Source organism: Numenius arquata, chromosome 4, assembly GCF_964106895.1.
Source record: "Numenius arquata chromosome 4, bNumArq3.hap1.1, whole genome shotgun sequence".
Classification (NCBI taxonomy): domain Eukaryota; kingdom Metazoa; phylum Chordata; class Aves; order Charadriiformes; family Scolopacidae; genus Numenius; species Numenius arquata.
Window position 1 is genome coordinate 8,094,496 of NC_133579.1, and position 144,179 is coordinate 8,238,674.

A 144,179-nucleotide genomic window follows, 5' to 3' on the forward strand; every position below is an offset into this window, starting at 1 on the left:
TTAACCATGGCCTGCATCATCTGCAATCAGCATACCCTTCTGGTTCCACCTTTCACTGACTGCAGGAGGGAAGGGGGTAAATGGCTCTGCAGAGCTTTCGTTTGCAATTGTGACCTAAATGAAACAATCGGGATTGAACCATCAATAACTGCTGAATGTGTCCGATGGGTCTCCCTAGCAACCCCCCTTCACACACGCACACACACACATCTAACAGGCTCCCGAGTTGCCTGTGGAAAAACACACATTGTTAAAATTAAATAATTGCATTTCAAATTGTGTGCGCCTGCTGCCCACACAACTGATTCCACTCAGCTGACAGTTTCATCAGGGCTTCAAAAGTTAAGAATTATTTTTGCTAGATACTGAAATAAGTGACCCCTTATAAGCAGCATGGATGAGGCAGTCACAAATTGTCATGTTGAATGGCGTTATGCTGGCACTGATTTTTTTTTTTTTTATTTTTTTTTTAATGCAAAATCCTTCTGTAAAATTTGAGCGATAGATGCTGCTATTTCTGCACTCTGAGCCAGGCTAAACTGTTAATTACAGTGCAAAGTTTAAATTTGAGATGCATTTCTTTCTTTAAAACACATGTAACCTTCGCTTCTATAAAGCAGAGCATCCCTGCTGGAGGCTTCAGGGAAAACTACTGACACACTCTGGTTCCTTTAAACAGAGAATGCAGTCCCATCATTTCCAATATTTTAATGTCATAAGTCAAGAAAAAAAAAAAAAAAATTCTTTGTATATGGACAGATTCCTGCGTCAATAGAAATTTCTCAGTTTTTGTTCAGCGTCGGCCGCGCGGACAGATGGCTGGTGACAGTTATTACTTGGTGAAGAAACATGAAGGACTTGTTCTCAAGCAAAACATGTGTGTGTGGTGTGCTCTGTGGGTTTCTGCTACGGTGGAAGTCTGTTAATGTATCTGCGTGTGTTCGGCGCCTGGGAGCTCAGTCCAGAGCCAGCAGCGGTTGGGTGTTCTCGCTTTCCCCCTGGTCTTCATGTTTCAGTGTGCCAGCTTCCACCACGGACTGGGACCTGGAAACAAGAAGACACACACGCTAGCGAAGGCTGCTTCAGGAGCACTCACCTTCCTGGGGTCCCTTTGCGTCATTTCTTGATTTTTTGCTTTTGTCCATTTTCATAGAATCACAGAATCACAGAATCGCCTCGGTTGGAAGGGACCTTTAAGATCATCTAGTCCAACCTTAAAAAAAAACAAAAACAAAAACAAAACAAAACAAAAAACAAACAAACAAAAAAAGAAACAAGAAAAGAAAAAAAACAAAACAAAACAAAGAAAAACCCCACCAACACTAAACCATATTACCGAGCACTATGTCAACTCATCTTTTGAACACCTCCAGGGATGGTGCCTCAACCACTTCCCTGGGCAGCCCATTCCAATGCTTGATAACCCTTTCAGTGAAGAAATTTTTCCTAATATCCAATCTGAACCTCCCCTGGCACAACTTGAGACTGTTTCCTCTGGTCCTGTCACCTGTGACTTGGGAGAAAAGACCAACCCCCCCGGCTACACCCTCCTTTCAGGTAGTTGTAGAGAGCGAGAAGGTCTCCCCTCAGCCTCCTCTTCTCTAGACTGAACACTCCCAGCTCCCTCAGCCTCTCCTCATAAAATGGTTTGGGTTTGGAATCATAGAATGGTTAAAGTTGGAAGGGACCTTAAAGATCATCGAGTTCCAACCCCGCTGCCATGGGCAGGGACACCTCCCACTAGAGCAGGTTGCTCAAAGCCCCATCCAGCCTGGCCTTGAACACCTCCAGGGATGGGGCATCCACAACTTCCCTGGGCAACCTGTTCCAGTGTCTCACCACCCTCACAGGAAAGAATTTCTTCCTGAGATCTAATTCAAATCTCTCCTCTTTCAACTTAAAACCATTACCTCTCGTCCTGCTAAAGAGTTCCCTCCCCATCTCTCCTGTAGCCCCTTTAGGTACTAGAAGGGGTTATAAGGTCTCCCCGGAGCCTTCTCTTCTCCAAGCTGAACAACCCAAACTCCCTCAGCCTGTCCTCATAGGAGACATTTTCACCTTTGTGGCTTTGTATCTTTTCTGTGGAATGTGTAAGGAATTTGAGAAGCGTTCATTTGAGTATGAACAGGGATGGGACTCACTGCATGGCTCAAATGCTTTCCAAATATTTGGAAAGTCAACTTTGGAGAGTCATTTATTGACTCTCCATAACGCTGAACACGCTCAGCAGCTTAAAGGCCTGATTTTTAGATACCATGAGATGTATTGATCCTTAACGCCTTCCTAGGCAAAACTGCTTGTGCCACTGCTTCCTGGAATGCTTTGCAGAAGGAAAAAGTCATTTATTTGTACAAGTGCTTGCAGGAGTGAGGCTCAGCTCATGCTTGTTACAAATCTCGAGAAAGACAAGTAGATAATCACATTTTACTGAAGTAGGAGTTTAAGGGGCAGAAGTTTCATGAGTTACCCAAGACCAATGAAGAAGCCAGAATTAATATGACAATGAGGGACCTTCTGGTGTGCCCAGTCCTGCAATTTATCTTTATCTCCTTGTCTACACTTCTGAAGGAGAACTTTATTCAGAGATAGTCCATTTTGAACTCATTTCTGTCTTCAAGGTGGGAAGCATAGTTTAGCCTTTGCTGCTAACAGACAAAAAAAGCCACTCAAGTAAAAAATGAGTAAACACTAGAGAAAGTGGAGCATCATGATTTCTTGCAGTGACAAAACTGAATGAGCTTAAACTAGTGGGAAAAGTTCAAGACTATTGCATTTTCTGAGGTCTGTGTGCTCCACTGTTTGCTCACTGAGTTATGGAAGGGGGAACTGATGAGTTTATTGTTACAGAGATTTGTTATCCTCCATTTTCTCTGGTTTGGGCCAGGAGTTCCCTCCGAGGCCAGAGTGGGCAATGAGCTTTAGAGCAATATCACCCTGTGAATTGGGAACTTTTTCAAAGGTAGGGTTAGAATCATCCAGCCCCAGCATTTGCACAGTATGGTTTTAAAGAGCCAGTTTTCTCATGGATAGCTTTTAGAATTAGGGTTAGCTCTCATTCTCTACAGGATGTGTTTGTAGTTCCCAGTTGTTCATTATGGTAACCTTAGTTTAAGCCTTAGCTATTTCATGATATTAGATATCACCTCTCTTCTGATAAGAATCATTAATAAATTGCATCCTTTTGTACTGCAGCACTTGATCAGAACTGAATATCATGACTGTGAATAACTTGTATGATTATTTTTCTTATGCCTCGAGCTTTCATTAAAGCATAATAAAAAATTTTCATTAAAAAAAAACCTCCAAAGAGAGATTAACAAAAATGGATGCTCAATGGGAAGATTTTATGCCAAGATTTTAAAAGAAAATATATTTGCTCAAATGTTTTCTCTGTGTATTTTCTACAGTAATGTGACACGCATAATGTTTATGACTGCATTTTAATATAGAAAAGCACCTGATTCAGGAGATTATGCAAAATGGTGGTTCTGGTATGTGGCAGGAAAAACTAATCATGTGCCTTTGAAACTGATACAGAATGGATTCAAATCCCAGCATCAACAGGTTTTTATTTTCTTTTCTGGACTACCAGATTACATTTTTATTAAATAGTACCTGATTAATACTTGAGATCCGTGGCAGTATTTGTCAGCACACAGCGGAAAGTTTCTGCTCTCAGTCAAATATCAAAATTCTCACAATTTTGCCTTTTGCAATCACTGCTGATTAGCTCTGCTCTCATCTCATTACACCCAAAACAATTCTTGCTTCTGTAACAGCAAGATGCCGGTTTCTCCCCTGTACTGGTACTCCAATGCGCGCCAGGTTGGGAGCATCATAATCCCAAACTCCGTGTGCGGGTCCCATGCTGTTACTCTTCCCATGGAGCCAAAAGAGCCGGAGCATCAAGTAAACACATTGCAGCCCACCAGAGCTCCACATTCAAGGTGCCAAAAGGTTCAAATGCTCTGCCCAGCCTTTCTAAATAACAGGAAGAGGGGGCCAACTGAGATTTTAGTATCTGCCAAGTTCTGCAGCAACAATCTCTTTCCCTTTTCTGCTAGAAGCTGTTTAGCCCTCTATCCTAAAACAAGCAGTTCAGGCATCTATCTGAAGGACACAGTAGTAATTTGAACGATCATCAGTATTTTCTAAAAGACACTAAAATAAAGCACTTGCTGTTGTGTTTGGATTTCCATTTTCCAAATGCATCAATGTTTTGTTTACTGAAAAAGGTTTTCAGTTTTGTTTTTAACTAAAATTTTATGTAGGAAAAAAAAAAAGAAAATTACTCAATTCTCAACAAGATTCTAAAATCCTTTTTTCATATTCTTCATTTACGGTAAATAGTAAAAATGTAGATGCTCAGAAAAGCATTCTGGCAATATATATCGATGCAGCTCACAACCTAACGTGGTGACTCACCATGAGAGTTATGTTTTGCTGGCCTAGAACATACTGGAATATGTATTCTATAACTATATTTAATGATGGAGAAAAGATGATTTGCAATAGGCTGCTATTGAAAATGCAGAAAGCATTTTCAACTGACTGGTAACTGGATTTTCCAGCTGTAGAAATGAGTATAAGACAAATACTGTTTGACAGAATGCACCCTATATGTTGGTTTCACCTTGCTTTTGTGTATCCAACAAAAATTCAGTTCCAGGAAAGCAGTCGTGTTCTAGGCATGTGCAAGTTTACACATTGTTTAGGGGGGGTTGTATGCTGACTCCAGTATCGAACCTAGGATTAAGACTAGTTTCTGTTTTAAAAGTACTGCTGCCCGTTTTAACTGCATTGACATTTTTTTCGGAGGACATTACAATGATGTTTCAAATTTTTAAGTAGAATCTGATCGTGGCTCTTGGTGTTTGGGTATCTGACTCCACCTGAAGCTGCTATTGAAAAATTAACTGTAGTCAGGCATCAAAGTACTTTTGCCTCAAATAGTCCTTGTAATTGGTATTAAGCTTTGGCCCTGTAAAAGCTGTGGATGCTGTTCTGTCGGTGCTCTATGGCAAGCAAAAGTTCACGGCACCAGAAAGAAACATTTTTATTTTGCTGCCTTTCAAGTCAATGTCCATAGACTTTCCTAGCCCAGTTTCCAAAGCTAGATGACCTTGCTTAGGAGAGCAAAATGAAAACGGAAAGGGAAATGAATTCTCAGTCTCAGACCTGAAGCCTAGATACCATTTGAGCGTGCTCCATTTAAAGCGTCAATCAAACCCCCCGTGGTTGTTTTACTGTTCAGCAAGAGTATTTGGAAGTCTGGAAAGTCAACATTATCCCGCTGTTTCTCCAGCAGGTCAGCCATATATTTCAGATGACAGCACCGCATAGGTATGTACATCAGTATCTAAGAGAGCAGATGGCTTTATGTGTGTGGTCATTTTAATGCAACCACCTCAAATTCAGTCAAAAACCATGTAAGAAGACGGCATGCAGGCCTTCTAGCTCCACTGACTTTGGAAGGCTCTTGTCAGAGACCAGCTGAATCAGCTCACAGCAATCGATGCCTGTTGGGTATCAGTTTTGTTTCCCATAAAAGATAAAATAGCAAAATCCTGCACTGAGCTAACGGTAACTGCCAGCGTATCATGTCATGCTTGCCTTAAAAGATATCTTCCCGTTCTCTGAGCCCTCATTTTATGCTTTTCATCATGGCAATGCTGGCTTGCTGCAGCCCACAGGAGCGAGGACATATTACATTTGTGCTGGGCTTCCTTTGGGGGGTGGGGGGTGTGTGTGTGTGTGTGTGTGGAGAAAGGAGGAGGGTGGCATGGGTTTTTTTCCTCAAATGCCAGAATTTTCAAGCACTCAGCAAAACACCGCAGCCAATCAATCTGACCACATCGTGTGACTCTGTTCATCTACCTCTCACCTCCCATCTGCTCATTTCCCTCTAATTCCCTTCCTGTTTCACCAGCACCTCAGGGCTGTTGTCTCCCAATTATTCCTTCCCTTTACAGAATATAATAAGCATTTTTTTTTTAAAATCACACCCATGAATTTTTGTATTGATGAGATCTGAGGGGCATGTCTTTCCCTGCCCTCCTCCCTCCCCACCAGAGGAGGGTGCAGCACCCCAGCGCGTTCTCTGCAATACACCTCAAGAGTCTGCCTTCATCAGGTGGGAAAACCAAGGGTTCCCCCCCCTTCCCACCCCCGGTATTATAGAAACAATGCAGATGTTCAGGTGTGAAGTAATTGCGGTTAAAGGTACTCTTTTATTATTGAAAGCACTTGAAAATGAAATGCATGGGCAAGGCATCTCGAAAGACGCGCCATGCTCCCGCAGGCGGTGGGGGCAGATGCAGGCAGGCTCTGCTCAGCGGTGCACGGCTCCAGAGCAGAAGCCATGAAGTGTGGCTCTCTGCCCGGGCTAATAAGCTGAAATCTCTTGCTAAGGCAACTCTGAAGCTTCTGCACTTGTGCTGGCTTCATAGCAGCGCCAGGTTGTGCCACAGAGACCCTGGAGGGGCAGCTTTGGAACACCAACCGCAGTGGTTTCGAAGAGATGAAGCAGCATCCATCCGTGTCTAGGGGCACAGCTGAGCGGGTTAAGTGATCCACTGAGGTGGTGACTCAGGGGGCAAAGCAGCATGAAAGCTCCGGCTTAACCTTACTGCCAGCCCAGTGCTCAGCCTGCCGGACAGGCTGCTGCGCTTCCCAAACGAGAGCTGGCTTTGTGGCCACCGTGGCAGCAGTGGCCATCTTTCTCCCTGATGGTTAGCACATCCTGGGCAGTGCCTTGGATGGCACTGGACTCTGGGCACTGCCTTGGCACATCAAAGCCAGGGGTGACCATGGCCCAGGTCTGTGCTTAACTGCATGTGTGAAGAAGTCTCTGTTAGAGCATCTACACTGCTAAAGAGGTGACTGCCACCGAGTGAACCTCAGCACGGGACCTCCTTGTCCTCCCTGTGCTTGGCAGCAATCACAGAATCACAGAATGATGTGGGGTTGGAGGGGACCTTTGGATATCATCTAGTACAACCCCCTGCCAGAGCAGGGTCACCCACAGCAGGCAGGACAGGAACGTGTCCAGGCGGGTTTTGAATGTCTCCAGAGAAGGAGACTCCACCACCTCTCTGGGCAGCCTCTTCCAGGGCGCTGCCACCCTCAAAGTGAAGAAGCTTTTCCGCATGTTCAGATGGAACTTCCTGTGTTCCAGCTTGTGTCCACTGTCACCAGGCACCACTGAGAAGAGCCTGACCCCATCTTATTGACACCCGCCCTTCAGATATTTATAAGCATTGATGAGATCCCCTCTCAGTCTTCTCCAGGCTAACAATCTCCATGCCCTCGCTCTCCTCACAGCTGGCCGCAGCTGCTTCTCCCCACCACAAACCCTGGGCACAGCTCATGGCAGGGTCTGAAGGGATGACACTGCACCGCATTTGTCTCTAACCATGGCCCTGACACCTGTGCACCCTGTCCTGACCTGTCCCTCAGCCCACACCACACCCCAGGGGATGCAGTGTGTCGAGATCTTGCCTTGGTCTCATCCCAAATCCAGGGCAGGGGAAAGGCATGAGTGGGAGCTCGTCCTCTCCGTTTTCTTTCTCTGCTATAGACTGACTCCTCCACACGCTTTTTTCAAATAGAAGGAATAGGAGCACCTGCTTCCAACAGGAGTTCCGGGAAGACCCTTAATCCCCTGGAGTGCAATATGTCGCCTATCAAAAGGTAAGCCTCGTCATGGGGTCAAAAAAGGACTACACTGCAGCAGCAGTCAACACCAATTTACAGCAGATGCAGTGAGAGCTGAAAAGTGTGCAGAATATGATATCATAGAATCATAGAATCACAGAATTGCCTGGGTTGGAAGGTGCCTTTCAGATCATCTAGTCCAACCATCAACCTAACACTGGCAAAAGCCATCACTAAACCATGTTGCTAAGCATCACGTTTACCCGTCTTTTAAATACCTTCAGGGCTGAAGATTCCACTGCTTCCCTGGGAAGCCTTTTCCAATGCTTAATAACCCTTTCAGTGTAAAAATTTTCCCTAATATCCAGTCTAAACCTCCCCTGGTGCAACTTGAGGCCCTTTGCTCTTATCCTGTCACCTGTTACTTACGAGAAAAGACTGACCCCCCACCTCACTACAACCTCCTTTCAGGTATTTGAAAGAAATTCAGGCCATGTAATGAAGAAAATTATTTATATTATATCCAAACAAAAGAAACTCAGGTCAGGTAATGAAGAAAATTTTCTTCTCCCACTTTATGAATATTAAACACACACACATGCACTTGTCATCCCCATTCCCATTTTTCCTGCTCATCCCCCATTTCCTTGCACACCAAACGCTCTTTGTAGTCATTGCTCAGACACTCCAGACCTTTACTCCACCCTCATCTTTCAGTCTGCCTTTTCTGCTCCCATCCCATTGACTCCAGTTCCCAATATCCCAACCATATCTGCCCTTGATTCACAGTCTCTTCGCTTCTGTCTGGCAATAACGGGGAAGATGGAGCCCTGAGAGCAAAGGGTGTAAGTCTTCCTGTTCCCCCATCCTACATCAGAAGTTTCCTGTCCTCAGCAAGAACAGCCCTGCAGAATGAAAGCAACGCTGCAGATGTTCTATTTAGGCTGGAAAATCACACACCGCCCCAGCGGGAAAAGCCAAAATGTAGGTTGCGGGAGCAGCAGCGACTCGACCGGGTGCGTGGGGGCGTTGTGACCCCCACATTGCACCCCAGCCCCAGGAGCACCCACTGTTCTTTCTCAGAGGGCTCCTTCCTCGCTCAGTGCTCAGGGTAGATAGTGCTGAGCTAATAAGTGGCTATTTATTTTGCTTTCTTCTAGTGGTTCAGCATGTGGCTCTGTGACACATTTGCTGCATATTATTCCAAGCCTGCTCTGAAGATAGCCTTTGTTAATTCCCTCCTGAGCTTCTCTGTGGAGTTCATCAATGCAGTACTTGTGTGCCTCATAAATGCTAATTCATTTACTGCCATAGCACGGCTGTGAGGGTTTTTTTTTTTTTTTAATTTCCATTTTGCGTGTGGAGTGCTGAAGTGCAGTGAGAATAGAATCCAAGCATTCCTCTAATGTGGGGTGCCCATTTCCCAGTGCCGGGGGTCTGATTTTGCAGGGGGCTCAGCGTTACGTGACAGCTTGTGTGTTCAAAGCACACGTCCCATTGGTTTCTGCTGCAGGTGAACACTGAATATTTCTGGAAATTAGACCCCAAAGTCTACTGCTTGGCAGGTTGAAAATAAGCAACGTGCAATCTTGCTATCTGTATGAAGGTTGGTTTAAGCGACTGGCCAGGTCGATGCAGGGGCTCAGGGAGAGGTGGAGAGCAGGATCTGCTTCTCCAGGGCTGCACCCACCAGGCTTAACCAAAGGATCAGTCCTGGTCTCCATCAGCCCTCCCACTAAACATCCCCATTTGCTTGCCCACCAAGTGTGCTTCCTAGCCCAGATGTTTCCAGACCTTTGTGCCTGCCTTATCTTTTAGTCCGCCCTGTGGCTCCCATCCCACTGACCCCAGTTCCCAGTAACCCAGCTGGATTCATCACTGAAACCTTATCTCTCCACCGCTCCTGCCAACAGTGGGGAGGATGCAGCTCCGAAAGCATGGGGTGTCAGTCTGCCAAATCCCAGCTCCATGTCTTGCTACAGCCTGGCCCAGTGCAGGGAAAATTGTGATTACAAGTAAAATTTGTAATTACAAAAGCCCTCTGCACCCCGTGGCCTAGACAGGAGATGCGCATTGTGGGCGTTGAACCGTCAACCCAAGCTGAACAAGTTTATTTATTCTGGGAGGCCAAGCTAAAGCATGAGGCAATCCTTGGGGTCATTAAACGCTAAGATTAAATATGGTTCTACAGAGCATGTGTGAATTGCCTTTTCAAAGGCTTGTAACTCAGCCAGATGTAGGTGGATTTTTCACAGGGCAGCAAAAAGACATAAGCGGTGGAAAACCATTTGTTTTATTAAGTGTCATGTCTCTAATCTAAACTACTAAACTTTTGGCAAATTTATAACCGGCTGAAGACATAATTTATAATGCAATATTTTAGGCAGCCTGAGCAGCACGGGTTCTGCCATTCCCACCTCCCGCCTGTGTTTGTGCACCCGTGCACTGGTAGTCGAGTGCTGCAAACGAGTGAAACCCACGCTGTCGACACCCTCAGAGAGCAACCGACGTCCTGCCCTGCCCCAAGGGGACCCCCTGCCCCAAGCTATCCGTCCCTCCTGTCCTCGGTTCAGCCGTAGTTTTGTGACTCTCATCTCCTCCTTGTCTCCTGAGGGTATTCTGCACCGTCCCCCCTGCAGCCTCCCCGGGACCCGCTAATGTGCCAGATCCACCGGCTCCTTTCCATTTCTCTCTGATGTATTAGCAGAATTCCGGTCAAAAGCTATAAAACTGTACAAGAGCTAATAATCTATGTTGCCAGATAATGCGTACATTATGTGATATGCAAGTCCATGGGACACCTGCTTTGCTATCAAGGCATGTCTCATTCGTAACCTGCGTATGGGGGGAAACATTTCTGCAGCAGCATTCAGAAATCCCCCGTTGTTTCAAATAATTCATGATAAAATAGTGAATATCAGCCTTGCACCATAGGTCTCCCATATTTTAACTGGAAGCTTACAAGGAGTATTTCCCTTTTCCCCCAGCACATGTGGAAATGCACCCCAGCTACGAGCAGAGCAACCCAGGTGCCATCCATGGGCAGTGAGAAGCTTTCACACGTTTTCATACTGGTTTTTATTTGCTGGTGTTTTACTACTTCTGCAGTAAATTGGTGCTGACTGTGAACCGGCATAAAACATGACCCATAAAAGCAGAAACATATGGCAAAGGAACATTAAGGTCACACCAAGGATAACAACTAGGAAGGTCTGTCTTGCGCAGCCCAGCTGGGCATATGGAGAAACCGGTCTGAATAAATAAAAACCTTACATAAGTCACCCCCATGAATGGCCCCTTTTGGATCTAAAACTGTTCCAGTCGGCATTAGTGCGTGCCAGTTGTCATACTCTTCCCTCTGGGAGCAGGATCCCACTTCTGAGAGCCAACAATTGGTTTCAGCAACAAGTTCATTTGAAGATCAGTCCTTTTGAAAACGCACACATCAGGGGGCATAATGGCAAGCCCTAATGTGTACTTTAAAATCCTTTCACTCTAATCTAGGACATAAAAATCCACATGTTCTGACTCAACAATGTGGGGCAACGCATTGCAACAGGTTTTTCCACTACATTTTAAAAATGCCTTGTACGGGGGTTTTTGATGAACCACAAGGCAGGTCATTGCATCTTTAGGTGCTCAAGTCATTGAGGGTGAGAGGAAATGGCCTCAAGTTGTGTCAGGGGAGGTTTAGATTGGATGTTAGAAAAAACTTCTTCACCAAAAGGGTTATCAAGCATTGGAAGAGGCTGCCCAGGGAAGTGGTTGAGTCCCCAACCCTGCGGGTTGTAAAGGACATGTAGATGTGGTGCTTGGGGACATAGTTTAATGGTGGACTTGGCAGTGCTAGGTAACAGCTGGACTTGATGATCTTAAGTCATCAACCTAAATCATTCTATGATTCCATGATCCTATAAGTTTCCACTTCACAGCAGGCAAAGGCAATGGTGTCTTGATGCATAAATTGTACATTTTCACAATTAGTGTGCTTGGCTCTACTTTAAAAGTTTTACCCTAACTCTGAAATTCCTGAGTCTCTAACGAGCTTGCCTTGGTGATAGCAATGCTCTTTCAATCCATGTTCTTCTAAGAATAATTTTTAACTCCAAGTTTGATTAAAGTTATCCTTAATTAAAATTTGGTTAAATAAAATTGGTTAAACAGCACAGGTTGTTTGGCCAGAATGTATATGTAGCTGTTAGGTAAAATTTCCTTTCTCTGCAGGGCAGTTTTAAATTGCACTAGGCTTTCAGACCTGCTTGCGCTGGCAGCAGGTTAAAAGCAAGCGCTCTTTTGATGCCTGGGAGGGCAGAGAAGGAACATTCAGCTCCCAGGCTGTGCTTGGTGACCGCACAGTGAACAAGCAAAGGCAGAGAACGGTCTTTGTCGCTTGGGCTGAAGATCAAGTTCAGACATCAAGAAGTGACCCAGATGCAGCTGCAGAAAAGCAGATCTTGTAAAGAAAAGCAAGTCACAGGGAGGCAATGTGCTACTGCAGGTTACTTGCTGCTGCTGGACCCAAGTGTAAGAGCAGGGTGACAGTGGGGAAAAAGGAAACTCTTCAAAGAACTGAGCTCCTTCACATCTTCCCCAGTCACTGAATCCATCTCTCCAACTGGGGATGCTCTCTCACTGAGGTTAGGTACCCAAATAGCTGCAGATGTGCTTCTCCCACGCTGGCTGGCCAAAAGGCTATGCCCTGTTGGTGCAGTGATATGTTGAGAGCAGCCTCTGATTCTTTAACTGCTAGGCTTAACCATCCACCATAACTATTCATTACCCTGCACACCCAGATAAAACCTCCAGCTGTTCCCAAAAACAAGGGCTCGTCAACAAAAGCCAGCACAAGTGCCTCAGGCAAACGCTTTGCTTTTCTGCCGGCTCCCCGTTGACTAAAGCAACCCAAAGCCCCTTCCTGACCATCGGGGCTGGCAGAAGGTTTGGCCACAGCTGAGAGGGAGGGGATTTTCTTCCCCGTGCTCCAAATTTTCACACTGTTTACACTGCGCTCAAATCCCACAGCTGGTAAGTGACAGGCTCCCCGCATGGATGCAGGTGGTTCGGGAGAGGTGGTCCAGGACAGGGGAAGTGTCTGTTGCTGTTGCTGCTCCCAGGATTATCAATTGGATGCGGCCAAACTCTCGGACTGAACTGACTTTGCTATCACCGTATTAATGCTGGTTTGCATGTTTATTACCTTGCCCATTTCAAACCGCACTGAGCTGAATCTTAATAAACAGATAGATTCTGAATGGATTTCTGCTATTGTCGCTTTTTTTTTTTTTTTTTTTTCCTCTCTCCCCTGGCCATTAAGGCTCATTATGTGGAGTCATCAGCTGTTTTGGTTTGCTTCCCATCTGTTCATACAGTGCTTGGGTTCTGGGATTTTTCCCAGGGTGTAAGATAATAGTGCAGATGGGAGTGCAATTTCCACTGTTTTGATTTTGCCCCAGTGGGGCTTCGTGTGGCCACTGGTGGAAAAATGACAATTGCAATGGTTTTGATTAAAGATTTTCCATATTACAAGAACTTGTCAAATCTCAAGATTTTCAAGATCATATTGCTAAATAGAGCTAGTGGCAGTTTTTTTCAAAGAGATTTTCGGTCCTTTCCCCATCTACACCACCTCCATTCTCTGAAGTAAATGAGGACTCTTTATCAAGAACAAATCTTTTGCAATTTCAAGTCACAAGAAAAAACAGCTCTGCCTGTGGCTGGGGAGAAGATCACATCCTGGTCCCATTGCTGTTAAGGGGAGCAGAAATTGGAAACTAATGAGACTTTGAAGGGCAAGCCTAGTCTCCTGTGACCACTGGTAGCCACCTCACATCAGACCTTTCACTCATGTATCAATTAGGTTGTCATATTGACCAGCTCTTTCAGTAACTCAGTAGCAAACCTACTCTAATTTGCAGCCAAGGTATACTTTGGTCAGCTTATACCCATTTGATCTCATGCCTAAGTTGTCCTCTTTCTCAAATACCCATTCTCTCCCCCCAGTTTTTATTCCCTCCTGTATTTGTAGAGAACAATCATACCTATTTCAACCTTTGCTCTGCGAGGAGGAACAAACCACTATCTTCCATAGTTTCTTGAGGAAAAAATTTGCTCTCAGCTCTCCTCACCCCGCTCACAACTCTCAGGTGAACTTATTTCAGTTTATGTGCATCTGCCCTGGTGATGGGAGCCAAAGCACTGCTGTCAGTCCTGAAGCCAATGTAGATGAACCAGCTCCAGCTCCACTCCCTCCCAGTGCTGCTTGGTGCCACATCTTCTCCTGGTCTGCATTTTTAGATCTATTTTAATTTTCAGGTGATGACTTCAGTTTGGTCTCAGGCACATCTTGAAAATGCCCTCTTTCTGCATTCATTTTGTAACATAGATTAAGTGGCTACAAAAGTATTTTGGTCCGTTATTGTCTGATTCCATTTCCTGGCATTTTTCTTTCAGACCTATTATTCCTATTTTGATTTCTCAGCATCTGAAAATTGCTAGACATTATATTTGGAGTAGGTTGTGCCCAGGGTGAGCCTCTCTCTAGGTGTGGGATGGCAGTACTACATTTCACAGGGCCATTGCTCTGTGGTGACAGTGTGAGGCTCCAAGTTATTCCAGCAGCACTGAGGTCCAAGATCGAGAAAGCTTTAACACAGCCCTGACCCAGTGGCAGCTCTAGGGAGTATGTGCTTGTTCGGCTTCACAGCAAGAAGCCACAGAGCCAGGAGGGACAACCCGCAACCCTGCACCTTGCACCCAGCAGGACATCCATCTCCCATAAGCACTGCCTTCCTCTGAAGCTAATTACTGGGCAGGTAAACCTGCAATGATATCTGGGAAGTCAGAGAGGAAAACACCCATAATTGTTCAGCAAGGTTTTTCATCCTTAAACTACAGAAATCCAAGAAGGTTCAGTCTTCATATACTTACCCCTTTCAGAGGAATGTATGTGATAAAGAAATGCTCAGCCACATTTTTTGTTAAACCCAACTTTTCAGAATAGAAACGCTTACGAAATTATTGTGTTTACTCAGGAGTTTAAAGATTTTTACACTGTGAGTAGGGGACGAGGCGAGAGATTTTTAGTGGAAGTGCAAAATTGCTTTAATAAAGGAAAAAATGCTATGGCAATTCTGAGGGAATTATGTTTAAGATGAAGACTAATGCTAGGAGATCACCTATGCCTGGTGTAAACCTCCCTGGAGTATCCAGGCATCTCAGCCATGGCCTGACACTCTCATTGTGTTAGAGATCTATGAACCTAAAGAGGTGAGGAGGGGGGATATATAAAGACAGGTAATGGCTGGTGGAATTCTGTAGACCTTTTCAGAGGCCTTAGATATAAATGTGGTCTAATAAATCTAATAAAGCACACAATTATGCTTTCTAAGCGTAGGCTTTTACCTCAAGTTAGGCCAAAACATAATTTCAGAGGAAGAATACTCCAAGCACTCATAGGGGAAAATCTGTCGAAGCAGTGAACTTTTCACCTCTAACAGCTAGTAATGACCACGGGGTACAAGATCAGATGGTTCACTTAACCGTCGAGTAACGAAATTAGGCTAAAAGTTAGATCTAGTCTGCCTAGGGGCAACATGACAAATTAGATTCATCCATTCGCCATATTTGTATTAATGCACTTTTGTATTAGTGAACAGATTATAAAAGAAGGCTTTGCCTTGAGGCAGGGTTTTCTGGCACCGAACTAATTTTCAAGCTGAGGTTCTCCCCTGAGGGCAGGGTAAGACCCTCCCTTCTTTGCAGCCGAGGACCTGATCCTCAGCAAAGATTTACCTGTGAACAGCTCTTAACACTCGGGAGCTTTAAAAGCTGCAGATTTCTTTCTATAAAGCTACATAAATTGTACGCTTTCGATATATGTTATAATTATAATGGCATATTTAGTTAGCATCTTTCTAAAATCATTCAGTGTGTTCCACCGATAAAATTTAAAACAAAAAAATAAAATTAAAAAAAAAGGCCGGTTTAAAATCAGTTATCTGGGTCAGGCTCTGTAAAACTCGTGCTGGCTCCCAGCCTGGGCTGGCAGTCAGTAGTGAGAACTGCTGACTATGCAGATGGCCACCTCTCCTCATGCCGTGGCTGCCGCAACCCTGCAAAGGCTCGTAGCCCTGCGGTCTCCCAGCCCCGTGAGACGTGGGACTCACAGCGTTCAATGTCGGTTGTACGTGTGAGTGTTTCCAGCACCAGGCTTCACTTCGCAGCTGCAGCATCACAGCATCCCTCTGACCTGGGAGGGAGCTGCGAATCAAGAATGCATTTCTTTCTTCCTCTGAAGATGAAAGACTTTTAAAATTAATTGCATGGCATTATGGCTTGTCTGTAGTGTCAGCTTTGATTCTGCTGTGACAAAATGATGGCCGCTCCCTGTCACACAGAGTGACGCCGCGTTTGTGAGCACTGCACTCATCAAGTGGCAGCAGAAAGTGGAAACATCACTGGGAGCTGCATGGAAAGCAGTTTCACGGAGCGTGGTGCGGAGGGGGAGACAAGTGCAGATGTTACACTCCCGCAAGGGAGCCAGCCCAACCACCACTCCCTGCAGCCGGTGTTGGCTCTGCTGGGCAACCCACCACCCTGTGCCAGGTATCCAACCCTCCTCGCCCATCCCAGCAATCAGTGCAAATTACAGAGGGTGATACCCTCCAGAGGTGTAATTTAAAGCATTCAGAGCTGAATGCACAACCACTAGATCTAAAATCAGAGACCTTAAAAGAGCAGCTCTGCTGCCTTAGCAGGGCTGGATGGGGAAAGATGAAGCAGAAGCAGCGGGAGGAGACTAACCCATCTTCCCTTTAGAGGGCAGTGGTGCTCATCGTACAAAAACTGCATTTCCGAGGAGGTAAAACCCTTACTGTTATCAACTGGGGTCAGCAGCACCACAGCAGCAGCAAGGAATAGGAACCAGCACTGACGTGATGCTGCCGGCCGCACTATGCCGTGCAGAACAGCATCTGATTCTGATATACTTTCTGTAATGCTCTGTGCAGGGGCTCATTAATTTCCCCTTGTTTTCCTTCACAGTAATCAGATGAGTAATTACGGTTTCATAGAGAGGCTTCTTTTCTCCCGCCACACCATGAACACAGTCCAGGGTGAAGCTCTCCTTTCCATCAACGTTTGCCAAGCTACAGCCTCTCTCCGAGCCAGACGAGCCCTTCCTGCTAGATTTATGCCAAACCATGCTGGAAAGCCAAATAAGAGATGATTTCGAAGGCTGTACTAACCTTTTCATGGGTTTGGGCGAGGCCTCCCGCTCCAGGTTGGAGGACGCGTGCTTGACGTGCATGGCGTTGTAGGAGGTGTGGGTGTACTCGTTTTCGTCGCTGTAGTCGGGACCGAGTAACGTTCGAGCCCACGTCCCCATGTCGTACGGAGGCAGGGTCCCCCCGAATTCCGAGGGCAGGCATTCAGGGTGTATTAGCTGGTGGAGGCTATTCAGGTTGTTCCCATGAAGAAAGATCTTTTAACAAAATAAAAAGAAAGTTCAAAGTCGCCATCGATTCCTTGCTTCATTAAGTACAATAATACCAGCACTAATGAGGTGTGGAGCATCGTTCGTTGACGCTGCAGTTTCAGGTGGGAATTTCTGAAGCACTCAGGGCTGGCCTGGGCGGGCAGGAGGAGGGGGGGAAATTAGCTTTGGGGTGTGCAGCTGTAGAATTAGGCTGTCACTATAAACACTTCTGAAAATCCTGATTCACTTACTTTCAGCACGTGACACTTCCGCTTTCTTAAGTACCAGATCAGGCAACGTGCAAGTCAGGAATAACAACTGATTATTGCTACTAGAAGAGGACATAGGCTTGTATGAAGAGCGGTGAGAAGGAAAGGGAGATAGTGCAGCTTACTGAAAGAAGATGTGAAGGTCCTCAACGTCTGAGAGGGTAACCCAGCCCTGCAGCTCAGGACTGATGTTTCCCAGGGGTCTGTGTCACCACTTTGCACTGCTTTGGCAACATTTGTCTTTCTAATCCCTCTCTGCTTTCAGGCTGGTAATATCTTTGTCCTGCCTGGTCAGAGACACCCCAGGGTAGGCTCTGGAGCCTTCTGAGAGATGATCCGGTGGTTGTTTGATAGACTGCAGAGGAAAAATGGCCAACATGACTGCAGGACCACAGTTCACATGGATTTCTCTTCTGCAGTGTGAGCAAACAGCCTTCAGGCATGGGCATTTTCTGTAGAAACAAGCGAGTTACCACCACGTGAAAACAGTCAACTTGCTGAAGGAACAAAATAGGAAATTTTACTCTCACAAAAAAGGGTTGAGCTGCAGTTACCCTCACTGCAGGTGACCTCAGCCTGGTCTGATAATCCCTCTACGTTGCTAATTCTCTCTATCCCTCAGCGTGTCCCATTAAAATATATCCACACTTTGTTAGTGATAACAGCTTTCTGGTCCCTGGCTGAGTTATTGATTCAATCCAGACCATTGCAAACTCTAAGTTTTAATAACAGAGCAATTCTCTGAGGCTATATGAAAAATGCAGAGAGAAAAAGAAGGAAGAAAAGAAAGCAGGCAGCTACTCAGCTGCTCCAGCTCTGCAGCTTCCTATCCCCCCACCCCAGCCCCGTCTAATTACCCTTTTCCTTGTCTTGTCTTTGAGGAACGGTTTGATTAGCGTGTACAGGGCATGGATGTACCAGGGCTGGTTGACAAAATGGACTCCTCCAAAACGGGCAGGAAAGCTGTCCTACAGAAAGAAAGGAAAGGAAGGCAGTTAATAGATGCAGTGCTTTAGTCAGGCAGTCAATAGGATGAAAGTCAGAGGACGAAGTCTGTCTCTTTCCATCTGCAAACAAGCACTGGGCTTGCTGGGAGGGGGGGCAGGAGGGAGATGGAAAAAGAAAGATGCCTGGAAACGTTTGCATCAGTTGCCTCTGTTAGCAGACGCAGTCCCTTCTCCCCTCCACGCACTAACGCATCAATTGCTGATGATTTAAAGTAGGCTCTCCAGCCACTCCGCCTGAACATTTTTTAACTCCATCAGGGCGTCCGACTTGGCTGGGATGGGAAGCGAGAGGGGGCCGATGAGCACCGCTCCCTCGAGGGGAAGCTTTCCTAATTTCTCATTGTGCGGCGCAAGGCAAGCCCTGCCGGTTCCCACGCACATCGCTGCACACAGCTCACCTTTTCACCCTCCGGCCTCCCAGCCTCACCCCCCCCCACCCCCCAACCCCCCCGACACCCCGGCTAAAATCATCATTACAATGGCTGACCTTTCGGGGTGAGCGAGCAGCAGCGTATTATGGGGAGGAGGATGGGTGGGAAAAACGCTGATAAGTGAAGGTGTAGGGAGAGCGCACCATGACGGCACCATGGAAACTGCCGGAGCCCGGCGCTGGCTGCCAGGCTGTGCACAAACACCCTGGGCATTAGCATGCAGGTAGCGTCCCGCCGGGGAGGTGTTTGCTATAGCGTCCTGCTCCGCTCAGCCGGCGTGGCTTAATGAAAGAGGAGGTTGCTGGCATGCCTTTAAAGGTTATTGTATATTGTGATGGCTGTTTTGTACCTACGCTCTCATCTAACAAAATGTCAGTCAGCCAGGGAAGAGCCTAGGATTTTTTCGCAGCGCATAAATAGTGGGAGAACGGCAGCTCCTGCGGGAAAATAGGCTTCCAGCGAGAGGAGAGGTGCCCGTCTCTCCCTCGTGAAGGGAGATCCTGGTGAAGCCGTCCTTATCCCACCTCTGTCCCTAACCCCTACAGCTCAGCGTGTAAAGACAGAGAATAATCAGGTCTCTTCCTTCAGGGCTTAGGCTTCTGGACCCAGGCAGGTTTACTCCCCCCACAATTAGCATGGGGTATCCTGGGGCTTTCTCTCACCTTCCTCCGGAGCATCAGAGATTGAGCACAGCTGGTGAGGGTATGGGGTGGGTTTGTGAGATGATACGGAAAATCCCCTTACACCTGCTTGATATAGCTTCTGTGCCGCTTCAAGGTCTAACGGTTTCCCAGATCGAGCACCAAGTAGGCATCCCACCACCTCTCACCACCCAGGTCAGATTGGCAGGACTCTCAACGCTCTTTAGCGCTGGCCATGGATTGCCCTGGCAGTCATCTTAAACCATACTTGGGTCATGATTATGAGTGTCCACAAGCATTAAGCGATACCTTTTTCTTTTGCTATACAGTAGTATAAGCAGCTTACACTTCAGTTTACCTGGGCATGTTTAGTTTGGAGAAGAGGAAGCTGAGGGGGGACCTCATTTCCCGCTACAACTACCTCAAAGGAGGTTGTAGAGAGGTGGGTGTTGGACTCTTCTCCTAAGTGAATAATGACAGGACCAGGGGAAATGGTCTGAAGTTGCGGCAGGGGAGGTTTAGATCAGATATCAGGAAGAATTACTTTACTGAGAGAGTGGTCAGGCACTGGCACAGCCTGCCCAGGGAGGTGGTGGAGTCGCCATCCCTGGAGGTATTTAAGAAACGTGTAGACATGGCACTTCAGGGCATGCTCTAGTGCCCGAGATTGTTGGTTTGTGTCTGTTTGTGGGTGGGTGTGGTGTGTGGTTGTGGGCATTTGTTTTGTGTGGGTTTTGGTTTTGGTGTTGGTTGTTGGTTTTTTGGGGGTTTTGGGGGGGGGGGTTTGGGTTTTGTTTTGTTTTGGTTTTTTTTGGTTGGTTGGTTGGTTTGGTTTTTTTTGTTGGTTGGACTTGATGATCTTAAAGGTCCCTTCCAACCAAGAAGATTCTGTGATGATTCTGTAATTCTGTGAAATCATTATAGATCTCAATATTGGACACCGTGCAAGACTAGTGAGTGGTCAGGCCAGCACACAGGGGGCCAAGCAGTGTAACAGAACAAGCGATTCCATTTTAAGTCGCAGAAAACTATGAGCTGAGGTTTTTAAGAATGGCACACGCTCTATTGAGGTGTTCACTCACTATGAAGATGACTGCATTTCCATCACTGCTGGAATATTTGTTAGAGTTTAGGGACACAGCTCTGGCATGAACCGTTGCAGTGCTGCAGGTTGCAGTGACTTCATCTGGGCTGTGCTGAGAAACAGCTGCAGAGAATCTGAGCCCACCCAGAAAAAACATTGACCAAATAGAAGTGTGAAGCCCAGAGCGATTTTCTACCCTATCTAAAATTGGGGGTTAGAGCAGACCAGAGCCAAAAATGCCCTTCTCATGCAAAATTCACATATTCAGCTGCTTTCCTCCCACATGGGAATGAAAATTTGAAGATTTGAAACTTTTCACAGACTATTCTAAAAAAAAAGAGCATTAAGAAATATTGGAATGTTCCATATTTGCCTTTTTTTTTTTTTTTTTTTTGTAATTGTATATTTGTCAAGGCAGCTGCCATCCCACAAGCTGTATCGCTAAGGCAGAAGTTCTGGACTCCTTTGCTCTTTGGGGCTAAGCTGCCACAGCCATTGCAGGTTGCACCGTAGCAGCACAGCTCAGTGTAGAAGACACAGTCTGAGTTTGAAGCAAAGGACAGCAAAGAAATGAGAGATGGGAGGCAGGGGAATAACTTCAAGACACAGAAATTTATACTGGCCTGAAAAAGAAAAATTGTTTTCTCTTCTCACTGGAATGCACGGATGATATTAATCACAATCTTCAGTGAGACGGAATTCATTTCCAAGGGGGAATGTGGTTTATTTTAGGACATGTTGACCAGCTCTAATGATACCACATTACCTGGAAAGGTCTGAATGCTGAAAATTATAGGAACTAGACAGAGGTTTAAACTGGAAAAGGTCGACTAAGGAGAAGGATGTAATTTCCTATATAGAAGATGAACTTTATGTCCACCCAACATAGACTGTTGAGTCCATAAACTAGATTCTGTCTGGTAGATCAGTAGATTGTTACAGGAAAGCCCCTCACATAACAGTTTTATTTATAGGCAATTGCTTTCTTTTCCTTCTGAAGGTACACCTGAAAATGCACAAAGACCCTTGAAAAGGCAGCATGATGGCCAGGAAAAAAACAATAACCAAAGAACATTTTTTTTTGTGCGTAACTCTCTGCTAATTTTTGTTCCTTACTCTGTGAAGCACAATAAGCTCAATTTGACCTTCATCCCTCAGTCCACCTGCATTTGTAAGGCTGTCAATTAGAACAAGGACAAAGACATAATTTTTTTTTTTTTTTTTTTTTTTTTTTAAGCCAAAGAAATTTGATATGGGAATCATCCAGACACTGTTTGGAACCGCAACATACCAATTTTGCAGAAGTCCCTAATTAGAGCAGAGCTGTCTTGGAAAGAAAAGCTCCCGTCTGGAGGTCTGCCTTGCGCAGTTCCAGGAAGATGTATGAGACCTTTCCCACACCCCACTTAGTGTCTCTGCTGCTTTCCCTGGGGCAAGGTGAAAGTAGCTGAAATTGATTTTCTGCTGGAGAGCTTTTGCTTTTAGGAATTCTCTTTTGATTTCTCATGTCTTGTGATTCCTTGGGAAGGTGTATTTGATAATGAGGTACATTTTTTGGAGCCTACTGTGAAAAGGACCCTGGGATCATGAAGCCTGTTCTTAACCTGATTCCTTGTTAAAAATACCCAATCCTGAGTTTATGCCATTTTATTCCAATGGCATAAGTAAAAGATAACACGCAGGAATGAGTCTAATTATTTGTGGGCACTCCTGTCATTTTATCTGAAAACCAGGCTGGACTTATTAATATGTTGGTCAGACGTGAATAAATACATCCAACCCAGTGCTAATCTAGCTAACTTGCTACTCAGCAGTAGCAGGGAAGAAACAGTGAAAAGACTCCAGATACGGGCTTGGCCAGTGACCTCACTCCAGACTCAGACCAGGTCTTTTTCGCTGGGACCCGAAGTGAACTAAAACAAGGAATATCTCTAACTGTGCTGCGGTGGCACCTTTCCCAAACTGTAAAGGCAAACCTAGAGAGGCAAAACTGTTCAAACGCAGGGTTTTAGTTGTTCCTGTTGATTGAATGAAACTGGTGCCAAAGATGGGACTTTTCCTTTGCCTGATTTGTCTTTTTTTAATTTTACATTTTTTTTTTCTTTTACTGTTTTCAGTTATTCCCCTCTGCATCATCCCCAAAGAAAAGAAAGAAATGAACAGCTGAGTGCCACAGTGGAGCTGCCCCAGACACCCCAAAATCCATACAGGCCTCGATACATCTTTCATTTCAGATGGGAGAAGTGTCTCCAAGCTTGCAGATGGGAGGAAAACATTACGGAGATCATTGTTTCCCTTCTCAGCTCAGACTTCCTGTGCAGGGAAATTTCTGAATCGAAACGAGTCTGGGACTGAAAACCCTCAGTACATAATGTTCCACTAAATAGCTCAGGAGAGATAGCTATGAAGTGAATGAGAGAGAATTTTTCACTATTTCTGCCTGTTCTTGCCTTCATGACATCTATTTCTTTTGGCATGAGTTTGCAACAAAAACCTTTTACTCTTTTGTTGTTCTGAACTGCTTGAAAGCTAAAAATCAAGATGATCTTCCAGCATCTCCTCACACCAAAGTGTGGCAGAAAAGCAGAACAATCTTTGGAATACCAATATCAGGAATAAATCCAACATGATGCTCAGAGCCAATCCTTTCGAACTGCATGAATTGGCTTCATAGACCAATGACCTGAGCTCAAAAACTAAATTACAGCATATTTCTAGGTTACAGAACACCAGAATTTTGTGACACAAATATTTTCAAAATCCTTTCATAACTTCTACCCCTCGCAATCAGAAAAGCAAACACACATCCTCCCATCCAAATGCACTTTAATCTCGACCATACTTGCCAGTTTACTGCAAATCAAAATATAATCCCCTTTGAAAGAAAATAATTTTCCTTAGATTCAGGAAGATTTAAATCACAAACAATACTGTTTAAACCTAAAGGTCATTTAAACTGGGGATAAAACCAGCATCTTCATGCCTGTGCACTTACATAATCAGTCCCAGCAGTGGATTAAAGCTCCCACAGACCGTATTAATAGTTCAGGAAGATTTTATTAATAGTTCGGTGATAGTTTCTCCACAGAGAGTTTCCGCGAGTGTGTGATTTTAATGGATTGGCACGGTAAGGGAAGGGGGCTTCCCGCCCTCCAGCTCTGGATCCAGATTCAGCCTCTGAAACAGCGACAGTGGTTGAAAGTTATTGTTGTCCCCCCGATTTTATGACTTTGTCAGATATTGGCTAGGTCGTGTCCATCAAAAACACGTTCCTGAGCGCATTTGAATGAATGCCACTTAACGCCCTTGGTGCTGAGAGAGCACACGGCTTATAGGACGTGCTAGGAGAGAAGGTAAAGTGTGTCCCCCCCCATCACTGCAGCTTCAGCTTCGAATTTTAACGCAGCTCCCGAGAGGTGAATGCTTAGTTCGGGAAATCCCGCGGGCAGGAGGTGGTGGGAGGCAGTGGTGGGGCTGGGGGCCGCAGGGACCCCGGGACCGGGCTGTTCCCGCGCCTCTCCAAGCTGTCCCTGGGGTTGCGGGAGCCAGCGTGGCTCCCACTTGCCTGCCGAGGTGCCTGCTGTGAGCCCGGGCACGTTTCAAATCTCCATCTGGACACGTTGCTCATCTTTCCCTTATCTCTTTTTGCTCCCTTGTGTTTTTGAAGAGACAGGAATGCAAAATTAATGTTGCCGGTGGCAATAATTGCAAACTCGTTTGCTTCTACCTTGGCATGCCCTCGGAGTATGCAGGGTTTGGAAATAGCTACAGAGTAGGGAAAAACCATTAAAAAAAAAAAGACATTAGTGGTAGCAATGTGGCAATGTTGACCTGCTCGAATATGACTGTAAAAAGAATTCTTGCAATTGGAAAGAACTCATTGATTTGGGGTAAGCTGTGACTGTAACTGCTCACACCGAAACGCTCTCTTTTCTCTGAATCATACAGCGGCAAAGGACTGGAGCAAAATCACAGGAAAATATGAGTGCTTGGTTTATTTTTACACTGCATACCCACATATGTAGATGAGAACACTCTGAAGTACTGCTGTCAGGGAAATGGAACTGAAAAATGAACATTGGGATGCATTCTCCCAGACATTTTTCATTATGTTTGTTATCTCTCCCGCTACCCTCAATAACTTTTAAAACTCAGTCAGTTGCAGAGGGTTTCTCCCAGGCATTACTGCACATTAGTGAGGTCCTACAGAGCATCTGTTCATGGGTGTTGGCAGATGGCACCAATAAATCAGGTTACAGAACACAGATTTGCTCAGTAAACTTTGATTTGTCCTGATAGAATCATGCTGTCATATCATCTGGTCTAACAAAATAACTTGTAACCTTGGGGCAAAAGGGTGATTTCTTCACTACCTTTTTGCAAGAAGCCCTTTGCTGGACCAGCTCAGAATAATTCAGGAACAGAAAATTTCCCAGAAGCAGTGACTCCACTGGATTAACACCATAGCCAGGTGCTGCTTTTTTTGCTCGGCATGTGCCCCTGTTGATTTCAAAGGGTTTCATACGCTTCAGGCGCAGACCGAGGCTCCCTCCAGAAAAAAAAAAAAAAAAAAAAATTATAAAAGAATAAATTATATTGATAGGGAAACAGCAGGTTCATTCAGGGGCTTGGTTGAGGAGCTACACAGAGAAAGAGAGGAATTCAAAAGGCAATTAAAAAATAATAATACAAAGAGCACTGACAGGCCGATTTGGAAGAAGCCCACGCGTGTGTGCCACTGGGGTGCCACAGTTTGCTCTAGATTAGATCAGATTAGGCGAGGGCAGGTAAGGGAGCTTCTGGTGGAGCAGGAAGCGTAGAAAAAGTGGAAGTCCCATGGTAAGCTAAGGAGGGGTAGATTGGGTCACCGGAACAGGCGGCGGCATGGGAAGGGACGTGAATTTGCTGGAGGCTATTTTTCAGAGTTAATTTAGGAACTTGCTATGATCTTTGCAGCCAGCCCTAGCAAACCAGGCTAAATTGTCTCTGATGTCCTGATTTTTGGTGTAAACTGTCGCTCAGAAACACTTTCGTACCCAGCTTTCCTAAGCGAGGGTGACTGCAAGCTGAGTCGCTTCTATTCCTGTGTCTCACTGAACACGAACATCTAAAATTAGTTGTGGGGGGAGGGAAAAGCATCAGGAAGATCATCAAAGCTCAAAGTAGTTTAAGGTTTAATTAGAAACTGCAAAATGCTCTGGGCACGGTGCAAGCCTGGCCTGGAGGCTTGCTGGAGAAACGCAGGTGGTGCTGGCTGAAGCGTGTGACCACCGGTCAACTGTGATGCTCTCCTGGGGGTACCAAGCCCTTGGCTGGCTGTGACCTACAAGCTTTGGTCGCTCACTCAGAATCATCATCAGAAGAAAGTGTCAAGCCTCTGTGCAAATGTCACGATTCTGAGAGAAGTGACATCCCTCTGTTCCTTTCCCTGACACCGGGAGTCAAAGCAATGCTGTTCATCTCTGGGCTGTTGGTGGGTTGTATGGGTGTGAGATGCTCTCAGTTTTGGATGTCTGATAAAAAAGTGGTTTTTTTCCTGTAGCCGGATTTTAATGCAGGACATTCTGAATTAAAATGGCCACCAGCTGAATAAGCACATCCAGCAATGACAGTAAAAAACAGCATTAAGACATCTTTAAGGAAAGACCACCCTAACTTCCTTGCACCTGGAAAAGGATCCACCCAGGGAGCACCGGGGTTAAAACATTTGGCATGGAAAACTTGACCCGAAAAATGTTCTATTTTTAATATACACTTTTTGAACAATAATAACTTAAAGACTTTTTGAAAGTAATTTTTAAAAGTTAAGCTCTAAACAAAATTAATTAGCACTATTAACCACTGTAGCCAAAATCTACAGTTTTCCTTAGCTGGCCTGATTTAAACCTCTCTCCCTAGCTATTTCTATTTCCATAGCCAGGCCTTACAACCATCCTGAAGGGCATTAGATCTGTGGGACACTGTGGTTGAAAACACAGGGACTGAAGGTGCCAGGGCAGAGAGGAAGATGACACTGAGGCAAATCCACCAGGATTTAAAAGACTGTTGAAATGAAAGAATAAAGTGCATGCAAAAAGCCAGTCCTGAAAAGGACAAAGTACAGCACCTTATTTATTGTCCAGCACTACTAGGATTTAAAAAAGACCCCATCCCTATAAAAGTCTGCCTCTTTAGATATGCATTGTTATGCTGAGAATCTCATTATGTATGTTAAACATTTATTCTGTATTTTCTTCACATCATTACTTGCAGTATCTATGTATCTGTTCCCTGCCAAAATAGCCCTGTTCTGAGCGAAGGGGCAACGAAGGCCAAACTGTGGTGGTGAGGACAAATGCCCACAGCATTAGTTAAAGTCAGCCAAAGAAAAGCAATTAAAAAAGGTCTTGTGGCACTTGCCTTTCTTCTCAGGAGACCTATTGACTTTGCAGAAAAGCTTTCCGTCTCGCCTATGAAAGCACCAAGGTGTTACACAGAAATCATACAGTCGTATTACACTCGGGTTGTGATTGAAAGCTGATGATGGAGAAAAGGAGATTTTTTGGTATTTACAGTGCTAGGCAGCCTATTTGGCGCTGAACAGAACTCTGCTCTAGCTTGGCTTGAACAAAGCCTGGAATCATCTCAAAGCTTTTTCATGTGCATTCGTACAGAGAGTGGCACGTAAAGGAGATTATAAACTATTATTGTGATGAGATTATAACCTAGAAAGAAAAATTATTTTTCCAACCTAGGTCAGAAAAAAAAAAGATCAAGCAATTTTTTTATTGGCATTTGTTGACTGACTGAAACAAACTATATGACAGAGATTATTCCTTTTCCAGTAAATTTCTCTGCATCTAGCAAGAAGTTAAGAAAATCTTTTGACTTGTCCATAGAACTCCTTGAAGGTAACTTTTCCTTCTAGTATCCATTTTCTCAAGGCTATTAAAGAGAAGCTAGATTCCAATCTTATTTCATTAAGAATTTCAATTTTTACCCTAATTTGTTTGAGATTAGAACCTAATTTTAAAATGGAAGATTTTCCTTCACACACAAACCCTTTTTTAAACCATTTCTATAGTCTCTGTCATCCTTGATGAGTGTACCCTGATGAGTGTCCCCCTAGTGAAGACACTTTTTCAATTCTTTTTTGCCTTTCAACAGGAGAGTGTGTGGGGGTGGTGAGTGTGGGTGTGTGAGGGTATGTGAGAAAACCCCGTGACCTGCTTTGCTTTAAAGGGAGTCAAAATGCTAAATTCTGGTGCGATGGTGGAAATCCAGCTTTAGGGTGATTCAATACGAGGCAACTCAAACTGAGTTAGATAAACACCTGACAGTAGTAGCAACTTTGCTTCATGTACAACCTCTTCTTCTTCACAACAATAGAAGCCCAGGGAAAAAATATATACCTTATTATTTGCATGATTCGGTCTCTGTCCTAATTCTAATATCTTAGTGAGCTTGCTTATCTTTCTTATCCCTCCATGCTGATGGGAAACTTGGTTCATGTATTTGTGTCTCACAAAGTCCCACATAGTTGCAGGGCTGAATTGACAGGAGCAGACCAATGTGTTGGCTCTACTATGAAATATAATCTCTTTGTATCTGCCCTTTTGTAATCTCTTTCTCTTTTTTTTTTTTTTTTTAATGGAGCAGTGCCTTCATAATGAGAAACCTGACCATAATTGAATGTTTTTGAAATAAGTTTTGAGAACAAAAAGAAAAAAGTGAGTAATACTAAAGACATATGTGAAAAGACGTAAATATACATGTAAAGATACTTGTGGAAAACATTTTTAGGAAAGCTGCTTTTACTGTGGCAGACAACATTTTAAGTTTCATGACACTTTCTACAACCTGCATTTAAGAAACAAGTTATGAAGGTCATTTTGCAGTGAAGAGCCTTGCACTGTGCAGTACAGAGAACACACTGATATTTTTCCCCTGTGGTCATAAAAGCAGGCATTGTTAATAGCACTACCAATAACTAAGACTGTCTGATGCTCCATTTGCATTTTGTTATAACTTTGCCAGAGTTTTATATTTTGGGCTCAAATGTTTCAACAGGGAGATAGACACATTTTTTATGGGGACAGTTTTGGGGGCTGGAGGGTGAGGAAGTGATCTGAGTGTTTCTCAGTGGGTTTGGGGGGGGGCGGAAATATTGTTTTCTGCACTTCAGAAATATTTCTGTGACTACTGGAGGATGGAGATTTAAATCTCAAAGCCTTTGGGGCATGGAACCAACCTTTCATATAAGGTATTCCTAGTGCATGTGGTTTTACTGCCACAGAGAGAATTTGCAGCTCCGTGTGTGCATACACCAGAACTCAGTCGAGGAAGTCTGGAGGTTGAGAGGTTTTATAAACTGGACTAGCCATAGTGATACCCTATTGCCTTAAAAACTATGATCAACGTCCATACAGTTCATTAGCTAGGTTCTCCCAAAAGAGCATCTGCAGCCCTGACCCACGAGTGGGAGGCAGAGCTCTCCCTGCAGTGGTTGCTCCTAGAGGTGTCATAAAACACAGGTGAACTCAGGGCTCCCTGAAGCTGTACTACGATACTGGGATTTCTCCTTTCCTAAGTGTGTGACTTTTTGCCATTTTAATGTTCTTTTTGTGCTGTGTTCACCACCTAAAGCAATGCTAGGTGACAGCCAGTGCTGCTCATCGCATAATCGCTCAGAACCCAGGGCTTTTATCAGTCTGGCAGCGTTAAAAGCTGCATAAACTTTGTGTTCTTTGTTACGCAAAATACGAGTTTATAATCTCTGCAACAGCTCTTTCATTTCCACAACACAACTTCCCTTCAGTTCACACTTCTTCCTCATCACTATCTTTCTTTACTGCAACTTAACTCTGACTTCAAAACAACTTTAAAGGAGAGCACCAGGAAAGTGATGTCTGTGCAGCTGCAAGGAAAGCAGGGCACTAATCAGTGCAGTTTCCCAGCCTTTTCATTATTGTGAGCCAAGCATGGATGTTAGACTGAGGGGACAATTACAGGACACTGTTTCCGTCCTTTGACCTCTTCATGTTATCACCTGCTCCCACTATGGTCCTTGAACAAGAGGAACCTGGGGGTTACCGGTTCAGTTTGCTGCCCAAGAAGTGCTTGCACTGCCTACTCCAAAAGCTTATTCTTAATTGTGTTTTCAGGCAGCGCAGTGTCTTTTTGCAAGCTAATGATTCTTCCATTCTCCTGTTCTACTCTTAAAAATTTGATCTGATTTTTTTTTTCCTAAGGCCAAGAGCAGAAAAAAAACCACTTCTCTGAGTTTGCTAAAACTACAGCTAGCAGGAAAGTATGACCCCATTTCTCACTCACCTCAGATTAAAAGGCCATAAAAATTTTCCTCTTCCTCTTCTCATATTGGATTTAAAGTCACACATTAAGCACTGTTACATGAAGTCTTAAATGAATTAGGCTTTTTCCACCCAGAGGCTTGAAGTATGCTGTGTCATATCCCTGAAGGTCACTAAATTTGCTGGGTAGATACAGGGCAGTCAGTTTGTACCTTCTGCTTTGAAGGCTTCCCATCGAGAACTCTTTCCACTTGAAGGCATGCAGCATCCTGTTCTCCTTGTTAAACTCCAAGCATTTTATTACTACTCCTTGCTTGAGTATCAGCATTTGCAAACCAGTGGGTGTCATTCACCTCGGGTTTAGGAAGGCGTTGGGCAGGGTGGCCCATGTTGTCCCTCTAGTAACTTGGAGAGATTTTGTTTGGGGAGGTGGAATACAGTGTGGGTGAAAAATTGATCAGAATGCTGGGATTGAAGGATTGATATCAGAGGTACAAAGTCTGCCTCATGGTCATTTACTAATGCTTTTTCTCTGGGGTTGATACTGGAGCCAGTACAGCTTAATGTCTTTATAAAGGCCCTGGGTGATGGTAGGGAGTAACTAACCCTCAAGAAACTTTGCTGATGGCACCAGGCTGTGGAGTACAGTTGATCTGCTGGAGGTTAAGGCAGAAAGTCTCTATTCAGAGGGATTCCTGACAGGCTGGGGAGATGGATTGCTGGGAACCACATCAGCAAATGCAAAGTGTTTTATCTTAGAATAACACCATGCAGCAGGACAGGTCATGCACCAAGCAACTACAAAAGCAGCTCTGCGGAAGTGGACCTGGGCATCCTGGTGGGCAAGCTGAATAGGAGTCAGCAGTGTAGTGTGTTCTTGTGGCAAAGGTGGCCAACCATGTTCTGGGCTGCACTAGCAAGTGCATAACCCTGGGGTGAGGGAGGTGATCCTTCACCTCTGTTCAGCAACTGTGAGACCAAATCTAGAGTGTTGTGTCCATTTCTGGCCTCCCCACTGCAGGAGAGGCTGACATACTGGATTGAGTCCACCAGAGGCTGCTGAGATGGCCAGAGGCTGGAGCAAGCAGCTTATGAGGGGAGGCTCAGAGAACAGGGTCTGTTTAGCCCGCAGGAGAGGAGGTTAAGGGGGAATCTCACTGCTCCCTTCAACTAATTAATGGGTGCCTATGGATACAACAGCCAGACTTTTCTCAGGGAGAGAAGGCAAAGTACTCAACGTGAGTTGCAGTTGTGGTGGAAAGCAAAACCACGTATCAGGAAGAAGTTTCATGGCAGGCATTCAAACACAGGAACACATTTCCTGGAGAGGCTGTGGAAAGCCCATCCATGGGGATGTTCATATCTCAGCAGAACAAGACCCTGAGTGACCTGATCTAAACTCAAAGCTGGATCTAACTTCAAAGTTTGCCCTCCTTTAAGCCATGAATAGCATCAGAAAACTTTCAGAGACCCCTTCCAACCTTAATTATCCCATGATCCCGTGGTATTTCATATGTGCACGTATGCATGCATCTGAAGTTCCTGCTCTGTAATTTACTTAGTCATAGTCCAAACTTAGCACTGAGTGATCTCTGGTTACTCAGGGCTTCAGGTTGCAGTTTCCATTTAAATCTGAAGCTTTTTTCATCTTTAAAATATGCCACAGAATTTATTATAGAATAATGGGCAGGAAGTTAAGGCTTATTTAAGATATGCTATGCCACAAACCCCATATTATGAGCACAAATGACAGCAATAAACAAAAGAAAATTATCTGTTCAGACCAAAGGAAAATCTATATCACTAACTCCCTGCATCGAACTGTTGTTCCAAGAATGAAGGATTTCCTTGTTATCGGGAATGTGCTGGGTGAACAGAAGTTATCAGAAAAGCTGCATTCCCTATTAACTGCTGCAGTATTTCACACATGCCCCAATGCATATTAATCTCACTTATGTCCATCAACTTAATTAAAACTTCTCCATTATTGAAATCTATAACTGGCACAGAAAAGTATCAAAGCTTAGGAAAGAAAGAGCATTCATTTATGCTGTTTGCTGGACGGCTTTCCAGTAGTGCTAGGTTGTTTCTGGTAGGAAATAAACAATTTCAGCTGGAAATCCAGCAATTTGGAAAACACTTGAGATTGCAACCACAGCCAACATTTGTCTGCAAGCATTAGTGAGAAGTTAATAGTACTGCTGAACACATTGCAGATGCTTGACCTGGGATTCTTTTTTTTTTCCTCCTTTTCTTTTGGCAATGACGTACTTTTGTCATATATATGCAGTAGTACATCTTTGCACAAAAATTCAAGGTAGGGGCCACTGACAACACACTTATAATGTTGAAGTTACACTAATATCTTGCTTCCTCACTTCTGTTAGGGAAAAGTCTGGCTGGGAAAGTAATTTCACTGCTTATTAGTATCACAATCTCCAAAATTTTTAGACCAAATCGTTAGCAAACTTCCTTCTTTTTTTTTCCCATAATTCTCTCCTCCAGGCACTATAGTGTTTCAAATTTGGGTTTAAAACAAATCTTGAGCATGCTGTGTTGTTGTACAGTCTGGGAGGGATTGATCTATTAAATAGGCTCTGCTATTTGATCTGGTCGAGTTGTGAAGGGACTCAGGTCATGAAAGCCTGCTCAGTATGAAATCCACCACTGAACATAGCAAATTCTTCACTTGAGGTCATTATTAAACAACTAATTTTACCAAGAAGAAACAGCAAGGAAACATCCTGAACAGAAAAGTAGAGAAGTTGAAAGCTTTGACAGCACCAAAATTCTTTCAGACTACAGAAGATAATTGGAGTCATTTGCCTAGTATTTCAGTCTGTATCTGTAAGCCAGAAGTGCCACTGGAAAAGTAGCTTAATTTCTTACATAGACGTTTTGAAGCACCTTGATTGTTAAAAATATTTTCCCATTAACTGAAGCAGAGGAGGCTAATTATAAAAGATTTGAGCACTACTCTCAAGGTAAAGTGAAACACGTTAGATGCATGTTTTTAAACAGACATTACAAAGAAACTAATAAAAATGAAATTATGTTTGTGATTGTTAGAAAGTTAGAAAAAGGTTCTCAATCTTGTGATAAGGCCATGGTTAGATTCTGGGAAAAATCATTCAAGGCAGCATCTACTGAAATACCCAGAATCAACTTATGGCAAAGCAGGTAACGTTTCTAAAGCAATGAAGGACTTGCCTGAAGTTTGAGGAGGTTAGATGTTGCCTTGATGCTGTAGACATGAAAAGAAACCCACAATGTTTCTGCAAATGAGGTTGAGGCAGGAAAGCACCACACAGTCGGTGTGGGAGTCCACAGAGTCCAAGACTCTGAGAAACTCCGAGTGGACAAACAACTCACGCAAGATGATATCTGCCATTTGGAAGAGGATCACAACACTACACAGGCATTTACAAACTTCAGCAGACATCTGTAGAAGAAGCAAGCAGATCTTTTCATGGGAGTCATGGAAAACGGCATAGTAGAGGATGAATGGACTGGCCACCTGAAGGCCCATGGGACATGGACTGATTTTCCGTGTTGTTTAGGTACATCAGGGACACCAATATCAGCAAAGACAAGTCACTGATGGTAGAAGTCAATGAAACTCTGGTCTTATAGAGGTAAACTTTATTCCATTGTAGAATCATGTCAGTGTTTGGAGGAAGAAAAATATTGAAAAGTTAAAATTTATAATAGTATCAGAAGGAAAAAAAAAGATGCTTATTATTGATTTAAAAAGATGCCAACTTCGGGATTTCAGTGAGTGAATTCATTCAATGGACAGACAAATGTTGACAATAACTGAAGAGGAAACTAAAGATACTGTCAGGAAATACAGGAACTGTCAACATAGTGTGAAATAGAGATGAAAGAGTCAAAATGGTCCGTGGCTCATCCACCCAGGAAAGTTTCTTTTGCCGTAATTCAGACAGCAATAAGAGAAGCCTATTGCTCTAGGGAGAAAAATATAACTAAGAAGAACAAGTGAAGGCAGTGCTCTTACAGCTCTTGTAAAAAGCAAGCAAATCTTTCATTTGCATACAGATGACCTAAAAATGGCATCTATTGCAATGTCTCTAATGAGAAACTGAAAGGACAGTAGCACTCTGGGAGGTGACCTCATGAAACTGGGGCATCCATTTGTGCATGATCATTATCTCTTTAGGAAACCATTCTCCTTGAATGCCACTGGGTTGCACTCAGCTCCGGAAGTTTTTGCTTGGAAATGCAACACATTGATAGTTTAAACAGTACTATGTCACTATGTTATGCATAATTTATGTTAGATATGGGGGGAAAGTGTAAAAAATCCTGTCTGGAGGCTTCAAGTGATTCAGAAAGCACAACAAATTCTGACATAAACTAAACAAATAAAGATGTAGAGCATACAGATGTATCCCAGAGAACCTCATGGGAATGTCTCCCCCAACAGACTCCTCAGATGAGAGAGCCATAAGGAAATTTGCACCTAATCACGCTGCCTGCATCAGCAGCTTGAGAGGTCTACTGAGAAGATACTTGCGGGAGGGGTAAGTCACAAAACCAGGTCTGTATTTAACATTGTGCAATTACTGTGGCACCAGTGATGCACTGGAGGCCACACGAACTCTGAAGACAAGATGCCTGTGCTTGTCAGCCAGCAAAGAGTCGCTTTGGCCTGACATGTGTCTGGACACAGATAGAACAAAGCAGCAAGTCCAGCATGGTTTGAGAAATGATGCTGGGAGGGGTAAAGGTGGGAAGCAGTCATGCCAATGTGCAGTGGACTCATCCCGGATGCAAGAGACACTGCTGCACCAGATGGAAGCAAGCAGAGGAGAAGTGGGTGGAGTAGGTGTTCTCAGCTGAGGCAGCTGAGCCCCAGGACATGCGACAGCAGGATCTGAAGGAGATCGGTGTCATCATTTCTGTCCGTGGCAGAAACGGCAGCACAGACATTACAGCTGAGATCCAAGGGTCCATGTGACACTATGGCACACCTCAAGAGTTAATTGAGCACTGGTAACTGATGACCTTTGACATTCTGAATTGCATTAAAAATCAGCGATGGTGTGCCTAGGAAGGGAAGTTGTGGGAAAATAAAGAACTTGCCAGAAGGACCTTAAAATAGCCACTTGGTAATAAATGATTACTGATCCCTTTCCCTCATCCATCATGATCAGTTTATTACAACCCGCCTGTTGCTCTGCTCACGACTTGAAGCAGGAATGTGAAACAGAACTTTCTTTTATGTCCTTTAAAAGTGGCAGCAACAGTCTCTTTTCCCTTGCAGGCGATACAATAAGGTCTCCCACACTGCTTACAGAGACTACATTGGTAGGAAGCAGCAGTAAGGAAGAGAAGACATGAAGGAGGAAGAAGAAAGTAGGAAATTTCTTCTCCCCAATGGCATTCTCACAACTGGATAATTTCTCTGGCTTCACATCTGCTCATGGAAAGAGCACACTTCAAGAAAGGATAGCTGCCTTAGACACCCAGTCACATCATAGCTCAGCAGGGTTTCTCTTCTTTTAGTAAACAGCATTTTTTTTACTCCTGTTTCTCCATTCTTTAAAGAACATTTTGATGTTGTTTGTATAGTTTAACCTGTCCATTCTTCCAAAAAAAAAGATGTGAGACAAATATGCATCCTACAAAAGTATAAAGTTAGTAGTACCAGCAATTGCAGTGATACTAAAGCACAACTGCAGTTAAAATATTCTGGAATCACATACTCTACAAGAGAGTGTAAAGCACTCATAGAGTCTTTAAGAGTATCAGCCGTGTTTAACAGCAGTGACAGCCAGGGATACACACAGCCCTGGTGTTTACAGCTGGGGTGCAGGACTCAGCTCCCTGTGGCAGGTCTGACCCCTCTCCAGGACACATCCCAGGTTATGGACCCCTGTGGGCTAAGTTCACAGGGCCAGCTCCACCCTGTGCGGCTGGACCTGTCCTGTGCCCATGGATGTATTATTACACGTGCACATCGCACAGTCTTACAGTTTCTCCCTGACCTTCCCTCTGGCTTCTTCTGGCCTCTTCTCTCTGAGATGCCAGTGTGATGGGGACAAGCTGGAGGCAGAGGTGCAGGTTAGCGGGACACTACCGTTTCATTGCTCTGCCTTCTGCTGCCTTTTCCTACTACATGGAGGTCCATGTCTAGCAGCTAAGGAATATTTGTTTCTGTTATGCTGCAAGGTTTGTCGCAATTCTCAGATTCAGGCGGCTATTGTTCCTGAAGTGACATTTTGTGACTTCCTCCCTCCACTCCCCGCCTCCGCCATTATTGTCTTTCCTTCACCTTTCCTGTCTAAGCTTGTTGAAGCAAAACCCTGGACAATACATTTCAGTGTACTTTTTGTCTTTCATTTTGATTGACTTCCCATGTGTTTTTAGAGCCACAGGTCAAAAACTTCATTGCTCCCTGCTGCTTTATAAAGAGTTCTTCTAAATAAATAGAACATACCAAAGAAATATCTGATCGCCCTAGCAAAACATGAAGCTAGCAGTGTCTGTTGGAAGCTGAAGAAAACAGCACCTGCCTGCGCACAGCAATTCTGTGTGATTCTAAAGAGAGAGAGACAAAATGAAAAGCCTTGCCTCTGCTGAGACACAGGAAAATTTACTGTGAACTGAAACTCAGTGCACGAATACGGGGGTGCAATTCTGAAAAAGTAGAGAGGTTGTTGTCCCATCACTGCTAATAACCTCCTTGGAGCTGCTGGTTGCCATCCCTCATGGTACCTGGCCTTGGGAAGGTCCCTACGGCATTACAAATAAAACTTTCCAGGATGGCTAAGGGGAACATGATGTATTAGCCCTGAGACATCAAGAAGTATTTCTGGTCCACGGCTGCGGAAAACTAGAACATGATGGGTGTATACTACTATGTGCCCATCTCTGGCACTCCTCTAAGTGTACACTCATGAGCTTTGAGTTTCTTAAGCTGATCTCCACAGAATTGTAGTGGGTTAACAACAGGTACACTGTCATTTTTCACTTCCCCCAAATAAAATATGGTAATACGTAAAGTCTTATTAATTTAGATCCATTCAATCATATGTTTATTCTCTAACTTGTTTAGAAAATACCTTTTCACGGGTTTAAGTTTTTTAGAAGCCAGATAACTGAAGAAAAGGTTAAAACCTAGCACTTGTGCATTTTACATCCAGAAGGTATGGACAATACTTTCTCTATTTAGAAGATGACCCGAGTATAGCACTTGTCAGTGCCTGAAGCAGTGAAATTTTCTGTGTATTGTTTTTTTCTGCCTGACGTGTGTCTTGGTTTTATGGCAGATTTCAATGTCAGTAGAAACTGTACCTCCAAAGCATATTGCAGTGGCTGTGTCTGCAAGAGCTTCACACACACATCCCTGAAGAACCTGATGTTTCTTTTCATACTTTGGGGTATCCGACTTTGAGGAAACAACTGCAATATCATGGTGTGTATTTTAAAAGTTGCTTTTGCTGTCATGGTCTTGGGATGATGGATAATCTGACATTTAAATGGATGTAATACTGAATGCTGATTACGTGTTGTCTTGAAGGACTGCATTTATTGGTAGAAGACCACAAAGGAGAGTTGGCAGTTCATCTCGATGTGAGACCACAGAGGGGGGAATATTCATCAGACAATATAAAAGGGCATCAAATATGCCTGACAGGTGAGTCTCATGGTGTCTTGACAGCTTGGACATTTGCACGAGAATCTGCTCACCCTTTGCTTGCTTTTCATTGAATAACACTGTACATTGAAAACTCTGCCTTGCCATCTTTGCAATCTCAACCCCTCCCCATTGCACTCAGTGGTCTCATGTGAGGTCATGTTTTGGAAGACTTCTCAGGGCATCTTCCTCTCTGAGGCTGCCTACCAGCTTCTTCTCCCCTCATACTCCCTCCTTTGTTCTTCAGAGAAGATATTCTTCAAACAAAATACTACTCTGGCAAAACTCTAAGGTGGGTCTCCACATCTGACCTGGTACCCTTAGGTTTGGTACATGAATGTTCCCTGGTATTTTTGTTATCAGGGAGAGTGCGAAATGCGCAAGCAGGAAATTCCCCAAGTCCTAGGACTGAATCTGAACATTGCTTCTTTTCCATCCATTGGCCTTACTTGCTTGTGCTAATGGCTGGCTGCTGATACCAGCGTGATCTCTGATTGCCTTTTCTTTGCCTCAGGGTTATTAATGACAGGACAAACATTCAGGAACAATTTGCTCAAATTCCATTTTTGAAAAAAACTTTCATAACAGCATAGGAAGGTCCTTACTGAGCCAGATCCAGGTAGCCCAGTATTCTGTCTTTGTCAGTGGTCAAAGATGGACAGCCAGGAAGGAGTACAAAACCAAGATAAAAGTCTCCGGTTAATGGCTTCCTGTATTTACTCTTTTCATGAAAGATTTTTCTGTCTCCAAAGACAGCTATTCTCTAATGACAGTTCATTCATGATTCTCCACCTAGCAATCTATAGAGAAAAAAAAATTTAAAAAAAAATTGAACTAAAGTGATGGGAATTTTGAAGACTATTGATACCTTGGGAGTCCAGCTTGCCTGCCTGGGAATAGATTGCAAGGTTTAGCTTTCTCCTATCAAAACATTCCTTTCTAAAACAGGAGGGAGCCTGCCAGCTGCAACACTGTCCCTAGAAGTCAGGGTTTGGTATGAAGAGGAAGGGGGTATCATCATGATTTCTCTTTCTCTGGTTTTGCCTCTTCAGCATATTTTAGCATTGTCACAGTCAATAACTTATTACTTGCTTCACTGAAAGACTCTTTTGGGACTCTCTGGGTCTTGTAGGAGAATTTTCCACTGGAAAAAAATAACAGAAGGCATTTTTCTGGGAGGAGTCAAGCCTATCATTGTCCTGAGAGCGTGAACCATGGTCCCAAATGTTGCAGTACAATGTCCTTCCAGCTGCTCCTCCTCCATGCCTTAGATCAGGTGCTGCCCTGTGTGCTCCAGGAACATTTCAGTGCCAGCCAGGAAAGTTTTACATGCACTTCTCAGATCCTAGTGAATCCCATGAGAGCTCTGCTCTCCCAGGCACTGCTTTAACAACAAGGTTTAAAAACTTGTTAAAAAAAAAAAAAGCAGAATCTTTATGATGACATTGGTTACATGGCTTTATATCATAGATAACTTTGCAAGTCATTGTTGGAGCTGAGAGCAGCTGAGCACATTTTGCAGTGTGACGATGACCTCAGGACCCATACGGCAGCGGATCTCCTTGGACTACCTGAGAACCTGACCTGTCTCTGCACTCTGGGGTTGAACACTTGCTAGTACAAACTTGGGACTTCTCCAAAGGCTTGCTTGTTTTTCATTAGGTTGACATTTCCTTTTTAGCTGCACTTCCAAGCCTGAGGCATGTGGGCTTCCTGAGGTGAAAAAGGGTTGAATAAAAGGTGATGACTGATTGTAAGGAAACCATTTGCAAGGGAAGGGAAAACAGCACTTCGCTTCATCCAGGAGCGCTTGCCATTCTGTGACATTCTGCAGCAGTGCTTCTGGATCTCCTGATATCGCCTAGTCTTTAGTAGGACTCAGTGGAGAGTAAAAAGGGATAAAAAGGGTATTAAAGCTATCTCAGTTCACCAAAATGTGACATATTTAAGAATCCCTTGCAATTTGTTATACTTAACTGTCTAGTTGCTCGGAGCAAAATGCTGACTCTGAAGAGGTCACAAGGACTACAGTATTTTCTAGAAGGTATAATACCTCCCTTATTCTGGTGCTTTTTGCTTTTGTAGCTGTCTTTACCCCTGGGAATGCAATAAAGTGTATTTTCTAAAAACTCCCGAGTGCCAGACTAATAAACACTGTGCTTTTATAGCTACTCAACGTATTTTCTGTGCGGTACCAAAACAGATGAAGATAGAAACAAGCGGTCATTAAAAAAAATCTATTATTGTAAAACAGAATGTCTCCTCCATAAAGCCCTTTGGTCTTAGGAAAAAAAACCCAACAACCCACAAAATCCATAAAGCGTAATTCAGCTTCTTCATGGAAACAATTCACTGCAGCTATCCAGAATGCTGGATGGCTGCAGTGCTTGTAAAAGTCCCTGGCAAAAAAAAAAAAAAAAAAAAGAAAAATTATAAAAACAGCAAAGAGGTATAGTCTCCTCTGCTTGCACAAGGTATACAGACCTCTGCACAGGCTTCCCTTGGAATCCAGATGTGAATATCCTCACCATAGGCCAAAGCCCTGCCCCGGGATTTCTCTCTCTCTGTTGCCTGTCCCACAGGGAGCGCTTAGATACTCGTCTCCTCTGGCCCTGGGAACACCATCTGTTCTGCCAAGTAAACAAGCTCCAGACTGGGAAACCACAGGAAGCCCTTTATAAACACTTAACCGTTCTTACATGATCTTTTAATTGTTTAGATAGGTAAACAAGAAATGAGATTGCTGCCAACATGACCAAACTGAGACACTACATCCCTCAGTGAAGGATGTCCACTCTTCCATTCAGCGCTATCTCGTTTTTAACACTGCAAGTTGATAGAACTTGGTATCAATTTGTTTCAGGTAGTAACAGTTAAAGTAAACAAAAAAAAGTATTTTTGTTGGAGGACAATTTCTGGCAACATCAAGCATTTGCCCTCTGAGTCAGCAGTTGTTCAGGAAAGCTGCACAGCTACACTAACATGTTAGAGTACCTGTCCAAAATACATATATATTGTATATGTATATATACATATATATATATGTGTGTGTGTATACATGTATATGTGCAAGGTCCTGCACCTGCGTCACGGCAATCCCAAGCACAAATACAGGCTGGGTAGAGAATGGCTAGAGAGCAGTCCTGAGGAGAGGGATGTAGGGGCGTTGATGGATGAGAAGCTCAACGTGAGTCGGCAATGTGTGCTGGCAGCCCAGAAACCCAACATCCTGGGCTGCATCAAAAGCAGCGTGACCAGCAGGTTGAGGGAAGTGATTCTACCCCCTCTACTCCGCTCTGATGAGACCCCACCTGGAGCACCGTGTCCAGCTCTGGGGTCCTCAGCACAGGAAGAACATGGACCTGTTGGAACAGGTCCAGCGGAGGGCCACGAAGATGCTCAGAGGGCTGGAGCACCTCTGCTATGAGGGCAGGCTGAGATAGTTGGGGCTGTTCAGCATGGAGAAGAGAGTGGCTACCCAATTTTCAGGCTAGCACTAGCAAGCAGGGGTGTCAGAGCATCTGTCTGCCTCAACTGTAGAGACAAGGCCTAAGTGGCCAAAATTTCTTAAGAAAGCAATTTATTCAATGGAGAAACAAAAACTGGCTGAAATTACTGGTATTTATCTGATGAAGCATCTTGTCGAAAAAGAATGAGGGAAAAAAAATCAAGCAAATGCATAAACCAAAGTGTTTCCTTCTTTCATTTTGAACTCTGATTTCTTTTTTATATGTAGCTTCAATGTGATATGAAAAGGCAGAAAGAAACATTCCAAAATGACACAAAGCCATTTTGCAAATCAAAGGATGAACCGGGTGCTTTCTGTTTTGGTTTGACCCACAACAATCGCTTTTCCAACTTTAATACTAGGACAACGACTTAGAAAATCAATTTGTTCGTCTCTAGTCGTTAAGTGGGTAATGAGGCATTCAGTGTGGTTCATGCCCACATTGAATAAACAACTTATTCAGTGTCATTAACATTTTCAGCCTATGAACTCATGAACCCCCGGTAACGCTCCTCGTTGCGCAGTGCAGGTGAGACGGGCGAGACGCCTTCAGTGTTTCACAAATCATTGCTAGAATTCAACATAATTTTCTAATTTTTGGAGCATTTTAAGTATTTCTTTATGGCAAGATCTTATCAAATCAGTCTGGATAAGGCAGTCTGATGATCTATACATCTTTTCAGCCAGTGAAGCATTTGCTGGATTGTGTTGAATTGTCATTAAAGTAAAGGGAAAAAAGCAGGTATGCCAGGAGTGGGTGTGCACCATCCTGTCAGTTGTGTCATTTTGCTGCGTTATGTAGATGTCTCCCATATTAAAATGTTGCAGGCATCTTATTGTCACCTTAAGGATGAATTTTAATTAGATACAGTATAGAATAATGTTAAGAATTAAACTCATGAGCATATATTTTACATGAAATAGGTGCTATGTAATGCATAAAATTATCGTTCAATTTCCAGATCATCTTTTCCACAATAGCACAGCGGGGCTTAGATTGGAGCTGTGATTCGTCTATTCTGGTATTCTATGATAAGCTCTCTCAATTACTGATTTTAGTCACGATACCGAAAATGCGGCTGTTATTCACACCTGTAGAGCTGGTACATGTTCACAGTCTGGCCAGGAAGCAGAAACCCTTAGCACAGTTCAGGCATATGACTTGAACGCACGTCAAAGCCTAAGTGCTGCTCCTGCTGTTTAACACAGAGGAGCTGCGGGCTGTGAATTCCTTCTGCTAAGCGGACATGCTCAACTGAACACCTCTGAAATTGGAAAGCAATCCCTTTCCTCCTTCTGTTTTTAGGGTTGTAAAATGTTACACGAGGCGGCCCATATAAAGTAAGAGTGAATAGAAATTGAATAGAAAAAACTTCTCTAGTTTGAAAACAGGTAAAAATGCAGCCTGGGTGTGACAGTCAGGTGTCAGTGGTTGACCGAAAACTTTTGGCTGGAGGTTGAAATAAACAATCTTTCCAAATTATTTCCCACCCCCTAAAATGACAAGGCTAAAGTCCCTCAAGCCCATTTGTAAATCACTACTGGAAACTGTATTCACTTGGCCAAGAAGTGGAGCCAGTTCCTCCTACATAAATGAAAAATATTAAGAATATTGAGAAGACTGTGAGGCTGGGGAAGACTCAACACTTGCATTTATCTTAAGAAATTAACTTCTACTGGAGAATATGTTATCATGTGGGTTCCAAATTATTGGAAGAAGAAAGTATATCATGTGTCATGTAACCTCTATAGAGATTCCAGAAGACAATAAGAACCATCCTTGTATTCATTCTACGGCTGGAAGCATGGATTTTACACGACCAAATGCCACATTCCCTTCTCATTCAGAAATGTAATAAAGGCAGTTTCATTTTGCTTACGTGACAGGGACATAGTCACACAAGGGGAGAGGGAGACATCAGGATGAGGGAATTGGGGCGTCAGAGAAGAAATTGTCAGAAGATTTTTATTCCTAAACATTTTATCTGAAAGGGCTCTAGCATGGATTAGTCTGAAATTGGGATTGTTCCTGGTTGGCTGGTCCCATTTTTGTTTTAATATGCAGTAGTCTTGTCTGTGGAAGCAGCAAATCTTTGCTGTGTTACCTGGGCAAACTAACTTTGAAATGAACTGACAGTCTTAAATTGGTCTAAATTTCTAAACCGTTATTTTAGAGTTGCTTGGTTGAATTGACTTGAGCAGTCTCCTAATCCCATTGGCAAATAACCCTGATTGGAAATAAATGCAAACCTGCTCTTAAAAGTCCATCATCCTCTGTTGATACCAGAATCACCTGCCCAGACATGTGCAGAAATGGGATAAAATTTTGCTTTTGTTAACATTATTATCATAAGACTTTGAACTAATTGAGCTGGTTATTATCACTTGAAAATTGTACCATCCCCTGTTGAGTTCAATTTCTGGTATAATGAACACGTATCTAATCATCTTCGTTTTCCTTCTTGTCATGGCTGTTTTTTAAAACAGACTGTTTTTAACAGGCTGGTTTTAAAAACTATTTTGCCTGGGAGACTTAATGCATTCATAATAATTTTACAGTCTGTATTTTACTTAAGACACAAAGACCTAAAAACCCTGAGAAATATCTGACAGAGGTACTGGTTAAATGAACTATTTGAGAATGCATATTTTATAACTCAGCATTCTAGAAGACAGCTCAACAAGAAAGATTTTCCTCAAATCTCACTAGGAAAAGGATGAGACATGCCCAAGAGAGTAATATATACTTGATATTTAGGAAAATAATTTGACTTGTGAAAGGAAAGGAAATGAGTCAACAAGACAAGTCTAAAGGTACTGAACTCCTGCCTACTCCACACCAGAGTGCATTCCTGGACTACGCATGACCTAAACTAGGAAGTCCACTTGTTGCAGTGTGGTTGCGCTACATCACAGCTGAAGCAGTATTACTTCCTTCGCATCTCTCTTATTTAGCTCCCTACTAGTTATTAAGCTGATCATCGCAGGCATTTTATGCCCCTTCTCTTGCAGTATAGAAAAGCTATACCGTGCACTTCCTCTGACTCAGTCTCCAATTTTAAATGACTTGTTTGTTCCTCTCAGCATCTGAAGTTCCCTTAGCTGTGTCCTGTGCAGGCATTGGAAGACCTCTGGGTGAGAGAAGTGCTGAGTGCTTTCATGCTGCATCATTATTTTCCGAATTAGTAGGCATAGCTCGCTCTGTGTCAGTTCAGTCACCTTCATGCTAGAATAATGGGGATTTTAATTACATGTTGTTAAACCTCTCACTCTGATGTAGCCATGTATTGGAAGGCTCATCATCAATTCAGCAGTCAATTGAGGAAACCTTGGATAATGAGAGTTTATTAACCCAGGTTAATGAGCCTCGGGCAAAAATGAGGGATTTTTTCCAACTGAAGAGGAGCACTGAACACAAACACGGCTCCGTGAGCAGAACTCAGCCCTCTCGAGATCTGCCCAGGAAATGACAGAGCATTTGGTAGAAATACCAGTGACTGGAAGCTGAAAGCAGAACATCTGTGTTCTCAGGAGTTACATTTTTTGTGTCCTTCAGATCTCTGAGGAGAGGTAGATATCCCAGGAAGCTCACTGGCAAACGGGGAAAATGGCACAGAGGGGCAGTAAGCATGATGGGTATCACTCAAGAAGTCCCCTAGATACTTCCCTCAGGGTCTCCCTGAGGCAGGGGTCCTTCTGTTGCCCACCCTGGAACTCATAACACCTCTGCTACCAGCGACACTCCCGGTCCTCCTTGGACCTCGCACCCTGTCCGAGCTGCAGAGAGCTGCCAAAAATTTGTGCTGCTGAACACAAGCAACAAACTATTTGCCTCCCCCGGAAGATAGCCCTCCGATAAAACACTGGCCTTATCACAAACATTCACACAGGCACATGTTCCCACAGGATGACTCAACAGGAACAGGGAAAAGAGAAAAATACCACTCCATCTGAAACGACTATTTACAGCAGTACAACTTTGGTCTCTCAAGCACTTCTCCACCCCGGTGCTGTGCCCTCCCTGGCAAAATACCAATGGATAAGGAAGTGAAAAGCAACGCATCATTGTAGCAGAAAGGGCATTTATTTAATTAGAGATACACATTATTAATTCATAAAAACGTTTCGCTATAGAATTGCTTTGGTTGTGTTTGGGGGTTTTCCCATACCTTTTAGATTAGCTGTAAATGCAGCTAAAATAGCAATAATATTATTTGAGAAGTATTTGCTTATTTGCAAGTTGCAAGTAACAGTCATTCACAGCTAGAAACAAAGACAGAAAGAAAGCCAACAGAGGAAAAATATATGAACTCCATGAACTTCAGTGATACGAAATACTCCTCTTTCCTGTAATAAATGTGTTACTCAATGAAATTATGAGTATCTGCAGCTCAAAAACACGGTAGCAGTAGTTTTCGGCATCCCCACTTTTGTGTCCAATCCCCTGTGATTACGAACTCTGAGAAGAGCAAATAGTTCAAAATGACTCATGAGGCAGAAATTCTTGGTTCTGAAGTCAGCAAAAGATTCGCCCTTGTTGTCAGTTCTTGGAATTCATGTAAGCGGTACATTTACTCGTCAGATCTTGCTGTTGGCAAAATTCAAATGGATACAAAATCTTTAAGCCAGTGGATGGAAGAGAAAATGGCCCAAGAGAAAATGCCCTTTGACTTTCTGAACTAAAAATTGGGAAGTTTCTATTTCATATTTCTGCCTCTATTGCAAAACGTAGCTCATGAATTAAAGCATCTGACCTCCTTCCTTATATCAATCTTATCAATATTCAAAGAAGGATAAAAGCGCTGCCTAAGATATCGAGCGCTATGAAGTAGCTGTAACTTTCAAAATGAAAACAGCTGGGAAATGACTGAATGAATTGTATATATCTGAAGAAAGTTGGGTGCATGTTATTTTTAGTTTCAGTATATGTAAAATTGTAAAGCTAATTTTCAATGAAAATAATGGCAACTATGCCAAAAATGTGTCTGGGATAGATTTGGCTAAGTTTATTGTAAAGTCTATTGTAAATTTTCCACTGTGCTTCTTCCTCAGAAGGCAAAATCTTGCAGTTCTTATTAAAGTAAGATCTCTACTAAACAAAACATACATATATACATAGAAATGGTCCTCAGGTTTTGTACCCAAATTAGAACTTTATTCAGGTGGGGGAAAAAGCCCCTTGTACGATTGATGACAAACAGAAGCTCCACAGGGCCACGGGTAACACCTTGCCTGCCCAGCAAAGTTCTCATTCCATAATTTTTCCCATAACATCCATGCAAATATCGCTATGACAAAAAAGCATCAGTGCGTTTGTGAGGATGTGCCACTTTCAAATGACAGCACAGCCCACAGGGCCTTGGGCTGCTGGTGAGCGTGAACTGAGGGGGCTGATCCACACCTCCTGGCAGTCACGCAGCAGCACCCGTAACACTGAGGTCTGTGATGAGCAGGACATCAATGCTGGAAAAGACCTCCATCGAGCCACCATGACCTTACATATAGGCATATATACATATATTTATGTATACATGCCTGTATTTATAAAAATACGTAAACAGATTGGTGTTTGTAGCTCAATTACTGCTGTCAGGAAGGTGACTTCTGCTACAGTGTCATTTCAAGAGTCATGTGGGAAGGTTTAGAAAAACATGGGAGATTAATACTAGATTTGCATCGTAGGGCTCCTGCAGCAGGACCATGATTCCAAGAGGGGTTTTGGTTTTTATCCCTTGCACTATTAATCCACAAGGAGGAAAATGTGATTGCTCTGCAATGTTGTAAGGCATGTCAAAAGCTACACAAGCCTCTGTGGTGACCATCTTTTCTGCAGCCTGGGGTATGTATGCAGGTTGTAAAGTCATTTTTCTAGCTCCCTGCGAAAGGCTCCTCCAGTGAGCACTGCTGGGAGGGAAGGAAGACTTTAGAGGTTTGAGTTGGACTATATAAGGAGCAAAATAAATACAGTACTTGTCTGTAACACAAGGAGTAATATCTAGGTCTGGATTTAAATAGCCACTCGTCATTTCAAATCTTCTGATGAACTTTAAGAAATGTATCTGCACCAGAGTATTGTCAATTCAATTTATGAAATCCTAAACTAGATAAAGAGCTAAGGGTATTGATTAAACTATGAACTAGAATATCACTTCGATTTTTTATATCTGCAACTACAATAAATGTCTGTCAGATTAAAGTTGTAACCTGTTTGTTACCACCACCTGGAGAAGGTTCAAGACAAGGAGGTGAGGAAAACTAATAATTTTAAGAACACAGAAACATATATGGCCAATTACTGGGGGGACTGAGACTTCATAGGGGGAATCCTTTCAATCTCAATAAGCAAAGGGAAAATAGAAAGAAATACTAGTTCTTTAGTGGCTACATTACATTAAGGGGCTTACGAAGTTATGGGCTTTCTAACTCTAGGGGACTGACTGGCAGAGAGCAGGGGACTGCAGCAGAGAGGCATTCACACAGTTACCCTCAGAACTTGCTCTGGAGCTGACACTGCTTTCAACTCCAATTAGTTAACTCAAAATCACAGCCCTGACATTTTTTTAAAAAAGAACTGTCGTGTACGAATACTGACAAACTGTGCTAAAAAAATGACCATTCAGTAAAATACGGTCCTGCGAGCTCTTGGTACACTCCAAGACACTCCCAGGAGTGATGAAGGCCAGCCAGTGCTAAGCACTCTTGCCAGGAAAAGCTCTGAGGAGTGAAAAGAAAAGACCTGACTTTTCATATGGATGAAAAATACTGCTGGCATTTTCCTTCGGATGTAGTGATCAGATCCTTTTGGCTTCACATGCTAATTGACAGAGTCAAAAAGGGAGGCTAACCCCCCCCTGTTTTAAAAATTCCTATTTTCCATATTTAGGCCTATCAACAAGGAGTAGATATAGGCCTTGTGTAGTATTATGAATAATTAAAGCTAACTGCTTAATTGCACTTGCAGGCTTCTTACAGGTCACCCGACAGGCCTTGCTGGGCCTGGTGGTTTGGAAAAAGGGTAATATGGTAGACCTCTGTGTGTGTTCCCCATCCCAAACCAAGATCCTCACAAGAGTGCCTGAGTGATACTCCATAGCTATCCCCACACAACCTCTTAAGATTTCTCTGTCCTTTTTGGTCTAACAACCTTGAAGTCCCCTTGCCTCTTCTCCACCATCTGCCAACATCTAGACCCACTGCAATGAGCTGCCATGGCTGGCTGAGCCCACCACACTCCACCACAGCACCTCATCCTTCACCACCACCCCCACATCACCCCCAGGAAAAGACCCAGCTCCTGCCTCTCACAGGGATTCCTAAAACCTACATACAGGCTGTGGTTCCCAGAAATGTACTTTAAAAGGATGCAAATAACAAAACAATAAAATCTATTTCAGGGAAAGCAGGTGTATTTAGACACCTTTTTTCCTTTTACTCTGCAATTAGATATGGAACTTTGCTTTCTATAGTATTTGGAAAATAAAACTGGAGAAAATGCACATGTAAATTTTTTCCTCTTCTTTTTTTTCTCTTTACCCTTTACCTCTGTTTGGCAAAGAGATTACCCACAAAGAGAGCTTTTTTACCTTTATCTCCCTCTCTTTAGCCCTGTATTTGAAAGGAAGGTGCGGGAGGTGAAGGGGGACTACGATCCAAAGAATAAGAGGTTACTTGATCTTCTTTGTAAATAATTGCAGTACCATTGACTGAGTGCCCTGAAGCCCAGCTGCCTGCTGACAGACTGCTGCATCAGCAAATTTTCTCTTGTTTCGCAGGAGTCTTTAAAATCATCATGGGTTGTATAGAAGGCAGAGTACAAAACTAACTCACTGTCTGTGGAGCAGCTTTCCACCAAATTCGAACAATTTTTTTTTTTCCTTTCCGCTCACACCAGGGGTCTTACCTCCAAGGTGCTTACCAGTTCTTCCTTTCTTATGGAGGATGGACCGTTGGTTGCTTCATTCTCACTGAACCATTTTTTTGGCCCATTGAGATTTCTCATTGCAATCAAAATGCACGAGGTTATTTCATTAATAACTTTATTAGTCCTGTTTTCACCTCTGAAAAAAGACATTTCATTCCCCTCCATTTATAGTCCACTAATTCCTACAAGGCACTGTAAAAATACAGCTATGGTTCAACACCACTCTTTATTAATCTTTTTTTATGATAAAATAGCTGGGTGAGGAGGCACAAGGATAACCTGGATAACAGAACCTTGCTACGTACCTCATTTAGACCTTTTCATATTCAAAAACTCCTTGTTCCAGTACAGGAAAATGTGTGCTTCCTTGTAAATTATAGATGTTTGCCTCCCAGCCTCACACTGATGCCAGTGGTAAAGAGATGAACAAAGGGAACTTACAACAATAAAAGAACATTATGAGTTCGAAAAACTACTGAGTGGAACTGGACAAGTAGGAGTCCTTATTTAAGCCATGCAGAGCCTAAAAGGACAGAATGAAGCAAGGTGAAAACCTGGTCTGGACTATTGCTTAACAAAAGCCACTAAGTTTTTGGCAAGTGATTACTGCAATCTGCCCAGTAAATGCAGCTGGGGATAGCACACATCTTCAAGAAAGCCTTCAAGCCTTCACTAGCATAGCTCAGATGGTGGAGGATCTACTGCACTCCTAAATAAGATGCTGTAGTGGTTGACAGCACACATCACTAGGTAGAGACCTCTTTTGTGGTCTGAACTGGTCTTTCAACAGTAGATTAAGGGCTCTTACCAGTGGCATAATTTTCTGAATTTATGGTCTTCAAATCAAACTGTGCCCATTTCTCAAGGCATGACATGAGGGTTTTTTTTCCAGCTGGAATCAGCAATAACACGAGGCTCTTCCCTTCTCACTCATCCCCACTTCATCAGAGTTCAGGGAGTATGCAAGTGGCAGTAAAATTAAGCTTGCTATCTCCTCTCTGGCCTGATTCTGCAGTGCTCATGGGAACAAATAGCAACACATTTCTTCATCCTCAAGGTAAGTCTTGTTACTAGGATTTGAAGAGGAAGAATATGATTTCTTAAATATTAACCTCTCACTCTGAGCGAAAAAAACCACCCCACATTGTCACTGTGCAAAAGTAAGCACAAATTCTGTACAAGGAGGGAGGTTGTCTTCAGTAATGAACCATTTTGGCTGCAAATAATCAGCATTTCCATGAAAAACACTTAGATGTGGACTTGGTGAGGAGGGAAACGTTGGAGCTGCTCACAAAACCTTGCTTAGTGCAACAGATGCTATGTGTATTCGGCTGAGAGACGTGGTACCTCTCCATCCATCCAACCTAACCATCCCATTGTCGTCACAACCGTATCCAACGCAGCTGTCTCTTCTGTAAGGCCAGCAGCAGCAGCCAGGCCACCAAGTGGGCCTTGCCAGGGAGTGAGGGCATATGTAAAGCTCCAATTCTCTGGAGATACAGAAGCCGCACTGGCAAGCAACCTTATGATTTTCAAAGATTCATTTAAAGGCTGAGCTGCTGTTCCCATGATATTGCATTGGAGCTTGGCTTTCATTAAAATGGGAAGCAAATGGTTCCAGCCTTCATGGCAACAGACAAAATCTTGAAGACATTGACCGAATGCACCTCAGAGACTCAAAACCTAGACTGCAAATGCAAGGGAAGAGTCTTAAATTTTCTGTTTGTACTTAAATCTCTATTTAAAAAAAAAAAAAAAAAGACATGACACTAAGGAGATAAAAGAGAGGAGGAGTGTGGGGGTTTTGGTGTTTTCAGAGAGAGACTGCAACAGTACTATGGAACAGCTGCCCTGACAGATAGTCTCTTGCCCACCTGGATGAGAGAACCTGCTGTGTGGTTTCCATGAGCTCCTCAAAGAGAGCCAGGTGGAGCACAGCGGCAGCAGCAGGGTTATTTGGATGAAATTCTCTCCCTTTTGAGTCCTGTGGTTTTGCAGCGAACTCCTGCAAAGAAGCTGAAAAGCACTGGGAAAGACTGTGTGGTTTCCTGCCAGAGTACAGCTGGGGGATTCAGGGGTGTTGCTCTTCCTGTGCTTCAGGCGCTCCATGGGACACTGGAGTAATAGTGGAACAGTCCAGCTTTCATCTCATGATCACGGCTTCATCTGGCCCCAAGACAGGGTGTGTGTGGGGGGAGTTGTTGGAGAGGGTGGAGGAAAAGGCTCTTTGTTTTCTCCCTCTCTGCCCTTCCCATCAGTGGTTCTCACTCCAGCATTACGAGAGGAGACACGGACCTCCAGCTCAGCAGCTCCTGCCCCCACCCACCTTGGTCAGACCAGCAACCAACCAGGCCCTCATGCTGTCTTCTGTAAAAGAGGCCACCAGGATGGCAACAAGGCCGTTTAGAAGCAGGTGATGGATCAGCAGGGATGACTGAATGCTCCGTGCTTTTAATCCACCAAACTCTGCTATAGTCATGTGTAGATAAACACAGGGAAAAATACAATCAGCTTTCCACTAAATTTTAGAATTTACTACATTTTTACTAGCATCTTGTTTGCTTGAATATGTTTATTTTTATCCTTCAGGCAAATATTTCTGCCTCCTGTGAACCTTTTATGTAAATCAATGGAGGCATTTGGCAAGCCATATCAAAACTGCAGCTTTACATATCACTGAAGCAGAAAATAAATGGAAATAATTACTGATGCCTCCAAGTACAGATTTGTTTCAAAACGAAACATGTAGCTTGGAGGGGGTGGGCAGTGTACACCTAATGGTTTCCTGTTAGCTTACACAGCATTGGCTCAGAGATTTTTATTTCATTCCAGGATGTGTTTTTTCCCTCTTTTGGGGGAGATCAGGGAGACATGGTGGTTGGTTGTTTGCTCATTTTAACCATACTGAACAGAATCGGATCGTTACTTACTTAGTAAACCCAGATGATATTTGTAAATCCCTCCCTCATGCTAGAAATTGGAAGTAAACTGATGTTTGAAGGAAAAAGGTATATGCTGCTCTGCCAGGAACATCACTAACAGAGCCACTGACTGAGCAAACTGTAGTTTCTATATGATGGGCTTGATCAATATTTATAGGGGTCAATACTAATTTGTTTTCATGTATTTCAGTATAAACCAGTAATGCAAGTCCTGAAATCACTGAGTTGCACTGACAAGAGGAGAACCGAGTCCTGCCGTGCCAAGGGCTGCTCCTGAGCCATCATTGCAGTCCATTGTGCTGACGTTGGTTGCATCTCAGGGGAAAATTTAGGACAACTTCTGCTTTGCATCTTTGCACTCTTGGAAACAAATGTTTTATAACTGTTACCATGACCAGGCAGTACTTGGAGGAATCACTGAGGACACACAAATTTTGCTGCTTCTGGAGCAGAAGGTGGCCATGCAAGCCAGACCAAAGACCCATCTGGCCTTGTATCCTCTCTCTAGACCAGCTGTCCTACACAGCTGCCGAGGGAAGAGGAGGAACAGCTAAGCGTGTCTTCACCCAACATGCTCTCAGCCTTCAGTAACTCTCAGCTTTTAGTCAGATGTGATTCCCATCTCCTCAGTCACCCTCACTGGATTTCTCTCACATTAACCTGCCCGGTGTCTCCTGATGTCACATAGCATCCACATAACCTTCGAGACAAGGACTTTCAGGTCTACATCACACTGCAGGAAGAGCTGCCTCCTTTTGTTTGCTACAAACCTGGTTCCTAGTACCTTCATTTGCCACCTCCTCATTCTTGTACTAGTGACTAGGAACAGTGCCACTAGTGACAGTGGCAGAGTATCAGCCCTGTGCTCCTTTAGCTTTTCAGAGCAATAGTTCCCAGGTTTCAGTCATTGCAACCCCACTGTTAACATCAAGCCCACAGAGAGGTGGTTTGCTGTGAATTCTGGTTCAAAGCTTTGCTTCTGCTGCATCTAGATTTTAAATGCACCATCAACAACTGGACTTCTATGGGGGTCATACCCCACTTGGAATTGCCATGGTTTCACAAGCTCCAATTTGTTTATTGGAGCCCCAGGGTATAAAAAAATACACACAGTTGTATTTTAAAGGCCAGCTCCAGTCCTATTTAATTTGTCCAAATTTTTATTTTATCTTCTGCTGCAGGGTGAAAATGAATGGATTTTTTGGAACGTCACTTCTGTTGCATTCCTATAGTATCTCAGCATATGCTGATAGTACACAAGTCCTGGAAAAGTGTATAGTATGAAAAAATCATATAATCATAGAATGGTTTATGTTGGAACGGACCTTAAAGATCACCAAGTTCCAACCCCCTGCCATGCTCTAGTGCCTGAGATTGTTGGTTTGTGTCTGTTTGTGGGTGGGTGTGGTGTGTGGATGTGGGTGTTTGTTTTGGTTTGGTTTTGGTGTTTGGTGCTTTTTGGTTGTTTTTTTTTTTGGTGGTTTTTTTTTCTTTTTTTGGTTGGACTCGATGATCTCAAAGGTCCCTTCCAACCAAGAAGATTCTGTGATTCTGTGACACCTCCCACTAGACCAGGTTGCTCAAATGACCATCCCTTCTACCCCTTCACATATTACAACTCTTTTAAAGCTTTCAAAGATCGTAAAAATATTAAATACAATCTGACCTTTGCTTACTGTAGATAGAAAATCTCCAAAGAGGCAGAACCTTGAAGATCAGGCAGAAATTATTTGAGAAAGGGCAGAACACCAAGAACGTGGGAGAAGTGGAAACTAAAGAAAAAGTGAAACGGCATGTTTTCTGATGTATTTAGCAAAGCAAGCTACACCAAATGTCCTTCCAGTACTACCTCCTGACAGGAAGTTTATCAATGTTCGATGTGTTGCTGCTGAGCTCATTTACATAATTCTGATGCTGAAGAGAAAAAACGACAACAACAAAAAAGAAGGAAAATATATGGCACTAGCTGTTCTGCCTCATAAAATCTCCCATCATGGCAGTGTAACAATCCTTCAGCTTGTAAAGCTCTGCTGTGCAGTAGCGACTGGAGAAATGCAGGGGGAAAAGTGAGCTCGTGACTGAACGGGCAGAAAGGTAGATAAAAAGAAAAAGATAAATCATTTTAAAGTTGGTGGTTTGCTGCATTTAGCATGTACAAAGAGTATTTTGAAATGTCTAAAGGATGCAAGACCTGCTTCACAAGCAACAACAGTTTAATGGCAAAGAAATCAGAAGGGTTCAAAGTCTTCACCTGTGTCACATCTTCCAAGGCGGTTCCTACTGGTGGCAGGTTTCTCAAAAGGATGAAATATACGCAAAAATCAACAAATGTTTCATCTTCAGTGAAATCTTCCTGCCAAGAGTTATTTCACATCTTCTTTCAGTGTGACAACCAGCCCGGATTCACAGAGGTCTGCCTTGAACACGCAGCCTCCGGGGTCTGGGGAGAGGAGGCACGAAGCTGCTCTCTGGTCTTGCAGACAACCTCCCAAATATACAAAACGAGGGAGGCATCAATTTTTGCCTGTGGTTACTATGGTCATGTTAGTAGTGCTGGTGACATATTAGGGGCTTCAGCGCCCTGAAATTCTTGATCGCTTGCCCCTGTTCATGCCAGTGGCATGGATGACACTTACTGACTGGTCCGGGGCAATTTGAGGAGACCCAGTATCTGAGATGCTGCTGCCGAGGGAAAACTGCAGCCTGACAACTAACTGCATGGGAGTATGTATTTATTTTCAGCAATGTTCATGCCCAACAAAGCACTCTGCTGTTAAATACAAATTTCTGATCATCAGGTTCTGATATTATTACAGAATTTGTACTATGTAAAAATTCCAATTTAAGAATAATCACCAGAGGACTAATTTCCAAAATCTCCTATAAGCACAGAATCATAGAATCATCTAGGTTGGAATGGACCTTCAAGATCATCTAGTCCAACCATCAACCTAACTCTGACAAAAAAAACATCACTAAACCATGTCCCCCAGTACCATGTCAACCTGTCTTTTGAACACCTCCAGGGATGGTGCCTCAACCACTTCCCTGGGCAGCCCATTCCAGTGCTTTTTCCTGATTATTTTTTTTTCTTTTGGTCTAAAGATGGAATCCTACAGATGTACTTTCTGCATTAGCTTCAAAGAAAAGGAATGCGCTACTACAAAGCATTGCCTTTTTTTGCCCTTTTTTTTCCTATACACACACACAAAGCCGGGCAATCCTTAGAGTTAGATGCCAAATAAATTTACTCACGCTAATAGCAACATTCATTTATTTTGTTAGTTTAACAAACATTCCTGAGCTAACTTGCCTAGAATATCTCTGCAAAACAAACATCAAAATGGTGTAAGCAGCCTAAAATACTTCAAACATTTGAATTTTTTCACAGATGGCAGGAATTTGCTAGTAAGGTTATTTATGCATTCTCAGGCAATACTGTTCAGGCATAAGTTATCTCTGGAACAAAGACAAATCTAAATTATTTTCATTGTCTTTTAAGACAGTTCAAATAGAATTTATTTGACTTCCTTACTCAGCAAGCTGGATACGAGGTCTAGCCCTTTAAAAGCTGTTGTTCCAGTTTTAGAGGATAGAGGCTATAAAACGGGGGTGCTTCATTAAAATACCATAGCTGGCACCTCTCAGAGGCACAGGAAAAGAATATTCACTGAGTAAGTAACACATTATAAATTATAATTGAGATTCAATTCTCCCAGGGAGAAGAGAAGGTAACTTGTCATTTGAAGTGTTGTGAGTTTTTGAGAGTGGACTAGGAGTTTAGAGGGTATAATGATATCATTAAGAAATGCCCTTGCAAAGCAAGCAAAATTATACTGTGCTGTTTCTTGAAAACCACAGGAACTCTTTATTGTTCTGTCAGCAGCAGTTCAAAGAGCTATGTGACCCCATTAACATTCACTCAGGCATAAATAACAAATTGGAGAGGGGAAATTTCTTGAATAGTTAATTATATTTGGTGTGTTTGAATACCTAACACTGTCGGCCATGTGGGCTCAGCACCACAAAATACATACCTTGCACACCTGGTTTACCTCACAGCTTTATGTATTTTTTAATATTTAGAGGAGAAAGCAATAGCAAAGGTGGAGAAAGCAATAGCAAAGGTAGAGAAAGATCAGGGAGGGAGGGAAGTGGGAAAATCCAGATAATGCCTAGCTGATTTGATGGCCGTGGCTGAACTGACCTTGTATTTACAGTAGTTCTGCTTTGCACAAAAATTGTTATTAGATGATCAGAAGACCCTTTGAACCCATATAGTCATGGCAGGGACTGGGTAGGAACATGTGGAGTGATACATTACAAGCTTAAGCTAGAATCTTGCAGAGGAACTGAGTTTCTCTCAGTCTCAGCAAGAGGCAGCTCTTCTGGACGAACTATTTATTTATTTATTTATTTATTTGTGAAAAGTTGTGGGCTGCTTCTAGAAAATGTTGATTTGTTTTTTATAGAAAATCTTAATTGCAGAAATTCTGATGCAGTATCTGACCAGAACTGCAGCTTGGCTGTTTTCTGCTTCCTTAGTCCTTTGCCAGACCGGTTGTCCAAGTGGCTCTTCCACACCTGATGCCAAAGGACTAGGGACAGTCTCCATGTTGCAGTGATCGTTGACTCAGTTTAAGGAAAAGACAGTGGACAGCAACAGAAACTGAGGTTTGCCTGGTTGCTTATGAGTGCAAACATTCTTTTTTTGATTAAAAAATGTTTGGGATTTGTCTGAAAATACAGAGGGCTATTTTTTTTGCATAGTAAAATTAGTAACTTCTTTTTCAGAGAGTGAGTAGTAGAAATTGTCTCCAATGTTAGGAGAAAACCCACTCGCATTGATTAATTAAGTCAGAAGCTTTATCTGTACCATTTCATTAATTTCACTGCAGATTTAGGAATCCTTATCTCTTTAGGACTGTCCCCTCACAGCTTTCCTCACACTTAGAAATAAGTTTGATAAATGATATCAAACGACATGATAAAGGAAAGGACCATCACAAGGAGGTTAATGCTATCTGTGTTATACTCAGGAGATGTTGTTTCCTGAGAAACTTTTAAATTCAGGTTCTCTATATTTGTAAATGAAGCCAAATAAAGTTTGGAATGTCAGTGGGACTCCTCATGAAACTTCACACGAAAGTTAGAGTAGGACCCTTTGTAAGTACTGCAGTTCTCCATTTACATGAGCATTCCCACCAACCCACCAGAAGCCATCTCTTCCAGACATTAAGCACACGTGCTACTGAGCACACTTATACTAATTCAAAGCTGCTTCTAAATTCTCTTGGAAAATAGAAGAATGAGATTTAAGTTACCCTATAAGCTTAGGCAAGCTTGAATTCTATTTTCAGCTTATTGAAAGTTCTGCTGTTATCCTTCATCATTCTTAAACAGGGATCAAGTATTTCGCTCATCACATATATATTCATGCTTCTGCCTTTTTTTCTGAAAATCTGTCAATTTGATGACATTCTAAATGTGTCTGCTATTTGAAGAATATTTGCATTGTAATTGTATTAAAGAAAAATGCTATGCTTTTTCTTCATTGCATTTTCATTGCATGTAGATTGGAGTTGATCAGAAAGCCTCCTCTGAAATGGAAATTATTTTTATTACACTTCAGCCATGCTTTAAACTGGTTCTACTGCAACCAGTTTGAAATAGTGGGAATGTGCTCAGAGTAAAAAGCAGAATGCACATTCAAATGGTCTAATATGTGTCAACCAGAAAGGGATACAAAACACATCCTGAAAGAACTGTAGGAAGGTTTGAATTACTGGGCAGTACAGCTACTGGAGGATTTTCCACTGAAATGCATTTTTCCCTCAGAAAATGCTCATTTGTCGAAATCAAAGCTTAGCAGGGAGCAAGGGGTAGAGGGGGTAAAGAGGAGGGGAGAAAGAAGTAGGATGAATTTTTCACTCCATGTTTTCATCTTTGCTTAGAAGATCGCAATGTTTGAGATGTTTCAGGTTGACATTTTTGCATCAAGGAACCCCTGCTATGCAGGAATGCTTGTTTCAAGTATTAAGCTCTACACAGTTAAGAAGAGACATAAAAATGTTTGAGAACAAAACAGTGTGCTTCAACATCGCTAGACAAGCTCCTGATTGATGTGCAAAATTTCCAGAAAGTGCTCAGATGTTGAGGGACTTTTTCTGCGTGCCTGAAAAACTCTTAGGAAGTGGAAAATCACTTCCTGCCATGGTGGAATTACAGCCTCCACCAAGCAATAGCAAAAGTCCTATTCACATCAGTTGGAACTTCACCTCAAACTTACCGAAAGCATTGTATTCTCTTTTGACTGTATTGACTGTACACATATTGACCATACAAATATGTATGACCATGCAAAGTACTGAGGAATTTATAAGTTGCTTTGTTTAGGAGGAGATAATAATAACAATAGATGAGGCTTTAACGAGAATTGTTAATGTGTGGTAGAAAAGTCCTGTTTTTCTGCACATAATAGGAGTCAAACAACAAACAGGCATTTCTCAAAATCATCGCCTTTCTGCAGAACTTTAAAATGTTACTGTCTGCAACTCTTTGTTAAAAACCTGCACCAGAAATTATCACCTTGCCTGGAGCAGACGAGCGGACGGTGTGAACACAGAGTCCTGGAGCCAGCCCCTGGTGCAGCCACGTGAGCTGAGCTGCTGGCACTTGCAGGGCAGTGGTCAGGGACCCATGGCCAGTTCCACTGATGCAGCACATCCCTGAAGGCATGTGTTAAAAAGGAGACTGTGAGCCGGAGGTGTAAGGGGACAACTGGCCTTACGCTGCCACAGCTATTTTCCCAGGGGACATGGGTTTCAGTCCTGCCGTTGTTCGTGAGGCTCCAGCATGAGTCCTCTCCCACAGTGAGCCAAATCCTTATCTACCCGTGCTCAGGGGATAATCCATGCCATGTATCATCAGTCATATCATCACTCCTCCTCTTCCTCTGACTTCCTCCATCTCCCTATCCACAAGTACCTCCATTGACACCCCATATCTCAAACAAAATGGTACCCTTTCCACCTCTGTTGGCATGTAGCTCTCCCTGAAACGTGACTACTCCTGTATCCTTCTGGTCTAGTCTTGTCTGTGCAATCCCTTTTGTATTGCTTTACATATTTCTCATAGCAAAAAAAGGCATCTGTAGTAAACACTCTCTTCAGGAAGCTTTCACTCAGTTTCCATGCTAAAAACAAATAGTCTTTTGGGATTGTAAAACAAAGTTAAACAGTTATTACAGATGCATCACTCCTGGAGTTCTGTGAAATTAATGAGGGACAATGTAAATTAATGCAAGTACATTTGGCCACATTCACATTTTATAAGAGGAAGAAAGGTTCAAGGTACAACATGAGCTACTTATGCCTATGTTGGTGGGAAGGTTCGAGCATGATTGGTGTCAGCTGTAGCTGCTGTTTTACTGGCTACCAGTAAGAAACAGCTGCTTTCTGTTCTAAACAGACTTTTGGCAATAAACTTTCTCATTCCCTTGCCAGAGCTGAAAGAGTGTTTTCTTCCTGTCTAGTTCTTATCAGCTACTCAAGGAGACCTTTACTAAAATGTAATAACTTGCATGAAAAAAAGACTTTCCACTTAACATATCCAGCCTCTCAGGCTGTCCACATTGCAGTTTATCCTTTTCTCACAGCCAAAAGCCCCAAAGCCTCCAACTGGCAAACATGGCCAGGCTGATCAATTCTACTAAGCAGTTAATTCCAATTTTCAATTGACAAATGTGAGTCTACATCCTACTATGCTTTTCTCTTTCCTCGATCCAGCCCACTCCCTAGAGATGACAGGCACACAATGAGCACAGCCCTTCTCTTGCGGAGAGCAAAGTCTGTTTATCTACCTTTATTTTATAAATAATGAGTCAATCCCTTTTCTCGTCTCCTAAAATTTCAAAGGCGCCCTCAGTGACAGCTCAGAGAGCACTCGCTCTACATATCACAACAGCTGTTGGAGACAGATAGCATGAGTGTTTCTGGAATGATTCAAACTGACCTTCTGTCAATGGATACTAAGCGCTCATCATTAGCTGTGACTTGAGGTTCAGCAGTTCAACAAAGGTCTCTAACATGAAGCACATTCTAATATTGAGGAAAAAAATAATGAGAGAACAGATTTGGGAACTTCAGGAACAGTATTTAATGGAAAAAAATGGTAAACTTTTTATGTGCATATATTGGAAATGGTTTCATCTACATATCTGTGTAAATATGCAAACTTACATTTCACGCAAATAGTGGACTTGAATCAAGGGGGTTTTGCTACAGATGTTTGGGAAAATCCATTGCATCTTACAGCATCTGCTAAATTGTGATCTGTAGCCATTTTCCAGATGCCAAATGTCATTAGGTCTTGAAGCTGTCTCTTTTCAGAAACAGTTAAAAAATTACTACTGGGAGGAGTTCTCTATTGTCTTCACAGACCAGATTTGTCCTCATCTGTAGGCAAAACCATGCTTATATAGCTAATCTTGTATCCATGAACATAAGCTTGAGTTATTTGCAGATCTTCTAGAGTTATTAGCAGAGACTTTAGTTTGGGAAGCTACAACATGCCTTTTGGACATATCAACACATGATTATGACACGGGAACATCCTGCTTTTATACTCTGAGGAAATTGTCTGCCCTCCGGTAAGCCACTACTAAAGAAGCAGTATCCATTCTCAAGAACCCAGCCTAAAATGCCCCCTTTTCTTCAATTTCTCTCTCCTGAGAAAGGTAATGACAAGTTTTTTTTACAAAATCCAAAATCATATTTTTTAAAAAGAAAATTAATTTTTTTACAAGTCTTTAAATCCTGGATATAAAAAAAAAAGAAAAAAATAGGCTGCGTTGAAGTAGTTTTCTTTCTAGTAGTGGAAGAGCAAGAAGGACTGACTCTCAGCTGCCATAAATCAGCGTTACCCTGCAGATGTGCACAGAGCCCCAGCCAATTACACTACTCCAGCAACTGGCCTCAGCTGTCTGCTGATTTTTGTCTTTCAGATTTTTAACCTGAAAGACTGAAGAACAACAGAGCAAATGAATGAGTGACTTATGAGTCTGCATTTAGCCTCTCAGAGATAAACACCAGGTGCTAAGGTTTTTTTAACTTCTCCTTTTCCAAGCCAGCATATACATGTGTCTATATAGGGTTTTACTTGCCTAGCTTCTATTACTGAGGATTTGATCTGTTCTGCTGTCGGTAGGCAATGACAGAGAGCTCCCTGTCTTTTTGTTGTACGACCTGTTATAAACACCTGATGAGACATAAGAGCATCATAGGATATTTATAGCGTAGACAGATTTCTCCCTACTCTACAGATTTCTACAGAAAGGCTGAGCTGCAACGAGCATTTTCAGTGTTCTTCAGTGTGTTATGATATGGGTTCTCACTCACTTTAAACTTTCAAGTAACAGCAGTATTATGCTTAGAAACTCCATAAAAAGACTAGCAGTATCTTATACTCACTGTGTAAAGCATCTCATAGCCTGCATCCTCCACAGGACTCATAAAGAGTTCAACAGGAAGTACTAAGTCAAAGACATCACACCTGCTTCAGGTTTCAGAGTATAAATGCATTTAAGCAAGGAGAGAAGAGTCAGTTCCTTGCTCAGGGTCTGGGGTGGTGAAGGAAAGACCAAGATTGTAGGGCAAAGGGCTTGGAAAAGTCTCCAGATGCATGAATCATAGATTCATAAAATGGTTTATGTTGGAAGGGACCTTAAAGATCATTGAGTTCCAACCCCCCTGCCATGGGCAGGGACATCTCCACTAGACCAGGTTGCTCAAAGCCCCAACCAAGCCTGGTCTTGAACACTTCCTGGGATGGGACATCCACAACTTCTCTGGGCAACCTGAGGACATACCAGGTTCTGTTCACATCCCCAGTTTGACCATAAGAAAGATTTAGTCATACCCATTAGCCCAGCTCCTGCTGATCTGAAATGCTGTTCTATTATCTCAGATTGATTTCAACTCTGAAGAAGCAAGAACTGATAACAATTAAGAAAGAAATCACTTGACACTCAGAGGGATGGAGCACCTCCCCTATGAAGACAGGCTGAGAGAGCTGGGGTTGTTCAGCCTGGAGAAGAGAAGGCTCCAGGGAGACCTCATAGCAGCCTTCCAATATCTGAAGGGAGCCTACAGGTGAGCCGGAGAGGGACTCTTTGTCAGGAGATGTAGTGACAGGACAAGGGGTAATGGTTTTAAATTGGAAGAGGGGAGATTGAGATTAGATATTAGGAGGAAATTCTTTACTGTAAGGGTAGTGAAGCACTGGAACAGGTTGCCCAGGGAAGTTGTGGATGCCCCATCCCTGGAAGTGTTTAAGGCCAGGCTGGATGGGGCTTTGAGCAACCTGGTCTAGTGGAGGTGTCCCTGCCCATGGCAAGGGGGTTGGAACTGGATGATCTTTAAGGTCCCTTCCAACTCTAACCATTCTATGATTCTATGATAATGAAATAGAATGTTAAGTATTTTGATTTTCCAGATGAAAATTTTAAAAACAAACATATTGCCAGAGTTTTCCAGAGAATTTTGGAAACATATTTCATTGGAATACTTCTATTCTGAAAAAATGATATTGCTCCAGAAAAAAAAATGTTTTTCACTGGAAAACTTTTATCAGCTCTAAAAGCTTGTATGTTTCACTAAGATTTGGGAAAAAAACCATCACCACCAACAAAACAAAACAAACAAAAAAAACCCAAAACAAAACAAAAAATTACACCTTTGCCATAATATTAGACTACACTTTTTTTCTACAGGCTTTATATTCTAATCTGCATTTTGAGCTTATTTTATATTTTGGTTCTTCCTTCTGAAGCATAACAGGAAAAATATTTGATTGTATAAGGTAGTGTCAAGAGACAAGTAATCTGCTGCTATAATTTAACTGACATTAAGTTTCTCAATCCCACATAATTACAGTAGGAGTGAATTTCCAAAAAAAAAAAAAATCACTTTTTAAAACCTATTTTAGCTTATTTAAATCAATTGCTCATATTAAAGATAAAAACGCTTCACATAATTCTAAGCAGGCTGAGTTTTCCTTCATGTGGGATTTGATTCCAGATTTTGAAGTGGGATAACCTCCAATAATGTCCAAACAAACCTGTTAGCTTGATTATCTGATTTGGTCTCAGCATTAGTGCTATTCTGGACAAGCGTACCTTAAACAATTTCCTAAGAGAAGCTTATACAAATTTCCCTTATTTGGAGAATTTTTTCAGAATAATTTCATCAGTACCAGTATTCGTTTAAGATGTTCTTAAATCAAGCATCATTGATTTCCTTTCATTTCCCTCTCCTCCCAGAATTACCAGTTTCCAAATTCACTGAATGATGACAAACTGAAGATAATTCAAAAAAATAGAAGAACCGTAATGGATGTCCTGATGCACATTGTTGGTCATAACTTCTGCAAGGCTATTACCAATGAAAATCTAGGGACAAATACGTGTTTGCTGATCTTGGTTGTTCCCTGTTGTTACTGTTATTTGCTGCAATGATTGTGAAATATGAATCAAAGCCCTGTTGGAACCTAAAGATGACTCCTGCAGTGCTTCATCACTGTCACAAAGTAGGCATAGGGCTTTTTTTTTAAGAGTCACTGTCCTCCCAGTTTTGAATCCAGCTTGCTGATTTGTGCCATAAACCACTCAGCTGGGTCTTGGTAGACAGTGGCCTTCTGGCTTTGTTTTCGCCAAAGTAATGGGAGGCAAGATCAGACCTTGTGCTGTTTTGAAAGTTTTGGAATATTTCTGGATGTCGTTGGAGAAGTTGCTGCATTTCAACTCAGAGTCCTGGCTGGGGGAATTTCTAAACTGGTACATGTGTGCATGTTCACAAACTGCAGCTCATAACTCTCGTGTTGGATAAGGCAGAAGCAAAGAGTGTTTCTCTCTACCCATTGGCAGGAGCATCCTAAAATCAAAAGTCCTGTCTGGAGGCAAAGCAACTGCATCCTCTGAGAAAAAAAACAACCAGCATTAAAAAAAAAGAAAGTCTGGACTTCACTGGACGCCCAGGTATGTTCACTGTAACACACTTCAGCCCTAATTCCTATGTTTATCAGAGGTCTTCAAATGTGGTGTAGTCAGCAGCAAATATCCCACATACAAAGGCATGACCATTTTTTACATGCTTTATCTGCTTCACAATTGCAACATGGATTTCTTACCTTTGCTATTAGACTCCGATGCTTCTAAACTGTTATGCAAAATGCCTAAAGATCAGTCTCCGGTTAGCTTTAGCCACAATTAAATTTTGTCTACCATCACAGGATAATTATAAGATCAGCGTGACACACAGAGAAGTATAACTTCACAGACGAACAGAGGGGAGAAATATGCTGTGAAGAGGAAAAGCTGTTCACATTAAAAGAATAAGAATCAGAAGTCAAAACTCATCAAGTTATTGGCAAAACAGATTGCTTTTATACACATCCCTTTCCCCAGATTTCCATCCACACGAGAATCTTCTCTTTAATGTTGAAACTCAAAACATCAGTAAGGTCTAGTAAGGAGTATGGTATGAGCTCACAGCATAGAGTAGCAATTGTTTTGTCATAAGAGAGCAGAATTCATTAATCAGAATTAGCCCAGGCACTAAGAAGACATTTGTCCCTGCACTGCTGTGGCATAATGAGAATTGCCATACTGTACAAATACTTGTTTATCATTTGAACAACTGTTGTTTAAAGTGGAGACATAAGGCTACTTTTAGGTCATTAAATAACATAACTGAGAAACAGAGTAGATGCCCTGTTGGGTTATTATGATCTGTTTTTTTGTGACGTAATATATACAGAAATCCAAACAGAACAAAGAGTAGTATTGAGCAAAATGTGCTTTCAGCCATGTGGTGGAGTAAGTCATATTTATTGTCCCTGAGTATTCACAGGCTTTACAGTATTTGAAATTGAGCATCCTATATAATAACAACACAATCTCCGCAGCCAAGTCTATTAGGTTCAACTAGTGCTGTTCTTACAACACAGGATGAATCAACACATGCACCTGCGTAATGTTTGTTCTCTGCACTTAGTGATAATGCACTGCAGCAGCAATTTGAGGGAAAAAATAAATTGAATAGAAATTAAAAAAATGAACTACCAATATAATAATTGGTTTAAAGCAATTTGAAAGTAAGAAAAAAATTATGGAATGCATACATTTAAATTATTAAATACACTACTTTTTATTTTTTAGCAGTTCTATATTTCAGAAGGCAATGGTCTGAGACACTAAATCAGATGAGAACTTAAAAAAGTTATGGGAAAATGGTTTAGCTATTGCATTAAAATTACTGTTACAAACAGAGAGGCTATAAGTTCCTGGCTCAGATACCAACATGTGAACATATGGATTCAACCCCACAAGAAACAGTAAGAGAAAATTATTTTCCTTCTATCCACATCTCTAGACTTACACAGGACTTAATATGAACCAAAATCTCTTAGAAAAGAAGGGTGGGACAGCCATGTAATCTGCCTGTCTGAGGATCTGTACATGCACAGTGCTTTAGCTGTGAGAAATAACAAGGAACTAAACCAATCTTGCTTTTTTTCAGACATTGTCGTCTCATGAGAGTAGAACCTGACTTTTTCACTTTCAGTGACCTCCAATGCAACTCATATTGTGACTCTTCTTTTCCTGTATGTAGGTAGGTCTTGCCTGCATTTCAATTACATTTCACATAAATTTTACATTAGGATAGCAGCAGTTCTTTTAAAATAATAATAGAAGAAAGTCTTAATGATGGTACTTCAACAGCAATGATGAGAGCCAAAAAAAAACACCCGCAAAAAAGTCCCCACCAACATTGCTTGCTAAATATGTGCTTTATTAAGCATGAATGACTTGCTTCTGAACTTGGTAAATTGGAGTGCAGCATTCACAACTCCATCAACTCATCAAGCCCATCAGTGGTTAGAAAAGCCTAGGACACATTATTCTAATTTGAATTTTTTAGAGAGAGTTGTATTTCTACTTATCATGGAGAAGACAACAGAAATCTGACTTTAAATGAGAAATGAAATGTCCACTCAACAAGAAGAAAGGCAGCCTCCTTAAATTGCCCAGCACAGAATATCAGGCCAATGACACAGTCACAAAATCAGCTTTGGTGCTCCCAAGCTTCTGTATTTCCAGAAACACACTGTTGTCAAGAACTGCAAATAAACTGCAAATAAACTGCAGGCAGACAATCTGGCAGCGCTGTGGCCAGAAATCAGATGGGATGAGAGCTGGACTCTTTCTTACTGGAGAGTTGGAAGTGCAAAATTTGGACAGGCACAAGGACACCTTGCTGGAATTTGATTTCCTTCTGAATGTCACTTGGCTTTATCTTCCTTCTGACTGGACGGGTTTTTTGAACCACAGAATGTTATTCCGTGAAGGAAGGCAGATGAAGTGATAGTATCAGCAGGAGAAGATAAGGTATTGTCCTAGGGACTAATTGCACAGCTTGACTTTCTAATTTGTTAGAATAGATGAAAATTTCTCACAAAGGGGAACACAGGCTGAAAACTGTTAGCAGATTTTTCTACCTCACATTTGAATAATAACATAAAGTAGAGATAATCATGATCTAATTGTAGACAATTTGTTAGACAAAAAAATTAGTTGAACAAATTGTTCTTTCTAGTGTATAAGTAAAAGTTAAAATACACACACACCAGGGAAGATTATTCCTGAGGTATTTATGTCTGCAGGAAACCTCATAAGTGCTAAAAATAAAATGGAAAACAATGACTTATAAAATCTCTTATTTTAAATATGTAGTTACATGAAATGTGGTCCTTAAGCAACTTGGTCTAAGATTGAAATTTGCCCTGCTTTGAGCAGGGAGTTGGACAAGGTGATCTCCATGTTGGTCCTTCCAACCTAAATAGTCCTTGGATGCTATCAAATGCCCACAATTAATAAGGTTAGAATCATAGAATTGTCTATGTTGGAAAGGACCTTTAAGATCATCAAGTTCAACCATTAATCTAACATTGCCAAAACTACCACTAAACCATGTCCCTAAGCACCACGTCTACCTGTCTTTTAAACACCTCTAGTGATGGTGATTCCACCACTTCCCTGGGCAGCCTGTTTCAATGTTTGGTAACCCTTTCGGTGAAGAAATTCTTCCTAATATCCAATCTAAGCCTCCCCTGGTGCAACTTGAGGCCATTTCCTCTTCTCCCATCACTTGTTATTTGGAAGAAGAGACCGGCCCCCACCTGACTACACCCTTCTTTCAGTGAGTTGGAGAGAGCAATAAGGTCTCCCCTCAGCCTCCTTTTCTCCAGGCTGAACAACCCCGTTTCCCTCAGCCTCTCCTCATAAGGCTTGTTCTCCAGACCCCTCACCAGCTTCGTTGCCCTTCTCTGGACCCGCTCCAGCACCTCAAGGTCTTTCTTGTGGTAAGAGGCCCAAAACTGGACACAGCACTCGAGGTGGGGCCTCACCAGTGCTGAGTACAGGGGGACGATCACTTCCCTAGTCCTGCTCACCACAATGTTCCTGATACAGGCCAGGAAGCTGTTGGCTTTCTTGGCCACCTGGGCACACTGCTGGCTCAGACTACTTCAAACCTAAAAATCCATTTCAGGTCTAACAGCAGAGATGGGCTTAGACTCTAGTGGAAAGGGCTAAAGTCCTCAGTTTACCCTCACCATCAGGTTGCCCCATCAGGCCCCAGCTGCCTTGTCCTCACTTTCTACATAACCCTGTAACAGCACACAGTTTTCACTTGCTCCTATTTATTTGCAAGCACCAAGTGGGATGCCCCTGAACAGTCTGAACCATAATGTAACAGCATCCTGCGTGACAAATTAAGGCAGTCAGAATGAGGACACAACGGGGAGCATGTCCTCCCTCTTCCTCTTTTCCCTCCGACTCAAATGCACCCTCGTGAACATGACAGCACATTTCCATCTGCTGAGGGAGCTGGTCTCCTCTCCTGCCACCCTCCCTCTGCATACAGATGTGCTTGCATGTGGACTGCACGCTCCAGAAGGCAGATGCTGCCAGATTTTAATCCCTCTGAATTCTCCGATGGATTAATCCTCAAATCTCTAACTGTCCTTCTTAATGCTGCAGTAAGTAACACACACATTGGTTACACTGATTTACAGCTGAAATAAAAGCGAAAGACAGTCAAAATGAAATGCCTGAAAATCAATCTATGCTGCGAGAGGATGGGACACTAAAGCGTTCTGGATTATTTTCTCCCACCAGCCTTGACCCTGCCCAGTGCCTGATGAGGCAAAAATCACTGGCAGCAGCAATAAAAGTTGCGGGTACCTGTATTACCCTCCACCTACCTGTAATCCTTCAATGGCCAGTTTGAGGATAGATGGCGTAAGCTTGGAGGCTTGCTTGAAGGAGAAGTTGCTCCAATCTATAATTAGGATGAAGCCATTTATCTGAAGCTCCTGATCTTCGATGAGCACTTCCAACGACAGTAGGATAGCCCGGAGGATATCTATGAAGGAGTTCCTAAAGCCAAACCATAAAAAAAAAAAAAAAAAAAATCAATGCTTGCAGTTATCTTCAAACCTCAAGATAGTCAGCTTTGCTGTGGATGGGCCATGAGCAAGGGATGGGGATTTATTCTGGTAGAATTCTTCTGAAAAGAGAGTTAATTCAGAGGTGTCACTAAAGAGCTCCTGCTCCAAAACCCACATTCCTCCGCTTGATGTGATAAATCCTGCTCACTGGTGGATAAAATAAACGCTGAATTAAATCTTTTTGATTCTTCTGGCTTCCTTACAATAGATTTTAGCTAAGCTACTTTGGGAAAATATTTCTCTGTGGTGAAACGAAATGGATTCAGGCTATCAGTTTCAATCCCTTCTCCTTTGGATATACTTTACCAGGTTTTTTTTGTTTGTGTTTTTTTTTCTCCTTCTTTTCTTTCTATTATAAAGAGGAAAATCAAAAAAGAAAATAAACTGGTACAATATTAATATAAACGGTATGGTTACAACTAGGCTCCCCGGCCTCCTGCTTGAGCGGAGGGAACGATCCAAGGCTTTGCACAATAATGTTTGACTGTTCCCTTATTTCTGCGAACCAAATGCAACATGGAAAATAGCTGCATCCACTCAAAATGGGAACTCTTTATTAATTAGCAGCTAACAATTGGCTGGCTGCAAGGCTTCCCTCACCTCTGGGAGAATAATTAGAAACCTTGGAGGCCCTGAAGGAGATAGCAAGTGACAGACAAGAAAATGTTTAAATGCTTTCGTTAATGTGAAAGTCTCTACTCAGAAGCCTGGGCTGCTCTCTACTTCCCTCTCATGCATTTTACAAAAGCAAGTTGGACGCTTTAATGACTTATTCCATATTTACACCTGACTAAGCTGAATCAGGACCTCTCATCACCTGCCCTTTCCCTTAAGATGATTTACAAAATAACAGATTTAACCACCAAGGAAAGCATCAGAAAGTACAGCTTAACCTTCTGTAAAACGAGATTGTAACATACTACTATTGCAGTCTGCTTTTCCTCTGCATAATTCTCAAATTTGGATGAGGCCTGAGGTCTATTATAGGGAAGGCTCTCACCATGTTCTCCCACGGAGATTTTCATTTAATCCTTTTCTGCTGTTTTCTTTAATTTAAAACAAGTCATCTAAGCCTGCAAGAGTGTTGTTTCAAATTCTGCCTGAGAGAAAAAAAACCTACGTGGAGTCAAAACAAACTTCACCGTCAAGATCTCTATGCCTGAATGGCAGCAACACACGATAAATTTCTATTAGGAGTAAGTGGTGAAGTGTTTTCTTATTCTTTCTCTTTTCTTTCAGCAGGTTTCGATTGGAAATGTACATTCCTTCTGCAAAGACAAGGTCCATCGAAAAAGCTGTTTCTGAACTGTGCCTCTCTGCCTAAGTTGGAAGCTTCTGTGAAGTACAATTGCTGAAGCAACTTGCAGTAGGTAGAGCTTAAAGATATTTAACTTTGTTGCTGCTGAGAATTGGGCCACCCTTCCCTCCTAGGCAGCAACTGGGCAACCTTGACCTTTTCAAACCACATGGGCAAGCTGTGCTAAACAGACCGACTGAAGGAGTACTTTACTTTCCTTAGCAACGTAAGGTGAAGGCATACCTTTTGGATTGGTAACCGACATTTATTTTCAGTCTAAATTTACTTTGAAAAACTGTCATATGAATATACTACCCACTGGCCAGCTGAACCGGGTGAGGACTTTCACGCGGCAGCATTAAATTACTGCACTTTCAGTGATGAAAAAGGGAATTGCACCCCTAGACCATATACACTTAATATATCCTACATTACTCTACCCCAGCATCCCCATTCAAGGAGGTCAGCCTTCCACAAGAACTGCCCCATGGAACGTCCCAGAATCCCAGAATCGCAGAATCACAGAATCACAGATTCATATGGGGTTGGAAGGGACCTCTGGAGATTATCTACTCCAACCCCCCTGCCAAAGAGATGTGCAGTGTCTCCTCACACACATCAGCCTTCTCCACTCTCTTGCTCGTGTCAACACAGAATGTTATCATCATTTATGGATGGTCTTTCTGGCTAGAATGGGGAAGACGAACTAATCCAGAGCTCAATATAACCCCACATTTGCAAATTTTAAAGTGAAATGGAAACTTGTTATTAATGAAAATAGGGCCACATTGAGATCAGAAAAGGTTTCCTCCTTTATTTTTGGGAAGAAGTTTTCTTAATAGAAGATGCAAACTCATATTCATAATCCTGCTATTTCTGATGCTTTTAAAAGCTGAGCAATGATTTCAGTAGGGCTGTATGGAAATGGTGCATACAAGGCATCTTCTATGATCCAAAATGTTTCATTTGATTAAGCCAAGTCTTCCTCACAGACTATCTTTAGGAATTCCAATTTTTGTTTAGGTGTCTACGTAAATTACCAGGTTACCAAGCAATTACTTGCCTGTACTTCCCTGTACTTTCAGTAGAAATTATTTGCCTGGGAAATATGTCACCCAGTTTTCTTAGTGTGTAAGGAATCCGGCTGTCCCCTGCCCAGATCCCTCCTTCACTATGTGTTTGCAGTTTTAAGACATGGTGTAGGAAATAACTCAAAGTGAACACAAAGACGTTTTTCAGATGAGTACAAGGAGACATGAAAGCAGCACACAAGTCCTCCAGGTGGGCTGTTTGCAGGCAAGTTGTTTTGTGAATTGCAGGGTCTGGATAGAAATCAGACAGAGTGCCACTTGAGGCTGAAGCCCTCTGCTCCCTAATCTTGAGGCTTTGAGACAAATCATTCAGCTGCGTGACTGATTTGCATCCAAATCATTTTCTATGCATGAACACAGAACCACTTTTTATTAGTCCATCTCTTTTGTTCCTTTGCTTAATGTTCCCTTCCCTCCTCCAACCCCCTCCCCATCAGTTTAACCCCCTCACACACACACAAAAAAAAGTGAAATAAATTACTATTACACAAAGGGAAATGTGTAAGGTGCTGTAAGGATTCAGCATGGAGCCTACTGAAGTGAGCCACTAATGAGTTACAAAAGATTTGCACAAGCCCCAGAAAGACAAAAAGGAGGAGGGAGGGAGAGTGCCTATCTGCCTTGGCTGAATGGAAAGGTACCACAAAAGAGGCTCTTCAAATATCCTTTGGAAAATGGGAAGTTAGCCCAACAGAAGCTAGTGGTAAGGAACAATAATGTAAAACAAAAATGAAGATGGTTTAGCTGAGGGATTTGGTGGAGAGATTAGCCAAAGGCATAACATGAAAATAAATAAGAAGAAATTACTTAATTATAAGAGGCGTAAGCAGTCTGAGAGAGAATCAAAAGGCTCAGTGGAGTACCAGGGTGCAATGGGAACAATTACAGGGGATAAAGACATTGCAGGAAATTAAATGATCTATTTGCATGTCTCTGCCACCAGTCATTTTGAATAGATACATGGATAATAAAGCTGAGGGGCTGTTGGAAAATAAGGGGTCAAATAAGACAGGCTGCAAGGAAGTGATACATTTTGGAGAAGATAGCATTGGTAAAGGCTATTGACATTACTGTCTCTGAGCAGTTAAGCATAGGCTGGTTTTTAGGGATGCTAGTGAAATTAATTGGATTATTCAGACGGTTAAAAGTCTGAAGGTACAGAAGTACTCACAGCTGAAGCCATTAAGGTTGTCTGGTAGTAAGCAAAAACAAACTGTCACTAAAACCCCTGACTGTCCCACAAGACAGCAGGCTAACAAAGTTTGGACCAGTGTCCTTATCTTGGCAGTTGCAGACAACTCAGTTTAACATCCCTAAATTAGTATGCGGTAAGAGACTCTCTCCTGTAATACTTAAAGTGTGGCTTAGTTCAATGCAAATACAGATAAAAGGGGTTTCCTTTCTTGTTAAAAAAAGAAGTCTTGGGATACCAAATCAATGAATTCATCACCTTTTAAATGCAACAAAGCAGTGAAACTACACCATCTTATTTAATATAAGCTAACAAAAGACTGAGCAATATAAAACCGGTTTCACTGAGTCTGTTTGAACATCTAAGAAGAGAAGACAGTATAGTACCTCACGAAAAAGCTATGGCCAAAGCTGAATAGCACTTAGCAAGCTGCAAACATGGCATAGAAACGAATCAGGTAAGATACCACGTCTTGCATTGTTCCTTCCACACACAGTAAATCACCACAGAAAGCAGAAATGCACACTTAGCTTCTAGTGGGGGAAGAGCTAGAGAGGAGGATTCCTACTCAGAGTAATGCACAGAAGGGGAGCCAAAACAACAAGGACCAGAAAAATATACTCACGTTGCCCTAAATTATTTGAGCTAATCAAAACTGAAGAAGCTGTAAGGAAAGGCTTAGAAAGGGAGACAACAACAAGATCGACGCTGGTGGAGGAGGGACAACCCAGGAAGGAGCATATTGAATTGCTCCCACACACATCCAAGGTACGCTGTTCATGGAAAAGCCCTTGGAATCCAGTCCGCATTGAGTTTTGAACCAGTGTTCATAAATCATATGAAGTCATTTATTTCAAGAGACTAAATTTTCCATTCTGCTCATGAAGCATTGATAAGAAAGCCCCAACTTCTGATAGTGCATTCTTAGAAAGCATCTGGGGTTTTTTTTTAATGCACGTATTTATTTTAGAATTTTAAAACTTACATCTGCTGAAAAAAGCACTGGAAATTACCAACGCACGGTCCTTGGGGACTCATGTCTTGATTCAAACTCATGGTCATGAGTTGCTACACTGCCTCTCTGGCATCAGAGGGAAATGGCCACCAGTTCAACCACTGCAAGACATGATCTTGGCATTTTATGACCTTTTGGTGAGGAAAGGCTCCTCACATGAACACTGCATTACACAGGGCAGCCCTTGGCTGAAGAATAACCAGGAAGAATAACTGCAAAATGAAGAATCGTGAATAAACATGGTGACTCAGTTGACTAATCCTGCACCAGAGAAGATGAACAGTCAAACAGAGGAGCTCACAGCTGACTCATGCACTTGAAAAGGGCTTGTTTGTCTCATTTGTCTGAGGTCTGAATAGCACATATGTGCGCAGAAATTAGCAAGGTTTGTCTGCTATTCACAGAGAAAATGGGTTACATTCACAGCGAATGTTCACAACAAATATTTTGACCAGCCGGGTAACTTTCTTCTTAGAACAATTCAAAGCCATTTAAACTCGTTAGCTGCCAAAGTATGAATAATTCACCAGGACACAAACTGGAGAAATCCTTACACAACAATCTGAGATTCTTTCTTATTTTTGTGGGGTACAAGCCCTTTCTTTGCTATGCTAAAGTTAAGTTGCTTTTTTTATTTTATTCCTCTGTAGAACCAGAATATAAGCGGATAAACCTCCCACTGAGGAGTAAAACACAGGTTGCATTAAGTTAATGTCATAGCTCCAAATTATTCTTGTGTCACATCCAGTGTAGCTATCTTAGGCGGTTCCAGTATGTCAGCTTCAGACAGGCATCACTCCTGTTTTGTAATGAAAAGATATCGAGCTTTTCCCCATAGCATCTGTGTGAGTCTATAAATAAAATTCCAAAGTAACTTTACATCCAGTTTAGCAGACTGGATAGATAAGTGTACTGATTTTTTTCTTCAGCAATGGTTAGTCCAACAGTGCACTGGATACAGAGAACAGAGTAGACTAAGCTGAGACCTGAACTGTATTTAACAACACCAGAAATCCACTGCTTAGCTTATAACTGAACAGAGGCCAGTCACCCACAGATATCTGGCTGGCTTGGAACTCCTGCTTGGAGTCAGCTGGAAGCCTCTGCCATTGCCAGTGAAGGGGAAATGTACCAGCCTGCAGAAAGAAACTTCATCGGTTTATTCCTTTATCATGCAAAAATTGCCTCTCAGTGGCTTTCTTAAAGATATAAAAATATTCCCCGTGTTATGTTTCTGCTGGAGGTTCTTCTATATACAAGTATTATGATTTTTTTTGCTGTCACTTTCCACTTCAGTTGAATTCCATAGCAACCAATAGCCCCTGAATTACAGGCTTCGCATTCTAGTCAGTGTTACGAATCTCCTCCTACGTACACTCATTCATGCTGTGGGCACCCTTACCAAATAAATACTTTGATGTTAGTGTGGCTGTGCAAGGAGCCTTTCGTATGTGTAATTTGGCTGAAAAACAGGAACCTTTGCAGTCCCTGTGCTTGGGGAAGAAGAGTGCAGGTGGTGGGGCACTTTGGACCCCTGGTGGGACCAGCTTCCACCAAAGAGACCTACACAGGGGAGTGGAGAGGTGACATCTGCTCTTCCCTTTGCCTCAGCCCAGGGACTTGTTACACCATCTAGCTGGGAATCAGCCCAAGATAAAGCATAAAATTGTTACACTCTCCTGAGAGCTCAAAATATCCCTCCCTGAGCTCTCCAGAGACTTGATCCCAAAGGGAGCGAGGCAACTGATTGCAACCCAGCACAAAACAAGCTTAGCAATCGCCCATAAGGAGTCCACCTGGGTGTAGTGGGGCAGCCCAGCCATCAGGCTAATGGCTTGGCTGGGGTCCAGGCAGAGCGCTCAGCGCCAGGCAGGGTGAAGCCTCTCAGGAGCAGCCTGCAGCTCTGCTGCTGAAAGGAAAGGCCAGAACTGACTCTCAGGTGCAATACGATTGTTCCTCTGGCTGTGGATTGGTTTCGTTCCTTCAGGAGGCGGTATTTCTGAACTACACACTGGTCATTTTCTTGCCTTTTTGGTACCCAGAGCATTGTCATGCTCGCACACTGTGCAAATTTCTCGGAATAAGTGACAATCACAGGCAGTGTGTTATGATACTGTGGGAATTATTAAAAGTCCTACGCTACAACCCCCAAATGCAATCAATAAATCAATACTACAGAGCCACCGCAGTAATTTTCATGGGTAGTCGATGTTCCCTGTCAGCAGCATGGGGAAGGTGGGCAAAGAGTACATTCCAGCATGAGCACAGTCAGGGGAGTCCGTGGTGGTTTCAGGTTAGTGATCTCCACTGTTAGAAGTTTAGGAGATGATATGTGGGAACAGACTGATGGTCACAGCTCAGGATCCTGTTTGAGAGGCAGTTTTTTTATCTCCTATCGTGATCTTACCAATGTTGGGATACTGTTCCCTCAAAGCACAGATGTAATAATAATGAACAAAATGAATGCTGGTTCACAAATGGCTTATAGTTAGCAGCATTAGGATTGATGACCTCTGTTGTTTTATTCTATTCTCTGTGATTGCATAGCCTTTTCTTATTCCCTCTTGGCACTGCAATCCATCCTTGCATCATACTAAGCTGTTTGCTCAATTTCTCACATCATTGCGTTCCACAAGTTAATTTTTCATTACAGAAAGGGAAAGAATTTTCTTTTGAATATTATAAAGCTACTGTTTAATCACAGAAAGCAATTATACAGCTCCTTTCTTCTGTTATTAGAAGGTACAAATGGCATCACCGATTCAGTCTTCCTGCTAGCATTTTTTTCAGAGATGTTTTCTCTGTATGATTCCACTATATCTCCTCTAGCTATATCTCTATTGCATCTTCAACATCTTTCCATTTGAAATAGTCCTGGACTTTTTGCTCCCTTCTGATGCAATTACCTCAGTTGTTCCTAACGTTAATGAATTCCTTTCATTGCTCTTTTTTTGGACAGTTGTATTTTTTACATCCTCTTCTTTTTACATAATACAATGAAAAGTGAAATCAGTATTCAAGATGAATTTGGAATATCAGCATACATAAAAGAGTATTTTATCTTTTCCTATTTATTCTCCATCTCATTCTTAATGCAGCCTAACATCTAATTAACTTTTCTGACCACCGCTGCACAATAAGTACACTTCTTAATTGTGCTGTCCATAATGACCTGCTGTTTTTCTCAAAAGGTTAACAGTAATTGAAAGACCAGAAGAAACTGCATAGAGTTGAGAGGATAAAGGGTCTGCATACAAGATGTGGCCACATATTAGAATCCAACATGTTCTTGCACTGCACTTAGACTTCTTTACATAATAAATGCTACTTTTCTAGGTCATTCTAGAGTTTGCCACAATTTTTTGCTAATCTTCACTAACCTACACATCTTTCCATTTACTTTTTGTCACATCACCACTTACTTCATCTACGTCTGCCAAAAAAGTATTACCACTGGGCATTCTGGTAACATAATTTTGCCACTTACGAATCCTACTCTCTGCCTGAACTATCAGGGCCATTTTATGTGCAGGGCAATAATTCACCTGTATATTTATTAACTTTTCTGAAAAGACTTTAATACAAACTTCACAGGAAGATTCTTTGATGAGCTAACTAAAAGGTATATTTAGATATTTTACCTTAGACAATTCTAACAAAATTATCTAATTGTCCTTCTGGTTTCAAACAGTCATTTTCACAGCAGACCTCAATGATGACTAGATAAAATAGCAAAGTTAAAATCAAATAACTGATCACCAATGCATATATTCTGAAAGTGCTGAGTTCAGAACTATAAAAGTCAGATTATCACTTGTGGGTATTAAAACGGCACCTTGTTACTCACACCGCACTCATCAATCCAGAAAGCTTTGAAAAATGTAGCAGAATGCCTGGAAGTTCAGTCAGAAACTCACTTTATCTCAGTTGCAAAGTTTAACTGTTCAGTTAAGAATTAGACTCCTTCTGTGTGCTTGAAATTAACAGTAATGAACTTTGAGCTAGTAATCGTATGCTGACAATGAACCCAAAAGGTATGCATGAAGTCACCTCTTTCCTTCTAGTACCTAGTCTGAAATTTCTATCAAGCTCTGAGTCAGAGGAGAAACCCGGTCCAGCTGGATCTCAGATTTGTAGAGCCACAGTGTGCTTGACAGATGAGAGCCAAAACTTGCTTGTGAAAACAGCCCATATTTTGAAAAATATTCTGCTGAAGGGTCCCTTTTTCTTATGTATGGAATTATGGAAGGTACTTTTGATTCTGCAGGCTGAAAGAAATCAGAAAAATATCAACAGAGAGACCATGTTTTATTCCTCCTTTCAGGAGGAATGAAAGAGAAAAACAGAGGAGGTATGGGTAATGAGCAGCAATGCCACCAATGAGAAGAAAGAAATAATTTGCAAAGAAAGCAATCAGAAAAATCACAGTCTTACAGTCTCTCTGCAGTAAAAAGGGCATTTTAACTATCATAATATAAAGGATGATATAAAAATGATGATGTTATTAAAAAGCTTGGAGAAGCTCAGCAGTCCCTATGCCTGTCTGGTGGGGAGCATATCAGGGTTTTTTCTAGAACAGCAAGAACTGACTGATAAAGCCATGTGGGATGTCATCACCAAAGGCAAATAATCAAAGCTGGATCTCTTCAGAGATACTGGGAAAGAGGTTGTCAAGTCATGAGAAGAAGTGGCAGGAAATAGAAATGCAAGTTTATCTTAGTAAACACCTAAAATTGCTATTAAATCAGGCAAATTAGAGTATACCTATGCTTATGCCTGTACTTAAATCTGGGCAGTGAAAGTGGCAGACGTTAAAAAGATGTACAAAAGTGATGTCAATCACAAAAAGGGTTATAAATTATTTTAGTTGGAGACCTTCAGGGCCAATAAAAAACAGACATGAAAATATTCTAGTCATTTCTTATAAGCAAATGAAAAGATGTGTCAAGCATTATATATCAAAAAGGTTTCCCAATGGTACAATAGGCAACTTTGATATAGCTGACAAGATGGAGGAACTTGATATTATTGATGTAGAAATGATCATTGGGGAACTCAAAACAGATGCTATAAAGATTCATAAGACAGCGGTCTAGGAAAAATTAACTGCAGATCTCTTCAGAAACAATGATAAAGAAAATTTGCTGTAATGATTCAACCGAGCAGGGGAAAAGGACCAGAAAAAAATGAACCTACGTCGATTTATGAAATAGAGAGGATTGTTAAAAAACTGTAAGGGATCATGATGCTGCCAGCCACAAAGAAATTGCTTTCTGTTGGTGATGTGTGCTCACAACCAAGAAACCAACCGCATCCTGGGCTGTATCAAAAGAAGTGTGGGCAGCAGGTCGAGGGAAGTGATTCTGCCCCTCTACTCCACTCACATGAGACCCCACCTGGAGTACTGCATCCAGCTCTGGGGCCCTCAGCACAAGAAGGGCATGGACCTGTTGGAATGAGTTCAGCGGAGGGCCACGAAGATGATCAGAAGACTGGAGCACCTCTGCTATGAAGACAGCCTGAGAGAGCTGGGGTGGTTCAGCCTGGAGAAGAGAAGGCTCTGGGGAGATCTTATAGCCCCTTCCAGTACCTAAAGGGGGCTACAGGAGAGATGGGGAGGGACTTTTTATCAGGGAGTGGAGTGATAGGAAGAGGGGGGACGGTTTTAAACTGAAAGAGGGGAGATTTAGATTAGATGTCAGGAAGAAATTCTTTCCTGTGAGGGTGGTGAGACACTGGAACAGGTTGCCCAGGGAAGTTGTGGATGCCCCATCCCTGGAGGTGTTCAAGGCCAGGCTGGATGGGGCTTTGAGCAACCTGCTCTAGTGGGAGGTGTCCCTGCCCATGGCAGGAGGGTTGGAACTAGATGATCATTAAGGCCCCTTTGCAAGCGAGGAAGTGAGTTTTCCTGGGATGTACAGGGTTTCTTTGAAAAAATAGTCCTTTGGAAGGGTCTTTTTTTTTTTTTTTGGCCATGAGGTTGCAAAATACAGTTTTCTGAGAGAATTGCAAGACAAAGGGAAAAGAGATGAGACTAGATGGACTCCCTGAAACACAAAAATCCAAAGGAACAACCTGAACAAATTAATGGGGCTGACTCAGCTCATTTAGAAATGCAAGTGTTTAGACTGGCTTTCTCAAAACAGTTAAAGTAATTATAGAGTAAAAATACTAAAATGCAGGTTGCAAACTGAAAATTAGAACCTGCCAGGGTCACAGGTGTCCTGTGCAGGACCAGTGGACAAAATAGGATATAATCAATTTTTAAGTATGATTTCCTATACCATAATCACAAAGGGAAAAATTAAACATATTTTGAAACTCTAAGACCTCATAATTTTTGAGTACTTCATTTTCTGGGAATGCAGTGTCTTGGTACATAATTTCGCTATTTAAAAAAAAAAAAAGAAAAAGAAAATAAAAGAATGGGCAATCTACCTGAAGCATATAATAAATGTTTTACTTGCATTTCATTATCAGGATTTGACACCTTAAATTTCTGCAATAAACTCTGCCTTTTAACCAAAATTACTAATTCCATGATCTAGCAGCATAAAGGCTTTTTTCTACATAGAGCAGGACGGATCTTTATGTTTCATATTGACAGCAGTGGTATGTAGTAACTGTTTAAGTTGAGACCCCCAAAGAACACAGTATTAGGATTGCGGATCCTAATTGAATATATGGTAATGGTTAAAGGAAGCCCAGCCTGCTATCCTCTGTTCCCCTGAAGCCAGTACAATTTTTTGGTATATGCCAATTCCCAGTAGAGTGCGGATTAATGTTGCAGGTGCAGTGTGGTCCTTGGCTTGGAATGGTAATGTTATGTTATGTTATTATTTTGGCAGACTATCAAATTTTCTCAGGAATTGCCAGTGAAGAATAATTTAAGAGGTTTATAAACTATTAAAATTCATTTGAGTTGAAAACAGAATTTAATGTGAAACAGGATTGCAGTGTTAGGACTTCTGAAAAAATAAAAGTTTCATTAATTTCTTATTATACAAGTTATCAGCAACCTCCTAAATCAATGTAACTTCTGTATAGTAGAGTATACTTATATGTTTATTCTCTGCCGTCTGGCAACCTCTGTTTCAGGGCTTGCTTTTTCTGGGGGAAAGGGCTGCATTTTAGGTATCCTAAACAACTGGAAATTGTACATTGACCGTGTAATATTTTATACTCTTCTATTTCTGTTTGTATTGCCTTTTATTGTGAAGCTAATATAATTAATACAATTTTTTTTCACACTTCTAGTACGAAATCTCACACAGTCAATACAGAGAATTACTGAAGAAATGTGGTTAATTGAAGTCACTACGCTATTCGTTCACCTATAAATAATTGCTCTCAGAGGAACATATGTAGCAATTAAGTACAGAAAATAATAGCCAAAATTTTTATGCTTTTGAACTCAATGAACAATGAAGCCCTGCCAGACCACACTGGTATTTATAGGAGGCAGCTCTGGAACCAGTTAGCTGGAACAACCAGGGTCTTTACTCCAAACACAAGCAGTAGTGATCACTTCAATGAAGATACAGATAGCAGGGAGTCAGCAAAAAAGAGGCAGTAACATTGCCCCACTAAGTATAGTTACATGGCCTTAAGAAAAATGCCAGAAGGAAAACTTCAGTATTAGAGGTAAACATGGAAGACTCGAACAAATAAATCACGTCTTGTTCTTTACATCCTCTTGTTTTCTGGAAAACAGTTGCATGCAGTCACTGGGACAAGTTTGTTTACAAAGTAAAACCTGATTTTTTCATCTGTTCCTTCCCTTTTATGGGGAAGCTTTATAAAACCAGAAAGTCACAATTGATTTTCCTTGAGATCTAACTGGTTTGATGTTAAGGGATTGGGTGGTACAATGAACATACTGTGGTTTATTGGAATAGCTGCACCTTGAAGTCTTTTATGAAAGTAGCAAAGCCTACTTTTCAGGAGATGGCATTGAAGATGCTTGCACCATAACAGGGAAGATAGGGCCTTTGGAAGATTTAATATATAAAAATCTGTAATTTGATATCATGGGATGGCTTGTTGAAAGTGCGAGGTTTGTTAATACTACATTCGGTGTCCTTTTTTGTCTGTTGCTGCCTCACAGTTTACACTGTATTGAAAGGGGAAAATTAGGCAGGGAGAGTTCATTCCTATAGATCTAAGCATGGTCTTTCACCACATTTATTATTGCAGCAGAATTCATTTGCTTAAAAGCAAAGGGTAGGGATTAAACCTTGTTTTATTTTTATATCCTAATGTGTTAGGACTGAGATTAGGGCTGATTGCAAAAAAATTAACCAGTTCACGTAGGAAATTGATCGCTGGTGAGGACAACTGGCCAGTATGAGTACAATGTCCTTTTGGATACATCGTGCAATAAGCGGTCACCCAGCTCAACAGCCATGGTCTGGATTGACTGGGCAAGAGTTTTGATGCTGCTGCATTTAAAGTCTGTGCATTTTATTACGTTTGACAATTGCCTGTAGGTTACCTCCCTGCATTATATGTTAATATAACCTTTGCTATTCGCTGTCTTTCCCTGACCCTAGTGCAGTTGAACGAGATGATAGCACAGTATAACTAAGACAGAATTTTTGGTTTGGTAGGTTCAGTAGTATTTAAAAACAACACTTAATGTCCTGGAGACTGGATACTTAGCTGTGCCAGAACCATACCCCAGTGTTAAGAGGATTCAGAGTTAAGATGAGGGTGGCTTTGCACTAGATTTCCTTGGATGCAGAGATAATGCTGCTCATTGGCAGGGCCAGCAAGAGCTCTGAAGGTCCTCCTTGTGCTATTCTCCTCAATGGTAGCCAACAGGACAGGCCATGTGGCTCCTGCATCATCTGGAGCATTCCTTCCATGAACATGTACCAACTCTACATCTGCACTGAGACATTTCACAAACAACCACACTCAGTACTTCAGAAACTCCTTTCCATGGTAAAACTCAGTACCTTTGAAAGTAAGACAGACACAAGAAAGGGCCATTCACGCTTACTGCATTTGCATACTCCTCCCGACAGAGTATTTGCTCACCAATACTTTCCTTAATTCATAGAACTTCTTCTACTGGGGTCATGTTAGAAAACCGCTGGAGAACTATTTCCAGACGGACTACCTACCTAGAGGTTCTCCAGTTTTCCTCATCACAGAGGCATAGCAACCTTTCCACAAAGTTAGGATACCTGTATTATTTAGTGGTTTCAAACAAGTTCTCATCCAGCAAGAAGTTTGCAACAGACCTTGGAGACAATGAGTTTTGTGACCATTATGCCCCTTAGCACACAGTGAGTGGGAGACACAGCTCCATTGTAGGAAACAATGACACTGGAGGACCATAAAATATCAGAACTATCCATTTTCAAATATAATTGAGGCATAAAACACCCAGCATGTATTCAGAATCCCAGATGGAAAAATTGCTTTTACACTGCATTTCTTATATACAAGATAGTCTGTTGGATTTTTAGATACCAGGGCTTACTGATATTACATTCATGTTCTTAAATTGCAAGATATCTTAAAGTACCTTCTGAGTTTATCCTCCTCAGAGGCTTTTGACAAAGCAAAATTAATCCTAGAAATAGGGCAGAGGAAGTTACCTGACAGCATCTCTTACATCTCCTGCACTGCATCGTCATAACTACTCCTAGTTTGTCTCTGACTTCTTCACTAAAAAATCCAGTGATGAGGAGTCCACAGAGGGCCTCAGTTACCTGTTCAGGTCCTGAAACAGCTCAATCATTGAAAATGTTTTCTAATTTTTGGAAATTTAATTCTGTTTAAGATTACTTAATTTGCTTTTATTCTGTATTCCCATCCCCAATGAAATAGGGAACTTTTCACTACCATCTTTTATTAAGGTATACTTTTATATATAGGAAGATTTGTAGTTCATCTTTTATTATCAACTTTTATTACATTGTCATATTTTCCAGACTTCTTCTTTTACTATGACTTAGCTCAGATTTGTCTCTTGTGCTAGTACTTAGGTCACAGGTCAGTTGAGGTGAGTAGAGGTGAATGACTGCTGGTCTCCTGCAGACAATATTCCTGTAATACAGCTCAGAGACATTCCTTCCTCACCTTACTGTATCGTTCCATTTGTAGTCCATTCTTTACCCCCAAATCCTTTTGTGCCCAATGAGTATTTTCTCCATTGATTAACCATGAATACTTTATTTAATAAACCAAGGAGTGAGAAGATCCCGGCAGAGACAAATGTGTCAGCCAGGACTAAACCAGCACTGGCAGGTATGTCCAATATCTCACGAGGTTCATTGGATGTTAACATGGGGTCTACATCTGATATGCTTCTTTTTGAAGTAAACCCCCAGATGATCATTAATTACTTTTAAGTGAATCATATAAAACATTCTCTGAAAGAAAGTGAATGCACATGTACCTGTGCATACATTTTAGCAGAGAATAATAATGAGATGCTGGAAAATGGAAAGGTATTCACTGGCAGCTGTGCCATACACAAATTGCCATTTTCCCCAGTCTTGCAAAGCTCTTTTATTCAAGCAGAATTGAAGGCTTTATCAGAGTGAAACTGAATTTGAATTGCAGTAGCCAGCTAAAAGTGGCTTACATGTAAATGAGAACCTAAGAAATGGAAAGATTTCCTACTGTCTCCCCCAAGGTCAGAATTTATTCCTCCTCTTTTTTTATCTCAGTTTTCGAATGAATATTGCAGTGCATTTAGAAGCAGGATTTTTCAGCAGTCTCTTTCTCTTTCAATATAAATCACATTTCTCCTTTTGTACTTACACAAGAGATGGCTAGGATTATCCCTGGGACAACAAGGCAATGTATTGCTATTCAGAAACCTTGCAAAGTGAGAACAGCTTAGAGGATCACAGATCCAAGATAATGGGACAGCATGGAGATACCTTAGATAAGATTATCACACTCTGGTGTGGATTTTCCTGGTCAGAAATACCTGTACAAAAGAAATTCTGTGTGCTTACACTTACTCTAGCACTCCAAAGGGGTATGGACACCACTTATACTCTGTAGATTGATCTGTGCATATTTAATATATGTGACTCTTGGATGTTTAATATACAACTCTTGGATTTTCCATGAAAGGAAGCCAGAAGGAAGGAAAGAGTGAAAGGTTTAGCACTGGCAAGGGGAGCGCATGTTCCTGATCACACCGTTACAGTAGCCTTGTGCTTGTTAACACTTTTTTCACCTTTATTACTTCATTCATATCTGAATGTATGGGATTCAGTTCCTCTACTGACATGTTATAAAACCAGAGGAGATGAAATTACAGCTTTGTGGAAGGGAGCACAGGACTACCTATGGGAAAGAACAAGGAAGGTGTGAGACAGCTTGTAACTGGAATTCAATGAAGAAAACCATATTGGTCTAAAAAGGTTAAAAAAAAATGTCTTGAGCTTCCTGCTTTGTTTATTCAGACCATCAGCTGCATATCTTATAAAGTACGTGAGACTAAAGTACACATGAGAATGGTTCTACTGGATCAGACCAAATGTTCTTCTGGCCCCAAGTCCTCATTGTGACAGTGATCAGCAGCAGGTCGCTAACAAGGGTTTGATACACAGCATGCTGGCAAGGTTAAAACAGAAAATATACTAATTTGCTTCTGAAAAGCAGATATTTCTTATACGTTATCTTATTGATACGTCAATTTCAAAAAATGGTAGTCAGTAGCTTGGAATCTTACAGTTTCAATCAAATCCTGAATTTTGGTCCTCTAAAGATGTATTATGGGATATTATATAAATAATCCGTATGTGTTTTTCAAAGAGGTTCTTATTGATCATATAGCATCATAACATTACTTGGTGCTGTGATTTATACTGCATATATGAAAGACAACTGGCACCATATGTGTTAATGCATGCACAGACACATGCCACCCACTGTGTGACTGCAATGGAAAAGTGGAAAAGTGATACCATCTTTCTATAAAGAAAAAGCACCAATGAAGATGTTTGCATGTTACTTTTCCCTTAAAAATTAATCTTTACTGATGCAAGTTTGCTCAGCATGAGCAGAAAATAGGTAGTTGCATAGGAAATAATTCCAGCAGGAGGCTAACTGGCTGGCTTTGCCCTCTGTTCCCTGCTACAAATGGACCCTCCAGGAGGTTTCTAGAGCTGAGATTATCATGGTCTGGGAGCAAGGGATAGTTCCTTTCTATGGCCCCTGTGGTTTCTGCAACTATTGAAAATAAAAACTGTGAGACTGCAATCAGAATTTAAGACAAAAAATTCCCCTTCCTCAAGGAGTGACTCCATTTTCTTCTCTTTGGGAATCAAGTCTCCAGTCATGGCATATTAATTATGCTGCTCCATCCATTTTATTGGCTTGCCCATATCAAAAGAGGCAAAATGTCTCGTACAGAAGAGTTTCAACAATGCAATGTTTAGGCTGGTCTGTTGGAATGTCTTTACTCCTCCATCCTTTCCCCTGGCCTCCAATTCTGTCTGCTGTGTTAAATTTTTAGGTGCTTGTGGCAGACAGGTGCCTGCACCAGTTCTTTCCTCACATTGTCAAGAGATATGTGGCCAGGGCACTCTCACCAGTGCAATCATGGGAGCTGTCTTCCCATGGCAGACCAGCACCCTGAAGCAGGGTGATGGTGGTGGCAGGGTAGAGTTTTCCCCAATGTGCTGTTCAGCCATTTCATGGGGCTCAGCACCCCCACACCATGCACATCCTGACTGAATTCATGCTATCTGCTGTAGCTTCTCTGGGATCAGCCAGCCTGCTAACCACACTGGTTCCTAAGCATCCCTTATGCTGCTCTGAGGGTGATGGAAGCAGAGGATGCTCAGCACCTACTGGAGTGTGGTGAAAAAAAGTGATTATTTTTATGTAAGATGCAATTGATACAGAGTTCAGAGGTCAGAGTTCAGAGGAAAGAGTCTAAACCAAATCATGGCCTGGGGAAATAATATATCAAGAAAGTATTAGAATTTGAAAATTTAAATGTATGTAAGGATTCTGGCTCAATATCTCCACTCTTTTCTGATGCCTCTACTGCATGTACCCTATTAAATAGCTATTCAGAGAATTATGGTTTTTTTCCTCCCCTGACTCTTTGCGGTCTCTTCCTGCTGCAATGCAAGAATTCGCCTTAGCTCCTTTTAATTAGGTTGGCAAGTTAGAAACTGATCAGAACATCAGATATTTAGAAAACTTGATTCAGGAAAAGCTCTGACAAAAAAAAAAATATTCTGATGTGTTCCTATGAAATCTCACCTCAAAAAATTCCTGTTTGTAAAATTTTCATTCATGGTTACCAGTTGTTTCCAAGGGTGAAAGGGGCAAAGAGCCAAGCGGGATGTCGTATTGTTTGGCTCCATACTATTCTGCTGATATAGCTCTGTTATAACGTTCTTTTGCAGAACCCAGCTGCGAGGGTGACATACACAGCCCATGGAGGAGTATGGGTCGTTTCCTAGGGACGAGGGACAAGCGCTATCACAACTGCAGGCAGTTTCTCTTTTCTTCTGCCCAGACATAAACCCTCACACAAAATCTGGGTCTTTTGAGACAGTCTGGAAAGGAAGGAGGTGCGTGTATGTGTTTGTTGTGTGCCTGTATTTGTGCGTTTTTCTTAATCAACTGACCTTCTCTCTGGTTTATAAAGCTTGGGGATTGGATTTGGTCTCTTTTCTCCACAGGAGGGAGGTGGCACAGAGCCACTTTCCACTCTGCCCTTCGTTTCCCTTTGTTATCCCGCAGGCGGGCTCCAGCAATTGTCTGTCTCACCCACTGGCACTGTCCTTCACAGCTCTTCAGTCAGCCCCCAGCCTAACACCATCCACTCACCTTCTCTTCCCTCTCACTATGTGTTTGATTGCCCTACCGCTCCCTCCCCCCTTGATTTTTATTCCCCTTTCAGTCAGGCTTATCTTGTTCTTCATCATATGCTTTATAACTTTCCCAGCTGTTGTTTTTCTTCCTCTTTTTCAGACATTTTCTCTCTTTTCTCTGATTCCCTTCCCATCCCTATCCAGGGCTGTCATTTGTGTATGTCATCCTTCTGTCATTCATATGGACTACACTGCCTTCCCAAACACGACTTCCATAATAAACGGTACAAACTGAATTAAGTTGCCACCTCCAAGCAAATTAAAACATTTCAAGACAGAGGTCTTTTTCATCTTCTTTGTCCAACATTTAATTTGCACATCTGTTACTCCCTGAAATGAGTGTTCTGCTTATGCTACACTTGCTTCCTCTACTACCCTGAATTCTGTTACTGTTTTGGACTACCTCAGTAATGTAATAACATAATATGAATTATTTTTTTAATACAGTGTGCTTCTAGACTCTTTATTGGTCAATGCAACGCTTGAACCACAACCTCAATCTGCATTACTGTAAGCATCTCCCATCACAGAAGCACTATCTCTTAACCAAACCCCAAGACCTGCTGCATAAAAATAATTTTGGTGTTAGAGCTGGCTGTATTTCAGCTGTAATCTCTCATAATAAACAGCTGTGAGGCTGAGTTATCGCCACAGTTTGCCTGTGACTATAAATCAGTCTCAACAGATGTTTATTCCTTCATATTCTATTAAGCATCTGAGATTATCCTTGAAATATATTGGAATAATCAACATTTGAGACATATTCATCTATAGCAACAGGATCTGATGATGTTAATATCCTTGTAATTACACCACTATGAGCATTCTCAGAAAGGACATCATTTTTTAATATTGTGGTCCTTTAAAACATTTATAGCTGTCGATTTACTGTTAAGTCAGCGTATTTCCTTGCCCTTTAGCCTATCTCAATACACTTTTCTACAGAATGGTAAGTATCCGACATTTGAGGCTCCTAGGTTAATAAAAGAGAATTTATGGCTAGCAGCTGACTTGGGAATGCATGTTGTAAATAAAGTAGCAGTTTTTTCTGTCTGACTTCCTTACAGAATTTTTGGAGCTACATGACAGCTTCTAAGACAAAACAGTCCAGAGATGAAGGCAGAAATTAATTACTATTTTGCTGCAAAAGACAATGGGCAACCTTCTGCCCCCCTGCTCCAAGACCATATTCACAGAGGATCATGATTAGAAATGGTCCTTGTGCTGTCTTTCTACCCAGAAATAAATTTTATTCTGGCTGCACAACCTTGAAGGAAATATCTTTACTTGGGAGATTAATGAATGCCTTCTGCTGAATTACTTGTTCACCCAAACCCCCAACTCCCTGGTGTCTGAGCAGGATATATTAGAAGGCAGTAGCAGACCTAGGAACAGCTGTGGTAGTTAGTGAAAGCTTTCCTCAGTCCAACAGCCGAAATGGCACTCTTATCTGACTTCTTTAAAAGCTTCAGATTCACTAGAGGTGCATCAGAGGAGTGAGGACTTAGGTTTGGTGAGACTAATGAAATAAGAAAGTGTCAGAAAGAGCATTCGTAATCCAGTGCATGACACATCTGGTTTTATGTGAAATCCTGGTTCAGGTCTCATCAAACCCGTACATTTGTATGTATGCATGTATTTGTTTTACAAACTGGGATTTTTTATGATGCAAATTATTTTGTCAAAAAAGTTCCTGACAAGATCAGTTTGACATCCTTATCTGTCAATATTACTCCACAATTTCAATTTAAAAGTAAGGTGCTCTGTAACCACTGGTATATGTGAAGCTTTTATGGGTTTGGGGTGAGTTCACACCTTGTATTTGGATTATTCTGCACCTTTGAGGACTGAGCTCTGATCAAAGTGAACAATGGTCCTCCCCTGTGTGGATTCTCTAGTGTACAGTAATAGAGCTCAACATTTTTCCCCTCCCTCAGCGTGGAACTAACTTGATCTCTTTCTTTTCTATCCATCTGCTCATTTTCACCTATTCGATATCTCTGAAATTTTCTGTTCTGCATCATATGTGATTAACATTAACTAAGAGAACCAAAATATACTATGCAGGACCCAGAGAGAACGTGATGACTCTATCTAAAAGAAACCAGTCTAAAAATAGAGCAAAAGCAAACCAATGCATGCTAAGTGAATAAAAACGTGGCACCATGATAGAATTCAGCTGTTGATTTGGAGATAATAATTATCCTTCGCTGTGTTTTTTTCTTGGTGATCAAGGAGGTTTTGGTCAAAACAACAACCACCATCTTTTTCAGCGATGTGGAAGGGAAAATAAAATTCTCACTAGTGAATTTTGCAGATGTCACCAAACCCGTGCAATGGTAGTTGATGAGGAGGACAGGTTTAGCTCTGCAGAAGAGCGTGAATCACATGCTAGACTGTGCCCACATTATGGATGAGAATGGATGACACATTTATCAGTGGTGTTTGTATTTTAGGAAACAGTGACTTGGAAGCAGATTTGAGCTGAACATGAGCTCAAAATGTGATAAAGTACTGAAGAAAACAGTGACAACCTTATATCTAAAAGGAGGGAACTACTGAGCAGAAGATATGGTGTTACCACATGATGGTTTATTAGTGAAAGTTTGTGTTCAGTTCATCCGTCAGCACATTAGCAACAACGCTAAAATGATAGGAAAGGTCCAGAAAAGAATGATGAACAGTATTAGTAACCTGAAAAATCTTCCTAATTCTGAGAGTAAAGAAGTTTAACCTATTTAAGCTTTTGCAGCATAAGTATATTGCAAAACAATAAGCTAGTGCAATGCTTTGCATAACATTACGTTTGCAGTGCTGGCTGCTCACAAGTATATTCTTTACTTTGTGGTCAACACAAGGTTTTTTTGCCCTCAAGAAAAAGAGGGATAGCTGTTTTACAGTCACCATGATTAAAAGTGAACACAAGAGCCACTGCTGTAGAGTAGCTAATGTACTATCTTCTTGTTGCCTGACAGTGACTTACCCTACGGTGCCACATCCTCAGTGAATTCAAAAGTATGTTAAAAGACGACATGGTCAGGACACAAAAGTACAAACACAAGAAGCTGTCTTCTTTTTGTGGTCCCTTTAAACTAACATGGTCCAGCAGCTGGAAGCTGAAGCTGGAAACGTTGAGACTGGAAATGGATACCTAGTTTTCTGGAGATGTTAGATCTATCAGTTACATTCTTGAGGCAAAAATTTCAAATGTTTCTAAAAGAGCACATATAAGTTTTATATTTGATATGAGGAATCCCTTAAGAATACCTTGGATCTGATTTGTCCAAGCAGTCACAGTACACAGATAATGATATTTCTTTTTAAAAATCAACATATTTGTAAGATCAAAAAATTATGAGGCTGCTTTTCTCTCCTTGAGATGTGATCCATACAGCCACCATACTGCCAGGAGCATAAAAGGTAAGAAAGTCTGGACTGAAAATCAGTGTATGGATTGTAGCCATGCTAACTTCAAATGACCCTTTATAAGTTATTATTTCTGTATAAAACAACCCTTATCATTACGATTTAATGATAAGGAAAGGGAAGACACTGCCAGCTGCAAGTAAGATTAAAGTTAGGAAAGGCATGCTGAAGACTGAGCTCTTGCTCTTCTATATCAACATCACAGCATCATATGAATTGATTGCATGAGCATTTGGCTGAAACGTAAGCTTGTAAACACCTCACCATCACCGAAGATGTGTATAGAAGGTTGCCCAAGGTATATGTTTGTAAGATATAGACAATGCCCATTTGGGCTTGGATTTTTTATGTGAATTATAGATAAATATATATTTCTTCATGCCAATAATCTGCTTTGCCTCTGCTTAACAGGACTTTGCACTCATCATTTCCTGTTCCTTAACAGCTTTTGCTCTTGATTTAGACAGTAAAAAAGGAGGAGGTCATCTCTCTATTTACTTACAGCCTAAATCCTGCCCCAAATCCCTGCAGCACTTGCAGTGCTACAAGAGCCCACAGAAATGACACTTCTTGTCATTTTAATCCATAGAGGTGTTGAGCTTCAGTGGCTGAAGAGAGGTAAAATTTTAATTTCACTGAGGAGTCTTAAGACACTATATCTTATCCTATTAGCCTCAGCCTTTCTTCTTTGAAGGTTAAAATTACATTTTCAGAAACAAGGTATCTTGCATGCAGCATCACTTTGGGTTTTGCCCACAGACACATATACACGTATACATGGATGCATATTAAAGGACTTGCAGAAAATTTGATCTAAAACCTGACAGGAATCAATGTTTTGTCAAAATCTCAGTCCCAGAGCCTTAGACAGCAGCACTCTCAGCTTTCCCAGAGCAGGACCTGATGTATGAGGTTAATCACAAGGATTCATTTTGTTGAGGGATCAGAAACCCAAAGCTGGCTCTGTATAATACCTAAATCCCTTAATGCAACCAGCAGAGCCACAGTGCTTCTGTCCTCTAAAGCTGATACTTTCTATTAATTCAAGATACCTGTTCATTCATCTTTCTTTCCAGGCCAATTGCTAAGGGAAGGGTTTTGTGGTTGGAAGAAAAGCAAGATCACAGTTCAGAAAGACAGGAGATAAACTACTGGCCCCTTTGTAGTCAATGGGACTTTTATCGCTATCTTCAGTTCTGGATTTCACCAAATACTTTTGTATATGCAAAGTTACATTTCTGTAACTTTTTCGGTACATTTATTCGCCAGATCTGTACACAGAAAGGAACATTAGAAACATTTCTGAACTCTGTTTTCATATGGAGATGAAAGGTTTCCCCACAAAGCAACTAACACAATACGTGTATTGTTCTCTAATAATTTCTATAACAGAAATTCAAAGCTCCAATCTATTGACTCCTAAGGATGAGACACTTTCATGGACATCTTTGGACAGTGCCAAGACAAAATCCTACCTGGAACTTGTCAGAATTCAAACCTTGAATCTGAATTTTGTTCTTTGGTCTGTTTTTTGTCAAAATCAGCAGAATACATGGTAATCCTACAACTGATTACATTTCTCCGTCTCACTGTGAAGGCAGGGAAAATGGAATGGAATGACTTCTGACGAAAAGGACAATGTGAACATGATATTCCTGGACTAGCCCCTTTTCTCTGTATCACTTCAAATAGGTAGTGAAAGCTGACTAATCACATTAACATTTAAGGACATCATTTTATAATAATGGCTGGAAGATATCTTTGTTCATACTATTCTGTAAAGAAAAGACCTGAACAGAAAATACGCTTTGCATGAATCTCCCAGTTATCAGACTAACAAACATACAATAACCAGAGTGTGTAGAAATTACAATGCAGAATGTGGAAATCTCATAGCACAGGCTGTAACTCGTGAAATGGTTAAAACAAAAAAATGTGATCTGTTGAGAAGTCTGGAGACAGAATAAATATGGTCAGTTCCTTCTGCACCAGAAGAGCTACAAGAATCTCCGTATGTTTTGAGACATTTGCTCTCTGTCAACCTGTTTGGCTGGTCTATGATAGTTCTGAAGCAAATATATAATAGGCATTAATGTATTTATAGTAGACAGACACTATATGGCTAAAAAATTGGAAATATTTATGAAAAAAAAAAAAAAGAGCTACTTATTTGACATACTGATATCAGCCAACTATATTCTGGGCTGCAACAAAAGAAGTGTGGCCAGGAGGCCAAGGGAGGTGATTCTCCCCCTCTGCTCTGCTGTCATGAGACCCCACCTGGATTACTGTGTCCAGCTCTGGGGCCCCCAACATGAGAAGGACATGGACCTGTTGGAGCAAGTCCAGAGGAGGGCCACGAAGATGATCAGAGGACTGGAGCACCTCTCCTATGAGGACAGGCTGAGAAAGTTGGGGTTGTTCAGCCTGGAGAAGAGAAGGCTCTGGGGAGACCTCGTAGCAGTCTTCCAGTACCTAAAGGGTACAGGAAAGGGATCCTACACTTTTGTTTATCAGGGAGTGGAGTGATAGGACAAGGGGGGGATGGTTTTAAACTGAAAGAGGGGAGATTTAGATTAGATCGTGGGAAGAAATACTTTCCTGTGAGGGTGGTGAGACACTGGAACAGGTTGCCCAGGGAAGTTTTGGCTGCCCCGTCTCTGGAGGTGTTCAAGGCCAGGCTGGATGGGGCTTTGAGCAACCTGGTCTAGTGGGAGGTGCCCCTGCCCATGCCATGTAGAAATAGATAATCTTTAAGGTCCCTTCCAACCCAAACGATTCTTTGATTCTATGATTCCATATACCTGTATCTCTCAATGGTGTTATGTCTGAAGAATGAGAGGATACCAAATCAAATGAAAGTTTTAACGAAATGGACTCATGGTTACAAAATATTTTACTGAAAATGGCCTTGTTGCTTCAAGTATGGGCACATACATTCCATTACAAGTTGAGTGTGAGTGTATGTGAAAATATAAGTACACTATCTACATTTACCTACTCTGATCCCAGTTGGCTGCAAAAAGCAGAAGAATCTTCCTGCCACAGTGGTCGCGATTTTCCAGTACTCCTGGGAACCCATCTGTCAGAGCTCGTTTGATTCCTGGATCATCAGCCTTGAAGTTTTTAAACATATCCAGATTTAATTGGCGGTACTGGAAGTACTGAGCCAGCAGTCTGAAGGCCTCAGTTTGGTGAAACTTTCTGGCTCGGAGAAATCTCAAGATGAAGGCATCATCTGTACGTAAAAACCCAATGTCAGGCCTCGTGATGATCATGTCCCTGACTTGCTGGATATCCTGATGCAAAATGTCTGGGTTTTCATTCAGTTCCAGGCGGGCTTTCTCTATAGTCTCTGGACTAAGTCCAGCTTGTAAATGGGTCATCTCTGCAAAAAACTCTTTTCCAAATTCTTGACTTCAGATGTTTCAGTAGCAGAAGTGCTGATCCCATTCAATTGATGTGAGCGTGAGCCATTCAGAAGCTTTTTCTATCAAGCTGATATTTAACAAATGAAAGCAAAGGGCTTTTCTTATTCTTGCTGAAAGAGTAACAGGCAGTTCACATGCAGTATAATCCATCCAAAGGAAAGTGTTGTTTATTCCATAACTTACTAAAAGAAAAAGCAAATATATAAAAGAAAGATTAAATGCATATATAAAGCCTACAGGAATGCTTTTCTGAACTTTATATACCAATAAAACTGCTTTGTGTGCTTCATGTGTAAGAGGATACCAGTCAAATGATTTCAGAATGGGTGCATTTAAGATAAGGCAGTCACTGACATCTTGAATGTATATATTCAAGCTTTCAGAAAGGCAATCTTATTAACTGACAATTAATACTAAAGTGTATCAGCATATTATTACAATATACTTTGCAAAGTTGTCTTACAGAAGTGTGGGAGTTCCAGCATCCCATAACTTCAAGCCCAGGATGATAAAAGCAAAAATAATAGTCATTTTTTTTCCATTCTAACAGGAGGTACATTTCAGCTTCCTAAGTATGCAGATTTACACTTATCATATTAAGTATAACAACTGTTGATTTGCTTTTATCACCCTTACTATCAGTTGTAGCTTTCCTTGAATTAGCCTGCTAGCTGATAGTAAAAGAAATTAAAAAAACCCACCAAACTCTACCAACATCAGGGGTATTTTCTACTTGGTAAAACCTCACTGAAAATATTTCCCATTGAGACTTAATACATCTTCACGGGAAACTTCCCATGAATAAAGTGTTTGATTAATCTGATCTGACATGGTTGGTGTTTTAGCTGAAAAGAGATGTATTTTATTCCAAATTCTTTTTTCAGTTTCTTTCCTGAATACCTAGTTCTGAATTTCATTTTCATTCCTGTACTTTACCTAGAATTTGTTTTTACGAGTATTAGAAGAAAAGCTGCTTAAGCTGTTATGTATGAGCAAAACGGTACAGTGAATCTCTTACATTTCAGTGACATAATTAGCAAGAGGCTGTCATCGAAGCCTGTGTAGTTACACTTGTGTGAAATAAGATCAAGGTCTGTTCCAATGTGAAATGTGTGTGAGGAAAGATCAAGATCCACCCAATTTTTCAGCTATCACAAAAACAGACAAGCAAACAAAAACCCCCACTGTTAAACTGATCTCTCTCCCTTTTTAATTTCTGAAAAAAAGAAAAATTGGTTTTAAAAATTAAAAGAGAATCCCTTAGTGAAAGACATACTTTATTGTATTTGGAGAAAGCTGTTTGGAAAGTTATGAATTATTTATAGCAAAACAACCATTTCACTCAGCTGCTCCCCTGGGTTCAGTGTTCTCATATCAAACAAAGGGGAGAGCATCAGCCAGAGCATTTCTTCGTCCAAGGACTGCTCAAAGTTACATTGCAGGACCTGGAAGTCAATCAGCACAAGGGATGCCCGAGTTCCCTGTTTTGTGAGCTTGTATATCATTGATAAAAACTACATTTTAGATGCCACAGCTGCAGCTCCGGGATGAGATCCCTAAATTTAAATACAGACAGCTTCTGCATATTTGCTTAAAGGACATTTGTGGCAGGAGATAAGCTTTTGATTCAACAGCATTGTGCATTCGACTTGTCTGTGGGTGATACAGAGGAGAGTTTGTTCAGCAAGCTCTTTCAGTATTCACTTCAGAGCTGGCGTTACAAAGAGCTACCTGCAGGGCAGCATAACTGGAGATTCATCAGCCTGGGAAAAGTTGGGAAAAGGCAGAGCCGGGAGGAAAGAAGGTCGGCTGCCTTTGACAAGTCACTATGGAGTGCAAATGACTTCAGAAAAACAAGCCCTGAAGTTTTGAGGGGGTAATCTATGGGTGCAAGTTATTCAATGCTTAAAGAAATGAGAGTTGTATTAAAGGTGGATTGCACACATAAAGTAACAGTTATTTGCTTTCCTCTCACCTCTATTAGACCAAATTAGGAGAACTCTGATGGCATCAACTGAATTCCACTGATGTAAAATTGATGGAGGCCATGGGAAAATTAGGCCAATATTTTGTGCTTAAGATCTCAAGTTAATGTTGGCATTGGCATTTTCTTACATAAATTATGTTTTTAGTTACAATTGCCTCCATGAGCTATTTAGGGGAACTCAGTGTATTTAAGTGTGACATCCTCATTGGGGGAGTGTAGTGTAAGGATTAGTTCTTCTCCTAATTTCAGCAGGAGGTTGTAAGGAGGCTGGTTGTGCTTGAGGGTGGTTGGCAGAGAGGTGGAAGTAAGGAGCTTATCTGAGGTCTGCATTACATCTGGTTCAGTGCTCAGTATGAATTCAAACACCTTTCGAGCTCCTGTGACTTAGAATTACAGAATCATAGAATCACAGAATGGTTTGGGTTGGAAGGGATCTTTAAAGACCATCTAGTACCACCCCCTGCAATGAGTAGGGACATCTTTTACTGGATCAGGTTGCTCAGAGCCCCATCCAGCCTGACTGTGAATAATTCCAGGGATGAGGCATCCACAACTTCTCTGGGCTACCTGTTCCAATGTCTCAGCACCCTCAGACTAATTTCTTCTTTATATCCAGCCATTCGCCCATGTCCTGTCACTACAGACCCTGGTAAAAACTCTCTCTTTCTTTCTAATAAGCCCCCTTTAAGTACTGAAAGGCTGCAATGAGATCTCCCTGAAGCCTTCTCCAGGCTGAACACCACCAACTCTCCCAGCCTTTCTTCATAGGAGAGCTGGTTCAGCCCTCTGACCATTTTTGTGGCCCTCCTCTGGACCCACTCTAACAGGTCTAAGGACTTGTGGCAGTTAACTGTGGCACACACACACACACCCCCAGTGGGTTCATCCATTTTCTGAGAGTTTATGAAGGTAACGCTGTCCCTTCCTCTGCTCCTTTTAGAGTCATAGAATCACTTAGGTTGGAAAAGACCTTTAAGATCATCAAGTCCAACCGTCAACCTAACACTTCCGAGTCTACCAAGCCATGTCCCTAAGCACCACATCTACCCATCTTTTAAATACCTGCAGCAGCAAACACTAATTTACAGCAGATTCAATCAGAGCTGCTAAAAAATGTGCAGAATAGGATACCATAGAATCCTACTCATAGATTTGCCTGGGTTGGAAAGGGCCTTTCAGATCATCTAGTCCAACCATCAACCTAACACTGACAAAAACCATCACTAAACCATGCCACTAAGCACCACGTCTACCTGTCTTTTAAATATCTCCAGAGACAACGATTCTATGACTTCCCCGGGCAGCCTGTTTCAGTGCTTGACAACCCTTTCAGTAAAGATGTTTTTCCTAATACCTATCCTAAACCTCCCCTGGCACAACTTGAGGTCGCTTCCTCTTGTCCTATTGCTTGTTACTTGGGTGAAGAGACAGACCCCCACCTCGCTACAACCTTCTTTCGGATAGTTGTTGAGGGCAATAAGGTCTCCTCTCAGACTCCTTTTCTCTAGGCTAAACCACCACAGTTCCCTCAGCCTCTCCTCATAAGACTTGTTCTCCAGATCCCTCACCAGCTTTGTTGCCCTTCTCTGGACCTGCTCCAGAACCTCAATGTCCTTCTTATAGTGAAGGGCCCAAAACTGAACACAGTATTCGAGGTGGGGCCTCACTAGTGCCGAATACAAGGGGACAATTGCTTTCCTAGTGCTGCTGGCCCCACTGTTCTGACTCCCATTTCCACCAAGATGCTTCTTTGGAAATAAGGCAAATTTGTTAAATGTCAACTACAGTCTACTCCAGAAGAAAACAGGGTTACACCAAGGAGATAAAGTCTGGCCCTTCAGATTTTCTTATAGGATCCCCAAGCATTTATTGTCAAAAATTCTATTACTTATTATCATTAAAGTTTCCTACTGTTTTTACCTTATTACCTTACCCTTCATGCCCAGGATGATCCCAAGGTGAGGAAGATACAGTCCTCTCCTGTCAGATATTGTTGCCAAAAAACAACTTAACAAATACAGAGTCTAATAAGAGATACATTTTTAAATGCATTTCAGAGTTTTCTTATAGTGACCTGAGCTATATCCATGGGTTACAGCTTACAGGAGGACCTCTATAGATTATTCTGATTATCAGCTGGAACAGAATTTGCACTAAAATATTTATTGGCATAAAGTTATATATTGCAAAATAATCCAAAATATGTATGAACAATGTTGTTGCTATCTGAATCATAACACAAATCACGGGGTTAGTAATCCACTCTAGCACCATTGACTTCAAGGAGTCTGATTTATATCAGTGGATGATTTGGTTCTCCCGCTGCTTACCTTGACAATAAATTTAAAGCTGCATAGCTACCTAGTTTAATTGTCATTGTGTTTTCTCAAATGGTACTGATTTATTCTGATTCCCAAAGGTATAACAGAAGCACTTTCTCCATCTTCACCCCTCCCACACATGGCAATTTCTCCTTCTTTTCTGGTGCTCTGTACAGCTCTGATCCATCTGCCAGTTTTTCAGATGTTTGCATCTTTGTTCTACTTTTTTTTTTCTTTTCCCAAATGAAGATGCAGGCCTTTTTTCCCCCTATCTTGAATATTGTCACTGCGTGTTGGCACACTAGACTCTTTGTTATAGTCTCAACAGCTGTTTTTCTGTGTTGTGACTCTTTGTTCCCAAAGGACTGTTTGCTCTCCTAATGTCTTTTCACAGCCACTTACAATAAATCATCCCTCCAAAGGAACAAACCCCAGCTTTAGACAAGGAAAAATAATTAACAGAGATCTGAAACACAACGTATTAATATGGAAAAAAAAGGGAAATTTCCACCAGAATTGTGGTGTCACATGCCATTTCAGCTTATTCATTTTCATTCTCAAAAAGAGAATGACAAGGGACAGAGAGTGGCTTTATGATGGGTAAAATACTGAAAATTTGATAGTCTTCAGACTTATATTCTTGCCTGACCCTCAAAAAGAAGATTTAATTAATAATAAAATTTATAGTAATGCTTAATAATTAACTAAAATGAAAATAATATCTTAAGGAAGTATGTATAGCACTTTCCATCTGAAGATCTCAACATGCTTTACTCTTCTCTCTTCAATGACAGCTTATGGATCAGCATTCAATCCCTATTTGCTTTACATCCCCTGCAAAATTGGCCAAAACCTGCTCTCAGTGATGATGACGCTTGTCTGGATCATTTTCTTCCTGCCCTCTTAGCTGCCCTTGCAACACCATTTCCCTCTTGAAACATTGTCCTCATGTCCATTTGGCCCTTCCCCATCCACTTCAGTTCCGGAAAGGTATTAGTTGCCTCTGTCTGCCGAGTGTTTTCCATTCAGTCCAAAGCAATATGCCATGTTAAATTCCATTACTGCAGCTTTCAAACCGGGAAGGCACTAGGGTTTGATCCTCACCTGGTATTAACAGGAATCACTGTTATGATTTGTCTCATTATATAATTCCTAACTCCTAGCATTCATACAGATATTATCTGGTAAATCATGCCAGAAAAGAAGGGAGTGGGCAGGGAGGGAGGGAAAATGGTAATCTAGAATGATTTCATCCCAGAGTGTGGGTGTCATCTCATTAAATTGCTTTTTAAAAAATATTTTGATGTTAACTGTGGAAAACATCTTGGGGCTATGTTCTGCTTATCAGGGATTGCTCCAAAAGGGCGGAGGAGGATGAATCCATAGCTGTACTTACAGGAATGGCTCCTATGGCACTTTGTGGCCTTGTGGTACCTTACTAGGAACCTGCACCAAAAACTGAGTGCTCAAGACATAGAAAGGGAGGTTCCCCAGCTCCATTAATTTATTTCAAAGGAGTGATGAGAACAACTCTTTCTGTATTGTCCTTGGCTGCTGGATCCTGGCATGCTTCACAGACACTGGGGAGAAGTAAGTGATTCGCCTGAGGTCACAGAGGACACATTTCGCAGAGCTGGGAACAGACCATATGTCTCCTGAGCCTGATTCTCAAGCTTGCACGTTAACGTCTGGGCAATCTTTCCACCCTATGCATAATTCTCTGCATCATGCAAAAAGTGTGAAGCTATGTTGCACAGAAGAAAATGGAGAGGGAGACTGCAATGTTCCCAGTGTTCCCAGTGTAATCCCCCTAAACACAGTCAGGACCCCAAAACTATACTATTTCTTTATGTTTTTGCCAAGAGCAATCCTGCTTTTGGGGCAACCAAACAGGTCTATCTCACATCTCGAGTCCAATAGCCTGACTGCTCAGATCATCACACAATCACGGAGCAACTGAGATTGGACGTCATCAGTTCCTACCCTCCTGCTCAAGCAGAGCCACCCAGAGCAGGTTGCCCAAGACCATGTCCAGACACCTTTTTAATATCTCCAAGGATGGAGACTCCACAACCTCTCTGGGCAACCTGTACCAGTGCTCGGTCACCCTCACAGCAAAAAGGTGTTTCCTAATGATTAAAGTGAACATCCTCTGTTTCAGTTTGAGCCTGTTGCCTCTGGTCCAGTCACTGTGCACCACAGGAAAGAGCCTGGCTCCATCCTCTTTGTACCTTCCCTTCAGGTATTTGTACAAATTGATGAGCTCCACCTGAGCCTGTTCTTCTCCAGGCTAAATGGTCCCAGCTCTCTAGGATGCTCCTTGATGATACTTAATCACCCTTGGGGCCCTTCACTGGACTTTCTCCAATATGTCCATGTGCCTCTTGTACTGAGAAGCCCAGAACTGGATACAATACTTCAAGTGTGGCCTTACCAGTTCTGACTGTTATGAACATCTCCTGCTTCCCTGTAGCCCTTCCCTAAGGGACTAGATTTTCCCAGTCAACCTAAACAAGTTAAATATCACAAGCCTTTCTCCTGCAAGTCCTAGTGCTTCTGTAAACCTTCACTAGGGAATTGTTGCTTCTCTTCAATATGAAAATAGGAAACGTTTGTGACTGTAACAGCTGTGTGGGGAATTTGATGGTTTCTCATACTTTCCCAGGATGCAATCTCCTCGCTCAGGTACAAAACCTAACATTTATTTCAGTTCAGTAAAAACAATACATCACAGATTCCTATTCCCCTCATATTACAGTCTCCTCATCAGCTTAAGTCTGTTACAGGTTACCCTTGGGCCACATCTATCCATCCAGCGGTTGTAATTTTGCCATGGCACAACGCAAAACACGGCAGCAACTGGACTGATCTTTGTAGCTCTCTGAACAGTACATAGGGCAGACATGTCTGCAACACCCACCTGCGGTTGTCCTGCTGTTGCTACAAGCTGACCCGCATGAGGAGAGACTGACAAGGTTGTCTAATAGATGTGAAATTAAAAGATTTCCTCGTTATCTTTTGACCTGAAATGTCCAAAGCTTATTGCCTACCTGAATATTTAGGAATAGAACCACAGGCTGAGAAGGAGAACTCAAACAACTTGTAAATAAAAAAGTTAAACAAAACACCCAGGAACTTAATGAGGTTGCTCCAAGTTGAATTTGGAGCTTAAATTTTGCTCCAAATCACAGTTCTAAGTTGTAAGTATTCACCAACTGCACATAAACTGCAAATCCCCATCGAAACGTGAAGCCAGACCTGTGGCATTTCAAAGAAGCAGCAGGCTAAGAGGGACTTCCACCTCAGTCATGAACTACTCCAAGTGTCACCATGCCAAAAGCATCCTGCGCACTATTGGACAAAATGATCACTTTCTCCAATACTATAGAAATTTCTTGCAGGCAAAATTATTAGCAATATGCAAAACATAAATTCTGACCCCCAAGCCTGATAATTACGTGATGTGCAGAAATCTGATAGCATGGGATCATAATATTGGTGCCTGAAAATCCTTAAATGCACTGTAGAATTTGTGTTACGACACCTGCACAGAGATATAGGGAAGGAACAAGACCTTTACCAAGATCTTTAGTCCTACATATTTAATAACATGAAGTTTATCTAATTTTACAGTTCTTGTGGTTCACATTTTAAAAATTAAGTTCCTTTAAAAAAAAATGAAACACAATGGTGATGCCCTATTAGCGGCTGACTTCATTCTGCTTTATATATTATGCCAGAGAAAGGCATCAATCATCCTGTCGGGTGGCAGTGCAGGAAGGAAGGAAGGAAGGAAGGAAGAAAAAAGAAATGAAAGAGGGAGGGATTTCTGCACCCAGGAATTCACACAATTCTCCTGTTTTTTTCTCTCACTCTTATTAATGTTTGAGCACAAACGCAAAAGTCTGCGCACAGACACTTGTCTGAAAACTGTAGAAATTAAGTATATTATAATTCAATATTACCTTGTGGGTTTGTTTTCTCAGTGGAGGAACATATCAGACTTAAGGAGTTTATTTCTATAAATCCTATTGAAGGGAAAAAACCCTAAAACATAAATACCTAAAACTGCTTGGAAATTCTCAAACTAAATCCTCATAGCAGCGTTAGTTTCAAGAGGGAAAAGACTTACAACTCATTTGCCAAAAACTGTGTGAACTTCTGCTCACTGAACTTCCCACTCCATAAAAGACTGAATTGCTTCTTTTTTATTTTTTTAATAGTAGGACCCAATTGTCATATCTTGTTTGTGTATGCGCCAGACACCACAGCAATGGGCTGTGAGAGAAAAATAATACTTTCTTGCCAAACAATAGCACAATTGCTTCAGTAACTGCCCACTTAAATTAACAATTGCATTAGTTTACACTCTCAGTTTGAAGAAAATATTCTCCATCCTTTTGTGAGGCTGATCGTTTGCATTTTAACTGACATGGTCCTCTTTTGAAAGTTGAGGAGGCTGCTGTTACATGTTTCAATGAAACAACCTCTGTGTTCAAAGCACATAGAGTTGGAGGAATTATGCCCCAGTGCTGTGGGGTGGACTCTGCAGTTCCTCCACTGCTGAGCTCAATTACGCCACTCACACTACTACTAAGCAGCACTCAGTGCTACTCAGTGTAAGAGCATCTTGTCTCTGCACCAGAATTCAAGTTACAAATGGTGATATAAAGTAAGAAGGTTTTGGGGAAAGATTGTAATATCTCTCATTGTTTTGCATCTGTCTTGCAGGAGTCGCATTTTTAGAAAATACTCAATAGTTTTCAGAGCTGGACGCATCAACAGAATTCTTAAAATTATCGGCAGCTTTTTATAACAGATACATATCAGACCTGATTATGCTGACAACACAAGCTGCCCCTGTAAACTTCAAGCTGGGATACAGACTGCAAACCAGGGAAAGCTCTATAAGGTTATATGACTTATCATTATATGGAAAAGTAAACTCTTATCTTTGCTATGCAGTACATGGCACAATACCATTACATGATATGTCATTTAGGTGTTGGCATTGCATTAACTCTTAGTATTGGAGAAAATCTATGTTATCATCTGATTACTCAGAAAGCACATGAAAGCAGCCTTTCTGTAATTTAATTTTTCCTTCTAAATATGATCCAGTCACTGTTTAGTGATGGACAATGAGTAGCCATCTGCTCCCTAACTTTGTTATTCCTGGAGCTTGTTTAGATTGAGGAATCAGCATTTTGAAAAGGGAAAGCCTCCTTTTTCCTATGACCTTCCCCACCCTCCCAGGATTAAATCAATGCAAACAGAATTAAAGTCAGGCCAGTAGCATGCATGGGGTTTCTCCAGCCCTTATTTGCTTAGTGTTTATTTTCTATATGAAGCCCTCTCTGAAAACCCACACTGTATGCAGAGACCACAACTTAATTCTTGACTTCCTGCAGCAAAGGATCCACAGCATAGGTGCAATTCACCTCACTTCTTCCCTGCACATCACTGTTTGCCATTAGGAAAGCAGAACATTTGATTGACCCAACATATTCCCTCCTCCCTTTAATCCCTCATCCCCCTTTGGGTTGAATATACCTAGTCAAAACAGGCATCAATTAGCTGAGGAGCAAACAGGTATCTGCTGCTGTTTGGTGAACTCCTTTCTGTTGGCACTTGGCTGAAGTCCTTAACACTTGGCTGAAGATCCCTTAATTCCTTGTTTTATCCCTTTCCTCTTCATCCCTCTCACCTCTCTCCTGCTCTCAAATTGCATCTGGATTTTCCTTCCAACTTCTGCTCGTTTCCCCTGCTGGTCCAGCTCCTGAGCTGCTGAGCTGATTTTTCCAGCCCCCATGCCCTCTTTAAGGAAAGCCTGAAGCTTGTAACAGAGAAGGAAGATGGGAGGGATTAAGAAGGGACAGGAAAGTTAGGAATGGAGGGAAACAGGGGCAGGGAGGAAAGGTGGCAAAGGAACAAGGCAGGGAGAAGATTAGACAGGGAAGACAGAAAACAGGAAGGCAGGAGGCAGAGAAGCAGGGCAAGGAGGACTGGAGGCAGAAGAGGAAAGGTAGATAGGAGGCAGGAAGCAGGAAGCAGGGCAGGCAGGAGAGGCAGGGGAAGCAGAGGAGGAAGAGGAGGTAAGGGAAGTAGGGCAGGCAGGGGAAGTAGGACAGGCAGGGAACAAAGGGATCAGGGCAAGGAAGAGAGGCAGGGCAGACAGGGAACAAGGGAAGGAGGCAGGGAGACAGACAGCTGTGAGGCAGGACAGACAGGAGAGGCAGCCAGGAGGGGCAAGGAGCAGGACAAGGAGGCAGGGAGGGAGCAGGCCAGGTGAGAGGCAGAGGAGGGGGGGAGCAGGGCAGAAAGGGAGCAGGGAGTCAGGGCAGGCAGGGGAGGCAAGCAGTGGAGGCAGGGGACATGGGAGGCAGGGAGCAGGGGAAGGAGACCGGCAGGGCAAGCAGAGCAATCAGGAGGCAGGGAAACAGAGGCAGGACAGGCAGGAGCGGCAGGGAGGGCAGGCAGGGAGCTGAGGAGGCAGGAGGCAGCAGGCAAGGAGCAGGGCAGGCAGGAGGCAGGCAGGGAGCAGAGAGGCAGGGCCGGCAGGGAGAAGGGCAGGCAGGAGGCAGCAGGCAGGGAGCAGGGCAGGCAGGGCAGGCAGGGAGTAGGGCAGGCAGGGCAGGCAGGGCAGGCAGGGAGTAGGGCAGGCAGGGAGCGGGCAGGCAGGAGGCAGCAGGCAGGGCAGGCAGGGCAGGCAGGGCAGGCAGGGAGTAGGGCAGGCAGGGCAGGCAGGGCAGGCAGGGAGTAGGGCAGGCAGGGAGCGGGCAGGCAGGAGGCAGCAGGCAGGGCAGGCAGGGCAGGCAGGGCAGGCAGGGAGCAGGGCAGGCAGGGCAGGCAGGGAACAGGGCAGGCAGGAGGCAGCAGGCAGGGCAGGCAGGGAGCAGGGCAGGCAGGAGGCAGCAGGCAGGGCAGGCAGGGAGCAGGGCAGGCAGGAGGCAGCAGGCAGGGCAGGCAGGGAGCAGGGCAGGCAGGGCAGGCAGGGAGCAGGGCAGGCAGCAGGCAGCAGGCAGGGCAGGCAGGGAGCAGGGCAGGCAGGAGGCCGGGCGGGGAGCGGCCCCTGCCCGCGGCGCGGCGGGGCTGCGGCCGGAGCTGTCCGCCCAGCGGTGCTGAAACGCCGCAGCCAGGGCCCGGCGGCGCGGGGAGGGGAGGGGGATCGCGGCGAGCCGCCCGGCTGCAAAGCGAGAAAAGACAAATCCAAATACCTGCACAGCGCCAGGGCAGCTGCCGTGGGGCGGTGGGGGGCTGCGTGGGACGATTTATTTTTTTTTTCCCCCTGTAGGTGTCCTTGCTGTTGAGCTGGGTGTGTGAGAAAGATCTCCCGGCTCCGAGGTTCGGGCTCAGATCTCTCTAGAAAACTGTGAATGAGCGAGCGCCAGCTCCACGGGGCTAAGATTTTTTTTTTTTTTTTTTTTTTTTTTTTGTAGGAGGCGTGTGCACCAAAGCCTGGGTCCTTCCACTCAGCGGCTGCCGTCCCCCTGGGTCCTAAACCCTCCTGCCGCCCGCCCGGCTGCCTCTCGGCGATCCCGGCGCTCCCAGGCTGCGGGATCGGCGCACCGCCACCGCCGAGGGAGTGGTGACAAAGAAGCTGCGGGCTGCTGACAGCCGGGAAAGCAGCAGCACAGCCGGTCACTGGAAGCTTAGCAGCGCGGGTTTTCACCTGGTGCCACGGTCTTCACGGCCTTTTTTTCTCTCGTCGCCCCTTTTCCAGCAAAACTTATGGAAAACATAACCTCCTGCGGCATTTACGGCAGCCATGGAAAGGGTAATATTCATGGGCCGTGTGTTATAGATGGGCTGCCTTAATGAACATGGCAGCCTGGGTTTGTAAGAGAAGTTCTTCTGGGTCAGACTGGAGGTACGTCTAGCTCAGGGTGCTGTCACCAAGAGCAGCCACAGCAAACGTCTAGTGAAGAATATAAAAACAGGACAAGCTTCACTCCTGCACTCTCCTAGCCCCTCTCCCAAGCATTTTAAGTTCAGAGATTTCCCCAACAATGTGGTGCCTGTGTTTTCAGGATGAATTTGTCCTCCTTGAATTTTCACAGTGTCTTCCGGAACACCTGTAAATTTTTAGAACATCCTTCCATAATGTCCTTTGACAAGGAGCTCCACAGCCCATCTCTCTCTTTCACAAACCATAACCTTTCTTTCGTTATAGGGATCTGTAAGGTTTAGCTAGTGTTGTAGAAAGGACAGGAGAGGGGAACTTCTCTCATTAAATTAAGCCCTGAAAATCACTTTCTGAATGAGCCACGTAAGACATGTGCTAAGCTGCACTAGGAACACTGGGTGACCTAATGGCTTTGGCAACCAAATTCATACTTATCAATACATTAAGCCCAATTAAATGTACCAGAAAAGTGCATTTCTTCTTCTGCTACCCCTGTACATTGTGGAGTATAATGACTCAGAAGTGGTGGATTAAAGTCAGTTGACTGGCTTGGTCTCTTCGCTTTGGACATCTCTCTTGTGTCAGTTACTGAAGGATCTTGTATAGCAAAGAGCTGGGTGATAAATGATAAAGACAGAGAACAACTTCTGGATAAGAAATGGCTAAACAGAGTAGGATTCTTCATGGGAAAAAAGAGATGAGTAGATAAAATAATGGTGTGTTTTTCATCATTTATAATATTTCATTATAATGAGCAGCATGAGGAAGACAAATTGGAGCAATATCTCAATATCATTTCCAGTTCAAGGAACAGGACAAACGAAACCCACTAGGGCCTAGCTTTGAATCAAACCAAAGGACATACTTCTTCACAAAAATACTTAGTGAAGCTGTAGAACTCATTTCCACAGGAATTCAGGCTTCAGAAAATTTTTGAACATATCAATGGAAGAAAAATCCATTAAGGGCTTTTAAACATAAAGTCATGACCTCTGGCTCAGGATGTCCCTGTTCCACAAATTGGAGACTGGAATAATGTTTGAGAAAGAATTACTATATCCTTGCCCTGCTCTTGTTCATTGCCTTAGTCTGCTGTTGATCACTGCTGGAGATAAGCACTGGGCTAGATGGAACTTTGATCTGATCTGAGTAGTACTGGCTACTCTTATGTTCTTATACACAAAGTAGACTTTGAGAATGTGAATACAACAGGAGCACTTTCAGCTTTGCTTTCCCTTGAAAGGGGAAGCCAGGAGTTTTGTTTTATTTGAAAAAGTGTACATCCAGAGTCACTTGCTTTTTAGAGGAAACCCCACGATATTCATGAGCAAAGGCAAAAGGAATATTTGGGGAAGATGCCTTGTGCTTTTAGAATGATTTCCATGCACAGCCATTAATTTAACCCACAGCATATATAAAATTGGAATACAAGGTTTTTGTATCCTGTGACCCAATCATGTTGACTGGAAGAGATGAAGCAACAGCTCAAAGGCAGAGGGCTCAAAACTCTCACAAGAGCAATTGTCCCAGCACTTGATGGCAGAGCGTTTCTAGCTCCAGGGAGGTTAGCAGTCAGTTAGTAAGTAGTCTTATTAGATCATTATTTTCTGCATAGAGATCAGTTTGGAAATAAAACAATAAGCACACTCTTTTCATAATCATATTGCAAGCTTCCACTCTTGCACATATGATAAAGATTAATGTACTAGCTACTGTAACTCTGCAGTACTTCCCTGGGAATTGTTAATGATATTAAGTGGCATGAATATGACTCTATAAACCAACTGCCTTAGGCAGTCAAATGAGTTGTCAAATTTGACGTATGCTTTATGTTTAAGGATTAAATATTTTTATTTTGTTTGTTAATTGAGATTTTTTTTTCCCCTTTGTCTCACTGTTAGGTGACCAGTGCCTGCTGATCCACTGGATGATTGACAAGTAGCACAATACTATGGTAGAAACAAGTCTCTGGACATATTACAACAGGGCCTTATATTGATCCCATTGCAAATATTCTCAGGTTTCTTTCTCTTCATCACTTCTTCATCACTTTCTTTCTTCAAAGTCTACTCTGTACTTTAAAAACATGCTTTGGCTCTTCTCATTCTTTGCATTATCCCTTGCAATACACTTCAACTGAAGTTATGACCTCAGAAACAGCAGTGTTGAAGGTATAAACCCTTCAGTTTCATAAAGGTATGTCTGGGACATTAGGAACTCCTTGGCTAATGTGCACAGGCTGGAGCTGCATCCCTTTCTCATTTGCAGTGTTGATTATGCAGAGCTAAGAGGAGAAAAATGAGCCTGTAATCACAGTTTGTCACTGAAGGCATTAGAACTGACTGAACACGTGGAGGTAACAGATCAGTTTGGAAGGGGGAGGATTTTTCATGCAGCCTTTTCTGAAAGTAGAACAGAACTTTGATATTAAATTTATTCTAAGCTGGCCACATATTGATTCTCTGTTTTAATGAAAAGCGGTGAATTAACTAACTTGGAAAAGAACCATGAACATGAACTGTAAAGGAAGTCATGGAAGGGCAGAGTGGCTGGTTGCTCCGTTGTCTAGGTATGATAAATGGTTTCTACTGAATCTCCTCTGCATCGAAACATCTTGTCTTCACTCAGTGACATTAAACACACAGCCTCTTGCTGTATTTTTGATTCCCTAGTACTGTCGTGAAGCTAGCAAGTAGTTTGCACATTTTTGCAGCTCTGATATTTTCTCATTCATACAAAGCCCAAAACCACTGAAAAATTTTAATTCATGACAGTAAGAAATGGATTACAAAGAAATGGAAAACTGCCCTTACTCTGCTTTCAGACTGAAACACAGATATATATCTACCTTACACAAAAACATATTGATCATCAACAATGATTAGTACTTGTGTGTGTATATGGTTAGTATTTGTGAATGGTGTGCACATATAAGGAGGGGAACAGATCTTTGATGTAATTTAGTATGTATCTAGTGTCATTTACTTTTTCAGTGTGGTTTCTCCAATATTTAAAATGTTCTTTATAGCTTATGAATAGGAAATTTGAGAAAAAAATGTGATATAGGATGTCCCTGTATCTTTAAATTTTCCTTTACGAACAATTTGCTGCAAGTTTCTAAAATTAACGGTCAATTTTAATAATTAATTGGGAGCTCATTCTCTTTCCCTAATCTACAATTACCATCTGGTTTTATTTCCTTTGAAAGTAACTGCCTTGAAAACCCCAGTAGATTAAAAAATAATAATGCTAAAACTGCTTAGACCCAATAAATCGTTATTCTTAAGGGAGAAGTAACTCTTAGATCACAGTTCAGAGGGATTCATGTTATAAATCCTCCCAGGTTTCCTGAACCTTTAAAAAACTTAAAAATTTATACCCAAGAATGCAAAACATATGCAAATGGATTGTTCATATGATTTATTTAATAAGAGGGTCCAGTTTTTGCCATTTTTACTTTTGATGGAGACAATTCACTCTTTTGCTGAGTTCACATACAATTACCACTTCTGCCTCTCTCAGAATAACATGTAACTGGGACATGAGGAAAGTTTTGGCCTCGAGCATGTAGAGGGGTGAAGCTGAAATGTTCCCAACTCTGTGGGAATTCCGGGAGCTGGCGAGGAGATCCAGCACAGAGCTGGAGGCCAGCTGCAGAAGTCAACTAAAGTTGAGCTCTCAGAACTGCGATCCAGAATTTCCCCTCTCAGCTCTTGCTTAACTCTGAACCGGTCTAAATCCCATAATTGGCTTATTTTGGGATTGTGAAGTTCCTGGTATAGATCCAAGCTGAGCAGCTTGGTACCAAAGATCAATCAGCATTCAAAAAACTGCAAGTGTCTCTCTGGCAGCCTAATAATTTGGGTGTTAGAAACGTTGACTTTTGGCCGAAATGTGCAGTATAAGTTGGGTGCAGATTTGGCCTCATGTCTTCAGTTGGTTTAACTTGGCAGCACTGACTTTAGTGAGATACCTGTGATTTAAATCACCTGGGGACCTGCTTCTACTGAGTTCAGTTGCTCACAAAGTCAGCACTACTCTCCCTAAACAATAAGGCACTGTCTTGCTAAACCATTAAGTGTCCTTTTGCAGAGGGAAATAAATTATGAGATGTTGTGTTTTGCATAGCAAGTACATAAATGATATAACCTTTAAAGAATAGCATGGCAAAACTTAGCCTTACTGCCTACAAAAGTGAGTATCAGAGCTAATGTTCTTCCTGATCCAGGAGTAAGACAATCTAAGGTAGGCAGGGATGACAAAAAAAGCTCACAGGGAAACAAGTGGTCCAGAAAGTAGATGAGTCCAGCAAGGAGGTTTAGGATGGCTGTTACAGAACAAATTCAGAAAAATCCTGTTGGGAAAAAAGCTGTCTGCTTTCTGGTGCCTTACAACATTGGGATCAATTTACACATAAGCAACAATTCAGCCTGAATTCTATCATACTGTTCTCAGATAAGATTTTTTTAGAAGCTTGAAATACATATACTGTTTAATGTTAATTCTCCAGTCTGTTAACTTCAGGGTTCCTTAACTTCCCGAAGTCTGCTGCATAGTTTTCTCAAGTAGCAACTTGCTCCTATGCATTTGTCCAAAATAGCTTTAACTGTTGAGCCCAAAATGCAAGAATATAACTTCTGAAATTATAAAAAAGTATCTGAAGGTTGCTAGTTTCACTGGAATAGTTAGAGGTGAGGGGAGTAATAGGATACTCATCTGACTACTTAGTTTGTTATGTGATGATTTATTTCTGAAATATTTTAAAATGAATGATGTACATAAATGCATGCAGATTTGAATGGCAATAAAATAAATCAGCAACAGTAATAATGACTGTGAGCTCTTGCATGTGCAAACAAGCATATGTGCAATATAAATTCAATTATCTCAATGTCACTGAGGATATAAAACAATTTCACATTTGTGACAGAATAACTGCAGAGATTTTTGTTGGAAATAAAAACAGATGGAGGACACAATCTTATTCTGGGTACCTGAAGTCTGACTGTTGAAAACTGAAATATATGAATGTATATGCATACATGTACAAAAGTAGAGGCAAGCACAATGGCTACAGTCCTCAGCAGATATAAATCAGCATAACTCCACTGACTGTGGTGGAGGTGTGCTAATTTACACTAGCCAGCACGGGGGTAAGTGTGTGTGTATATAAAACAACTACTACACTTGTCAGCAGTCTGATGTTTTACATCACCACTTCATACAGGAAGGTAAAGGATGCAACAATCTGCTGAAGCCACTCCACAGCAAGATTTTATCCCTCCTAGGATGCAGTGCTGGAATCAGGGTCTAAACAGCATCAACATCATCTTGCAAACACTGGGTATGCTTTAATGTTATCGGAGAGCCTAGGCACAATCCATCTCGAATATACATCAAGCAGAGGGGCATACAGCAATCACGTACTTTTTAACAGGCTGGAGGCTTTTCGCTTGTCATAGCTGGTGAGCCCCCAGGGAGGCGAGGCTGCTGCCATCCCTATTCCCAATATATGCTGATTCAGTCATTAAAATGTGCATTCATCTTCCTTCTCCCAAGACCTAGCTGTGCACAGCAGGTTTAACTAAATTGCCAATAAGAAAGCCTCTTAAATCATCTGCAGTCCTGACTGGCAGCCTCACAAGCAGATGCAGCAACCGATCCCGAGGCAAACGGAGTCTGTTCAGCAGCAGCTTTGCACTTTTGTGTGTACCAGCTAGGTTTTTGTTGTAATCACTAATGAGCGAGTACATTGAAGGCTGAAGGAGGAGGGGCAGAGGAAGAGTGAGAAAAACAGTTGGGAAGGGGAAGGTGAGAGTATTGGAAAATTCTCATTACCTTCTCTGCGGCGATACCCTCTCTGCAGCTGTAGGATAAAAGGAACAACCCCTTCCCTTAAGTGCCCCTAGCTTCAGGGTACAGAGAACTGTTAATCAGCTTGTTCTCCTGCATCAGAGACCTGCAGGAGGGCTGGCTGGAGAAGTGCCAAGGACTGTCACTTCACACATCCTGAGAAATCTCCCCCCTTTGGCTGAGATTTTAATGGCTTTGGGACATGTCTCTGTGTGTGTGTGTGTGTGCGTGTGTGTGTGTGTGTAAGAGAGAGGGAAAACATATTCCCTTGTCACTCTTCCATGTCTCACATACACTACTGCAAATACCTACTTTTTCCTATGTGTACACATGAAAAGCGGTTTCAGTAACTGCAGAAGTGCTAGAAAGGAGACCTGTTTCTGGCAGCAAGCAAGAGGTCAGGCATTGCTGGAGCCTATCACGGCTGCCAGATCATCTCTGGAGAGGCATAAAGTCCCAGAAACTCTTTAACCAGGTGTTCAAGCTCAGTTATTGCCTAACTAGATGGGCACAATTAGCCTTGTTTCCCCTTCAGTAAGAGGTGAAGATTTAACTTTGGGCTGTGATTTTCTAGAGAGGACTGTCTCACCCTTCCTGGTACAGGATTTATGATCAATGCCATGAAAGTGTGCAGCAGTTTCCTCCACACTAATGTTAAGGTTAGATTATTGGTCTGTCTCTTTTTCTATGATGGGGTGCACACTATATCTGCATTGGAAAAAAAGTTTAGAAACTGTCATTTGTCCAGAGAAGGGCAACGAAGCTGGTGAGGGGTCTGGAGCACAAGTCTTATGAGGAGAGGCTGAGGGAGCTGGGGTTGTTCAGTCTGGGGAAGAGGAGACTGAGGGGAGACCTTATTGTTCTGTACAAGTACCTGAAAGGAGGCTGTAGAGAGACGGGGGTCGGTCTCTTCTCCCAAGTCACAGATGATAGGACAAGGGGTAATGGCTTCAAGTTGCGCCAGGGGAAGTTCAGGTTGGATATTAGGAAACATTTCTTTACTGAAAGGGTTATCAGGCATTGGAATGGGCTGCCCAGGGAGGTGGTGGAGTCACCATCCCTGGAGGTATTTAAGAAACGTGTAGACATGGTTCTTCAGGGCATGCTCTAGTGTCCAAGATTACTGGTTTGTGGTGGGGTGCTGTGTGGGTGGGTGATGGTTTTTGGTTTGGTTGTTGTTGTTGTGTGTTCAGGTGGTGGGTGGTGGTTTTGTTTGTGGTGGTTTTTTTTTTGTTTGTTTTTTTTTGTTTTTTACTGTTGGTTGGACTCGATGATCTCTGAGGTCCCTTCCAACCACTACGATTCTGATTCTGATTCTGATTCTGATTAAATTGAATCGGCTCACTCTGTATACCAGGCATCTTGTTGCAGAACAGAGGCTGGCCAAGTCCTGCTGCTGAATGCTAAGTGCCACGGACCTGCAGCACCCTTCAGGAGGTGTCGAGATGTCTGCATGGGTGAATAACCAGACGATGGAGTGGCTCAACATGGGCACTTGTTTGGGACAGAGTTGCAGTCTCTTCTCGCCTGTGTTTTTTTTTTCCTATGGTACTGCAGTATAATGTGAAGAGATGGCAAGTATCTACTTGTCCTAGACGTTGCTGAAAACCATGTGCTTCTCAGCATCTCTGAAAAGCAACAGACAAATGTAAAACCTGAGGAAAAACAGCAGAGCATGCAGGACTCAACATTTTTTTTAAAAAAAATCCCTCCTTGATTTCCAAACTAATCTCCATAATCATATATGATTGTGAGAGCCGGAAAACATTTTAAAAAAAAAAAAAAAAAAGAAATTAAGTGTCTTCAAAAAGAAGTGCTCAGGACTTCAGATAGAGGGACTCCGCTAGCAAAGAGTTATAAATTGCCAGCCAGTAACTTGTCTCTAGCGGGATCAGAAGGAAGACAAGTACTTTAGATCTCTAAAGAAACGATTCCACTCCAAGCCACAGAGAGGGAGACAACTGGTGAAATATATGTGCCCAAAAGAGAATGTTCATGACGAACATTTGTCAGTATAATTGGTGTCCCAGTGACGAAAGCATCAATAGTTGACAGCAGCTAGTGGAAAAACTATTTTGCCTCTTTTGCACCATCTTTAGTGTGAAAAAACTAATTTGTTTTGGGAGAAAATGTTTCGGCACGTACTGGAAATTAACACCGCGTTTCTGAATGCCCAGTTCAGTCTGCTGACTTTTCTTCCTATAGACAAATGTTCACCAAATATAACAGCAGATCACTGTAAAGGATGCAAAAACTATAAAACGACTCCAGTAATTTCATTTTATTTTCTACAATGAAAGTTATGTGCCAAGCTTTCTTTAAAAAAATCAGACACCCAAAACTTGAATTGAATATGTAATTTTCCATAAAGAATTGATGAGATAACGTGTTAAAAATTAGCACATTCCCTAACAAGTAGTAGATTTACACCAAGTAGTTGGTGCTTTGCTGTTACAGAACACATCAGAGACAGAGGGGTTTTTTCTGGGTCCATTTTGGGAAAGAATGTAAATAGAGGATGCTAAAGAATTTGAGCTCTGTCTTAAAGCAAGTTTATTTTCCTCCATAATTTCACAGCTAAATCTCCTTTTTCTGCTGGTTACAAAGCTCTCTTTTTCAGCCTAGGTTTATTTGATTTTCTCCCTGTTTGTTGGTTTTTTTCCTTAACATTGCCCTTCTGGGGGGCAGGACAGCTACAAACCCCAGTGTTTATTTATAGAGTGTGATCAAGTTTCTAGCTAATTTTAATTTTTTAGGCCAAGAAAACTAACCCTTGGAGGACACATCTCTGTTGCATAATGGGCTTGCACTGTCTGGGGCTGATGAATCCACCAGACAGGGCACAGCACTGTGCAGGGAACGGGTCCAGGCCCGTGGGCACGATAGGGACATTGGCATGGTTATATTGTCTTTGCATTAACACAGAAGAAAATTCCTGTCTTCAGCTGTATGAAAATCCCAGTAGCTGGTTTGACACCTATTCGCATCTGAAAATCTGAAACTATCCTTTTCAACTCAGGGAAATAGGTGATATTTCACATGATTTCTGATTAGTGTCTTGCACAGTGACACAAAGCTTTACTGGCTGTACCAGGAAATGCATTTTTCAGTTGTGCCACTTGGTTTTTCATGACCATGTTGTATTGGTGGCTCACAATCTTCCCGTAATCAATGAGCACCCCTGGGTCTCTCTCCTTCTCTGTCATTTTCATCTGAAACTCCCAATTTGCAGAAGTTCATGTTATAAGCTCGTTAAGTGCATGACTTTGCACATTATGCAATTAAATTTCATCCTATTTCTAATACTCTACAGTCAAGGTCATTTAGTTTTTCCTGTACGATATTACAGTCTGCCTCTCTGTTGAGCTTTGTGTCATCACCAAACTTCATTAGTACACTCCAACTTCTTATCCCAGAGTCACTAATGAAGATGTTAAAAAATCAATCCCAAATGTTTAAGGATTTCCACTAATGATAGTTCTTTCCAGACCAATTATTGTTTCTCTTCCTTTGCTGATTCTGAACTCATATCTCTTGGTACTTTCTTCATATAATCTCTATAAATAATAATTTTCTGTAAGGTGTTGGTTGTTAGCTAGAATACAGACAGATGAGACTTAGCTTTGGGTTTGGTGGTGGGGGTTCTGTATTTTACAAAGATTTAGTCATCCTTTGGTATCAAAAAGTATAATAATCTTCTGACCAATCTAACACTACAAAATGCATATTATATTTTATCCCAGTTTCTATTTAATTCCCTGCTTTTAAATATTCAGCACTTTAAAATACTTGTTACTTTCACATCGAGTTCAGATTAAATTCTTGATTCTGGAACCTTTTCCTCCTCCTTTCTTATATGTGAATACTGTGCTTGCTGTTTTCTAGTCAGGTGGTACTCATCCATGCTTCATTAAAAATTCAGAATGTTTTTCAGATTGCAGTGTGTAAATCACCTTGTTTCTCAAAAGACCATACTGAGTATTCTTCCATTCCAGATGTGGTCATTTCTGTCTCTCTGCGTTCACCTCCATTAGTCATTTAGCCTTTACTTCCATCCCGTCAATGTCATCTTTCTTATTGAAAAATGAGGCAAAATATTAGTTTGGATCTGGAGCCATGTCATTATTATGTTTCATATTTAGCCCATCCTCACTACACAGTGGACTCATTTCCTTATTTATTTGTGTGGCAAGAGATTTTCACTATTTGTTTTAATTTTATTTAGAAAGTCTAACCTTTTTTTATCAATTCATACACTCTGTGCTTTATTTTTCAAAAAAAAAAAAAAAAAAAGCATGGATTACTGTCCTTTGCCAGCTCCAAATGGCATAGAGTACTTCCTCCCACTGTTACTTCTTAATGCACTTTCTCCATCGCTTGTTTTAATAATCCTCGGTGAGATCAACAGTCTGCAGTGCCTTGTTCATGCAGCTAGAACCACTAAGGCATATAACACCTGGTCTCAGCTGTAGCTGCCTTGGCAGGACAGAGAGCTGGAGCTGCAGAGCCCTCCGTTCCCCCTGTGTCATCCTGTGGCTTCCAGAGGGGGGCAGAGCAGGCAAGCATTTCTGGACGGAGATGGGATGACTGAAGTGTGGTCTCATTAAAATCGGTCAAAACCTTTCCAAACGTGTACTGGCACGTCTGAGGTTTGCCAAGTCTATCCCAGAATCAACATTTTCTCTCTGCTCTTCTTGGTATTAAGATACTTAGTGCAGGCATATCACCACAGGGCATGAGAACATGTGATGAACAACAACTACTACATATGCATTTGGAAACTGCTGGGGGAACCCATTGGTGTGACACATTTGAAGCAACAAAATTAAATCCCTGGTTTATATTCAAGGCTCAGAGGGATGGCTGAACATATGCCATGAACATATAAAGTTGCCACCTCTCAGCAGAGAAACCCTAGCATACTGGATATGAATATACCCACTACTAAATTAGCTTGTTTCCCCTGACTTTAAAGCTCAATTGAAGAGCAACACTTCACAGATGAAACGCTCCAAAAATGCACAAATGACTAGTTATTCCAATATCCTGCTACCTTGCCATAGCCTGATGAAGTTCATGAGTCCTCAGTGTAGTTTCTCTTAATGCAATACCTGTTTTACTACTTCTAATAATAAGAGGAGAGTCCTGCAGTACTGACACCCCAGTCCTGGGACTGAGGAGGTCGGTATCTTATCCCCATTTATCTCACATATATGCTAAATGTCAATGAACAAAATCATTACTTTCTTTGCCTTAAATTTCCTGCTCCATAGACTGAGGATAGTAATGCTAGCCTAGAGTGTGGAGATGTTATAGGTCCTATTTCTTTAATACAGGTAATGTGATTTCTGTATCATCAAAAGAGGATATAAAAGAAGACCACAATATTATTATGTCAAATAGGCCACAAGTCTTTGAGGATTGGATTATATTTAGCTTTTTTGAAAGCCAGTGTTTTAACTGTTAAACAGCCATTTTTGTAAAACAAATGCTGTTGTGTCTTATAACAGTCAGAAGTGACACAACAAAACAAGAGTTTGAGACAGAGCCAAGATCGTCTCTAATGCTTTAAACTGGAATGAGCCTTGTAGCATGACAGCCACTCAGGAGTTTATTTTTCTGGCTTTGAAGTCTGAGTTGTACTTAGCTACGGGATCTGACACGTTTCTGCTGCCTGACATCATCCCTGCTCACCTGGCAGCGCAGAAGAAGGTGTCTCACACTAATGCTGGCAAGCTAAAGCTCCACTGAGAGGACAGTGATGAATACCAGTTTAACTCTATTGAGCTTATAGTGGGTGGGCAATGGATAAAGGTCAGATATAAGAAGCAGAAAGAATTAGAAATGGAAATGAAATGCTCCATTGCATATAGTCTAATTCTTTGTGTAGTCAAAACGAGGTTTCTTGACTAAACAGTGATCTTTACTAAACCAGCTTTTCCCCACAAGCCCACATACCCGTAAGGTGTTTGTCTCCTTGAATTTCTGGCCATGGCAGACAGTGTCACACGTCTACTAGGAGGAATATGTTCCTGAGAAAATAACGACAATTCTGCAGAAAAAAGTCAGCCTTTGACTTAAATGCCCTTTGCCTCATTGTCTATTCTAGTGACTTATCTCCAGCTATGCATGCAGGCTCACTGTATCATTCCTTAGGTGAACAAATTTCAACATCAACAAGGTGAGCGCAGCCAACACTTTAATTGCTCAGTGAGTGATATTTAAACATTTTTAATACTGCCAAATCAAACCAAATTTCCTCCAGAACAAGGCTACTCATTGATGCCCCTTGAAAGATATTTTCATGACGTTTAGAAGCAGGTTGTGGATCAATGCAGTTGTACTCTGTGGAATATTTTAGTTCATCACACGGTGCAATTATCCGTGACCACAAATACACAAAGCCAGCAATCACTGACCAACCGGACCTGTGCTAATTGGAAGTCTGAATGCTCTAAAACAAGCAGCACCACCATTTCCTTAGATAATCACTGCTTTTGGATTGCCGCCTTCTTGTGGATACCTTCTTGTTGTGGATGCTGCTAGGATGCAAGGTTTTATTCCCTACTTCCAGTTTTGAGGCATTGCTCATATTCTGCGTGCTACAAGGCGCAGCCTTTCCTCTCAATCTCATCAGCCTCTTTCTGTAAAAGAAAGCATAACAGTCGTGTTGCTGTGTTTCAGCTCTCTCTTGTTGCCTTTACCCACTCTGCCTGGAGACCCCCAGGATTGCAACCCCATGAATGCCAGCTGCTGGATATTGTGACTCTCCCAGGACAGGACGCCCCAAAAAAAAAAAAAAACATAAAAAAGGAGGGAGGATGCTGTTTTGTTAAAGCAGCCTAATACCCTTTTTTTCATTGAGTTACAGAATCACAGAGTCACAGAATATTTTGGGTTGGATGGGACCTTTGAGATCATCGAGTCCAACCAAAAAAAAAAAAAAACAAACCAAAACCAACCAAAAAATCCCAGAACACCAAACACCAAAACCAAATCAAAACAAACACCCACAACCACACATCACACCCACCCACAAACAGACACAAACCAACAATCCCGGGCACTAGAGCATGCCCTGAAGTGCCATGTCTACACGTTTCTTAAATACCTCCAGGGATGGCGACTCCACCACCTCCCTGGGCAGGCTGTTCCAGTGCCTGACCACTCTCTCAGTAAAGTAATTCTTCCTAATACCTAATCTAAACCTCCCCTGCCGCAACTTCAGACCATTTCCTCTGGTCCTGTCATTATTCCCTTGGGAGCAGAGGCCAACACCCACCTCTCTACACCCTCCTTTCAGGTAGTTGTAGAGGGCAATGAGGTCCCCCCTCAGCCTCCTCTTCTCCAAACTAAACATGCCCTTGCTTATGTTAAACACATATAGAAAGCCAAGTAGGTATTAAATAATAGAACATGTTTGAAAAAATAAAACCTGATGCATTGCAGAGAAAGCAGAAAGCCTTTCCACCTGCATAAAAGGAATTTAACTCGACACAACACCAAAAATCTGCTTCCTGCAAGGGTGAGAAGAAGAGAAAGCTTAAGTTCAGAAAATGCTTTCAATATTAGAGATAACTACCCTTCAGCTAAGCCTTGACTACTGCTACATTTACTGTGAAACAAGGAGGTAGTCGAGCCAGCTGATCTGTCAGAAAGATGAAACAGCCCCAGATGACAGAGTCTGGCTGGATGGGGTGGATCTGCCACTTTTCTGGTGTGGGATATGTCTAACGGATTTTAGGGATTAAATCTGCTAAAACATCTACTGATAGGGCATACATGTGTTAGCTTGAATTGGTGTTTGCCGTGTAACCAAGATGTGGTTAGGGACCTATGGGCCAGAGAAGGTCTCCTCTTCAGCTTTAGGCTCTGGATTGCTGAGCTCTGGGCAGGAATTCCCCTGATTGTGGAGTCCTGAACACACTTTCCGCGACTTGTAGGAGCCTATTTGACTAAGTTAAGGAGTTTAATTAGCTGAGTCCAAAGTCAACTCCCTTGCTAATAAGAATATTGTGAAGAAAGCTAGAAGCAATGTCCTGCCCTCCAAGCCTTCCCTCAGGACCTGCTTTCAAGCTGGAACTCTTTAGTTTGCCATGCCTCTGCTACATTAAAGCTCTGTGTGTCCAGACCAAACACCTCCTTGGACCTGACTCTGATCCTGACAGACTGACTTGGCTTACTGGCTTGACCCTGGACCAGTCTGATCCCAGTGGACTTGCAGGGCTATCACTGGACTAAGGCTGACCCAGATCACTGTCCCTGGACCTGATCCTGACCCTGCCTGTCTAAACTTCCTGACTTCTTGTTAGGGAGGTCACAGAGCCTGCCTGCCTTGTGGTCACCCTCTGCTCCTAGCTCCCCTTCCCTTGCAGAGCAGCTTGCCCTTGCTGCTCCCTGACATCTGGAAAGCGTAAACCCACATTCCTTTTTACAGTGAATAGATGGCTAAAAGACACTTCATGGGTCTAAACACATCCCAAAGCATCCTAGATGTCACTATCTAAGGTTCTGTGGCTGATGAGAACAGCAATGCAGCAGAGTATCAAAGACTCACAAAAGCATTGTTTGGGAAGGATTTCTGGAGATGTCTAGTCCAGTCTCCTGTTCGAAGTGACACCATTTCTGAGATTAGGTCAAGCCAGCTATGGCTTAGTCTATCTCAGTTTTGAAAACCTCCAAGAATGAAGAGACTCTGTAGAACTTGTTTCAGCCATGCATGGCCCTCCTAGTGACTTTCTTCTCTTAATCTCAGCCTCCCAAGTTGCGATTTGTGGTCATTTGGCACAATACTCAAATTTCTCAGGTACCCCTGGACTGAACACTGCTATTTATCATGTCAGCCACCGTACCTAATCAAATGTCATCCACTGATTGGCTGAGAGTACACTTTATATCATCATCCAAGTCTTTGATGCAGATGATCATATGGGCCTTAGTATCGCCCCCTAGGTTACTCTGCTTATTTTTTGGTCTTCATCTTGACATTGAGCTTTTGATCACGACACTTTGAGGCTCATGATCCAGCCAATCTTTAACCCACCTAACAGTCCATCCAACAAACCCTTTCTTCCAGCCCACACTGCTTCATCTTCCAAAGAAGTATGCTGTGGGAGGTGGTTCCAAAAGTCTTAATAAATTGTTATCCACTCATCTACCTGGCAAGAGAACGCCAAGTGATAAGCTACAGAGAGTGATGTTATTCTCCTGGTTAGCTATGCCACAGTTGCTTAGTTACATGGCTGTCTATGGTTACTCCCTTCTCCACTGTGCCCTGGCTTGATTAGTGTCCCACTGGCTGTGGGCTGTCACCCACAGCCTCTCTAACACACAGACGCTACTTGTCTTCTTTGAATTAGTTTTCATCATGAGTCACTTTTAGTCTTTCTAATTTGTAGATACACAGCCTGGTTTGAGCCTCAAACCTCTTACCATGAAGCCACACTGCTGCTCCCCCTGGGTGAAAAGGGAAATTCTCCCAGTCCCTCATTTCTGGGATTGCTTAAGCCCTTCTGCTGCAAAAGTCTGATTTCTCCTCTGGGCCATGTCAAGGCTCTCTTTTGTCCTGGACTCTTCACTGTTGTGTTGTGGGGTGTTTTTTTTTTAAATTTTAAAAAAGATTTATCATTTCTTTTTAAATATGCTTGGAAAATGAGACATCTGCACTACATTTATAGCTTTCCAGCTGACTGCAGAGAGTGTGGGCCGCATATAGCAGGCTACAATACTACAACACATTAAAAGGTCCATCATACTGGGCACCTGCTGGAGGCCTGAGCCTCTCTCAGTCTCTCTCTCTCTCTGGGTAGAGAGATGGGCATAGCCCTGGCCATAACACCTACTGGAACTGCTTTTGATTGATCTAAGCATCAAACCACTCTCAGGTTTTGTTTGAGATACCCAGTTGTTCCCCTCCAGAACGGATCCCAGGGCAAATCTAGCCTGCATGCTGTGCTGCTGGTAAGGGAAACGGGACCCTGGAGTGAAACAATGAGTAATCCAAGCTGACGGGCTAGTGACCCGTTGACCCTTAGATAAAGAGCTCATTGTTGACGCTGTTAACACAGGGAAAAGAGTGATCCAAATCTTCTTAAGTATTTCCAGTAGATGGAAGGTCTGTCAGGGAGCAAGACATCTTGATTGACATCTCTTGGTGAGTGAAGAGAAAAGGCTGCATTGGCCAAGTGTCACTTGTATTTCTGTCATAGGACACTTAAGGCATACTTTGCCAATTTGTCGTTGCTGTATTTTGCTCAAATGCTCCATTAAGTGTTAAGTAAAAGAAATAGCATAATGCTGCTTATTCTTTTGGGGTCAAAAGGAGTCAGAGAGCTGCAGAGTTTACTTGTGATGAGGGCTTACTGCAGTCTGGTATGGCTGAGTTGTGGAGCATGGGAACAATAGAGGAAAAAATTTAGAAGTGCTCCCATAGAGTGTTTCTCCTGTAAAAGCTCCGGGTAGAACCCTCCATGACACTTTCTTTCTGAAAACTTTGTGACAGATTTTAATAATTCAGAGATGGCTTTTGCTGAAGCTGTAGGACCTCATCAACACAGCTGAAGAACCCAACAAGGACTCTCAAGTCAGCAATCAAGCTCTTTCACTGCCCTTTCAGGGGGAGTCAGCACTGCTTTGGAGAATACCAGGCAAATCACTCTGCGGGGTTAGTGGCAATCCTTCTCAAACGCTGGGTTCTGGCAGCACTGAATATCAAACCAACACTGAATACCAAACAGCAAGTGATGCAGCTGTGGAAGGGGAAGAGAAAAAGTGCCACTGCATAAACACAGTGTCATATTGGGCACTTCAGACTATGACAGTCAGACTGTTGCTAGGAGAGAGAAACTGCTAAAAATCTTATATAATAGACATTTACAACTAATATTATCACTGGATTTCCCAAACGTAGGCTGTGTTCCTTTCAGGCAAGCACATTCAGTTTCTACCTTATTTCTTTCACTCAATGAATCATAAACACTGACTCAGAGAGATAGGAAATGCTTGATAGCTTTTTCTCTTCTGCATTTGGAATAAAGCAGGAACATGTTCCCATTCCATATGATATGCTGGATATAGGACAAGTCTGTGACAAAGAAGGATGAGAAATCTGCTAAAGACACCCAGATAATGTAAATTAAAGAGGAAGTGGGCGAGGATCTTCCTGAGCACACTAATGGTTAAATAACATAGAACTACAGAAGATGGAAGGTTGATTAGTCAAACCCTCGTATTCCAAAGGGGTTTGAAGACTTCAGCATCTATAATCTGGTTAGCGTAACATTACCACCATGCAAAACAATGTTAGTTTATTAGAACCAATGCACAGCAATATTTAATAAAAACTTTTAAAGAAAAACTACTTTTAAAGAAAACTACATCTTTAAAAAGACTACAGTAAAAAAAAAAAACCTAGAAGTTTCTCTTTTTTCCTTTTTTTTTTTTTTTTTCCGGGAAAGAAAAAAAAAAGGTTCATTGGTTGATAAAGGCCCTGTGTGGAGTATCTCAGGGCACTGATTTAATGCCATGCTACATCTTGACTAAAACTTTACACTGAGAATGAGACTCCCTCTTATGATGTGATGCTTTGCTACCTGCCCATGTCTCTAGGAGATGTCTCTTTGAATGGATCAGCCCTTTCTGTCTGGCCTTGAGGAAAGTACAGTGAAGAATAAAAACACCTTTAACAATAACATACGCCTTACTCTTCTACACGGGAAAGGAGCTGAAAAATTAGGGAAGAGCTATGCAGGTTATCAGAGAAGGCTGCTGCTCAGCTCAGCTCAGCTGTGTCTCTGCTCAGACAGCACTCTGCTTGCACTTAAGTGTTATTTGAATCTCCAACCTGTAGTTATCAAACAAGCCTTTTGTTTATGTGTAAATAGAACTGGAATCTTGCCTCATGATTATTTTACTTTATTGCTATAGCATCTGCTGCAGCAGCTAAACATAACCCATAATTAGGTCTGATTCAGCTGCTCTTGTTGGACTACTTTTTCTACCAGCCTGACTTCTGAACTCCGGGACAATTTTTGGTATAACTAAGAAATCTTCAAATCACATTAATGGCAGACACTGGTTAAAGGTTGACAACACACTCAGAAATGGCAGAAATGCAAGATTCTTACAAATGACAAAATCATGCAAACAACACAGTTCATTTAGGAAAAAGGCTTCCAAAGTGGAGACCAGAAGTCTCATCTGTAGCTTTTAAGGGCCCTTACGAGATGGTAATGTTTTTGAAAGATGAGTGGTTGCTCTAGAGGCTTTTTTGGGGAAGTCTGAATGGAGGTAGCATGAGACTTCAGACGGGGGCTGCTCAGCCCCAAACGTAGGCATTCAAAACCACAACTCACTTTAAAAACAATGGCCAAATCCTGCCTTTCTCAAATGTCTGGTGAATCATTTGATTAAGACACACCCTTTAAGGCCTCTTAAGACCCAGTGAAGAGAGGGACAGGTGGAGATGGGCTGATATGGCCTCTAGATCTATTTCTGGAAGAACATAACTCCATATACTTTTTTCTCAAGAGCATGGAAAAAATATGTGAGGAGAATTTGACAGTATATTCACAAAGGGAACAGCGGGTTCTGAAACTGAACTGGGTGATAAGCTTTCATCCCAGAAAATCAAAAATCTCCTGTGAGGTGCCATTAAAAACCACCACAGCACCAGTTAGTGCATATGGCAAAAACCTGGATCAGATAAACCAGCCTGCTCAGGACTGCTTCCCTCTGTTACAAAAATATGTGCTTCATCCCACTACTGTTCTGACATTGTCACGGCACAAAGCGTGAATGGATTGGACAACAAAGAGAGACTTTGTTCCCTTTCTGCCTGCCACAAAAGGCTTTGCTCTGTTAAAGACAGAAAACACAGCATGTTAATGTGTCGTTCCCCACCTGATGCCTGTCCAACATCCCTACTTGCAGCAGCTAAAGAGCGGCTGTATCTGCCTGAATCTGCAGTGTATCTTCATCGAATGGATTTCAGAGAGCTGTAGTGGCAAATACTGGGTCGATCAAACCTCACTGTCAGCCTGAGGTAATAATTGATACGTAATTCAGAATATTCAAGCACCTTAGCAGAAGCCCTGAAGGTAAGACGTGCACACCAGCTACAGAAATAAACAGCTTGAATGATTAGATGAAACACATTTATGAAGTTCTGGGTGCCCCTACCTCTGTCTTAAATACAGGAAAATCGAACTTAATGAGTTCTGACAGCTTTCACAAGTCTGACAGGAAGCAGACCAGAAATTTCTATCTTATATTAAACATATAAGCATGATAGTGCCCTACTAACTGCTCCAAGCCTACTCTTCTCTGTTTTCTTCCATGTTCAACGTTGTCAGCAAATTCCAGTATGAGCAGCTTGCTGCCACTTTGGTTTAACACCCAAATGACTATAAGAAATAGTCACAACTATATAATTATATAGTTAGAACTATTTCATAACAGTCAAATAGCCAGCCAGTATGACGTGTAATACAGAGGGGCTGCTCATTTATTATGGTGCAAAGCTGCACAATCCCCAGAAGAGCATTGAGCAGGGATGTCCATAGCAGGACACGCAAAACCATGCGTCAGCTGAGACACAGGAAACTACATACACATTTAAGCTGAGATAAATTGTAGTCCTCTGAATGCTGCTTGTAGGTCCTCCAACACCATAAATGATAACCAAAAAGATGGTACTATCATTCTTTCAACAGCTACAGTAAGAGACGTTCTGTTATGTTGTGCTAAAATATCATTGTGCCAGGCTGTTTTCCACACAGTGTGTTATTACTGGTGGCCTCACAGCCAGGAACAGGTGGGAAAAGAAATGACTTATCACAGCTTGCTCCAAAGAACTGCCCCATTGCTTGTTGCAGCAGTGAACAGCCTCTGCTCCCTGGGTTTCAGAGCAGCTGCTCTGAACACTGAGTTTCACGGGACAGGGCACAAAACCTTAGGTCACAGTGCCTTTTACCAAAGGACCAAGAAGAACTGGATATAGAAGTGAGATTTAACAGACAACTTTTCTTTGCATTCATTAGTCTGATTATGTTGAGAGAGATTTTATTCTCAGCTATGATAAGGCTGCTTACTAGATCTTGATTTCTTGAGAGCATTAAATCAATTTGATTTCATTATGCCACCTCTTTGGGATAATGTAATTAATTTTTAAACAAAACAAACACAAACAAACAAGAAAAGAGGAACCTGAATAGTTCAGGTCGATCCCTTCCTGCATTGTTCCAGCTTTACGCTTGTGGTTGGTTGATTTGATAACAAATCTGGAGTGAATGGTAACTCAAAGATGAGAATGTCTGGTCCATTTTCTCCTAGCAGTTATTTGCAGAGTCTATAAGTTGAAAGAGAAAGGGAGGCTTATTACTTTATGTTACCACACCAACATTTATCTCTCATTATAGAAATTATCCAGTCATTAATTATTATGGAAAGATCATTTTTATGGTGAGGTTATGAGAAACAGTAATTGGAGCATGCTTCATGCCGTAAATTTAGTATGTTGTAAATGAGTAGTTATATATATTAACATTTAAAAGAATCATTACTACTTAGCAATAACAGAAGAGGTGTTGGACAGGTTCAGTGAATTGATGGAGAAGTGGGAAGAGTCGGTACTCAAGGCAAAGGCCACTTATCCCAGTCAGCCACTAATTCCCAGGAAGTACCCCGTGCCAAGATTGTTAATGCAATTATCATATTTTATAAGACATGAGAATGGTTTTCAATTTTTGGGTAAGTGAATCTTGCCTCTTGAACAGGTTGAAGAATAGATGTGTGCTGTCACATAAAGACGCTGACAGTTTTTCTTGGCTTTACATTTATGTAGTGTTGTATAGAGCTGGCTGAATACTAGCTGATGTCGAAGGCACCTACATGTTAAGTGCAAAGATTTCCACCATTTTGGAAAGGGAAAATATATGTGTGCTTAAAGGTTGCAAAGCATTTGAATAAGAATCAGTAACTGGTTTTCATCCAGAGATCATTTGTGATGCTGTCTAGATTAGTTCTGTGAGTTCATTGCTAAACACCCGGAGAATAGGGATCAATAAGTGCAGAAAGAGAAATTTAACAAATATCAGTCATTATTTAAATGAGCAAAGACAGTTACAGAGGATTAACCAAATCCTAGAAAAGGAAATATAGATTAAATAACCAGATAAGATGAAAGCATAGAAATTCAGTTTCAACGAATACACACTTACCTGTGTCAAAGGCCTGTGGAAGTCAATGGCAGTTTCTAGAACTGTAATGCACGAATAGAGCTTTCTGGTAAATACCATAATCCCTGTTGATCACTTTGTCTAAAAAAAGACCTAGTAAATGTTGAAAAGGTCTATGGTGGGATAATGCAAAGGTTAAAGCTATGAGGAGGACGAGGCACATTTTAAAAGGAAAAGATACAAATAAAAGAGGCAATGTGATGAGTATTTAAAATAACAAACGATATAATGAAAAATAGATATTTGGTCCTCGTTTGTCCTTTAGATTACCACAAAGACAAGAAATATCCATCCTGAAAGGCAAGAGATATAAAATAGTACAAGTACTCCATTTTCTACCATTTACAATTAACCTGTGCAGTTCATTGCCACAAGATGCTACTGAAGAAAGCAGCCTGGTAAATTCCAGAAAAAAGCAGCATCTGCAGCTCAGCCCATGACGAGAACAGGATAAGAACTACGAATCCTCATGCTTTGAGGTATCAGGCCAGGACCAGCTGGGTCTCGGGGAAAAGCTCTCCTTTTGTGGCCCAATAGAGAAGGGAGCAGAAGCGCTACAGTTGAAGGGCAGATGTTACAACAGAAGAACTGCTGTTTTGTAATGGCATCGTGGCTTTTGTCTCTGGTTTTACAAATCTGCAAGATAGGATTTGGTATTTACTGGGAAATGTTGTATTAAAATGTCAGCGTGCATGTCACGCCTTCTTAGTGGTTGTGATTCATTTCCCTATAAATCACTAGAAAGACAGGAATATTTTTAGCTTTTTATTTATCTCAGGCAGTTGAACAACTGAATGGCACTGAGGATCTTGCACTGAAATCAAGTTAGCTGTGTCATAAGTTAAATTGAGTTTGGATCTTGTGATCCAAAAGCAAAAAGTATTTTAAAACAGATTGTAGGTTAGTGGTTAAAAGAAGATGAGGCCTTAGTTATTCTAAACTATATTCTGAGATGAGACAGAATTCCTGTGTGAATTCAGACAAGTTATTTAACTTCTATGCATCTAAACCTCCCTGCACCTGCATAACGGATCTGCCACTGAAGATGCTGGTAAACCATTAAGTGAAATTTGTGTTCCAGACATCAAAAAATGTTATGTAAATGCAAGGTGTTATTACTGAGCTTTGTTCTGAGGCTCCTACAAGTGAGTTGGATTTCTCTAACTGTCACCCCACATCAAATAAATGTAATTATATAGTGACATCATAGAATCATAGAATCATAGAATGGTTAGAGTTGGAAGGGACCTTAAAGATCATTGAGTTCCAACCCCCCTGCCATGGGCAGGGACACCTCCACTAGAGAAGGCTGCTCAAAGCCCCATCCAGCCTGGCCTTGAACACCTCCAGGGATGGGGCATCCACAACTTCCCTGGGCAACCTGTTCCAGTGCTTCACTACCCTCACAGGAAAGAATTTCCTTCTAATATCTAATCTAAATCTCCCCTCTTCCAATTTAAAACCGTTACCCCTTGTCTTGTCACTACATCTCCTGACAAAGAGTCCCTCTCCGGCTCTCCTGCAGGCTCCCTTCAGATATTGAAGATCCCATCATAGCTAGGGACACTTATCCGAGCAAAATTCTAGAGAGTTGTCACCTGGTATCCCACATACAGCTTGGCATACTTACCCAGGTTTATAGTGGGAACTATGGTGGACTGTTCCCTAAAGTTCTTGGTTTGTTTGGGGTTTTTTCTGCTCTCTCTCTTAATATCTCCCCCAGGTCATCTACAAACAGTTCTCAAGGATCATTGGGTGAGTCATGAGGTGCTGCTTTCACATTGCACGATGCAGGACCATGGATGCTGGCTGAGCTCAGCCCAGCAGCTGCATTCCCACACTCTCTTCCCTTTCCCTTCAACAGCCAGTGCAGCTCCTTAATAGTGAGGAGTATTATGTCAGTGCTGATGATTTTAGCAGTGTGCATCATGCAAAGGTGTTCTGCAACATGTCTGCTCCCAATTACGAGAAAAGGAATTGAAATAATCATAACCTGTGTTACTCGGCAGATTTAATTATGCCTTTGCTGCCGTGCCTTTTGAATCCATGCTGGTTCTTTTCTTCCTTAGGGAGAAATCTTTGACTGCCACCTCGCAGATGCTGGATGATGCTGGAGGGTGCATTTGGGCAACCAGGAGGAGATTCACAAGGTTTGGGAGCTGGAAGCCAACTTAGTTCTGTCTGCCCAGGCTTGCTGCAGGGTAAAGGACAGGATGAAGGTTGCATGCAAGAGATCGCTAGAATAAATGCTCCCAGCAACAGTACCAACAGGAACAGATTGTGTGGAAAGTACAAACACAGGGACACTTCAGGCAATGTGCATGCTGACTTCATGCCTTGAACCACGGATCACTGCGCTGTTCTCTGTGAGCAAAGCCACCTCCTTGTGTCCTGGATCAGGCCCAGGAGAACAATCTTGCACACAATAGATGAAAGAAATAACAAAATGCACTGAAAACCACCTGGATACAAGAACCACTTCCTGCTTGTGGCGAATGGTATGATCCAAGCGGTACTGTTTTCTTATTTCTACGTTCCTCATTTCATGTCTACAAAGATAAACTAAACAACCCTCTTGAGTATCAGTGAAGTCACTGGGAATTGTAGGTGCCCTGCTCCAATTTGTGAAAGAAATGCCAGATGTAAGTCGCAGTTCTGCAATTTTGGTTCCAGCTTCTCATGCAAGCTCCAGGGCTGATGGGCATGGAATTGCCTATTTTTCTTCTAGCGCAACAAAGTCATAACATAGGAACCCCCGCACCACCTCCCTTTTCAACACCATTCAACCTCAGCCTGAACAGTACTGCTACAAGGGAGAAATAGTTCAGATTCTCATAAATCGTTCGCTCAGATGCTGAGCGAGCTGGAAGCGTTGTTGGTGTGATCAAATGGACGGCAGAATAGATTTCACACAGCTGACAAACAATAACACCCTTCAGTGTCTCCCCAGCTGGCCCAGGTTCAGATGACCAGCACGGTAATGAAAGTCTCCATAACCTATTAGCCGTTCTCAGGCCATCCATAGCTCATTGAAGAAATGTCTGCTCTCAGCCGAGATGGATGGCTTCCTCTGTAATGAAAACAGAGTGAGAAGTAAGACTGCAGGAGGAAGACCTGTTTCTATTTCATCCCTGTGCAGGGGGAATGATACTCGGAAGCGGGGGGAGAGTTTTGTTAAGTATCTGGTACCTTTGTTTCATGTAACAAAGCAAAGACAAATGGTAACACATTCATAATTCTAGCACCAGTTTTGACATAATAGGACAAAATGGTGCCTGAGGATTCCTGTGTATCAAGCAGATGGGCCATCCATTATTTTCCTCCAGGTCAGGGGTCATCCTAAAACGAGAGTCAGCAATCATTCTGCAGGGTATAACAGAACCATTTTTTTTTATTTTTTTGCCTGCTTCTTAATCCCAGAAAGCACTACTGTCCTCTACTTTTGTGCACATACATTATCATTTTTGTCTATTATCTGCGTCCCCGGAGACCTAATAGTCTTTTCTTCAGTGCGGCTTGATCTGGAGCAGCTGTAAGCTTTGCTGCAGGCAGTGTCTGACAACCGCTTGCCTCTTGGTCAGTGTCAGTTCCCTGGGGGAGGGCAGGCATTCACTTCATTATTAGAAGCGTGGAAAAAAAATCCTATATTCATTTAGATCCAGAATAAATACGTAATATTTGGAACAAAGGACCCATGTTCCAGTCCAGCTGGCAGTGCTTTTACCATTGCCATTCTTCAAGGCCAGCTCCTGCTTAACGCATGCATTAAGGTCATTTATTTAAAAATAATGGAATGTGCTGCAAAAGCCCTTTTTTCCTCTGTCAGTCTAAATTTCACCTTCCAGCATTTCTCATTGATCCTCAAGCAATAAGAGCTTGTGTGAAACAGCACTTTTGTAAAAATAAAGATTGTTCAATTACAGTACCTGGGAGAAGAGAACGATGACAAAGAACGAAACCATTGGTTTTTTTCAAAAAACAGGCCTGAGTCTTATTTTGTGATATAACATTGTGTTCTTATTCAGGTATAAGATGAACATGAATTTTGTCAATAAATTACATCCTCTATTACTGTGGTAAAAATGGATGTCAATAAAAGGCTTTATTGTTAGCTTACTATAGGCCATCTTAGTACTTTACATGATTACTCAAAGCAAGAAGGTGCCCTTCAAACCTGCTCACGTGCTTTTTGCTGCAGTTGTCCAGCACGGCTGTTTATGTTCCCTTCTAATTGAGACACACAAGAAATGGGCTCTGAACCAGATGGCTCCTCTTGGTTTCAAGAAGGAGCTTGATGGTTGGACTAGATGATCTTAAAGGTCCCTTCCAACCTAGACAATTCCATGATTCTGTGATTCTAACCCTACAAAGGGGCAACATTGCACAGGTTTAGGATACAATCCTGGCCCTATTGATGTTAACAGACATGACCACTTACTTCAACAGGATAAAAAACTCACCACTAATATACAGCAGCTACTTAAGTCAAACTGCCTTTTTAATTGTCTCCCAGGTGAGTGAGTACACGGAGACTCCTTCCTCCAAAGACCACGCAGAAAGGTTAACCAAAATTCAAGTGAAATGCACTTCAGGGGAAAAATCCAATGTCTGTGGATTCCTTGATACCAGCTTCCAAAAATTAAAGCTGAGATTTGTCTGAAGCAATGGTAGCAACTAAAGGCTAAGCATGAATTCCGAGTTAACATGTCCAGAGGGTGATTTATCCTTCCATCCTCACTTTAGATGGCAGGATTACCTTTATCCTTATCCTTATCTTCATTCCTGTCCTCATCCTCATCATAACTGATGTTGGAATAAAACCACACCTGTGACTTTTTTTTTAGCTGATTAATGTTAAGCTGACTTTTGAATTCAGTTTCTTCAGCTTTTTAGAGAGAATTTGTGAAATAAAATAATGCTGTTGTAGGAAGGTAGGAAGTTTTGCTTATGTTACCATTTTTTACATAATCATTTCTGTAACAGAAGCAGTAATTTGGGGGAAAAAAAATCAATGAAAATATTTACTCGTATCTTCTTTAAAATTTGTATTTGTGCAGGTATCCCCTACTTTCAAGTAAGTCATAAATAGGGCCAATAGCAAACTTGTACTAAAAATGTTGTAAAAGAGAGAACTTCTTTGCTATCAATGTGCTAAGTATTCTCCATCATGTAGCTGCCCTTTCTTTTCTAGCCATTTTATTGTAAGTTGAGAAGAGCTGAGGGTTGAGAGTGTGGAAAGAACAAGAAAGCATCTTGAGGATCCTTCCGTGGAGCCTCCAGCATCTTTCCTGTTCCTAGCCACACCACATGTTGGCCTTGAGATTCAGAGCAGTAGAAATTTTTCCTTTGTTTTGCAGTAATGAAATAAGCCATTTTTTTTAGTGCCCTGAAAAGAGAAAAAGGAAAATATGATATTTTCTGTCATACCGTGGGTCTTAACTGTCATGAAGTTAGTAAAGGCTACTCAATCTTTTTATTATTTGGCTAACATTGACTAGTTCTAATGATAACAATAGAAATGTTAGTACTGTTTTACTGGAGTTGCATTTAAAAAATAGTTGCTTATTGAGAGCTTTCTGATATCTGCAACTACAATGGCTAAAAATGAAATATATTTTGGGATTTATCTCATATTTCCTTCTTGTTGAATTTTGTGGGCTTGGGCTGATTCCAAGTAAGAAATGAGGAGGACATTATTTTGCATTGACAATCAATAAACACCACTGAGCTATTATCAATTCATAATCAATTTCCTAAGTAAAAAATTGCAAACATGCCCCACTTTCAAAAATATGTCTATGGAAATAAATCCCTACCACCCTTCAGAGAAAAATGACCACTAAATGTACACCCTGCATTTACAGAAGTGATAAAGAAGAGGAAATACTGCTTTATAGTGTGACTTCTAAAAGTTGCCAGAACAATTAAGTCCCCATTCTGTTTCTGACTACTTTTGAAGACGTGCAGTCTCAGTACTTAGATCAACCTTGGGATCTTACATTGTGGCTTACCAAAACGAATTTTATGCTATGCAAGGGCTTTAAACTTTTTTTTTGTTTATTTATAATGACATGTTTTGAAGATTCTGTTGGATCTAGTATAGCCAGTCCGTTCAAATGTCCTGCAACAGCAGATGTATCACTTCTTTTAAGTGTTTTCCTCTCAAAGGCAAGTTCCAAACCCTTTTGAAGGCATTTTGCAGGCAGATACTTCAGGCTGTAAGGTGAGGATAACTATTTGGGATGGATTGAGACCAGGCTTGCCATCTCTTCATCATTTACAGCTGTTTTCCCTCAATGCACATACTTCACTTTAATCACTGTTAATAGGAGCTGGTTGTGCAGTCTGAAGAAGTCTGAATTAGTTGCTGCTCATTCAGCAGAGATGAAGATGTTTGTGACTAAATAAAACCCTGTCATTCTGTATAGCCAGCATATAGCACTAATTGGACTGCCACCTTGACAATATTGGAAGGGCATGGAGGGGGGGCAATTTTGTCTTTCTCTTGTACAGTCCACATGAAGGTCAAGAAGACTTGCAGCTGCTCCACTTGGAAACATAAGAGTGGCTTCCCTCTTCCTGCTTCTGTCCTTCCTTTCCCCTTCACCTTCCAAGACATGGAAAAAAACCCAAACCAAACAAAAAAGCAGGAAAGGAAAGTTGGAAAGGAAATCTTTCAATGGCGTGAACTGTTATGGATTATGCCATAGGGAAAATAAAGCTCATCCCAGAGAGCTGCAGCCCTGAAGACAGGTGGTCTTATATGTAGGTGCTTCTTTCTGCGAACTTGGTTTCAGAGTTCAGGCACAAACATAACTGAGTTACAGCTGGAGAACATATTGACTGAGGTGTGCTGGCTGTTGAGGTGACTGTAAATTGGTATGCCATTCTAAGCCAATAATCTGTCTAGGCCCTAATTTAAAGCAATATTTAAATCTTGTTTGGATATTTGTTTCAATCTATCTCACCTTTGTTTTTTTTTTCCCATTTTATTTTGAATGTCTTGTATGTCAACTTAGGCTAAGTGTACAAAACCTCGTAATAAACTGAAAAAAAGAGTGCTTATACAAACCTTGGCTCTGGTTTAACTAAACCGATGTACAGTCTAGCCTGAAATTAAATCGGTCAGTTTGCTGAAAGAGATAAAACCTGAGACAACGGGTCTGTGCTTCCCTTGGAAACATGGGATCACTCTGTTAATGTGCAACTGTGGAGAGCACCACACTATTTCCTTTTTTCAGCCTAATATGACATTGCCAATATTGTCTAGGAGTTCTCCAGAATAATACATATATAATAATTTTAAAAAAACTAATTATTTATCCTTGCCTTATTCCTTAACTTTTCCCTCAGCCTCCTACTCTCTTAATTTATATGGAAGAAAATAAGCTTTTCTTCCTATTAGAAGTCCTATAGCAGTCCTATTTCCCTTTGATAAAAGGTTACATATTGTTAATGTCTTGACTGAGTTCTTAATGAAAAAGTAAAAAAAAAAAAATTTGCTAATAAACCAGAAGAAATCATTATTACCAGAAAGGTAATAATGTTATGGCTGCCTCCTCTGTAAACTTCTAACTTCCCATGATATGAAATACACTACTAATCTATGTCCCTTTTCCCCAAATGCCCTTCTTTAGAAATAAATAGCCAGCTTTATATGAATAAAAAAGCTTCCTGCGTATTTCAGAGCATGTAATAATTGTGTTTATCTGGCTCATTTCCTTCACTCTTCATAGTTTTTATATCATATACTCAACTTACTGCCCTAAATATGTAGCAACCTCAAAACAAAACCAGCCTTCCCGCCAGTTAGACTTCCTTCAGTGTCCTCACAAAGCCTCCTGATGGGCCACTGTCTCACCATCGGCTCTGAGGACTGTCCTGAAGGTCACACCTCTCACCCAGCCCCTATCCGGCACAGCGCCCTGGCAGAGCTGGCTCCTGCCGGGTTTCCTTCATCCTGACGGGAAGCACCCTCATAAATTGGCCAGGGACATATAGGTTTGTCTATACTGGGAAATGAGAAAGAGCCTGAGTGGGGGCTCAAGCTATGGCCATGATAACCTGTACTGTTTAATAGCATGATCCCTGCCACACGTGGCTCTGTCCCACGAGAACTGCAGTCCCCATACAACACTGAAATGCTTTGCAAGGTGACACAGGCCATGGGATACTCTGTATTTATATACAGATGATGATTTCCTGCAGTTTCTTTGTTTTCATTTTGGGGTGGAAGAAGGAGGGCAAGCCGTGAAAATGTGACCTATGCACTTGCTCTCAGAATCGGAAAAAGGCTCTTGGACTTGTTGAGTTCAATATGGACCTTGTCTGGGGACAGGAATGGGAAATACAGCGAACACAGCACTCTCTAATCAACAATGTATTTCACAAAGGAGACTTAAGAGTTATTCAGTCTTTCTTCTTTCCGTCTACCTTCCAGCAGCCTGAAGTCACCTGCAGTTTACGGTCCTGTAACAGTGATCCCACCACCATCTGCACTTCTCTCATGGCTTTACCAGCTCAGTGGGACCCAGGCTGTGGCCAGCTCTACGCTGTCTTCATTTGTTTCAGGGAAATTTAAAACACTGTGTTCTGCTGGGGCAACATTACCATAGGGAGCTGGGTTGATATTTTATCTAAAATAAAACCAACTAAAGCATCACTTTGAAACACAGAAATTATCACAAGAAGGTCTAAATCACAACAACTGTTCAGTTTATTAGAAAGCTGGGGTTTTTTTCCAAATGCCATTGCATTGTATTATTCAGTTGCATATATAATAGTATGGAATTCAAATGTTCAAATAAGGGTATTTCTCACAAAGTGAAAATATGGATCTCTGTGCTGCACAATGAACAGATACAAGAATACAATTACTGATGGGGTCACACTTATGCTAATGATGCAGGGGGAAATAGTAGGCACATGGTATACTTTATTATAATCAGGTAACTGGTTCTTTTGCCTAAATCTATGTGGAATCTTATTGTTCTAATTTTGCTTTCCTTCAGAGTGATTAAACTGCATGATTTAGGCTATGCTACCTGGAAAAGAAACAAATAACCAATGTGCCTGCAATTTTGACATCCATGTGCCCTCCCTGGAGCTGGCATCTGCTACAAGAAACACTGTGGGAAAAGGGCAAAAGTAAGTGGTGAAATGTCACTATTCTGTAACCATTTTTGTGGTACCTGACCAAATTATTGAAGTGGCCAGTGGCCTTATGGAAAAATACCATATTTCAGAGAAGGCATTACATACTATGTTTCGTCAACTCTGCTTTGCTTTGGTGAAATGAAACACTTTTCATCCAAAATGCATAACCTTCAAGAATGGACTGGCCTGGTTCCAACTCCTCACCATTCTCCCGCTGGTAAGATGGACATGAATGGGTTTAGTTCTACTTCAGATGATGGAATAATTTAGTTCCCTGTATAGGATGAGCAATCACCAAATGCAAATATATTCACAGAACACCAAATATGCCACACAAGTACTGCTCCCGATGTGCTAGCTTTGCTCTGGTTTCTTTCCTGATATCACTTAGCGTGGAACGGAATGATTCTTACATTATTCTCCAAAATGAAGGGATGCATATGTTAAAAACAATGAGAAATTCCAGATACTCAACAGAGCTTCCACTGCCAATAGCTGAGCTAAGGGTGTTTTCATGGAGCTTCTCAGTGCTTTTGTGTTTGGGAATGCCTTTGGTGTAAACATGCATTGATTCTCCTCTGCTTTTTGTTAATGGGAGAAACTTGTAACAGTCTGCAGCTCACTGCATGTATCAGTCCAGATTTAATGGTGAGTAAGCAAGTGTTCACTTTCAAATACCACCAAATCCATTTCAATATGGAGTCTTTAGCTCCATTTAATTTTGGGGCAGAGAAATGTTTCCACATTCCAAGGCCCAGATGACCACGGATATCAGGGGTCCAACCTTACCTCTGAATCAGACCAAAGCACATAGGAGACCCTTCCTCTCTCCTATGCCCTGGTTTTCATGTGAAGGGGTTTGCAGCACATGGGCTGGAAGGGATTGGAGTTGCAAACTCCCATCCAGGACCACGATGTGGTCACTTTGAAGAGGCGAGAATTACCACGTTCCCACCACTCCATCCAGATGCAACCTTTCAATTCATCTAGAAAGTCAGAATCCCCATTACTGCATGTTTTTAGGTATTTTAGTTTTTTTCCTGTTCTAACATATTTTCACAGAATCACAGAATGATATGGGGTTGGAAGGGACCTCTGGAGATCATCTAGTCCAACCCCCCTGCCAAAGCAGGTCCTCCTAGAGCAGGCTACACATGAACTTGTCCAGGCAGATTTTGAATGTCTCCGGAGACGGAGACTCCACCACCTCTCTGGGCAGCCCATCAAGTAGATATTTGAAAGTAGAAATAGTCACATGTATGGTCATACCTATGGTGACATATTACTTATGGTCGTTTATGTTAGAAAGGACTTGCAAGTATTGAGTAACACTGGAAGGCAGTAGTTTCTGAAGGCAAGCTAAAGAAAGATCCAATCAACAGATAGGTCTTACCTGTCTTCTGATTTCATGCTCTGGTTTTTATCACAAAGACAGGAAATTTCTGCCTGTTCTACTGCCACTAGCTGCCAATCCCCCTGAGCTGCTGCAGGCTAATCCACCTGCTCCATGTTCCTTCTCACCAGTTAGATATACAAAGCACCACTGGGAAAATGATGCTTTCATGGTACAGAAACCAGCAAACCAGAAGTAAAACAAGGCACAGCTGCTGCCTTGAGGAGCCCCAGCCTGAACTCCGGGCTGAGCACTCGTCTTAGCCACAGGCTGCAGAGCAAAGCAGAAGCAACAAAAGTGAATTGCTCAAGGGAGAGCAAAAGTTTGAACATGAGGCAAATGAAGCATGAAGAATGAAGCAGTGAACCAAACAATTATTCACCACTACAAGAAAATCCATTAAAGAAAAACAAAGCCATTTACAATAGCACAGCTGAGGGAGGTAGAGATGAAAGCATGGAAAACAATCCCCCCTGAAAAGCTATCTTGAAATTCTCGGACTGAGGAAGAAAATTAGAAGGGGAAAGGAGGGGAAAAAAGAGAATGGGGGAAGGAAAAATATCAAAATGCAAATTAGCAAGCTTCATTAGTGGCCTCATTCCAAAACATGCAAGGAAAAGACTAAACAAGAGCTATCACCTTTCCGGGCATGGTGCCACCTCATCACACGCAAGGAGAGAATCTCAGATGACTGAGATGGGATAACAAAAGATCATGGAAATGGTAAAGTAAATGGTAAAAAAAGGGGTTTTTCCCCTCTAGTAATATTCAAAATACTGTACATTCATCACCACTGTGTAATTCTGTGACTGGATTCACTAACAATAAATGTAATTAATGTGTGTGTTTGCTGTGGTACCCTGCTACTAAGTGAAATTTTGAACATGCTAATTCTGCCAAGTGGCTTATTCTGCAAAGAAGCTGCTGCCTACTGCATGGGAGCAGCAACCCTGAGGACAGCTATGGGCACATCCAGTTTTCCAGAACTGTCTCCCATCCAGTATTGATGGATTAAGTTTTATAGACTTTGCCTAGGTCATGGGCAGTGACCTTTGCCTAGGTCATGCCTAGGTCAGGGTATGAAACCTGAGAAGTGTACACAGTGACACCAAAATCATGTACGTAACACATTCTGGGATGTCATACTGTGCAGAAAAAAAGGACAAAGGACACAAACTGTCTATGATACTTGGACATAGAGTATTGCCAGTCTAGAACACAAAAACCATCCAGTATCCATCATGTAGAAGCATGAGATTGTTTCAAATGCCAGGAGTTCTACACTTTATGCCTGTTATGTTTATGGAATCCTTCTGATTTCTGAACACATTCATTTATAATTTGAAACTTTGCTGTCTGACTAGGAGAGAGAATATTTTCTGTATGGTCAAAACGGTAGCTAAAGCACAATCACGTGGATACAGGAGCTGGGGCTTTTCCTATAGCCCCAGGTAGCGTGACATTTGCAAAAAATGGTGAGAATCAACAACATATAGGCTACTCTATAGGGAACCTGTATATTTATCCCAATTGCAGAACAGTGCTGGAGGAGAAGCAGCAGAGATTCCCACTGCTTGAAGCACACTATATCTGAAAAAGTGAAAGGGCAGGTTTTAAATACAACATGGGAGATTTAGAGGTGAAGGGTATGATTTGGGTTCATTTTCCTGAAGAAAGATTCCATTCTATAAAACTTGGAAAGACCAGTTTGCAGAAATAACATCAGGCTAAGCTGTTTGTAAGGGTTAAATACTATTAGTTGCTATGAATGCTAGCCTAAGATTAATACATGTGAAAGCAAAATCTATATTCAGAGCCAGCTACCAGTTAAAAAATCATTTAAAATTTGATTTGAACATAGGACTTTGCCATCTCCCTGCTAACAGAGGCAACATAACTTATCTAAAATATATTTAAATCCCACTAAGGAAACAGATCAAACAGATCTGAAATGCACGAAGCACTCTGATATTTTAACATCTTTTTAAAAATAGAGATTTTAACTTCTTCCATTACTAATTCAATTCTATTCAGACCCATTCTCCTTTTTTTCTTCTCTTTAGATGTCACACATGCTGCTTCTATTCAGGGTGTTTCTTCTGCAACCTGTATCAGCCTCTTTCTCTGATATGCTGCCAGCAGAGAATTCATGTATTCATCTTTTTCGTGTTAGGAAACATGGTCAGTGTTGCTGGCCACAGGCAAATTCTGTAGCATATCTATGCAGAACATTTTTTTTTAGGATTCATTGTCACATTTGGCCCCAGATTCCTGACACAGTTTACCGAAGAATCCCCGGAGGAGACAAGAGCACACAAACTGCCATGGTGGATGAGACTCATGGTCCATCTAGCACAGCATCCCATTTCCAACAGGGAGAAGCCCAGCTGCTTCCAAGGAAGTGTCTGTGAGGTCTGTGACTCTTGAGGAACCTGCATGGAGCATTCGACTAGTTGAATGTGTCCTTATCCTTATACTTATCCTCATCCTCATCCTCATCCTGGAAGCACAAGGCTGTTTCAAACTCTGATACAGGAGACTTCGATCCCTCATTCTTTTTGTGATGTTAATTTAAATATTTCTTACAATCATAAAGATATGAAAAAGCTGTGAAAAAATTCAAAGTTGGTTCTGGAGGCCATTGAGCATGTGTCACCTGCCAGCATACACTACAGGTGTCTCCACTGGGCTCCCTGATCCTCCAGCAGTCCTGTGAAGAATAAGTCTGCTTTGTTTTCTCTCTAATTACAGTCAAAGTAGAAAAAAAAAAGTAGGCTAAAAAGTGCCAGGAACATGAGGTTTTAGAGCTGCTACTGGTGGAATTCCTTTTCTCCTAGATGCAGAAAGTGGACAAAATTTATCAGGGTTGGAAATAGCTGTTGCTGTCAGACAGGCTTCAGCCTTTTCAGCCCAGACTGAGCAAAGCTGCTGGGTTCAAGCTGCTGCTGGTGCTCTCTTAGCAGAGATGGTCGTGAGTTTAAATTGGGCTCTGCCTTAAAACTCAGCCTGTTAGTGTACATATATCCTACATTTTTACTAAATCTTTTGAATACTGTTTATTTTGTAGGGAAAAGGGAGTATATTCACCTTTGCTTTGTTTCCAAAACTACTTGAGGATAGAGGTCACAAAGGATAGAAAACCTCATTACATACTGCACGTTCTTCCTTTCCATACCCTCCGTACTAGAAAAATGGTGTTGACACTCTGATAATTATATCTGGCTTTCATATATCAAGACTTAGCTATGTCTTACAGCTAACAGTAATTTCTAGAATTTAGCTCACCAGATGAACATGAATAGTTACATATAGTCAAGATTTCCAGCAGTCTTACATTTGTGCACAGGGCTTCTCTTTTATATCTGTAGAGGGTCCTACCTCTAGGAGACACTTCTAACACCACCAATAAATATATGTATTGACACCAGATATAATGTTTACTCAGCATATTTAGATGCAAAAAATCATTTGTGTATGATATTGATCATTGAATATTGTTTGGTTTTCCAACTGTATTAAGAAGACATGAGTCAAGCAACTTGTTATTTTTAAGGTAAAAATCTATTCACTTGGCTAAAGTCCAGCATATCTCCTTTATTATTGATTTCTATTAAGGCATAGCCACATGGACTACTTAGGAACTAGGTTAAATATTTATTCCAATATTTCATCTGTTGAATTTTATTGAACTGGCTGAATGATGTTACATTCTTTCATACGCCCTGAGGGACAGAGCATTAGGAATATCACCTTAGTTTATAAAGCTAAAAGGAGTTGCACATTACATACCACAAAAAAAGAAGCAGCCCATGAGGCTAATCATTTGTATACAGCCCACTGAAATATTGATAGTTTTGAATACAGTATGTGGCATATGTTTTTAGAAATTATGACGTAGAAAGCCCACTGTATATTCATGAGTTACACGGCTGTACAGAATTCCCCGGGCTGAATGTCTGGCCCTGCAAAAACAACATCTGCAAGAACAGGAGCTCCAGGACTTGTAGCAGAAGGAACACAAATTGTGAGCAGTTCAGGGCTGATACAACAAATCTGCTGCTGCCCTTCTCTGACAAGGCCAGGTGAGAGGCATTTCTCATTGGGAAACCAAGTGAGTGACCACATCGTTCAGACACAGCAGTGACCTACCTAGCTCAACGTGCTGCTGAGGGGTCTGCCTCCACTTGGCTGCACAGGTGTATCCTTTTGTGTGACCAGAGACCTGGCCTGGTTTGAGGTAAAAGAGAACCAATTTTCTCTTAAGTAAATTTATTTTTCAGCTAAGCCTCTTCTAACTAATGGAACTCTCTGAAATTAACATCATATTGTGCAAAAAGTTTTCACTCTCAGAGTGATAAGACCTCATTATTTATAATTATGCCAAGGAATGGTATACAGAGAGGTTCTTGCTTATACTTATTCCTATAACAACCAAGGCCAGCCAACTTCATTATTTGCCCTGTTGGAGGGTTGGAAGCAGAAAAGCGTAGTGGGGTTGCACCTGCAGGGAGGAGCAGACAGGACAGGTGACCCAAAACTGACCAACAGGGTATTCCATCCCATCTGCCCCATGCTCAATATAAAAGATGAGGGATCAAAGGTTCAACCCTCTTTCTTTCCAGTGTCCAAGGAGAACTCTGTCTGTTCATCTGCCTTTGATCCCAATCTGAGCATTCCTGAATCCAGATCCGGAATCCAGCTCCTGTCTGTTGCTGAGTCCAGTCTGGGACTTTCTCTGTGCCTGCTGGTCATCCTGGGAGCTTGATATGGTTTTGTATATGTTGTATATATTTTGTTATTTTTATTATTATTATTTCATTAATTTATTAATATTTTCATTAAAGTAGTTTAGGTTTTTTCCTAAACTCACAAATCTCTTTATCTCTCTCCCTCCTCTCTATGGAGAGAGAGGTGGAGGAGAGCATCGGTCACTTGCTTCAGTGTTCAGTTCGGTCCAAATCATGACAAGAGCACTGAAATTTGCTTTGCTTTTGTATAAATCTTTGCTGTATCAAGGATGCTAGGGGACCTGCATATACTTATTACCACCTCCTAAATCCGGAGCTGGGCACAGAAGTACCCATGCTGATGCCTGCTGTGTTGCATCAGCATCTCCAGCAAATGAAGTGTGAAGGAGGAGGCTGTGGGAAGGACACAGAGTCATTTTGTGGATCAGCAAAGCACAAGTGTTGCTGAGCTGGGATTGGCTGTAGAGCCATGCTAGGGATCAAAGAAGCATGAGTGTAGGGTGCTTGGGAATTTCCTTTTCTTTCCCACATAATCTTGCTGTATTTCTCTCCTCTTTCTTGAAAAGAAATGGTTGCCTTAGATTCAAGACCCTCTTATATTCTAGTCAATACAGGCACAGAGGATTTCGGCTGAAGAGTCCAGAAAGGAAAATAACGGGTAGTTCTCCCACACTCCACTCATATCATCTTGGCAATGAGACTTCTAAGTCATCCTTTTCTCACTGGAAAAGAAGATTCAACTCCAATACATGCTTCCCCACAGATTCCTGTGTCTTGAGAAGGAAACTGCCTCCTTGGCTCCTCCTCCCAAGCCGGGGCCCTCTTTCATTTCAGTCCAGCAGGTGATGCCTGCAGAGCTCTCCCACAGAGCACTGCTGTAGCAGAGAAAAGCTTTGTCCCTTTACACAGCTCCTTCCTTTCCTGCTTCTGCCAAACAAAGGTAAGGGGAAAGACACATTTAACCCTTGAACATACTCTCTAGTAGCATTCAGAGCTTGTTAGTATATGCTTAAGGATTGCTATATTTTTATTTTAATTGCCTTAAAACTTTAAAAAACCTTGAAAGGGATTTTTCTGTCTTTTTCAGGTAGGTGCTCTCTTCCATAGGCTTTCCAGGATTTTGCAAGAAAGGTCCCCTTCTGTGCTCCCAAGAACAATAATTTTTATATGGCTTCCTTTTCAATACAATATACATACAAAGTCTCAGCACCTATAATCCAATCCTGCTATCAAATGCATTAATTCACATATTCAGTAGGGTTGAAAGAGACCCAGGTTTTTCTTTATAGTTGAGAGAAATCTGTTTATCTGTAAGGGTTATCATATGCTAGCGCAAAGTCAATTAACCCAGTTAACCAAGGTGTAAAAAAAAAAAAAAAACACAGAGAAATTGACACAAAGTGGGTTTGAACTGAAACAGCGACTCACGTATAAGAACATTTTGTTCACAATGGGGGACTAAGTAATCCCCAGAAACTTTTTTCAGGATAGCTCGTCGCTACAGAGAAAACCAAAAGTACTAAAAACAGGATCTAAAAAGGGCCAGTTCATTCCTTAACAGAATAAAAATCAACATCTTCAATCACCAAAAAAAAAGAACAGTGAGTTCAGGGCACTAGTTGTAGCATAAAAGTTGATAATGAAAGTCTTAACATAAGGAAATACCAGTGAATGCGTCCAAACACAGACATCTCAAAAATCTTTTTAATTAATGGAAGATGATAGAAATATAAGGTCTTATGTTTGACTTCCTGGAGCTGTAGGTAAGTACGTGAAGGTAAATTTCCTTCTGTCGTCTCCCTGAGA

The 144,179-nt window shown here is 41.9% G+C and overlaps 1 protein-coding gene across 1 annotated transcript; it reads right to left on the reverse strand.

Moving 5' to 3' along the window:
* Positions 1 to 694: 694 nt before the first annotated feature.
* CLVS1 (clavesin 1) lies at positions 695 to 93,728 on the reverse strand. The gene is made up of 5 exons (XM_074146233.1): positions 93,340 to 93,728; positions 68,211 to 68,385; positions 18,258 to 18,368; positions 16,902 to 17,137; positions 695 to 1,044 (listed from the first exon to the last, which is right to left on the reverse strand). The coding sequence occupies exons 1-5, from the start codon at positions 93,726 to 93,728 to the stop codon at positions 957 to 959; spliced, it is 999 nt and encodes a 332-aa protein (XP_074002334.1). The 3' UTR covers positions 695 to 956.
* Between the last annotated feature and the right edge of the window lie 50,451 nt (positions 93,729 to 144,179).

Coding starts and splice junctions, on each gene's coding strand:
- CLVS1 (XM_074146233.1), bottom strand. CDS start 93,728: ATGACCCATTTACAAGCTGGACTTAGTCCAGAGACTATAGAGAAAGCC. Junction 68,386..93,339: donor GCCAACTGGGATCAGAGTAG/GTAAATGTAGAT, acceptor GTTTGGCTTTAG/GAACTCCTTCATAGATATCC. Junction 18,369..68,210: donor TGGCCATTGAAGGATTACAG/GTAGGTGGAGGG, acceptor TTCTTTCTGTAG/GACAGCTTTCCTGCCCGTTT.